This window comes from Tamandua tetradactyla, chromosome 8, assembly GCF_023851605.1.
Source record: "Tamandua tetradactyla isolate mTamTet1 chromosome 8, mTamTet1.pri, whole genome shotgun sequence".
NCBI classification, from domain to species: domain Eukaryota; kingdom Metazoa; phylum Chordata; class Mammalia; order Pilosa; family Myrmecophagidae; genus Tamandua; species Tamandua tetradactyla.
In genome coordinates this window covers 49974300-50083950 of record NC_135334.1, presented here as the reverse complement: position 1 = coordinate 50083950, position 109651 = coordinate 49974300, and the positions used below count along the sequence as shown (strand labels likewise).

General features: G+C 36.3%; 1 protein-coding gene and 1 long non-coding RNA gene across 4 annotated transcripts; one reads left to right on the top strand and one right to left on the bottom strand.

Moving 5' to 3' along the window:
* Positions 1–39040: 39040 nt before the first annotated feature.
* On the bottom strand, positions 39041–96142 carry SLC36A4 (solute carrier family 36 member 4). Of its 3 annotated transcripts, XM_077113289.1 has the most exons (11): positions 95970–96142; positions 80912–81035; positions 79681–79771; positions 78251–78339; positions 77091–77186; positions 75193–75277; positions 68164–68391; positions 65000–65098; positions 61822–61991; positions 47000–47169; positions 39041–40184 (listed from the first exon to the last, which is right to left on the bottom strand). In XM_077113289.1, the coding sequence occupies exons 1-11, from the start codon at positions 96019–96021 to the stop codon at positions 39877–39879; spliced, it is 1512 nt and encodes a 503-aa protein (XP_076969404.1). In that variant the 5' UTR covers positions 96022–96142; the 3' UTR covers positions 39041–39876. The 3 variants fall into 3 exon arrangements, with proteins under 3 accessions (XP_076969404.1, XP_076969405.1, XP_076969406.1); XM_077113290.1 differs by lacking the exon at positions 68164–68391; XM_077113291.1 differs by lacking the exons at positions 80912–81035; positions 95970–96142 and having other exon boundaries at positions 78280–78339; positions 79681–79708.
* LOC143644369 (uncharacterized) lies at positions 87879–91261 on the top strand. The gene is made up of 3 exons (XR_013156652.1): positions 87879–88079; positions 88648–88706; positions 91214–91261. It is a non-coding gene; the product is annotated as an uncharacterized LOC143644369 (long non-coding RNA).
* Positions 96143–109651: the final 13509 nt, after the last annotated feature.

The following is a 109651-nucleotide window of genomic DNA, read 5'->3' as shown; positions in this document are numbered from 1 at the left end:
TTTTTTTCCTCAAAATACTTTTAGCAAATTGGGGCACCCTGCCCTTCCAGATAAATTTGCTTATTGGTTTTTCTATTTCTGAAACATAAGTTGTTGGGATTTTGATTGGTATTACATTGAATCTGTAAATCAATTTAGGTAGAATTGATGTCTTAACTATATTTAGTCTTCCAATCCATGAACACGGTATGCCCTTCCATCTATTTAGGTCTTCTGTGATTTCTTTTAACAGTTTCTTGTAATTTTCTTTGTATAGGTCTTTTGTCTCTTTAGTTAAATTTATTCCTAAGTATTTTATTCTTTTAGTTGTAATTGTAAATGGAATTCTTTTCTTGATTTCCCCCTCAGCTTGTTCATTACTAGTGTATAGAAACACTACAGATTTTTAAATGTTGATCTTGTAACCTGCCACTTTGCTGTACTCGTTTATTAGCTCTAGTAGTTTTGCTGTGGATTTTTCAGGGTTTTCGACGTATAGTATCATATCATCTGCAAACAGTGATAGTTTTACTTCTTCCTTTCCAATTTTGATGCCTTGTGTTTCTTTTTCTTGTCTAATTGCTCTGGCTAGAACTTCCAACACAGTGTTGAATAACAGTGGTGATAGTGGACATCCTTGTCTTGTTCCTGATCTTAGGGGGAAAGTTTTCAGTTTTTCCCCATTGAGGACGATATTAGCTGTGGGTTTTTCATATATTCCCTTTATCATTTTAAGGACATTCCCTTGTATTCCTGTCCTTTGAAGTGTTTTCAACAGGAAAGGATGTTGAGTTTTGTCAGATGCTTTCTCTGCATCAATTGAGATGATCATGTGATTTTTCTGCTTTGATTTGTTGATATGGTGTATTACATTAATTGATTTTCTTATGTTGAACCATCCTTGCATACCTGGGATGAATCCTACTTGATCATGATGTATAATTCTTTTAGTGTGTTGCTGGATTCAATTTGCTATCTATATTCATTAGAGAGATTAGTCTGTAGTTTTCTTTCTTTTGTAATATCTTTGCCTGGTTTTGGTATGAGGGTGATGTTGGTTTCATAGAATGAATTAGGTAGCTTTCCCTCCACTTCAATTTTTTTGAAGAGTTTGAGCAGGATTGGTACTAATTTTTTCTGGAATGCTTGGTAGAATTCACATGTGAAGCCGTCTGGTCCTGGACTTTTCTTTTTGGGAAGCTTTTTAATGACTGGTTCAATTTCTTTACTTGTGATTGGTTTGTTGAGGTCGTCTATTTCTTCTTGAGTCAAAGTTGGTTGTTCATGCCTTTCTAGGAAGTTGTCCATTTCATCTACATTGTTGTATTTATTAGCATAAAGTTGTTCATAGTATCCTGTTATTACCTCCTTTATTTCTGTGAGGTCAGTGGTTATGTCTCCTCTTCCATTTCTGATCTTATTTATTTGCATCCTCTCTCTTCTTCTTTTTGTCAATCTTGCTAATGGCCCATCAATCTTATTGATTTTCTCATAGAACCAACTTCTGGTTTTATTGATTTTCTCAATTGTTTTCATGTTCTCAATTTCATTTATTTCTGCTCTAATCTTTGTTATTTCTTTCCTTTTGCTTGCTTTGGGGTTAGTTTGCTGTTCTTTCTCCAGTTCTTCCGATTCTTTTTTTTTTTTTTAGTTATTGTGAATGGAATTTTTTCTTGATTTTTTTTTTTCCCTTGGATAGTTCATTAATGGTGTATGGAAGCACTACTGATTCTTGCATGTTGATCTTGTACCTGCCACTTAGCTGAATTTGCTTTGTAGGTCCCATAACTTTGTTATGGATTTTTTGGGGACTTTTAAAATATAGGATCACATCATCTGCAAATAGGGAAAGTTTTACTTCTTGCTTTCCAATTTGGATAACTTTTATTTCTTTTTTTACTTAATTGCTCTGGTAAAGACTTCCAGTACAATGTCAAATAACAATGGTGATGAAAGGTTTCCTTGTCTTGTTCCTGATCTTAGAGGGAAAGCTTTCAGTCTTTCTCCATTAAGTAGGATGTTATTCATGTATTTTTCACATATGCACTATCATTTCCTTCTATTCTTAGTGTTCTAAGTGTTTTTAAGCACTGTATTTTTTTCAGATGCCTTTTCTGCATCAGTTGAGATGATCATTTGCTTTTTGTCCTTCATTTATTAATGTACTGTATTACATTGATTGCTTTTCTTATGTTGAATTATCCTTGCTTACCAGGGATAAATCTCATTTTACCATGGTGTATAATTATTTTAATGTGCTGTTGGATTCTGTTCACTAGTATTTTCATTGAAGATTTTTTAATCTATATTCATAAGGTATATTTGTCTGTAGTTTTCCTTTCTTGTATCCTTTCTGGCTTTGGTATAAGGGTGATTTGGCCTTATAGAATGAATTATGGAGTTCTTTCCCCTCCTCAATTTTTTTTGGAGGAGTTTGAAAAGAGGTGGTATTATGTATTGGAAAATTTGATGAAATTCCCTTGTGAAGCCATCTGGTCTTGGGCTTTTCTTTGTTGGGAGGATTGTGATTACCAATTAAATCTTTTTACTTATAAGTCATTTGTTGAGCTCTTCTGTTTCTACTTGAGTAGTGTATATAGTTTATGTCCAGTTGATAAAAGAATGCATCCATGTCCTCTAGGTTATCCAGCTTATTGACATACAGTTGTTCATAGTTTACTCATAGTCCCTTTTACTTCGGGATTGTAGTAATAGTCCCCTTTTCATTTCTGATTTTCATGATTTCTATCCTCTTTTTTTTTTTTTTGTCAGTTTCACTAAAGGTTTGTCCATTTCATTGATCTCTTCAAAGAAAAAAATTTGGGTTTTGTTGATTCTATTTTTTTCTCTATTTGTTTTCTTTATTTTCTTCCTTCTGCTCATTTTGTGTTTAGTTTGCTCTTTTTCTAGTCCTTCCAGTTTTGAGGTTAGGTCTCTGATTTGAAGTCTTTCTTCTTTTTTAATGTAACCATTTAGAATTATAAATTTGTCTCTTGGCATGTTCCATAATTTTTGGTATGTTGTATTTTCATTCACCTCAAGATATTTCCTAATTTCCCTTTTTGATTTGCTTTTTAACCCATTGATTGCTTAGAAATGTGTTGTTTAATTTCCACATATTTGTGGATTTTCCATTTCCTCTCTGTTACTGATTTCTAGCTTCATCCTTTTGTACTTGGAGAAGATACATTATATTAATTTATTGCAATTTGTGTGTCTTAACATGTGGCCTATTCTGGAGAATTGTCCACATGCACTCAAGAAAAAGTATATTCTGGTGTGCTATATATTTCTCTCAGATCTAGTTGTTTTAGAGTATCATTCATGTCTTGTGCTTCCTTATTGATCTTCTAACTAGATGTTCTGTCTTTATTGAGTTCATTCCTAAGTACTTGATCCTTTTTTTTTTAACTTTTTATTGTATAATATAACGTATATACAAAGCAAAGAAAGAAAAAAGCAATAGTTTTCAAAACGCTCTCCAACAAGTAATTACAGGACAGATCTCAGAGTTCATCATGAGCTACAAACAAAACCATCATCTCAGAATTTTCCTTCTAGCTGCTCCAGAACCTTGGAGACTAGAAGGAATAAATATTTTTTTCATCATCACAATCGACATTTTTTTTCTTTTTTGTGAAAAATGACATATATGCCAAAAAGAGACAAATTTCAAAACACAGCACAACAATTAGTTGTAGGACAGATTTCAGAGTTTGGTATGGGTTACAATTTCACATTTTTACTTCTATCTGCGCTAAGATACTCGAGGCTGAAAGAATTATAAATATAATGATTCAGCAATCATACTTATTTGTTAAACCCTACCTTCTCTGTATGACTCCACCATCACCTTTGATCTTAATCCCACATTTTAATGGTATTTGGGCTATGTCTATTCTAAATCTTTCGTGTTAGAAAGGGCCATTGATAATACGGGATAAGAGGATGGAACTAGTAGATGTTCTGAAGAGGCTGGCCTCTGCATTTCAGAACTTATCTGGTCCAGGGACCTATCTGGAGGTTGTAGCTTTCTGGAAAGTTGCCATAATGCATGGAAGAATCTTATAATGCATTTGTAGAATCTTATGTATTGCTCTACACGTTCTTTAGGATTGGCTGGAATGGTTTGGTTGTGGTTTGGCAAAGTTATGATAGGTAGCAATGTCTAACTGAAGCTTGCATAAGCACAACCTCCAGAGTAACCTCTCAATTCTATTTGAACTCTCTCAACCACTGATATCTTATTTGTTACACTTCTTTTACCCCTTTTAGTCAGGATGGCTTTGTTGATCCCATGGTGCCAGGGCCAGATTCATTCCGGGGAATCATCTCCCAGGCCACCAGGGATACTTTTACCACTGAATGTCATGTCCCACGTAGGGGGAGGACAATGATTTCACTTGCAGAGTTGGGCTTAGAGAGAGTGAGGCCACATCTGAGCAACAAAAAGAGGTCCTCCAGAGGTAACTCTTAGGCATGCCTATAGGTAGTCTAAGCTTCTCCACTACCTATGTAAGCCTCACAAGAGTAAGCATCAAGATCAAGGGCTTGGCCTATTAGTTTGGATGTCCCCAAAATTTGGCACAGTATCAGGGGATTCCCTGATGGTAAGATTTAATAGTTCCACATTCTTTCTCCCATTCCTCAAGGGACTTTGCCAATACTTTTTGCTTATCTGCTTAACATACTCTAGGATGTATCCAGGTATTACAATAATCTATACAGGATTAAAGGACTTCTTTCTTATTCTGGGCTCCCTGTGTTTCACTTCTTCAAATGAGCTATACAGATAGGTTGAATTAGATTATACACAACAGAAAATTTCAGTTCCAGACCAAATAAACCTTTCTTCCTTTAGTCTCAAAAAGTATGTGTGGTCCTAAAATAAAATTTGTTGTTGAGTTGTATGATTTCTTTGTATATATAGGAAATCAAGCCTTTGTCTGATATGTGATATCCAAATATTTTCTCCCATTGAGTTGGCTGCCTCTTCACCTTTTTTGACAAAATCTTTTAAGGTGAAGAAGCATTTGATTTTGAGGAGTTCCCATTTATCTATTTTTTTTCTTTTGTTGCTTGTGCTTTGGGTATAAAGTTTAGGAAGCTACCTCCTATTACTAGGTCTAGAATATGTTTCCCTACATTTTCTTCTAGAAGGTTTAGGTGTTAGTCCTTATATTTAAGTGCTTTATCCACTTTGAATTAATTTTTCATGTAGGGTGTAAGATAGGGGTCCTCTTTCAATCTTTTGGCTATTGATATCTGGTTCTTCCATGCCCAATTATTGAAAAGACTATTTTGTCCCAGCTCAGAGGATTTGGGGGCCTTGTCAAAAATCAGTTGACCATAGATTTGGTGGTCCATTTCTAGACTCTCGATTTGATTCCATTGGTCAGTGCTTCTATCTTTGTGCCAGTACCATGCTGTTTTGACCATTGTGGCTTTATAATAGATTTTAAAGTTAGGGAGGGAATGCTAATCCTCCCACTTTGTTCTTTTTTAGGATGCTTTTGGCTATTCAGGGTCTCTTTCCCTTCCAAGTGAATTTGGTAGTTAGCTTTTCCAAATGTTCAAAGTAGGTTGTTGGAATTTTGATTGGTACTGTGTTGAATCTGTAGATCAATTTGGGGAGAATTGACATCTTAACTATATTTAGCCTTCTTATCCATGAGAGGGGAATGTCTTTCTACCTGTTTGGATCTCCTTTAATTTCTTGTAGCAATGTTAAGTCATTTTCTGTGTACGAGTCCTTTATGTCCCCAGTTAAATTCATTCCTAAGAACTTGATTCTTTTAGTTGCAATTTTGAATGGAATTTTTTTCCTTAACTGACTCCTCAGCTAGACCTTTACTTGTATATAGAAACGTTACTGATTTTTGCACATTGATTTTATATCCCACCACCTTGCTGAATTTATTAGTTCAAATAACTTTGCTGTAGATTTCTCTCAATCTTCCAGGTATAGTATCATGTCATCTGCAAATAACGAGAGTTTTGTTTCTTCCTTTCCAATTTGGATGCCTTTTATTCTTTGTTCTGCCTGATTGCTCTAGCTAGAACTTCTAACACAATGTTGAATAATAGTGGTGACAGTCAGCATTCTTGTCTTGTACCTGATCTTAGGTGGAAAGCTTTCAGTCTCTCTCCATTGAGTATGATGCTGGCTATCGGTTTTTCATATATTCCCTTTATTATATTGAGGTAGTTAGCTTTGATTACTATGCTTTGGAGTGTTTTTTTTTTTTAATCAGAAAACGATGTTGAATTTTGTCAAATGCTTTTTCAGCCTCCATTGAAATGATCATTTGATTTTTCCCTTTGGATTTGTTAATGTGCTATATTCCATTAATTGATTTTCTTGTGTTGAACCATCCTTGCATTCCAGTATAAACCCTACTTGGTCATGGTGTATTTCATTTAATGTGTTGTTGGATTCAATTTGCTAACATTTTGTTGAGAACTTTTGCATTTATGTTCATTAGGGAGATTGACCTATAGCTCTTTCTTTCTTAAGAGATTTCCTTTCTTATAGCATCTTTACCTGGTTTTGGTATTCAAATGATATTAGCTTCATAAAATGAGTTAGATAGAGTTCCTTTTTCCTCAATTTTTTTAGAAAAGTTGGAGCAGGATTAGTGTTAGTTCTCTTTAGAATGTTTGAAAAAATTCCCCTGTGAAGCCATCTGGCCCTGGGCTTTTCTTTGTAGGAAGATTTTTGATGACTGAATCTCTTTACTTGTGGTTGGTTTGTTGAAATCTCCTATCTCTTCCTGATCTTATCTTTTTAATTTTATTTCTCAGATCTATATATTCTTTTCCCTCTTTCTCTTTTTATCTTTTAAGTTACCCTTGCTGGTACTCTTTCAATTCTGTGCCCTCCTCCCAACCTTCTTATCCTGTTTTTTTTTTTTTTTTTTTCCAGCCAGCAGAACTCCTTTTAGTATTTCTTGTAGGGCCAGTCTCTTGGTGACAAATTCTTTCAGGTCCTATTTTTCTGTGAAAACTTTAATCCTTCCCTCAGTTTTGAAGGACAATTTGGCTGGGTATAGAATTATTGGCTGGAAGTCTTTCTCTTTCAGGATCTTAAATATATCATATCACTGCTTTTTCGCTTCCATGGTGCTAGTTAAGCAATCTAAACTCAGTCTTATGTGGTTTCCTTTGCATGTAGTAGATTCTTATTCTCTTGTTGCTTTCAGAATTTATTGCTTCTCTTCAACATTTGACAGACTGAATAGTATATGTCTGGGGAAAGGCCTATTTGGATTTATTCTGTTTGGAGTTTGTTAAGCTTCTTTTACTTGTGTATTTGTGTCCTTTATGAGGGTTAAGAAGTTTTCCCCCATTACATCCTCAACTACTCTTCCTAGCCCTTTACCCCTCTCTTCTCCTTCTGGGACACCAATGATTCTTGTATTTGTGCACTTTGTTTTGTCTATCATTTCCCTGAGATTCCCAGTTCAAATCTTCCATCTTTTTTTTTTTTTTTTTTTGCCATTTGCTGTTTTGAGTCTTTGAAGTAGTTATCCTGTCCTCTATATCACTTATTCTTTCTTCTGTCTCTTCAAATCGGGGGTTGTGTGCCTCTAGATGTTTTTTATTTGGTCAAATGAGTTTTTAGTTTCTGTGATATCTGTTGTTTTCTATTTATTCTTTCAAATTCCTCTTTTTGCTCTTCTGCTATCTTCTTGATCTCCTTTATGTCATTTGCCATCCCTCTCATTTTATTAAGTAGAGTTATATGAATATCTTTGATTAGTTGTTCCAAAGTCTGTGTCTCCTCTGGTGTTTTAATTTGGTCATTAGGCAGAGCTATATCTGTCTGCATTGAGATATGCTTATTGATCTTCTGTCTTCATCACATGTAAATATCTTGATTGAGTTACTTTGGGAGTTAATTACTTTCAGTAGTCTAAGGCCTTATGTTTGTGGAATGGATGTGTAGTAGGGAACAGTGTACAGGGCAGGGTACAACAGGTGGTGATTCATTTCAGGACAGGTATAGGGCAGGTTTGGGATGTTATGCTGGTGCTTGTGAATGTGGGCACCCAGTAGCCAGGTAGCATGCAGCTGTGTGGGTGCACAGGTCTGAGTGGCGTGACCCTGATGTGCATTGTCTATGGTGCGGGGCCCTTTGTGCACATGTACAAAGCTGTGGCAGAAGGTCGGAGTTATGCCTTCATGTGACCCGACTGTGCAGATCAGCACTTTCTCAAATCTGAGAAGCATAACTGAGGGATGTGCACATGCATGATTCCAGGACTGCCATAAACTGAAGTTCCCAGAGCTGAATGTCATGACTGGGGGCCTGTGCACATGCGCAGCTCTAGGAGTGCCATACACTGATGCACAGAGCTCATGGGGTGTGAGGTGAGGGTGTGCAAAACTATGGGCAGGGCACAGACGTCGCCTGGGTATGGAGGTTAGCACCTGTAGGCTTTATGTACTTGCAGCAATCTGCAGGGGATATGGAGGGGAAGGTAGAGCCTGGGGGGGGGGGGGGACGTGCAGGAGAGGTGGGTTGGGCTGCACTTGGGGTGGGGGTGGGGGGCAGATATGCGCACTGGGGGCTGGTGGGGTGAGGATGCTTGGGGCGCAGGAAGTGGGTGCAGGTGATGGGGTTCAGGTGTATGAGGTGTGGGGTGAGTCACGGATCATGGGGCTGCACTGGTGATGATAGTGTGTTCAAGGAATGCAGTCTGGCTTACTTCCTGGTCCCCAGCTCCCTGTCCATGCACTACCACAGACTCTGTGCCCCCATGCCTGTCTTCAGCTTTCTGTTTCTAGGTTCCTCAGCCTCTGCTGCCAGGGTGCCCTGTGTGGTGCAGAAGGCTCTCCAAGGTCAGTTGCACTCTTGAATCACTCTCTCAGTCACCCTCCTGTCCCGTCTCTAACTTTTTGGTGGAATAGGGCTGATCTTGAACTACTCTATTTGGCCATCTTCCCAGAAATTTGTTCTGTCTTTATTGAAAGAGGTGTATTTCATTCTCCTACTACTAATGTAGTACTGTCAATTTCTCCTTTCAAGTTTGCATTTGCCTCATATATTTTCGGGCTATGCTATTAGATGTATATGTTTATAATTGTTGCATCTTCTTGTTGAATTGATCTCTTTATCAGTACATAATGTCTGGTCTTTGTCCCTAGTAACTCTTTTTGACTCAGTCTATTTTGTCTGATGTTTGCATAGCTACCCTGCTCTCTTTTGGTTATATCTTGCATGATATCTTTTTTCTTACCCTTTCACTTTCAACCTATTTGTTTATTGAATTTAAGGTAAATTCTTGCAGACAGCATATAGGTGGGTCATGCTTTTTTATCCATTCTGCCAATCTCTGCCTTTTGACTGGAGAGTAAGCCATTTACATTTAATATAAGTCTTTCTTCTTCTATTTTGCTATTGAAAGCCTTATATCTTTTTTGGCCCCCAATTCTTTCACTAATGCCTACTTTTACACTTATTTTTTGCATGTCGTACCATATTGAATGATTTCTCTTTTCTATATTGATATATTTTTCATATATTTTCCTTGTGGTTACCATGAGTTTAAAATCTAACATTCTAAATATATAACAATCATATTTGGCTTGCTATAAACTTGATTTCATTAGCATACACACACTTTTCCTGTACCCCTCTGTCCCCCCACCATTTTTTGTTTTGTTACTACTTGTGTCCTACCAGGTTATATGTCCAAAACCATAGATTTATCAGAACATTTTATGCTTTTGTGTTTTAGCAGCTGTAGGAAGTAAGAAGTGGAGTTACATACCAAACAGTACAGGACAATAATACTGGCGTTTATAATTACCCAAATGGTTATCTTTATTGGAAGTCTTTATTTCTTTATGCTGCTTTGAACCACTGTCTAGTGTCCTTTCCTTTCAGTCTGAATACTCCCTTTAGCATTGCTTGTAAGGCAGTACCACAAGTAATGCTAAAGTGGCAATGAATTCCCTCAGCTTTTGTTTATTTAGGAATGTCTTAATTTTGGCATTATTTTTGAAAGAAAGTCTCTCCAGATACAAAATTTGTGGATGCTGTGAATTTCTTTCTGTATTTTAAGTGTTTCAACCTATTGCGTATTTGCCCCATGGTTTCTGATGAGAAATCAGCACTCAATCTGAGACTCCCTTGTATATACCATATTACTTATCTCTGACAGCTTTCAAAATTCTCTCCTTGTCCTTTGCATTTGATAGTGTGATTAACATATGATGGAGTATGTATTTTTTTCATGTTTGTCCTGTTTGGTGTTCTCTGGGCTTCTTGGATGTGCGAATTCATACTTTTTGTTAAGTTTGTGACGTTTTCTGTCATTATTTCTTTGGATACTCCTTCGACCCCTTTCTTTCTTTTCCTTCTGGGACTCCCTTAATTTGTATATTGGTATACTTGATGGTGTCCCAGAGGTCTCCTAGCCTATTTTTGCTTTTTATAATTCTTTTTGACTTTCTGCTTCTTGGCATGATTTAAGTGTATTGTCTTCAGGTTCAGTGATTCTTTCTTCTTCCAGCTCCAATTTTCTCTTGAAACCCTCCTGTGAATTTTTTATCTCAGTTATTGTGGTCTTTAACCCTAGGATTTCTGTTTAGTTCCTTTAAAATGTTCTCTTTGTTAAGATTCTCACATTGTTTATCCATTATTTACCTGATATGCTTTACTTCTTTCTCTGTATTTTCCTTCATCTCCTTGAGCATTTTAAAATCATTTTAAATCAGTTTGTCCCACTCTGTTCTTCCTTGTTGGTATTCTCTGTATTTTCATCCTCTTCCATTGGATGGGCCATCATTTCCTATTTCCTTGTTTGTCTTGCACACTGCCTATTTTGATATTTTAAAATTCTAACTTTGGGATATATTTCCTGAGATGTCTCTTTCTTAATTTTGCAACTTTTGTAATTTTGATGATATGACAGATTTTCTTGAACTCTAGTCCTTCTATCAGGAAGGTCCACCCAAGGCAAATGGAGAGTACAGACTACTACTCCCTGTCTTTTTTGGGCCTGTATCTTATAAGCCTGGACTTATGCTTGTTGGTTATTTTGGATTTCCCCTGTTTATAGGAATTTGAATCCCCCCCTCTATTTCCAAGGAGCCAAATCTCCCTCTACTGGGAGTTTAAAACAGGCAAACCTTTGTCCCAGGCTGTCTGCCTCTATAGTTTCTTACATGCCTCAAGCTGCTTTTGCCTGGAGGGAATTTGGGAGAAGGATGGGTAGGGATGCACCCTAGAAAGGAGTTTCCCAAGTCAGTCTTTCCCAGCTGAAACAGGGCCAAGGATCCATGCAGGGAGTGCGTACCAACTCCAAACTGCTTTGGGAAGGGTCAAGGGCACCAGGAGCTTCTTCCCTGGCTTCCCAAAGCTATACTGTTTGACTTGCCGAGCAAATGCAGCCCTTGAACTTGTCCCCTTCAGCCCTGAGAATGTATAGAATCTTTGTCTCCATCGCCACCTTTGTCTGGGGTGGGTTGAAACAATGGCTGCCCTCAGAGCTGGGTCCCAGCAATTGCAAATCACTAACTAAAAGTCAGCATCACCAGCCGCTGCCTCCAGAGTTGCTGAAGACAGTTTTTGTCTGTTTAATAGTTGTTCTGGTGGGAGGACTGAATCTCGGAGCTTCCTACTCTTCTATCTTCCCAAAACCCTTAACAAAGTGTTATGAATTAAAATAGAACGAGGCAAAAGAAGCAGATAGTGCAGGGGGGTGGAAGTATTTGAATGGAGTGATGACGGACGGCCTGTTATAGAAGTGACAGTTGACAAGAGACCTGGATGATGTAAGGCAACAAGTCATATGAAGAGACGGGTAGAGAATTCCAGCAGACACTGACACAGGAATAAGCCTGGTGTATGTGGTAGGCTGAATAACAGTGCCCCAAGCATGTCCACGTCCTAATCCCCAGGACCTGGGAATATGTTATGGTACATGGCAAATGGGAATTAAGCGTGCAGATAGAACTACACTTGCTGATTAAGTGACCTCAGTATAAGGAGGTTATCCTGGTAGGCCCAGGGTAATCAATCACAAGGGTCCTTAAAACGGGAAGAGAAAAGCAGACATGTGAGAGCCAGAGAGGTGGTGTAGTGAAAAAGACTCCATCAGCTATCGCTGGATTTGGAGATGGAGGAAGGAGACATGAGTGGAGAAAAGCAAGCAGCCCCTAAAGTCTGGAAAAGCAAAGAATGTGGCTTCTTCCTTAGAAACTCCAGAAGGAGTGCAGCCTTGCCCATGTCTTAATTTTAATCCATTGAGACCCATTTTGAACTACCGACCTCCAGAACTTTGAGATAATTTTGTTATTAACTTCTAAATTTCTGGTAATTTGTTACTGCAGCTGTAGGAAACTAACGCAGCATGTTTGAGAAACAGCAAGAAGTCAGGATAGTTGGAGCAGAGAAAACGAGGAGGAGAGTTTAGGAGATAAGAAGAGCAAGCAAGAGCCACATCATATAGCGCGTCTGGGATAAGAAAAGATCCTGCATTTAATTCCTAAGTGCAGTGGAAAGCCTTTGAAGGTTTTTGAGCAGATAAATGTCATATTTTGATTTAAGCTTTAAACATGGACGAATCTCACAAACATGATGCTGAAAACAGAAGCAAGTCAGAGAAGAATAAATTAGTCCGAAGCAGATGAATTGACTTATTTAGGGATGCAATTTTATTTTTTAAAAAGCAAGAAAATGATTATCATAAAATTCGAGATTTGGGTTACTTTTGAGGGGAGGCAGGAAAATATGGTATGTGAGGGACATATGGAGACCTCTTAAATACTGGTAAGCTGGGTGGTGCCTGTGTGGTATTTGTTTCATTATTATTGAGATCATATATACTCTTTTGTAGATGGGACTGTAATAGATTTCCAAATAATTTGTGAATCCTCTACCCTCATAGGCATAGCTCCCTACACTTTAGGAATAGGCTGCTAAGCAGCACACTATGGAAAGGGGGAAAGAGGAACAGAACAGTGGAGAAATTTTAAAACTCTCTCAGGTAATGGGGCCAACGTCAGCGACCACAGATCACACGGACAGCATGCAGCCTTGTAATGTTGTGAAAAAAATGGCAATTTGCCCCTGTGGTTCTCCTTCCCATATTCCATAATGTCAGTGTAATTGTGAGAAAAACATCAGACAAATTATAATAATGGATCATCCTACGAAATATCTGACCCAGAACATCTCACGTCTCTCAAATTCAAAACAAAAGGAAAATGAGAAACTGCCTCAGCCAAGAGAACTGTAAGAGACATGACAATAAAAAATAATGTGGTATATGGATGGGATTCTGAAACGGAACAAGAATACTAGGTAAAAACTGAAAAAAAAAAAGAATTGTTAAACTATTAGCTAATTGTTCATTAATTGTAGCCAATTTCATACTAATATAAGATGTCAGTGATAGAGGAAATTGGGTGAGGGGTATATGGAAACTCTTTCTCGCAGTTTTTCTATAAATCTAAAACTATTCTTAAAAAGATATCTATTCAAAAAGGAAAAAAATACTCTGGCCGTCGTGTGGATGGCTGACTATGGGAAGGCAGGATTGATGTGGGGGAAATGTTCTAAGTCTTTTTTAAAGTCCAGGTGAGAGGAGATGGTGGCATGAACCACGTGATGCCAGTGAGAAGGGATCAGATGTGGGCTGTATTTTGAGAGTGGTGTCAAAAGGAATTATATATGGATTGGATATAGGGTGTGAGCCAAATAAAAGGAGATGGGGCAAGACTCAGGGAGAAGAAGATTTGGGGGCAGAAGCATTTGATCTCTTTGGGTCCTTCTAGCTCCTGGTTCTGGGTAAAAATCGTGGAGGGAGGCGCAGGGGACCTGGGCTGGGAGCTCTGACTTCTCCCGGCCACGTGCACAGAGCTTCTAAGTCAGTCGCCCTGAGGAACTCTAGGGGGCGTCATGACCGTGCGCCTCTGGGAGGGAACTTCATTTCTCATCCCTGGTTCTGTGGGCATGGGAATTGTATGTATTGGTGTGGAAACAAAGAAATGAAGATTTGGGAGTAAGAGAAGATAAAAGAACCCCTTGCTATTTTTCCAATGGGTTTTTAAGAAGCAGAACAAACAAAGTGAATGAAGAGAATAAAAAACAAAATAAAACCAAATGTACCATCTGACTAAGCAACACAGCTGACCCTCAGATGAGGAAAGGAGGCACAGGCTGGAAGGGGTCACGCCCACTGTTCTGGCCCAAGAGAGATACCTGGATGGGAGTGAGGGGTTGGCACGGAGGAGCAAGGCTCTAAAAGCCATGAAGACAAAGCTGACACTTTAAATTAAGTTGGAAAGACAAGGAAGACGACAACACAGGCCAATAGCTCCAAGCATTAGCTCATCTCAGTTCAAAACTGCCAGTCCAATACATTGTGCAGCAGCTGCTCAGTAAATGATAGCAGTTAATATCCTTACTTTTTGAGAACGGAAATTATTTACACCCACACAGCTTTACTGTCTACATTAATATGACTTTATAATTCCACTGTCTTCACCATCATGATTTTAATATTTCCAGGCAACTCTTGCCTAGGAAGATAAGGTTGCAAATAACTTTATTATTCATTTCAGGAATATCCTGAAAGTTCAACTATTGAAATTGTGATCTATGGCTCCAATTATTCCCTCTCCAAGACTCCTTTCAAAACAATTTCCTCATTCTTCTACCAGTCTTAAATGTGTCACAAGATTTCCAGTCAGGCCCCCTACATCGAAAGATCCATTTCAAACCAGACCCCATAACCTCATAAATATTCCACCTTTGCCTTCTGCATTTCAGGACAGTACTGAGAATCTTTCAGTGTAGTGACCTCCCTTATCAAGAAGGAAACTCAACTTTGCTTTACAAGCAAGTTATTTTGGTGGTATTTGGGGGGATTAAGCATTTGACATAACTATATCTATACCTTTCCACCCAGGAGAGAAAGGAATGAAGGTGGGTGATGTGAAGGACGTTACGAAGGGAGAAGCAGAAACCTGAGGGAGTTCCCACTTAGTGTCTTTCCAATAAAGTTGGAGACAAGGCCTTCTACAAAATGGAAGTTGATAATCCACTTCAGTTCTGCTTACAGGAAAAGTGCCCCCTTTTCCAGCAGGTCTGCTTCTATGTTCTTCCTAGTAAATTGCATTCCCCAGATGTGCTGGTTTAAAAGGATTTATGTCCCCTAGAAAAGTCATGCTTTAATCCTAATCCCATTTTATAAAGGCAGCTGTTTCTTCTAATCCCTATTCAGTACTGTATGTTAGAAACTTTAATTATCCTATCTCCGTGGAGATGTGACTCAGTCAGTGTGGGTATTAAACCTCAGTCAGGGGTCTCCAAAGAAACAGAACCAACAGGCTGTGTGGGCATGGAGGCTGACATGTCTGAACTTGGTAGGACAGGCCGCAGGCTGGTAACTCTGGTAAAGTGGTGTTGAAGTCCTGAGTCTGAATTGCCCAGGGGGATCTGCCTGGATATTCCAGCAAGAGTCAATGTTAAAGTCTTGAAGCAGAAATTCTTCTGACCTCTGGAACCCTCAACTCTTGCTGTTAAGACCTCCAACTGATTGGATGAGGCCCATGCATTTTATGGAGGGTCATCTTTACTTAAATTAAAACTGCTAATCCCATCTACAGAATACCTTCCCAGTAAAGACAATGTCATTATTTGGTGAAACAACTGGACATCATAATCTAGCCAAGTTGCCATTTAAAATTAACAAGCACAGCTGGGTATTAGAAAGAAATACTATAGCATCAAATAGTTGTCAGTGATCCTCAAATCCTTTCCAAGGCCTCTGAATTTTTACAGAGGGTATTTGATAACCCAGGAAAATCTCTAATATGTTCATTTTTTTCAACTTGTTCTTTGTCCTTTCTTTTACCTGTCAGTCAACAAATCTTTTTTGAATAACTACTACATTCTAGACATTGTAGGGTGCTGGGGACATAGAAATGAATAAACCATATATCTTGCCCTTAGATAAAATAAAATTAATGCAAACTAAGGACTCTAGTTAACAGTAACAGTATAATATTATTTCATCAACTATAATAAAGGAACAATACCAAAGCTAAGCGTCAGTAATAAGGGGGTAAAAGGGGCATGGGATTTTTTTTTTTTTTTTTGAGCAACCAGAATGTTCTCAAATCGATTTTGGTGATGAATGTGTAACTCTGTGATTACACCGAGAGCCTTGATTGTACATGTCAGATTGCATGGTGTGGGAATAAAACTACTAAGGAAAAAGAATTCCCTTTCTGTCATCCCCTTCCTTCTTCTTCAAGTGTATCTCAGCTCACTCCAAGCCTTAGTAAACAATGTGGAATTTTCTGATGATTGGTCCTCCATCAAAAGTTTGGCACCTGACTGTACATGTATTCGTCTGAAACTACACAAAAATGATTAAGGTATGTATCTATCTGTTTACGGGTTGAACTTTGTCCCTCCAAAAGATAAGTTCAAGCCCTAACCCTGGTCCTGTGTCACCTTATTAGGAAATAGGGTCTTGGCAGATGTTTTTGGCTAGGGTGAGGCCACACTGTTGTGCTTCTGAGGAGGAGAAAACTGGACACAGACTGAGAGACTCATGGGAGAATGCCTTGTGATGACGGAGGCAGAAATTGAAGTCCAAGGATTGCCAGCCATCCACTGGAAGCTAGGAGAAGCAAGGAAGGATACTCCCCTACAGGTTTAAGAGAAAACATGGCCTTGTTGATACCTTTATTTTGTACTCTGAATCTGGAGAACTGTGAGACAATACATTTCTCTTCTTAGAAAAAAAGTCTTGCCCTCAAAGCAACTCAGTCTCGCAGGGAAGGATGTAAGAGAAAGCAGAGGTACAAATTCAGGTAGTGGTGTTTGACAAAGACTGGAATTCTGTTCTGGCACAATCCTGGGCAGATGAATGCATACCTTATTTGTTTGAACAAAGAACTTTATGTAGCTTATGAACCTATGTGTAGAAGGAGGCATTACTGCTTAGGTCTTGGTCCTTGTGGAATATGAGTCCAGGAAGCAAGCATTTTCCAATCCTGCCCTACCTACTTACTTGTCCTTGCAGTTGAGCTGAAAAATTATGCCTTCATCTTAGCTCCTGCATCCTTTCCATTGGAAATTGAAGTCTAATGAAGGTCCTCTTACAATTTCATTTAATAATAACATCTAAAATGTAAATGTCAAATGATAAAGGATGGTACTAGTTAGCATGCTTCTGGGTGCGTAGCAAGGACATATAAGTGCTTGCTGAACAAACTACCACAGGAAAATTAAAATGCATTGGGCTTGCATTGTAGACAAAGAACACATTAATCCTAAAGCAAATAATTCAACCAAATGTCAATAGTCTAAGGAAATTGCTTTTCCAACTCCTTTGATTGTAATATTCGGGCTGTTTACATTAAACCTGAATAGAACATCTTCCAAGACATCTGGGACTTGACTCACTGACATGGGAGTGGATATTTTATCATTAAAAGGGGAAAGAATTGATTGGAATAATCGCATCTTTTAAAAAAAATCTCTATTTTCATTTGACAGTTATGCCATTTGTGTACAAGCAGAAGACATTTACCATGAGCTTCCATTTATCATGGTTGTTGCATTTCCACTGTTATCTTAGATAACCAAAGCAAGATAATATTTATGGTATCCGCATCATGATTATTAATATTTACGTTTGCTTTATTCTATTTGTGTTTTAAAAAACTAAGCACAAGTCATAAGAGAGATGTGATATCTTTCTGTGCAGTTTCAAATAATATGTTCCTTATTATGTCTTCCACAGCTGTACTAAGGCAGAATTACAACTTTTTTCCACTATAAGAAAAAAATTTTAACTTAAGAATGGGCAAAAGAGATCACTGGATATCCTTTCAATGGAAGGCTGGAGCCCCCTGGGATTATTTAATTCCATACAGAGATAACTTTGATCAGGCTCTTTTGGAATTCTGCAGGGATGAAAATATAGAAGTTAACTTGTGGCACACAGACAACAGTGCCAATCTTGTAAATTAGTTATGTCCTGGTGGAATAAAATTGATTAGTGCCCTATGGATAAAACAACTTTACAAATTCATTTTGACATTTCTTTGCTGTGTTATAATTCATGCATATAATGAGTTAAATAAAATCCTTGATGCTGAATGATGATTTTTATCATTTTGGGGGAAAATTATCCTTTGATCTCACAACTTTTCACTTAGCCATAGTAGGTATGGAACAAAAAAAAGTGGTCTTTTAATGTTTTGGTCAGCACAGCAAGATGGGCACAAAATACTTAGACCTTAAGAGTAAAGAGTTGCAGCTAAAATCCAAACCAAGTAGAAATGCTGGCCCTAGCCTTCCATGGCCAGGAATCCTGGTCCTTGACTCGCCAAGGCAAAGAATTGAAACCTGAGTTGGGAGAGCAAAGTGATTTGTTAAAAGCAGCGAGTAAAGAGAGGAAGAAATACATCCTAAAGAAGGACCGACTCAGTTGGTGAAGAACCAGACTGGCTTCCATTACAGTTTAGTTCAGAGTTTTATGGGGCAGTTGATGGTTACTAGGGGGCACATGTTACTAGAAGGCTTTTCTGGAATTTTTCTTTTGTGGCTTTTTTTTTGCTTCAACAGGGTGTTCTGACTGCGCTTTGCTCAATTTAACCATTTAACCATCCGTTAAAGGCAGAATGTTCTGGCTGCAGTTTGTTCAATTTAACTGTCTGTTAACAGTGGCTCTAACCTCCTGGGGTGGCCTTGGGGTGGTTCACTTTTTCCCATGAGGCGGGCTCATGACTTCCTAACTATCTAACAGAAACAAGTTCCTCTCATGCAAATTTTCCAGTGAATTTATAGTAATTCACATGGTTGTTGGCTAAGCCTGTGATAGTGGTTATAACAGTGATGGCAGCAATTTTTATGGGATCCAGAAGGCTTTTCCACATTAAAAAGATCCGTTCAGGTGAGACTGGGATTTTGGTGAATGGTTGAATAAGAAGAGTATGTTTTGACTTTTTTTAAAAAAAAAGAAACTTGGTTAAGGATCATTTAATAACAGATACCAAAATCGCTTTATAATACAAGGAAATTTATAGCACTTAAAAATAATAACTAAAGAATCGGCCAACTGTATCCTCACCAGGTTTACAGCAAGTTACACCTGGTGAACTTATACAGGCCAGTGCCAAGAGGAGACATTTCTTAGAGCAGCAGGACACTAAATGCATTGTCAAACAGCAACATTCAGTGCAGAAACCTCTATAAAACAGTGCTTCTCAATATGTGGGCCAGAGTAGAACAGTAAATCGAATGTTGACCATTCCCAGAGGCCAGGGAGTCATGTCATGGTATCTGCACACCATTGTACGCAATAGGTGTTGTTTGTGAAGGCTGAGGAAATGTTTCATGCATCCACCAATGTCTACTAATTTTCAAGGTTACTGCAGTAATAAAATACAGATTTATGTAAAGCACCATTAAAGTTCTTGTGGTTTGTTTGCTCTTTGCATTGTTCTTACGGATACAAATTAAAAGTACGATAACTGTGGTGTTTGTTCTCAATTAAATCACGACCCCCTCAAAGACATGACCAAGTCCTAATCCCAGGACCAGTGGATGTGAATTTGTTTGTAAAGACGATCTTCAAAGATCCTATTAAAATGAGTGCAAACTGAATCAGGGTAGGTCATATTTCAAGATGACTGGAGACCTTATCAGCAAAGGAAATTGGAGACAGGAGGAAGAGGAGTAACAGGAGACAGAAGGAGACAGACTCCATGTGATGGAGGCAGAGATTGAGTTGAGGATTGTCAGCAAGCCACCACCAGAAGTCTTCAGACTTGTGAGAAAAGCATGGCCTCTTGCCCATTTTTTAATTGTTTTTCTTTTTTTTGTTTTTAATCGAGTTGTAAGAGTTCTTTTTATATTTTAGATACATGTCCCTTATCAGATGTCTGACTTGCAAATATTTTCTCCCATTCTATGAGATGTCTCTCCACTTTCTTGAACATGTCCTTTAAAGCACACAGGTTTTTACTTTTGGTGTAGTCCGATTTATCTATTTTTCTTTGGTTTCTGGTGCCGTTGGTGTCATATCTAAGAAACCATTGTCAAATCCAAGGTCAAAAAATTTACTTCTATGCTTTCTTCTAAGAGTCTTTTAGTTTTAGCTTTATATTTTACATTTTAGCATACATTTAGGTTTCTGATCAATTTTGAGCTCATTTTTGTATGTGATATGATTCGTACTTTTCCATGTGGATGCCCAGTTGCCCCTGTACCGTTTGTTAAAAAGATTATTCCTTTTCCATTGAACTGTTTTCACATTATTTTTAAAAATAAATTTACCATAAATGTAAGGGCTTATTTTTGGATTCTCAGTTCTATCCTATTGATCTGTGTTTCTATCCTTATGCTTCTACTGTACTGAACTGATTACTATAACTCTGTAGTAAGTTTTGAAGTCAGTAAGTGTGAGTCCTCCAACTTTGTTCTTTACCAGGTAGTTTTGACTGTTCTGGGTCCCTTGCATTTCCATATGAATTTTGGGATCAACTTTTGCAAACAGGTTAGCTGGGATTTTGATAGGGATTGCATAGAATTTGTAGATCCATTTGGGGAGTACTACCATCTTAACTATATTAAGTCTTCTGATACATGAACACAGGATGTCTTTATATTTATTTACTTATTCTTTAATTTCTTTCAACATTTTTTGTAATTTTCAAAATATGTTTTACACTTCTTTTATTAAATCTATTCCTAAACATCTTATTCTCTTTGATGCTATTGTAAATGAAATTATTTTAATTTCATTTTCAGATTGTTTATTGCAAGTGTAAATGAATACAATTCATATTTGTATATTTGTCTTGTATATTGGAACTCATTTATTAGTTCTAATATTATCTGAAGGTCTTATTTAAGATTTTTCTACATACAAGACCATGTTACTTGCAAATAGAGGTAGCTTTACTTCTTCCATTCCAGAATGGGTGCCTTTTATTTCCTCTTCTTGCCTAGATGCCCTGAAGACACAGCCAGCACAATGTTAAATAGAAGCAATGAAAATGGACTTGCTCATCTTGTTTCTTCCCCTTATGGGGAAGGAATTCAGACAGACTTTCCCAATCAAGGATGATGTTAGCTGTGGGTTTTTCATGTATTATTTTATATTGAGGAATTATTACATATTATTATATTATATTGGGGAATTTTCCATCTATTCTGAGTTTTTGAGAGTCTTTGTCATGCTATGGTATTTAATTTTGTCAAATTCTTTTTCTGCATCTAATGATCAAATTATTTTTACATTTTATGCTATTGATATGGCATATTATATTAACTTATTTTTGAACGTTAAACCAGATTTGCATTCCTGGAATAAATTTCAGTTGGTCATGGTATATGATCCTTTATATATGTTCCTGTATTCAGTATTTTATTGAGTTTTGCATTTGTATTAGTAATGGATATTAGTCTGTAGTTTTTTTCCTTGTTAAATCTTTGGCTTTTGATTCAGGTTAAAATTGGCCTCCAATAATGAATTGGGAAGCGTTCCCTCCTCTCTTTTATTTTGCGGGAAAGTTTATAAAGGATTGATGTTAATTCTTTAAAATTAGATCAGCTTTTGGAATTAGGGAGTGGGGTGAACTAGCACAGTCCAACCATAGCCAGACCTGTAATTAAGTGGCTCCCTCATTCTTTGTAAAGTTGTATTAAAATAAATCCATGATAATGGAGCATCAGAAACGACATTGTGTCGACAAACTACATTGTATCTTAGTTTTTTGGTATTTGGAATATCATCTGACTGGCTTTTATATCTCTGAACATACAACTTGAAGAATTAAATTTAATTTTGGAAGTCCTTGCTTTAATAATAGAAATATCTTCAAGTATTTCAATAACATATATAGACATACGTATACATACCTATGTTCAAGCTATTGCAGCTATATTGAATTAACATTGCAATTCTCTTTGCAAAACAACTTTATACTTTACTTTGGAAGTCTTATTTAAAAATCAAATTTCATTAACATACTAATTGTCTAAATAATTCTATTTTTTAACTTTTTTAATGTATAGTATAACATATATGCAAAACAAAGAAATAAAAAAGCAATGGTTTTCAAAGCACTCTTCAACAACTATTTACAGGACAGACCCCAGAGTTTGTCATGGGCTACCATACGATTTTCTCAGACTTTTCCTTCTAGCTACTCCAAAATATAGGAGACTAGAGAGCTTAGATATTTTTTTTATCACCACAATGACTTTTTTTCTTTCATTTTTTTTTGAAAAATAATATATATACAAAGCTAACAAATTTCAAAGCACAGCACCACAATTAGTTGTAGAACATATTTCAGAGTTTGACATGGGTTACAATTCCACAAATTTAGGTTTTTACTTCTATCTACTCTAAGATACAGGGGGCTAAAAGAGATATTTAATGTTTCAAAAACCATATTAATTTGTTAAATCCTATCTTCTCTGTATAACTCCACCATCACCTTTGATCTTTCCATCCCTCTCTTTAGGGGTGTTTGGGCTATGGCCATTCTAACTTTTTAATGTTGGAAAGGTCTGTCACTAATATGGGGTAGGAAGATGGGACTATCTGATGTTCTGGAGAGGGTGGCCCTCTAGGTTTCAGGACTTATCTGTCCAGGGACCCATCTGGAAATTGTAGGTTTCTGGAAAGCTACTCTAGTGCATGGAACCCTCATGGAATCTTATATATGCCCTAGGTGTTCTTTACGATTGACTGGAATTGTCCTGGTTGGGGGTTGGCAGGTTATGATTGGTAGCAAGGTCTAACTGAAGCTTGTGTAACCTCTGGAGCCACCTCCAGAGTAGCCTCTCAACTCTATTTGAACTCTCTCTGCCACTGATTCTTTATTAATTACACTTCTTTTCCCCCTTTTGGTCAGGATATAATTGTTGATCCCACAGTACCAAGTTTGTATTCATCCCTGGGAGTCATCCCCCATGTTACCATGGAGACTTTCACCCCTGGATGTCATGTACCATGTAGGGGGGAGGGCAATGACTTCACTTGTGGAGTTGGGCTTAAAGAGAGTGAAGCCACATCTGAGCAACAAAAGAGGTCCTCCAGAAGTAACACTTAGGCATACTTATAGGTAGGCTAAGCTTCTCCACGACCTGCATAAGCTTCACGAGAGTAAGCCTCAAGATCAAGAGCATGTCCTATTGATCTGTGTGTCCCTAAAGTTTGACACAGTATCAGGGGATTTCCTGATGGTAAAGTTTAATAGTTCCATATTTTTTCTCCCATCTCTCAAGGAACTTTGCCAATATTCTTTGATTATCTGCTTAATGTACTCTAGGATGTATCCAGGCATTACAATAATCTATACAAATTAAAGGACCTTGTTCTAGTTTGCTAGCTGCTGGAATGCAATATACCAGAAACAGAATGGCTTTTAAAAGGGGGGATTTAATAAATTGTTAGCTTACAGTTCTAAGGCTGTGATATTGTCAAAACCAATACAAGTCTATAGAAATGTCCAATCTAAGGCATCCAAGGAAAGATACCTTGGCTCAAGAAGGGCAATGGCGTTCAGCATTTTTCTCTCTCAGCTGAACGGGCACATGGTGAATATGTTGGTGTCTGCAACCTTTCTCTCCAGGCCTCTAGTTTCATGGAGCTCTCTGGGAGGCATTTTCCTTCTTCAACTCCAAAAGCCGCTGGCTGGTATACTCTCTGCTTCATGGTTCTGCATGAAGGTTTCTCCAAAGTACTTCTTCTTTTATGAGATTCCAGTAAACTAATCAAGACCTACTTTGAATGGGTGGAGACATGTCTCCACCTAATTAAGTTTAATATCCACACTTAATAAAGTCACATCTCCATGGAGATAATCTAATTAAAGTTTCCAACATACAGTACTGAATAGGGATTAGAAGAAATGGCTGTCTTTACAAAATGGGATTAGGATTAAAGCATGGCTTTTCTAGGGTACATAAATTCTTCTAAACCAGCACAGACATCTTATTCTGGGCTCCCTGTGTTTCAGTTGTTCAAAATGGGCTATACAGATAGGTTGAGTTAGAGTATGTGCTACAGAAAATTTCAGTTCCAGACCAAATAAACCTTTCTTCCTTTGGTCTCAAAGAGTATGTATGGTTCTAAAATACAGACACTGTCTTCCTTATCCCTGTGTTCTGCATTACTTTAACTCCAACCTGATCAGCTTCGTTCTTATCTCTAAATATTAGATATATACATATATATATAAGCATTTTCTAAAGAAGACCATATCATTGTTGTTCTTTTGTTTCTGGCTTATTTTGCCTCACCAAATGTCCCACACATTCATTCACATTGTCACATGACTCATGACTTCATTCCTTTTTTTATAGCAGCACAACATTCACTCACAAGTATACACCATTGTTCGGTAATCTACTTCTCCGTCAGTGCATCCTTCAGCCACCTGTATCGATCAGGGATCATGTATAGTGACCAAAGTCCACAGTCCATCATCACTTTCAATTTTAGATAATTTCATTGTTTCCAAGAGAAAGAAAACCAGTAAATATACCCTCGCCAAATAGGAAATCTAAACTTTCTCTTAACGCTTGTCCCTCCCCCCATTATTTACCTCTGTTGTTGCTGTGGCAGTGCTCATGGTTTCCTCTGAACACAGCCCATAGCATGCAATAGCAGTTTTCCCCCGTAACCTGGACTTAAACACTTTTTGTACATGAATCATACCTTTGAAGTAGTTCTTGCAAGAACTAATTTATATTTCTAGAGTTTATTGGTAGGACACATAGGTCTATACAACCCCTTTCAGTCTTGTTCATCTTCGATATGGTAATACTACTTATAAACCCACCAGAGAACTAACTTCATTCCATTCTATTCCCTTATATTGGAGTTCAACCTCATTAGCTAACCATTTACCCATCTCTAGCTTCTACGTATCTCTAATCCCCCTATATTCTATATTATAAGCCTCTGATTATACCTTTGCCATGGTCATAAAAGTGGAATCATACAGTATCTATCCTTTTATGTCTGACTTATTTCACTCAGCATTATGTCCTCAAGGCTCATCCATCTTGTCATGTGCTTCAGGATCATTTCATCTTCCTGCTGCATAATATTCCATCATATGTATATACTACATTTTGTTAATCCACTCGTCTGTTGATGGGTATTTGGTTTGTTTCCATCTTTTGGCAATTGTGAATAATGCTGCTATGAACATTGGTGTGCAAATGTCTGTGTCATTGCTTTCAGCTCTTGTGGGTGTATACTAAGTAGTGCTATTCCCGGGTCATAGGATAACTCGATATTTAGTTTCCTAAGGAACGTCTAAACAGTCTTCCATTGTGGCTGTACCATTATACATTCCTACCAGCAGTGCAGAAGTGTCCCAATTTCTCCACATCCTCTCCAACATATAGTTTTCTGTTTGTTTAATAGCAGCCATTCTTAAGAGTGTGAGGATATCTTGTTGTAGTCTTAATCTGCATTTCCATTATAGCCAATGAAAATGAACATCTCTTCATGTGCTTTTGAGCCATCTGTATTTGCTCTTCAGAAAAAATGTCTGTTAATATCTTTCGCCCATTTTATAATTGGGTCAATTGTTCTTTTGTTGTTGAATTGTATGATTTCTTTGTATATACAGGAAATCAAATCTTTGTCCAATATGTGATTTCCAAATATTTTCTCCCTTGGAGTTGGCTTCCTCTTCATCTTTTTTTGACAAAGTCTTTTGAGGTACAGAGACGTTTGATTTTGAGGACTTCCCATTTATCTACTTTTTTCTTTTGTTGTTTGTGCTTTGGGTGTAAAGTTTAGGAAGCTACCACCTATTAGTAGGTCTTGAAGATGTTTCCCTACATTTTCTTCATAAATAATTCTTATATTTAGAGATATCTAGGTTTGTTTGGTCATACCTTGTGATAACCAAAAAAAAATTTAGACATGTTTTTCAAGGCTCTAAATTTCGGTTCAGAATTTACCTCCTAAAGACCTTCTGAGGTAATTTAATCAATTTTTCTGGCTCTGAGCTAGAATCTTTATGCCTTTTGCAGATGTCTTAGGATAATACACTCTATCTCTTGGGAGAACATTTTCATATTTATTATACTTTGGCGAATTTCTTCTTTATGTATGACCTGTTTCAATTTGAGCTTGTCTCTTTCCTTTTGTCCCCTGACATTAAAGGACAGTAGGATATCCTAGAAGCATTCACATAATCACCCAAATCAATTACTATAAGATATGAAGTTGATCTGGGTAGAGCGAAGGTAAATCGGAATACAGAGTAAAGGATGATATGGCCCATATTTTCAAACTTCAACCACTGTTTGAGACCAGAGGGAGAGATGTTTATTTGGTGCAAAATTTTAATTTTGAGTAGCACATTATCTAATATAACTTGTATTGTCAGTTTACTTGAACACCATAATTATATGGAATCTTGAATAGGGCATGAGGTCTTGTTGGTTTGTACAAGTTAATGTGATGTCCCAGTATACTTTATGGTTATTTGGGTAGAGAATAAAAAATTATTTGCAAAGCCCCCTTGGGGACTGGGGAGAAAAGAAGAAATATTCAACTTCCCCATCAGGGGAATTCCTGATATTCTTTCAAGCAGTAGAGATAACCAATTCAATAAGCTGAGCCCTCAATCTTGGGGTTTGCCCCTATGAAGCTTATTCCTGCAAAGGAGAAGCTAAGCCTACTAATAATTATGCCCAACATTCACCCCCAGAGAACTTCTTTTATGGCTCAAATGAGGCCTCTCTCTCTAAGCCAACTTGGCAGGTGAACTCACTGACCTCCCCTCTACAGGGGACATGACTCCCAGGGGCGTAAATCCCCACTGGCTACGTGGGACCTCACTCTCGGGGGTGAGCCAGGACCTGGCATCATGAGAATGAGAAAGCCTTCTTGACCAAAAGGGGAAGAGAGAAATGAGACAAAATACAGTTCAGTGGATGAGAGATTTCAAACAGAGTTGAGAGGTTATCGTGGAGGTCATTCTTCTGTATTATATAGATATCCCTTTTTTAATTTATGGTGTGTTGGAGTGGCTGCAGGGAAGTACCTGAAACTGTTGAACTGTGTTCCAGTAGCCTTGATTTTTGAAGAAGACTGTATAACTATATAGCTTTTACAATGTGACTGTGTGATTGTGAAAACCTTGTGTCTGATGCTCCTTTTATCCAGGGTATGGACAGATGAGTATTTAAAAAAAAGGATAAAAACATAACGGGGAGATAAGGGGTAAAAATTGGGTAGATTGAAATACTATGGGTCAATGAAAAGGGAGGGACAAGGGCTGTTCAGAGTTGAAATAATTCTTTCTGACATTTTTATCTACAGAACACTTAACAATTAATCAGTGTACTCTTAGATCATAAATTCTAAATGAAGAGAAAGAAACATAAACATTTAAGTTATAGATCTGAAAATAATATTAAATTAATTGTAAGAATAACCATTTCATGTCAGTTATTATTTAGTGGAAGAGTAATGATCTCTTTGCTAACCTTTTGTTAAGCTTTTGGATCAATAAATTCAAGTACTAGGTTCTACTTGGAGTATGTTTCTTCCCTCCCTCTTCTTTGCTATTAAATTAGAGAATTGAAAATTATAATTACAAGTCTTTGGGATGTCAGCAAGTGTCAGTGACTTCATCTAATAATTCTGAATGTTCAGCTCAAATATGGACCCAGAATTAATGGAGTGACTTATTAATGAGCAGTACCTTGAAACTCTAATCAAATTGAAAGCAGGCAGTTTGATTTGCTGCACTTGAGGCTGATAATAAATTCCTAATCTATTCTGATTACATTCTACACAACAGAGCAATTATTTACATTTTATCATCTTCATCTGTTTTTAAATATGCCCAAGAAGATTTTGATGCTTTGTTTCCTTTGCATGAGAAAGAAAATTATCAAATATTGGCAATGAGTCAAATTCCTAATGACTGAGGTATTTATACCACAGCTTGTTTTGCTTTGTTTAATCCTGACACCTTATCCTCAGCATTGAAAATTGTCAATAGTTCATCCTGGAAGTGATACGTTAGGGTTTATCAAGATAATTGAGGACATTACTGAGATATATAACACATTTGAACTGAGAGACTTGTACTTTATTGGCATAATCAATGTCAAGAAGAAATTTTCTCATCCTTCGTTTCAACAACCCTCAGGAACACAATTCCCTCTGACAACCAGCATTCTTTAGTGGGGGGAAAGCAGTTTCTCAAATTCACTACCCATTACTTCGCAAAACTAGCTAGAAACATATATTCTCATTAGCTGCAAGTCGATTGTAGTTATAATTTTCACTGTTTCCTTAAACATAAAATTGAAATTGGGAGGCAGTCTTTAAGACTGCTAATTAACTTCTGAAAAGCAAGCAGCATGTGGATTTACTTTTCCCATATTGTAATAATCTCTGCCTCTGTCAGAATTGAGCACAGCACATCTTCTCCAGTCTATATAATAGCTTACAAAATAACTTTCAGCAAAAATAAAAAAAAATAATAATCCCTTCTCCTATGTTATATTAAGCTCTTTTTCTTCATAAATATACTATATGGCACAGCTGCCAACAGCTAAATATTGGCTATAAAGTGACATTGTTGCCAGCAGGCTCATTTGATGATAACTTCTCTTCCACATTATTCACCGGTGATACTATGCAATGTTCAGAATGTCTTTTACTATAGATGTTCACCAGATATTACCACTGAGTGGCTATTTATACAAGCTTATTGGAAAGAGTGTGACCTGGATCTGTTTTTGCCTTGAGAAGTTTAATTTTGGGGTCTCTTTTCTTCCACTGGCAAACCTAACCTGTTTGATGTCATCAGGTATTACTGCGGTAATTGTTTTTACCACGGAGCACATTCTGCCTTACGTGCGAGTAACTCTTTGGGAAAGTCTCATAAAGGACAATGAACTGAGTGGTGGAGCATATGGATTTTTCAGTTAAATTAATTCCAATTTCCAGATTTTCATTGCTTTTCTTATTTTCACTTTTCTTATCTGATCATTTGCATAAAATGATCATCTGGGCAGATCCCAACATTTACAGCTTCCCATTCTTGATTTGCACTAGAATCTACTAAGGGCAAATACTGTGGAGCACTTAGATAATAGGTAGGATTTCAAAACAGCCACAGAATGCACTGTTTCGAGTAAAGATTGCAAGAAACAAAGAAAAAACTAATGAATATTGCTTTTACAGACAGGGTACACTTAGGCATAAAAGTTCATGAAAATATACTTGGATATCAATGTTAGATGTTATGGTTTTGTCTTTTTGTATAGAAATGGACCACTTGCATTCTAGGTCCTATCAATATATCTATGCATCTATATAAAGGTATCTATCTCTTTGTAGATATATATGTAATTTTAAAGACAATGGGTAAGAAAGATAATGTGGTTTTTTAATAAAATTTATTCAGCTCATATAAAATATGAACACATATGAACACCAAGAAGGCTTTTTAATCTTTTTCTTTTGTAGATTTTACAATTTTTGGCTTCTGAATATATTTCTAAGGTTTGACTGGTTCATACAATTTTCAGTAAATGGGTAGCTTTGCTTTATATTTTTACAGCCTGAAGGGCTAGCATATTCATTCAACAAGCACAGGGGTAAAGAGGTGTGTTGGTTTGAAAGGATGTATGTTCCCTAGAAAAGCCATGTGTTAATCAAAATCCCATTTCATAAAGGCAGAATAGTCCCTATTCAATACTGTATGTTTGAAACTGTAATCAGATCATCTCCCTGGAGATGTGATTTAATCAAGACTGATGTTAAACTGGATTAGGTGATTACACATCTCTACTCATGTGGGTGGGTCTTGAGAAGTTTCTGGAGTCCTATAAAAGAGGAAACATTTTAGAGAATGAAGGAGATTTGGACAGAGCAGAGAAGGCTGCAGCACCACAAAGCAGAGGGTCCACAAGCCAGCGACCTTTGGAGATGAAGAAGGAAAACACCTCCCAGGGAGCTCCATGAAACCGGAAGCCAGGAGAGAAAGCCAGCAGATGGTGCCGTGTTTGCCATGTGCCCTTCCAGCTGAGAGAGAAACCCTGAACTTCATTGGCTTTCTTGAATCAAGGTATCTTTCCCTGGATGCCTGTGATTGGACATTTCTATAGACTTGTTTAATTGGGACATTTTCTCAGTCTTAGAACTGTAAACTAGCAACTTATTAAATTCCCCTGTTTAAAAACCATTCTGTTTCTGGTATATTGCTACCCGGCAGCTAGCAAACTAGAACAAGAGGATAGTGCAAAAAGTATGACTTATCCCTGTGCTTGAAGATTTTATTAAGTACCAGACTTCTAAATTGGGCTTTGCTTATTTTTGTCAATTCATTCATTGAACATATTTATCGAGCATCTACTAAGCATCAGCACTGTTCTAGGCACGGGATTTACAGGAGTGAACACAAATGCCACTACCCTCTGGGGGAGGGTAGATGGAGAAGAAACAAAAAAAATATATGTGGTGTATAGATAGATAGATTACATATATACATCATGTTAGATGGGTACAGTTTATAAAGAATTATACAGCAGGGTGTATAAGATGTGTGGAGGGCAGGCTTGCAAATTTAAATATGGGGGCCAGAGAAGGTCTTGTGTGAGTCAAGACCTTCAGGAGCTGAGGAAGCGAGCGATGTAGGTGTGGACGCCCAGGATGGGGTGTGCTCCAGGGAGAGGGAACAGCATGTGGAAAGGCCCTGTGTCAGGAGCTGGGCTGACATATTGGAGGAAAACCATCGCTGGGATGAGTGCTGTGCCTGGCAAGGAGGTAGGATAATGAATAAAACATAATCAGTGCCCTCAAGAAATCCCAGTTTAGTGGAGAGACAGACATAGAAAATAAACTAACAAGTGATGTGGAAAGTGTGAAAAAAGCCCTGCTAACAAGCGGAAAGAAGGAATATGCCTGGACTATACAAATCAGTCTGTTTATGGGTAAGGGAGGATGGGAAGGCTCCCAGTAGAAGAGACACCTAAAGTGAAACTTAATAATTAAGAACTCAGGAAAAAATTGAGGGAATTGAAGAAAATCATTCCAGCGAGGGATGGGGATAGAGTCATGGAAATGAGAAACGTGTGCGGCGTGCTGGGTGCTGTAGGTAGACTGGTGCTATTGTAACTTGTTGGGGGGCAGGGAGTGGGGGGATGAGCCTGGAGAGGGAGGGGCAGCCTGCTATCGCAGTGCATCCAGGAGCTTGGTGTGCACATAGGAGAGATTGGGGGAGGGTAGATTTAAGATAGAATGACATGATCAGATGTCAAAAAGCTTATTCTGTGCCCTGGGGGAGTACTGATAGGTTCTGGGCTATCAAGGTAAATGGGACATAGTAGGTCCATGCTATTCTGTGCCGCCCAGATTTTTCCCTACCTTCGTGTCATACTTCAGACCTGCGCAGTCGTCCTCCACACCCGGCACACCTGTCCTCCCACTTGAGCACAGAAGATCCAGGATGGATTTAAATGTCCCAGGAGCATGATGGATACAGCCGATTCTCAAATGGCTGGTAGGTTGTTCGGTGGCGTCTGAGCAGTCAGTAGGTAGTAGGGAGGGAGGGAGAAGGAAAGAAGGAAGATATGGCAAACAAGCTGATGGTTCTGGGTAACTTGGTGGGCAGTATGTTGGAGTTTTGGGTTTTGTATTTTTGCAACTGTAACCTTTCAAAAGATTTTATTTTTAAAAGATCCAGGGCAGAGATCATGAAATAACTCCCTAATCTCTTGGCAAGTTTATTATATTAGCCTTAGCTTGGGAAGACATTCTATAATCTGGTACCAGGTAGTTCAATGCTTTATGGTACCAGAAAACTGTGAAAACCGAAATCTCTGTTCCTGCCTACCATTTCAAAAAAACCCCAATCACATTAAGAACTGCTCTAAACCTCTTGCATTTTAAAAAACTAAAATATATTTTATACTATGAAATAGCTGTATTTTTTCTCTTCTAGCAATTACCCCTTAAGATTCTTTACAGCATTCCCATCTCTGTGTTCCTAGTCTTGTCCCCTACCCTCCCCCATTTTTGTCTGTGTCCCTCTGTGGCTTACCAGGAGCATGTACCATTAGTGAGGCTTTTTAAACTCCATGTTCCCTTCCCAAGAATTTTTTTTTTTTTATTTCTCTTACAGCCCTCCTTTGGTACATTTAAAAAGAAGAAAACACATCTCTTTAGACCGTGTTCTATTTTTTGCATATTCCTTGTCTTACTTAGTCTGAAAGTGTATTTTTTTTACAGAGCTGTGAATACAATATTAATTTTACATATTTTCTTTCCCTAATTACCAGTCTTTAATATACATTAACATAACTGGTATATTCATTATACCTAGATTAAGATGTGGTTTATGATTACCTTATTAATGCACATTTAGGTAGTTTCCAATTTCTTACTACTAAAACATAGTGTTGGGGATGCGAGGGTAGTTCAGTGGTAGAATTCTCACCTGCCATGCAGGAGACCCAGGTTCGATTCCCGGTTCATGCACTTCCCATAAAACAAACAAAACTAACCAAATAAACAAAAATTTAACAAGTGGCGTCGTAATAATTGGATACTCACATGGAAAAATAATGAAATGTAACCCCACAATACAGTATACAAAAAAACCCATCATGTTGCAGAAGCATCTTTTGACATGGTCATTCTCTTCTGATGAAATATGGTATGCTGTTATGTTAATTTCATAGGAGCAGCATTACTGATGCTTTACATCAGTATTTTATGGTGTTTGATATGGAGTTCACATTCATGCTTTTCAAATGCATTATTACAATTTTACAATGCAAGCAAAATGTATGACATGTATGACTGATACATATTCTTAACCTCAAAAGGGGTAAATTAAAATCACATAAGCAGCATCTCAAAAGGGGTAAATTAAAATCACATAAGCAGCATAGAGCAGTATCTTACTTGCTCTATGGAAAGTTCAGGTCATGATTTTGAATGTGTCCTTTTCATTTTTAATCACTATCTGCTTTTAAAGCTCAGAGTTGCATAATCAGCTTCAAAGGTGAGAATATTATGCTAGTGCTATTTTAAGCTTAGGTTCCCGTCAATGTTTTAAATTTATAAAAGACAAATTTATTTTAAAAGGTATTTGCAAGCAAAATAATTTTATTGAAAATTCATGAGTTACAGTACTGAGACAGATTTTTTTCATATCTTTTTATACAGAAAACTAGCATAAAAGAAAAATAGCTGGCAAGTACAATATGTGGTTTCTATTTCAACTAACAAAATCATTTTGAAAAACATAAATCCAAAATTAATTTATTCAAGATATAAACATGTTTGTTCCTGTCTGTTGTTAAGAAAATGAATGGAATAATTTTCAATGATCTTTTCAGCAGAACATCTTTCTGGACCCATTTAAAGTGTCAAATTAACATGAAATTCACATAACTACTGTGCATGTGTGTGCATGTGTATGTAAGAATTAATTTTAATATGAGAATTTAAGAATCAGAGTTGTCATTTCCTATAGGGCAATAAATAGCACTTCTACATTTATTAAGGCTATTTTCTCCTAGGTCAAAACCAACTACTTTCAGAAAGGTTTTCAGCCTAGTAAATTCTAATGGCATAAGATCAAGTATATAATACTGCTAAAATGTTAAGTATTACAGCCAGCCATTTAATGTTAGAAAGTATCTTGTAATATCTTTTAGATCAATGTTTCTCAATTTTTCTTAAAAAGGGGAAGCTAGTCAAGCCAAAAAAGATCAAAATAGCCTCATTGTTTCAACTCATTTTTTGTTGCCAGTGGTCTGTATTTTTACCAAATTATTTTATTCCTCACCAAATATTCCCAAAGAGAGCTAACAAACCTATTACTGCTTTCTGTTGCATAACGGTTTTTAAGTCATTTTATAACAAGTTATAAACCTTTAAGAAGAAATTAGTGTTTTGGTTTTTTTTAGTCAAGATTCTGTAACAGTAGTTTCAGTGAAGATTTCTCTTCTTCTCCCCATCATCTTAATATGACTAAAATCTGAGTGTGGAATAAATCTGATACAAAAGTATCACTTAGTATAGTAGTATTGGTGAAATCTAATGCAAATGTTTTTAAAAAGCTTGATTCTTATGACTGTGAACCAAAATAAAACTTCTGCTCTATCTTTAGGATCCCACTTACTTGGACACTGGAGGGCAATAAAGATTGGAGAAAGCCTCTACAAATGCTGAATTGAAGAGAAATAAACACCAAAAAAAAAAAAAGTAAGAGATCTATGACCTGGACCCACCAGTCTGGCCCCTTCCTTGGTCCTGTGCAGCTTAAGAGGCACCCAGGGGAGGATGGCCTGAGTCCCTCTTCCCGTGGATGCAGACCATAGCGCCACTTTAGAACCCCATGCCTATCTAGGCCTAGGGATCCAAGTCCACAGAGACCCAGGGTAGAACACAAGCCACAAGAACACATGCATACAAAGGGACCACTGGAAATAGAGACTGTCACAGAAATGCTGGCTGGAGGTGCACACATACCAGTCTGACTGCTGGATCCTGAAAAATGGACATTTATACATTGGCCCCAACTACTTGCTGTGGCAGGATGCCATAACAGGGACAAATGAAAAAGAAAAACTGGGTACTGATGGATTGACCCCATGTGATGTGTTGTGGCAGTATACCATAACAGGGAAGGTACTGTAGGCAGGAAAGACTCAAGAAAAAATGGGGGTGGAGAACTGCACTATTCTTAGGCAAAATGGGTTCCAGTACTGAAAAACGTGTATAGAAAAGGAGACACTGAGTGAGGAGAAAAGTTAAACTAATTATGAGAGCTGGGAAGAAAATTCTATACAAATATAGACAGAAAATCAGGATTCCTGGGAAAGGAATGAGGACAATAAACTTTCTCCTGGAGGTGAAACAAGTACACACAAAAGGGTAATCGTAAAAGTTAATCCTGTGCAGAATAGCTGCGAAAATCTGAACAGTTAAGCATGGGCTACTCTAAAGGTCCAGTATAAGTTGGACCAAGTGTCAAAGAAGATACTTAACACATCTACATAATCTACAATAAAACCCTAGGCAAGAGGAAGAAACTGACCTTCAGAGTTAGCACATAAAAATAATCAGATGCCCATTCACCAGCAAAAAATTACAAGCCATCCTAAGAAACAGGAAGATATGGCTCAGTCAAGGGAACAAATGAAGTCTTCAGAGGAGACAAGACTTTGTGACAACTAATCAAAGATGTTCAAACAAATCTTCTAAAACAATTCAAGGAGATGAAAGAAAACACAAAGAGGTAAAGGATATTAAGAAGACAACATGTGAGCAAAAAGAAATAGAAAGTTTAAAAAGCAAAACAAATTATGGTGGTAAAAAGGCACGATAATGGAGACTAAAAATACACTACAGCAGATTTGAAAAGGCAGAAGAAAGAATGAGCAAACTAAGAAACAGGACAACTGAAATCATACAGTCCAAAGAACAGTCAGAAAAAAACAACAGAAAAAAATTAAGCAGTGCCTCAGGGACATGAGTCATGGCAGGAAGCATACAAAGATATACATAATGGAGTCCCAGAAGAAGAGATGGGAAAAAAGGAAGAAGAAGACTTGGGGAAAAATGGCTGAAAAATTTCCAACTCTTATGAAAGACATAAAAAGATACATGTCCAAGAAGTGCAATGTACTCCAAACAGAATAAATCCTAATAGACCGACTCTGAGATGCATACTAATCAGAATGTCAAATGCCAAAGTTAGAGGATTCTAAAAGCAGCAAGAGAAAAGTGATTCATCATATACAAGGGATCCGCAATAAGACCAAGTGCCAATCTCTCAGAAACAATGGAGGCGAGAAGACAGTGGTATCATATATTTAAGATACTGAAGAGAAAAACCACCAGCCAAGGATTTTTTTTCATCTGGCAAAGCTGTCCTTCAAAATAAGGGAGAGTTTAAAATATTCACACACAAACAGAAACTGAGAGAGTCTGTCACAAAATACCTTTCTTACAAGAATTGCTAGAGGGAATCCTGCTAGGTTGAATAAGTGACGATCTTCAATAAAGGTGGCTAAAAGGGTAAATGCAAAATCCAATAGTATTGTATCATCAATGTACAGCTCTTTAATTTCTATTAAGGAGTTAGAATACAATTGAACAAGAAAAAGTCATATTTCCTGATAATGGACATGTAAAATATAAAGTGGTAAAGCGGGATAAATACAAAATAAAGAAGGGGGTGCAAGGGTAGTTCAGTGGTAGAATTCTCACCTGCCATGGGGGAGACCCCATTTCCAGTCCCAGTCCATGTACTTCCCAAAAAACAGAGGATACTCACATGGAAAAATAATGAAAAGTGACCCCACCATACAAAAAAATAAAACAAAACAAAAACCAACAACAACAAAATAAAGAGGGGAAACTGGGATATCTAGCAGAAATCATGTATGCTACTGAAGTTGAGCTGGGGTATCTTTTCAAAGTGTAGTAGGTTGTGTAATATAATCCCAGGGTAATAATAACGAATTTTAAAAATACACAGAAACAGAAATAAAGAAGGGATTAGTCAGATACATCACTAAATATCAACTATAGAGAAAAGGTGGTTGCAATAAAGGAAAAAAGAAGCAAAAAAGATATGACATATAAAAACCAAAGGACAAAACGGTTGAATACTACTGCCTTTACCATAATTAACACTGACAGTTACAGATTACTACCTAATTAAAAGATACAGATTGGCAGATTGGATAGAAAAGCATGATCCAACTATGTTATTTACAAGAGACTCGCCTTAGACCAAAACACAAACAGATTGTATTTGTGATTTTGGATCTAAGGATGGAAAAAGATAATCCATGTAAAATAATAACCAAAAGAGAGCTGGGGAAGCTGTACTAATATTGGACAAAATAGACTTATTTTGGAAATTAAAAGCTAGTATAAGAGACAAAGGAAGAAATTATATATCAATAAAAGGGGCAATCCACCAAGTAGAAATAGCAGTTCTGAATATACATCTGCCTAGACATGGTACCCTAAAATACATGAGGCAATTACTGGCAAAACTAAAAGGAGATATAGACACCTCTACAATAATGATTAGAGACTTCAATAAACTATTCTCAGTAATAAATAGAACATCTAGACAGAAGATCAATAAAAAGAAAACTTAAATACTATAAATGAACTAGACCTAACAGATATACATAATACTGCACCCCAAAAAGGGTAAGATACACATTTTTCTCAAGTGTACATGGATCATTCTTCAGAATAGACCACATGTTGGGTCACAAAACAAGCCTCAAATTTTAAAAGAACGAAACGAAACTATACAAAGCATCTTCTTTGACCGCAATGGAATGAAGCTAGAAATCGGTGACTAGCAGAAAATCAGAAAATCCACAAATATACAGAAGTAAAAAAAAACAACAACAAAGGAACAAAAGAGAAATCACAAGGGAAATCAGTATATATCTTGAGGTGAATGAAAACAAGAACACAGCATATCAAAACTTATGGGTAGTGGCCAAGGTAGTGCTCAGAGGGAAATTTATAGCTCTAAAAGTTAAAAAAGAAGAAAGAGCTAAAACCAAATTGAAAACCTCGAGGAACTAGGGAAAGAAGCAGAAGAAAACAAATAACGATTAGAGAAGAAATAGAGAATAAAAAAACAATGGAGAATATTTACACCTAAAGCACAAGCAACATAAGAAAAAGATAAATGGGACTTCATCAAAATTAAAAACTTTTGCGCAAAAAGGAATTCATCTCATAAAAGAAAAACCTACTCAATGTGAGAAGTGCATATCTGCATATCTGATAAATATTACTATTCAGAATATTAAAAGAAATCCTTCAACTCAACAACAAAAAGACAACCCAATTAAAAAATGAGCTAAACACCTAAGTAGACACTTTTCTCAAGAGGATATACAAATGGCCAGAAAGCACATGAAAAAATTCTCAATATCACTAGCTAGTAGGGAAATGCAAATCAAAACCATGAGGTTATCTTTCACACTAATTAGAATGGTTATTATTAAAAAAAAAATTACTAGCGCTAGAGAATGTGGACAAATGGGAACACTCATTTATTGCTGGTGGGAATGTAAAATGGTGCAACTTCTGTGGAAGACAGTTTGCAGTTCCTCTTAAAAGTTTCAAATGTCCATGTAAACTGGCAATCCCATTGCTAGGTGTATACCCAAAGAACTGAAAACAGGATAGACACTTGCACACCAATGTTCACAGTGGCATTACTCACATTTGCCAAAAGACGGAAGCAACCCAAGTATCCATCAACAGATGAATGGGTAAGTAAGACAATATTATTCAACTGTAAAAAGTAAAATAGTCTGATACATACAACAAAGTGGATGAACTGTGAAGACCTCATGTTAAGCGAAATAAGCCAGACACAAAAGGACAAATATTGTTTCACCATTTTGAAACAATTAGTGTAAGCAAATTTATAGAGTCAGAATCTAGAATATAGGTTACCAAAGGATAGGATGGGGGTAGGGAATGGAAGTTAAATGCTTATCAATCAAAATAGAAACTCTGTCAAGTTTTGGTAATGGATGGTGTTGATGGTAGCATGACATTAATTATAATTAGCACTGAATTATATTACTAGAAAATTTTAAAATCCATGGAGGTGCACAACACAAGCAGTGAACCCTTAATTAAACCATGGACTATATATAGTTAAACATGCTTTCATGAATTGAAACAAGTGTCCCACACCAACGTGAGATGTTACTAATACGGTCATATACGCAAACTGTATTTTATGGATGACTGTTCTATAAACCACAATGCCGCTAATAAAAAAAAATTAAACCCTGTATTTTGTCAGATAGCTATTTTCCAGTCATTAAGGAAGACAGTGCCTACAAAACTCAGCAAAAGAAAGAAACAAAAAGGAGAGCTCAAGCTACAAATAAGATAGCTGTTCACATTCTACCCGTGGCCTGCAGGCTGTTTAAAATGAATGCTGTTCTCTCCTTTACTGAGGTTTATATAGTTAATGTGCAGGCTTCTGAAAGGCCCTTCTTTTCTGTAAAGCTTCATATACTATTCAAAGATCACCCACTTCCAAACGTTAAAATATAGACTCACAATTAAACTGAAAATAATTAAATTCTGAGAGATGTGAAAAATAAATTGGAATGGGAGTTGGGATCAGGTTCTCTTTATCTCAAGGCTATGTGACCTTGACCAAGTCCCTTAACCTTTCTGGGCCTCAACTCAAAGAAGGAATTGTATTAGATAACCTCTAAAGTTGACTAAAACACTGAGTCAGAATCTTGCACAGTGTCTCTTAATTACCATTATAAATAGTGCGAAAATAATTGTTTTTGGAATTTTTTGATGCTTGTGTTTTGGTTAATGGGAGTTTTCTATATTTCCAGGAGCTAAGCATAAGTTTTTGGTTGTGTAATAAAAATAAATAATTGAGCTATTTTTATATTATTCACAAAGCTTATTTTGACATTCATTTGATGGTGAGGAGAGAAATTGTGACCTACGCATTTTATTTATCTTTCTCATTGTTGAACCTGTGTTCTTTCCTCAACTGGGAGGCAAAAGAAGTAGCATGGGGGTAAGAGAGAGAAGTCTTGTTTGAAGTCTTTCTGGTAAAGAACAGAAATCTTTCATTCTTTTTCTTTTTCACAACTAAAATTTTTGAAATTATGATAATATTTTTAAACAAAAGATATATAATAGTTTACCACTATTGGTAAAGAATTAAAATGTGTTGCCAAAATATTAAAAATATAACCAAACTCTTCTTTTGGCACATTATCAAGTACATAGCAATGTATTCTACTAGTTTCGTTTAATCATTCAGAATCGAGACAAAAATAGAAGACTTATAACTTTGGGTCCACTATTTCAAACCAGATGTTAGACATGTTGTATTCAAATTTAGAGAGGAACTTTGTGAGGTCTCAGCTATGACTCTGGGAGCAGGATAAATAATTTCTTCAACAGTTACATAAGTACCTAAGAGGAAACCAACAACTCCAGTGAATGCTATAGAAATATTTTTCAGGACCATCCATATATTGTAATGCTCCTTAGAAAACGTCAGAATTTCAACCAAAGGCGGTAAGATCAGGGCCAACGTGCTGCTGCTCACAGCTCCCACAAAGGAAATCACAATGTCTAAACGAGGAATCAGAACTGCTCCAGCACCTAGAAAATGAAAATACAAATATTTCTCATTTAAAAATTTGGTACTTACATAAATATTAAATGTAGATGTTCACAGTACATTAAAATTAATGCAAGTCTACACTACTAAATTACTGCTTATAGAAAAATCTGCCATATTTTGCTCTGAACCAAATTTAAAAAGTGAATGACATTTTCTGGAGCTTCGATAAACAATTTAAAAAATTTTTGCTGCGAAATGCTCAGTTAAGAAATTTGGATAGTTTAACAGTATTTGCATTACTCTGCATACAGCTTACCCCACAACGCACAAACATTATTACAACAGTTAACAATGTTTAAAATACTCCTATTTCATTAGCCACAAATCAATTCCAGTTAACTTTTCTAAAATAACAGGACATTTCTAGGCAAAATGAAAATACTTCATTCAAGTATTATTTCTCATACATATATCAAAACCAAAAGGACATTTTGATCTGCATTTTCGACTCTTTCATTTAAAGATTATTTCCATTAGCACACTAACAGTTCTCTTACATTAAAAAAAAGCACCCTAACTTTCTATTCTTTTGCAGCAAACTCCTTAAAAAAGACTGACTTTTTAAAGTCACTGCCTCCAATTTTACTCTCATTCTTCTTTGATCAAAATCAGAAATGATCTCTGCTTGGTTAGATCCAATGGTTACTTCTCAATTCTTAACTTACTTTATCAGTCAGCAGCATGTGACCACTGATTACTCTTCCCTCTGGGAAACTCTCTTCCCTAGACCTGAAAGATCTCATACTTTATTTCATGGGCTACACCTTCTCAGTCTTCTCTGCTTGTTCCACTTTATCTCCCTGATCTCTTAGTGCCGCAGAAGTCATTCCTTCAATGAAGGGTAACCACCTCATCATGGTTTGTATCACAGTTTTAGCACAGAGAAACCCTCCCAAACCCTGGCAAACTGGGATAAGTGGTCACCCTACTTAGACCTCACTCTATACAGATTAATCCTAAATTTGTTCAGAAAGTTCAGGAGAACTCAGATCTCCTCTGAACTGCAGACTCATATCCAATTGCATACCTAACATCTCCACTTGGATGTCTAACAGGAATCTTACACTTAGCATGTCCCAAAATATATTCTGCAAATTTTCTATGTCCTGCAAAATATATTCTGCAAGTTTTCCCATTTCAATTAGGGGCAAATCCATTCTTCAGTTTACTCAGTTCAAAACCATGGAATCATCCATGACAGCTCTCTTTTGTACACCTCATATCAAATCCACCAAGAAATCTTTCTCTCAATCTTCCAAATATATCCAGAATCTGACCATTTGCAATACCTCCCCGCCTCATATCACATTGGTCTGAGGACCATTATCTCTTGCCTGAATTCTTCAATCTTATATTAACTTGTCTCCCTGCTCTAGTTCTTGCTTCTTCTCAGTCTATTTTCACACAGCATGAATGATGATATTAAAATATGCCAGACTGCCTTACGCCAAAGGCTTTCCATATCACTTAAAGTAATATAAACTTCCTATTACTGATCTAATCTCTTCCTCTTTCTTTCTCCCTTGCTCACACTATTTTGTGCTTTCCTCTAACAAGTCAGGCATGCTCCTGCCCCAGGGCATTTGAACCTGTCTGGACAATGTATGGCTCACTCCTTCACTTTAAGGTATTTACTTAAATGTTACCTTTAATGAAAGCTTTCTGACTACTCTCTTTAAAGTTTCACATACCACAATACCCCTTATATTTCTTGTTTTTTTTTTCCATATCATTTATCACTATCTAACCTCCTCTGCAATTTTACTTGATCTGCCCACCCTTTTTAGGTAACAACTCCATAAGTATATACTTCAGTTTGTTTTGTTCACTGCTTTATCCTCAAACATTTAACCATGGTGTGCTAAATAGAGGAATCTATCTGAATAATCTTAAATGATCAAAATTTTTTGATAAAAAATAAATCACTGCCTAGATGGCTAAAGGTTAATGGAAATAAATAACAGGAACCAAAACACTCCGACAGCTGAAGCTTAGCATATTGGAACTGTAATTGGAATTTGTTATAGTCTCAAAACTGTCCCAACTTCCCTATTATATAATCAATCACATTATTATTCTCCTGATTCTGACGAAAAATCTTAAAATATTTTTCATTTTATAAGTGTAAGCCTAGTTTTATAATTTCAAAGTAATTTTTCATAATAATGTATATCTGTACCAACCTCACCTGCAATGCCACTGTCTTTGAGTAAAGTCCCTCAGCTGTGTTCTTGATCTGATTTCCTCCCCTCTCCTGTAGAACTTGCTATATTAGTCTTGGTCTTTCACATATTTGCAATCCCCAACCCCCTCTCAACTGACTTCCTCTTCAGAGAATCAAAATATGCTCAAATCCTTATCTTACAAATTCCATAGGTATCTCAAGTTCAACATACCTAAAATATAACTATTTCTTCACTGCAAAATGGAGAGAAAGTACTATTGAAAGGATTATATAATACAACAAAAATACTTAAGGAAGCGACTGGCATTTGGTAAACATTTAATAAATGACAGTTACAGTTGATTTTGTATTAGCAGACCCATACCTTTCTATGTAATGTATTTACTAAAGTCAAATATACAAAATTCAAACAAAAGGCAATTTATACTGGAAGTTGTTTATATAGTTAACTTCCAGACACTGTATTTACAAAATTTTATAGATGTACTTGATTTTGACCTTCCTTCACATATGAAGACACAGTTAATCAATGTAAGTTCAACGTGCATTAGAAAGAGGCCAAACATTTGACGTTTTCATCACAAAGGTTTCCATTTTTACCTCTATTGTGTAAAGTTTACGAAAACTTTATAACTTGGATGAACACTTATTTTTTTGTTTTTTCCACACATTTTTATAAAATAGGGCAAACACAATCTTCAAATTTTACAAGAAATGGGATTTTTTTTTACTCAAATGAAATCTTACTGGGAAACCAATGAAACAAATAGGCAGCTATACTATTTAAAGCAGAATTAGGGTACTAGAAACCTTCTCCCTAATAGTAACCCCCTTGAAGCACCTCCAATAAATCCATAGAACTACGCCAAGTGCACTTTGAAGTAAAAACATTCATTTAATGGCATATATATTGCAATAGACAGGACAGAAAAATTCTCATTATTTTTGTGTTTCAATGGATTCTTTCAGGAGGTGAGATAATTTGGAACTAAATTGCCCCATGTTCTTTATGTTCCCAGAAGTTATGTTCATTTCTATTCAAAATTATTATGAAAAATTACTTTGAAATTATAAAACTAGGCTTACACTTATAAAATTGACGTGAGAAAACCCTTATAAATAATTCATTTTGAAGAAGTTAGAACTCTAAACTAGAAATACTTTATAATGTGGATTCTCTTTTTAATAGATGCTTGTTAGGTGTTTTTAACATTTCCCTCTAGGAAACTATAAAGCGTAGCTATCAAATACAATTGGCACCTTTACAAATTCACGTATTCATTTTGTGAAAACCTGTTTATCTACTTACAGTAGGTGGTAGTATAAAAGGACAGTCAGACAAACATGGCTAGAACCTTGCCCTCTTTTAAATCTGAAATATATTTTTCCTCATTAGATTTTCAATAATTGAAGCTGTTACCAATAAATTAAATGAAATATTGCTGGCAAACCATGTGGGGGAACACTAGAGAGTTTTAGAATTTATAGACAAGAACTTCATTTATCAAATATTGTTAAGCCATAAAGTATAATTTCAATTAGATAAATCCATCCTTTAAATGTTATATAACTTATAGATATTTGCTAGTAAAAGTGACTTGAAATATGTTATTCAGTAATGGATTAGTAGACAAGAAGTATGTATTCTCTAGGCAACTCCAACATATGAAACGTAAATGAACAAAAAAAACAAATCAGGGCGGGCCATGATGGCTCAGTGGCAGAGTTCTAGCCTGCCATGCCCGTGACCTGGGTTCAATTTCCAGTGCCTGCCCATGTAAAAAAAAAAAAAAAAAATTCAAAGTATAGCTTAGTCATTGCAAATAGGATTACTATAAATAGGTTGCCATATGTCATATATGGGCAGTTACTATGAATATATTTATTCGGTGCTAACTAAACTCAATATTTTCAAAAACTATATTCTAGAGAAAAAAAAAACACATCCTAAAGGGACCAAGTTCCCTCTGATATGAAAATAAAAGCCCATTCTAAGTCATTCGTGAGAAGACTGAGTGGGGAAAAAAATTACAGCACCAACAACACTGTGGCAAATAATTCACATTAACCTTAATTATAAAAATAATCAATGGTGCTCTCCTCACACCTACTGACTATAAGATATCATATTAAGATGCAGAATGGCAGCTAACATAAAGGATTTTAGTGTTTCTATAACATTGTACAAACAACCAAAGATTTATGTTTCTTTTTTCATATTTATGTAGTCATAGTCTATGAAAAGCAAAAAAAAATCAATAAAATAAGAAAGCCAAAGAAACAGAAGAATCAATGAGTTAGACAATAACTGAAATAAATAGTAATTAATATATTTTACAGATTTAATCCATACATGGAATTGAAACACTGGTAATAGTGCCCTATATATAATTCAAAATTTAATGGCTCACAAATTACTTTGTTTTTAAAGTAAAAGATATTTATTATATTCTACAGCGGCCTTAACAGGACTCTATTCACACTACTACCTCACCTGTGAGATACCTGTATATACCAGGAAACTACCAACAGGGCACATGTAGAAAAAGTCTGACCCATTTTTTCAAGCTTTTTCAGTTCCACCAAAAAAAATGATTCAAGTGCCAGATAGGGACTTGGACATAACTAACATAATTCAAGCTGATAGGTCTGCTAGTTTAAACACAACAAACTTGTATTCAGTACTTGGAAAGGAATATGGAACATGGAAAGATAGCATGCTCAAGGGGATTCCTGCTGAGCCTCCAGTCTCACTGTGAGTGCTGCACAGCTTGCTTAGTATTACAAGGTCCTGTCTGCTGTCTGCATACATTCATCAGTCAAGAGCCTGGCAAAAATCTTAAGTACTTTGAAGAAAATAAAACCAGTCTTATCATGAATGCTATCAGCTTTTACTGTACTTTGGAAGGATATGCCAAAGACTCAAGATGAAGTTCAGTGTCCAACGATGTGTCCCAATGAATAAGAAGGGAGTAGCGCATGGTGTTTGTTCTTTTTTCCGGTACATAATGCTATAAATATAACCCTCAAAGCTGAGGGTAGACACAGCTATTTTTTAACTAAAACAAAGCAGCAGCATAGAAAAAGCTGCATGACCAAGTCTGTGCCATGACTCAGGGACTTAGGAAAAGCCCCTGGCTTCTGGGAATGAACTCGTGGTAGCAGTCGTGGTGTGGTCTGTGATTCAATAACAATGCCAGTCAATGTGTAAAAATGGAAGCAATCATTAAAAATCCTGGCCCCTTTTAACATTGCCCTCAAGCTCCCATAAGTGAATTTCAGTAGCTGTTTCTAAAAGGGGATCTATTTTCAATCTAGAACTGTTTCATGCCTATCAATAACAGGACCTTTACTGAAATCAACCTTTTTATTTAGTGCAGTTGTCAAAATGTCAAAAGCATCATATAAAAAATGTTCAAAACATTTTAAAGTAACTTTTCCCCTCATGGTTGTTTCATTAGTCATCAGAGTATGGGTTGATTGACGTCATTCCTCAATATGATTTTTCCCTTGTTAGTTGATAAAATTCACTGCAAAGATTATTTTGAAAAATAACAGTTTTAGCTACTTTTCCCCACATGGCTTTTTGTCTTACATACAAAATGTAAGACATCTAATTCTGTAAAATTAGGAATAAGCTCCACCCTATGGTGCACAATACTTTAGGGTATTTCACAAACTTACCCTGAATTTCTAGCTCTACCATTCTCCAACCTTGGCCAGAAATGGTTACTAATTTTTTAAACAGAACGTCCAAAGCTGCTTGTTTCCTAGTACATCAGAAACTTCGTCCCTGGCATCATTCTGGGCAAGCCCACATTAGGTCAGCATTTAAGTCAATCTTACAACTGAAGTTATAATAATGGTGACAATAATGATAACTTTTAGCTACTTTGTTCATATTTTTAACTCCCCCCCCAAAAAAAAATACCATAAGGATGTCATTTTCATTTCAAAGTTGAGAAAAGAGGGTCTCAGAGACAGCATGTAACTCGCCTGAAGTCACTCAGACATCACTTGGTAGGGCTGAGTTTCGATCCCTAGGTGTCTCTGACTCAAAGCTTAAACTCTTTCCACTGTACCAAGCTCAAGATATTAATGCTCACTGGAAAAGGTATTTTATAATGTGAAGCCTTCATAAGAGATCATACACATGCATTCAAATAGAAAGTAAAGTTAGTCACTGAAATTACTAAAGACCAAAACAAAATACAATAAAACAAAACCCTTACATGGAGTAGAGGTAAGAGGTAAAGTTTAAGCCGTTAAATACACAAAAGTTAGCAGAAAAAAAAATCCAAGGAAAATTAGAAGAAATAAAATGTTTATCAATAATGTCAGGGCCCTTTATGTACCTGATTTAAATGTACATGTATGTTTTAATCACTGGTGATATCATTTTCAAAATAATTTAATTCTCTTAAGGGTAAAGGATCTGGTTTGTATTTTTTCTTATTATAATAGAATATAGATTTTTAAAATAAAAAGCATCCTGACTAGGTAAATAAAATTGTTTTAAAAATATTGAAAAATATTTTCTAAGTAGTCTTGTTATAAGAAATTTAACAATAAAATAATTTTATGATATAAATATGTAGTGATACTTACAAGTAATACTAACCAAGAGGGCCCGTATTCCAAATTCACAGATTTGCTTCCATTTAACACGAAATTTGGATGTGATCACAGGAATAATGATCTCTGCTGGAACATAGAACTGAATTGAATATGTCACAAAAATGCCAAAGGAATACAGAATTTTCACTGATTGATATAACCTGTTGAAAAAAAAGTTCAAAATTTAGTCTTTCTTACTAAGAATCAGATTTCTTACCCTTTATCTTTAGTGTTAAGACAGACAAGAACTCCAGAATGCAAACTTAAGCCAGACTATTACGAATTAAAAATGGTTGTTTTGGGGCTATGCAACAGTGGCTCAGTGGTAGAATTCTTGCCTGCCATGCCGGAGACCCGGGTTCAATTCTCAGTGCCTGCTCATGCAAAAAAAAAAAAAAAAAAAAAAAATTTTTTTAAAAAGGCACTGAACTCTATTACCTGTCTAGATGAATGATGGACAATTCATTTTGACAAGCCTGGAAAGCCTGAATGTGACAAAGATTTCGAACATACTGTTGGCAAGTTTTTATTTAGGGCTGAGACAAATGTTCTGATTTATTAGGCTCAGCCCTATTAGAAAATATAGGTGTCTCTTTGAAACAACTGGGAATATTGTGCATCTTTAAAAATTCTAAGTCATATCTTCACTGATCTATATGTAGAAGAAAAACTTCACATTAAACTCTGGGTTACATAGCTTCCTCTGCCTGAATATCTTGGTGGATATGTCATTATCTGTAGAAATGAATAAAAGCAGAGCATCTAAATGATTTCAAATTGTAATGTTCTGAATTATAAGGTGAGTCTACCTATGCTATAATTATATTATAAGGAAAATAAAGTTGTTGAGCTTTTTTTCTCCCAAGTAAACTTAACTCAGTGCCCAATGCTACAAAACAACACACTAATTTTCTGCTTTATAAATATCTTTAGATCTGTACATTTTAGATAGCCTTATGTCAAAATTCTGCATATATGTCTTGATAAAGACTTAGATAATTCCTTCTGCCTGGCAAAAGATGACTTTTAAAATGTGGACAGCAACATGGAAAGAACATCCAGAACTGTAGGACTCAGAGGAACATTATAGAACCTACTTTCTTTGGCTACAAATAATATTAATGTGCTGAATATTTTGAAGTTTTGAATATAACAATAAAACAAACAGTCACCTTTGTATTCTATAAGGAACAGATAGAGAGGAGACCATGGAATTTATTTAACAGCTTAAACTTTACCTCTTACCTCTACTCCACGTAAGGTTTTGTTTTATTTTGTTTTGGTCTTTAGTAATTTCAGTGACTAATTTTACTTTCTATTTGAATGCATGTGTATGATCTCTTATGAAGGCTTCACATTATAAAATGCCTTTTCCAGTGAGCATTAATATCTTGAGCTTGGTACAGTGGAAAGAGTTTTCTACTCTTCATATTTTCTAATAGGGCTGAGCCTAATGTTCCACACACTGACAGCACTGGTTAACACATATGTCCTCCTTCAGCAGAAACCTCACTGATAGCCACTATTTTCCCACCTAAGAGATCTACTTTCCCAACTAGGAGTTCTAGAAACAGGGAAGAGGGTTTTATCTCGGGGGGGGGGGCGGGCAGTTATTTTAGGATATAGAGTACTCCACTTTTTGTAAAGAAATTCTCAATGTTAATTAGGCCTTTGGCTTTTATCTATAAGCTTTATTACAGTAAAACTTAGAGTAGTAAAAATTATAAACAGTTCTCTAAATTGTGGCCAAGCAAGAATAATTCAGTAAGGAGTCCAATAACACAGTCATCATAGGAGTGGATGTGAAAAAATATAAGTAATTTGAAAACACTACAAATAGCATAATTATGAAAGAAGGATCTCCTTACAGCTAAGCAACAATAAAACCTTCATTTTAAAATAAGTTAAGGATATAGTTCTCAGCTTAAGTCTTAAAGGTTAGATATAAATGGTCAAATTACTTAAAATCTACAAAATAACCAAAAGACTCCTGTTCCACATACTCTGATATGAAATTGTGAAGATGGCAGAATTAAACTAATATTCTTCTTGGTTTTATATTATTGGTTTAAAAGAACAACATTCCCTTTTTATTTATTATCTTCTAACTTATAAGTTTAAAAAATATGGTTAACAGTATATTTTTTAAAAATTATATATGTATGTATAATTACTTTTCTATTGATATAATCAATAGAAATCTGGTTATTACCACCATTCAATAATACTGACTATATGCAATAATTATAAGTGGGCACTATATGGAATAAAATTGGTAGATAAAATGATTTGAGTCTTCTAGAGGCTAGTATAAGTTGCTAATCATCAAGGAAGAATAAACTGGAAATAAGACGGAATATCTGAGAAAAGCAATGCAGTCTTTAAATCAACCACTTAAGAGACTGTTTCACTTTTATTTCTTTCCTGTTTCAAGAACCTGTTTATTTCTGTGCTTGACATCCTTATCTTCAAACACTCTCAACTATATCTTTCTCTACTCAACTTTTTTATAGATATCGTCAGCTTTTGTCCTCAGTTTGGTTTTAAGTAGCATCTATGGTAAGGGTCCTCTTTGTTCTAAGTTTTAGAACTGAAGAGAGTTCAAAGAGGAAGAATCTACCCAATAAATTCTTCTACCAAAGAAAAAGAAGCTTTCCTTAAAGTCTTAAGAATTTGTTTTGATGATATATAAGAACTTAAAACAACTTGTAAACATTTAGTGCACATTAGAAAGTCTTCTAAAACCTTTCACTGCCAAAGAATTTTTCATTTATATTCCATACTATATTCTAAAGCTCTTGGAAGTTAGAGACTATGTTTTACTCTTCTCTGTATACTTCCCAATGCACTTTGTGGCAGAGTGGCATTCATCAAATATTTAGTTAATTATTAATGAAGAATGTATACAGATAGATAAGCCTTAGAAACTACATCCTTTCAATTTGATAAATAATACTCCAAAGAATGAAAGATTCTTTAAAGCTAAAAAAATTAACATTTTAGCAAAGAGCAGAAACTTATTTTCTTATAATTATTTTACAGACAATATATGGAATGTTTAATGAAAATATAAGGGTAAAAGACTAAATGTTCTATTAGTTTTAAACACATAAGATTTCAAAATTTGCAGTGCTTCTGTTCTTTTCCCCACATTGTCTAATAAATCAAACAATCTAAATGATCAGGTATAAATATCTATTTTTTTCACATATGAATATCTTTAAAAAAAATTTTAAGACAACCTTGGAAATAAATTAGTGACTGATTCTCTTTCTCTCAAGATTGAATACAGAAGCTAATCTGATAATTTGCTTTTCTTCTTGGACCCTTCATGATAAATGAGGTTAAGAATCTTGAGGACTTAGCTCTGTTGAAAAGAAAAGTTGTCTCCTTAATCAAGAACTAGCTACAATCTTTACCAAGAATCTCACTTATTCTAAGCTAAAAAAATAAGACTGCTTTGGTTATCTAGCATTCATGTCAAGATAGACTGAACAATTGAACATTCATATCACATTTACTGAAACATAAGAATTATGAGAGATTTTTGTCTGATCACTCCTGTATTACTAATGCAAGAACAGTACCTGCTATACAAAGAACATACAGTAAATATTTGCTGAATGAATAAATTCACTAGATGCCCTTCATTTCTAATTTAAAATAATAATGGCCGTTGTGATGAGGAAAGGAAGAGGCAGTTTGGGACAAGATCTCTAGATCCTGTAAGGATCTAGATTTGTAAGGCAAATTTAATATGAGAAGATTATTAAAAACTTGCCACCTAGGCTTCCAGCCAACTAGGATGGCAGTGTGGATGGTACTGGGTGCCATTCCCCTACTAAAACTTTGAACAATAAGCAAAAACTGGCAAATCTTTCTCAAAACTCTAAAAAACGGTTAGAGGGTTGCATTAATCAGGCAAGTACCAAATCAAGTAAATACAACTTTAAAAGTGGTAGGAGACACTCATGATATCCTTGTTGGACTTTACCCCACTCTTCCCAGGCACAGTATGGAGCCAGTCTGTGCTCCTATTGTGAGTTCTGGCTCTGTTCCAGAAGAAGCAGAGTAATCCTTATGTGCATAATAGAGAGCCTGTATATAAGTGCCAATGTATCCAGTGGCAGCCTGAAAGACAGAATCTCATTTCTGACTGACCCTCCCAGACCTTGCCCTGCAGTCAGAAGTAGCTTATAGACTGCTAAAGCAATATAAGAAGCAATTAAGTCAAAGTGGCCTGGAGCAAAGGTTTACCAGCTTTAAGTCATGCAATAGAGCATCCAGGAGAAAGGAGAGAAACTTTACTTCTTAGGGAAAGAGGAGGTATTTGAATTCTTGTAAATGGGAGAATTCCTAACTCCATGAGCAAACCACAATGCCATGACAAGGCACAGGCTCAGAAAGGACTGAGACCCTACATTTCACATTTACCCCAGGCTGATCTTCTTGATAGGAGGGCTGAATTCTGAAGGATAGCACCAGCCAATGAAAAAAAGCCAATCTGCCAAGAGTGTAAAGGTGTTTTTTAAATTGGTTCGTATCTTATTTAGCTCCTGGCACTCAAGGAAATCTCTGTCATATCACTAACTGGATACAAACTTAAGGAATAGACAGCTCAGGGACTAAATCCCAGAGTTAACACTAAAAACTATTAAAAGGTTCAATGTGCAATGAAAGCGGAAGACAAACAAGGAAAGGAAATGATGGCCCATTTAAAGAAACAGGATAAAAATTAAAAAAAAAAAAATCAAGGAAGAAAATCAGTTTTGTGAAATACCAAAGACTTAAAAAATGATGTGAAATAGGTCTGAGATAAAAGAAAACACAGAGAAAGACACTAAGCCAACTAGATCTAACAGATATAAAACACTGTACCCAATGAAAACAGAATACACATTCTTTGCAAGTATACATGGACCAATGTCCAGGGCAGATCATACGTTGGGCACAAAAAAATTTCTTAAATTCAAAAATATTGAAATCATACAATGTATATTCTCCAACAACAAGGAAATAAAGCTAGAAATCAGTGTCAGAGGGAGAAATGGAGAACTCACCAATATATGGAAATCAAACAACATACTCTTAAACAACTCAAGGTAGGAGGAAATTAGAAGCAAAATTAGGAAATATGGTGAAGCAAATGAAAATGATAATACAACATACCAAAACTGATGGGAATCAACAAAGGCAGTGATGAGAGGCAAATTTATGGCCCTAAATGCTCACATTAAAAAAAAAGAGAGAAAAGACTGCAAATCATAGACCTGACCTTAAAACTGAAGAATGAGAAAAAGAAGAACAAACTAAACCCAATAAAGGAAGGAAAAAATTAAGATAAGAGCAGAGATAAACAAAATACAAATAATAATAACAATAGAATCAACAAAACCAAAAGTTGGTTCATTGAAAAGTTCAATAAGATTGACAAACCTTTAGCTAGGCTGATAAAAAAAAAAAGTGAGGATACAAATAATGAATGTCAGAAATGAAAACGGGAACATTACTACCAACCCTGCTGAAATAAAAAAGACTATAAGAGGATATTATGAACTATATGCCAATAAATTAGACAAATGAGATTAAATGGACAAATTCTTAGAAACATACAAACTACCTACACTGATTCAAGAAGAAAGAGAAGGTATCAATAAACCAATTACAAGTAAAGAGATTGAATTGGTAATAGAAAACCTCCCAACAAATAAAAAGTGCAGGACCAGATGGCTTCACAGGGGTATTTCACCAAAGAATACAAGACTTAATACCACTTCTGCTCAAACTCTTCCAAAGAATTGAAGAGGAGAGAATACTCCCTAATTCATTGTATAAAGTCATCACCACCTCCATACCAAAGCCAGATAGAGGAAAACTACAGACTAATATCTCTTATAAATGTAGAAGCAAAAATCCTCAACAAAAATAATAACAAACAGAATTCAACGACACATTAAAGAATTATACATCATGATCAAGTAGGATTCATCCCAGGTATACAAGGGTGGATCGACAGAAGAAAATCAATTAATGCAATATACCACATTAACAGAATGAAAGGGAAAAAACACATCATCACCACAATTGATGCAGAAAAGGTATATGACAACATCCAGTACCCTTCTTGAAAAAAAATTTAAACTAGGAATAGAAGGAAATGTATTCAACATGATAAAGGACATATATAAAACACCCTACTACTGACACCATAATGGTGAAAGATGTTACATTTTCTTTATAAGATCAGGAACAAGACCACATTGTACTGAAAGTTCTTGCCAGAGGAAGGAGGCAAGAAAAATAAATAAATAAATAAATAAATAAATGGTATCCCAATTGGAAAGGAAGAAGTAAAACTTATTTATAGATGACGTGATCCTATAACCATAAAATACTGAAAAATCTACAACAAATTCCTGGAGCTAATAAATGACTTCAGCAAAGTGGCAGGGTACAAGATTAACACTCCAAAACCAGTAATGTTTCTACATACAAGCAACGAACAATCAGAAGAAATGAAAAAATATTTCATTTACAATAGTAACTAAGAGAATTAATCAATATCTAGGAATCAAAAATCTAACCAAGGATATAAAGGACTTGTTTACAGAAACTATACAACAACATTCTTCAGAGAAATCAAAGTACACTTAAATAAATGGGAGGACATTCATTCTGTGTTCACAGAGTAAAGATTGTTAAGATGTCTATTTTAGTTTTCTGGGCTGCTCAAGCAAATACCTTGAAATGGGTCAGATTAAACAATGAAAATGCATTAACTTACAGTTTTGAGGGTAAAAGAAAGTCCAAATCAAGACATTATCAAGGTGATGCTTTCTCCCCGAAGACTGTGGTTGTTGGGGCTGACCGCCAGCAATGTTTGGCTCCTTTGCCACATGGCAACCTCTCCCAACCTATCCCTTCTCTTCCAGGTTTTGATTTCAGCTTCTTGCTTCCTGTGGCTTTCTCTCTGAATTTCACTCAGCTTACCAAGAATCACCTGATTGAGGTGGGCCATGCCTTCTTAACTGAAGTAACCACATTCCACCCTCTGGACCCCCCAAAAACATGTTCTTTCTATATGCAAAATACATTAACTACACCATAATGTCCCCAAAGCATTAAGCCATATCAAAAATAACGCTAAGCACAAAGTCTCATCAAAATCAGTTAAGGGAGGATACACACTTTCCAATCTTAAAACATATCACAAAGCCACAGTAATCAAAATAGTATGGTACTAGCACAAGGACATATAGACCAGTGGAATCAAACTGAGACCTCAGAAATCATCCCTCACAAATACGTCCAACTGATTTTTAACAAGGTGGTAAAGAGCACTCAATTGGAAAAGAATAGTCTCTTCAACAAATGGTGCTGGGGAAACTGAAGAAGGAGAACCCTACCTCACACCTTTTCTAAAAATCAACTCAAAATGAATCAAACACCTAAATTTTAGAGCCAGAACTATCAAACTCCTAGAAGAAAACACAGGGAAGCATCTTCAGAATCTTGTGTTAGGCAATGATTTCTTAGACTTTACACCCAAAGTTACAAACCAAAAAAAGGAAAAAAAAGATAAACAGGACCTCAATAAAATTAAAAACTTTTGTGCCTCAAAAGGCTTTATGAAAGTAAAATGACAACCTACAAAATGGGGGAAATATGTGGAAAACCACACATCCAATAAAGGCTTAATACCCAGAATATGTAAAGAAATCCTGTAGTTTAACAACCAAAAGACAAACAACCCAACTAAAAATGGACAAAAGACTTGAATAGGTATTTCTCCAAAGAAGACATAACAAATGGCAAAAAGAAGCAGAAGATGCTAAACTTCATTAGCCAGTAGGAAAATGCAAATCAAAACCACAATGAAATACCACTTCACACCCATTAGAATGGCTACTATTAACAAACAACAAAAACAGAATTACAAGTGTTGAAGAGGATGTGAAGAAACAGGAACATTCATTCATTATTGCTGGGAATGTAGAATGGTGCAGACACTGTGCAAGACAGCTTTCCTCAGAAAGTTAAGTATAGAAATACCATATGACCTGGCAATCCCACTTCTAGGTATATACCCAAAAGAACTGAAAGCAGAGACTAACACACATTTACACACCAATGTTCAAAGCAGTATTCACAATAGCCAAAAGATAGAAACAACTCAACTGTCTATCAACTAATGAATGGATAAATAAAATGTGGCATATATATACAATGGAATATTATTCTGCTATAAAAAGGAATGTAGTCCTGATACACATGATAATATGGATGCACCATGAAGACATCATGTTGAATGAAATAAGCCATACACAAAAGGACAAACATTGTATGATCTCACTGACAGGAAATAATTAGAATAAACAAATTCATAGTCAGAAATCAGAAAAGAAGTTACCAGTGGCTGGGGTAGTGGTATGGAATAGGTAGTTAATGCTTAATTGGTATAGAGTTTCTGTTTGATGGAAAATTTTGATATGGATGGTAGTGATGATAGCACAACCTTGTGAATGCCATTAACACCACTGAATTGTATCCGAATGTTGTTAAAAGGGGAAATTTTAGTTTGTATATATATTACTAGAATAAAAATTTTTTAAAAAACCATAGAACTGTATAACACAGTGAATCCTAATGTAAACCATGGACTACAGTTAATGATATAATTATAACAATATTGTTTCATCAATTTTAACAAGGGTACCATTTTAATGCACACTTTTAATAATAGGGAAAACTGTACGTGTGAATGGGGAATATATGGGAAGACAATTTTCTCCATGATTTTTCTGTAAACTCACAATTTTTCTCACAAAAAATAAAAATAAAAAGTTGTCTCCTCTTTTAGGGAATGATGGAGAGAGCAGAGGGAAAATGTTTACTACCTAGAGTATTTGGCTTCTTAGTTCCTGGATGCTAGCTACATATATGGGTTCAAACTTGGGTTTTGTTCTAATAGAAGGTCACAGAGCTGTTGTCTTAATAAATTATAAAATGTCTTCCCTATCCCTTCTCTGTTCTTACATATATCTTTCTTGATTTTTATTGATTATTTCCTACCCAATATATATAAGACAACAGAAGTCAACTGTTTCTCAGTATTTGTTAGGACAAAACCCCTATACCCTTGAGGATTAAAATATATATATATTCCTTCTAGCCTCCAGTATTTTGGAACATCTAGAAGGAAAAATCAGAGATAATGGAATGGTAGCCCATGACAATTCTAGGATTTTAAGTGTTTATAAAACACTTTTTTTATGTACAGTGTTTTATTTTAACCTCTTCATCACTTAATTCCGTATTTATATGTGTGTATGGGGAGGGTAAACACAGACATACCCACATACATACACTGGGTTTTTCCTAATATAACATATTTCCCTTTCTAATTATGGGCTGGAGTTTAAAAAGTTAAAAAGCCACTAATTAAAACTAAATATGTGAGCTGAAATTGGAATGTTAATTTATTTGTGAATTCTTCTGTTGTTTCTAATCTGGACAGAGCAGGCATGGTAACCGTAACAGGAAAAAGGAGAAGGGGTACTACTACCGGGCATTGTATTTTTGGTGTACTATAGAACAGTAAAAAGAAATCAAAAAAGCAAAAATGAACAAATGAAGCTAACAAGAAAAGTATTTGTTCCTCTGATGTATCAAACATTACCCAAGAGGACTCTGTAAGACAGAACCCAAATAAGTATTATTTTGTATTTTAAGTCCGCTTGAGAATTTATTATATCATCGATATTCAATGATCCTCAGGCTGAATTTCCCTGAGAACACTGACATAAACTAAATTCTTCATCTTCTGGTTTAAGGTTTAAAATTCCTATTAGAAGCATTGGAGAGTTAAGTTAAATACAGTCACCTAAAGATTTTATAAAAATGTGGCAGTCATTCTCAAGCATAAACTCAAAATACGAAGTCCACTCTTACGGCTTCTGTTGTCATCCTAACTCTACATTCCCATTTTTAATTCAGACCAATCCCATGCAAACATTTCCTATTTAATGCTTCCTTCTTGGTTGGTAAGAAGATTCTAGAAGCTAAAATAATATATAGCAACTTATGTCAAAACCTGAGTCAATTTATTTGAAAGAAAAGAATCTATATAAAGTCACATGAAAAAGTCCTCAAATCAATTCTGATGAAAAGGAACATCATTTTATGGTTGTGTTATTGCTACCATCATGACTTGAGTTTTCAAGAGGTTCATTATTTCCCCTTAGGTATTTTGCTTGTGACTGTACTGGGCCTGTGCTTTTCACTCAGAGTGACATTCCCTTCAGCAGAGGGGCAGTGTGCTAGGGAATCTCAAAGCTTAAGCTTTCAATATGGTGGATCTTTCCAAGGCATCAATTTTATTCCAAGTTTTTTTTTGAAGAAGCTATAGAAAAAGCAACATAGATGTTATGAACTAGAATGCAAAAGACAATTAGTTTTGAGTAAAATATGAGCTGATATTATGTGTTAGGTATGCCATTTAGGGTACTTTCCCATGGTGCCCAAGGGAATGTTCTACTTGGTTTTAGTGGAAAACCTGGAAAAATACTGCTAAAATCACTCAACTAGGACTAGTAGCAGTGCTTTGGCTATATTATTAAGTAACAAGGGAAATGCTTTTAAATTTAAATTACCATCTAACAAATATTTACTGAATCCCTCTAAGTACTAGATTGTGGGGCTGAATCAGAAATCTAGAAGATGCAGGATCCCTGCCCTCAAAAGGCTAATGGTCAAGCTCAGAATTGTGAACTCACTTCATTACCATCTTAAAATAAACTCTACTTTAAACATTAAATGTACCACATTTATGCAAATTACTCATGACTAATTTTTAAAGGTGGTACCTCAATGAGACTAAGGTTAATGAACAATCAGTAACTTAGAGTCTCCTTAATCCATACTTTTTGCTTTATCCTAGAGCTTCTTTCCAACACTAATCTTTTTCTTGTAGACATACACCTTTATGAACTCGGAGACTTGAACTCAACTTGGCATGAAACACCCTAACAGCTTCACACAGCTAAAGCTTATCAGTTCCTTAGAATGCTTTTCTGGCAGCCACAGGTTTCCACATCCAGCCAACCAAGAGCAGCGCACATTCTCTAACTCCCTGGGCCGTTCACTCCAAGCACAGGAAAAGAAGGGGAGACGTATACGTAGTACATTAAGAAAGGAATCTTCGATTTCATTCCATGGTTATTCTAGCCCAAACCTCTTATTTTATGGAAAAACTGTAACTGTAAAGTCACAAGCAATCTCTTCTCCAGTACTGTCACGGCTATTATTTTAACTGTCTAACAGCTGCAGAGAGCACAAAGAAAAAGACTACAGCTGCATAAGGTTTATCTCCATTTTAAAAGGAAGTACTCAACAGTTCCCTAAATGTGGACTATTCCTCTTGCTTTCCTAATTTTCTTCTAAATTTTTATTGTTTCTTAGAATTCTTAACCTAGGCTTTCCTCTAAATGAAAAGTATAGTGTCTAGCCAGGCTTTCCTGAATAGAAACTAAAATCCAATAGTCCATTTTTAATCAAGATTTATAACAAATTCCATTCTAATTTGAGAGTTATAGTAAGTAGAGATAGTGTGTGAGATGGGAAGAGGTTGTGGGAAAAAGAAAGGATAAAATAGAGCTACAGCAAAGATAATATCATCCCCAAGAGTTTTGGTATTAGTGACTACCAAAAGCATTCCCTAATTATTCTTGCCTATGTCCCTTTATCATGTTCTTAACTCTCTAAGAATGGAAACATCTCAACTTGAAATGCATGCACATCCCACTTACATTTCTTTCCTTATGAGTTTCTTTAAAATGCTTTTGTGAATAAGGGTAATGAAGAATTCTGAGATTATTTCTACCTACATTTTATATTTGACATTAAAATAGCTGTCATATGATAAAGACTGAGATGGTATAATCTGGGAATGTCTAGAGTGCATAGCGATAGTGACTAAATGTACAAATTTAAAAATGCTTTTGCATGAGGAAGAACAAAGGAATGTCATTACTGCAGGGTGGTGAAAATAGATGGTAATTAATATTAGAAAAATTTTAACTTATGTGTGAGACTAAAGCAAAAATGTTTACTTGGTACAAAATTTGTATTTTGACTAGTGCAGTTCCTAATATAAGTTATGTGGACAGCTTAATTGAACACCATAAGTACATGGAACCTTGAGAAGGGCATAAGACTTTGTAGGTTTGTCCAGAGTGATGCCCCAATAAATCCCAGAGTGATTTGAACAGTGAATAAAAAAGTATTTGCAAAGTCCCTTTCGGGGAATGTTGAGAAAGGGGGAAAATTCAACTTCCCCATGTGGAGAATTCTTGATATTCTCACAAGCAGTGAGGACAACCAAAGCAATAGGCCGAGTCCCCAATCTTGGGGTTTGTTCATATGAAACTTAACCCCACAAAGGTTAGGTAAAGTCTACTTAAAATTAAGCCTAAGAGTCACCCCCAAGAGAACCTCTTTTGTTGCTCAGATGTGGCCTCTCTCTCCAGTCAACACAACAAGCAAATTGATTGCCCTCCTCCTGTCTCCGTGGGACATGTCCCAGAATGTAAACCTTCCTGGCAATGTGGGACAGAAATCGTAGAATGAGCTGGGACTAAGCATCAAGGGATTGAGAAAACCTTCTCGACCAAAAGGGGGAAGAGTGAAATGAGACAAAATAAAGTGTCAATGGCTGAGAGATTCCAAACAGAGTCGAGAGGTTATCCTGGAGGTAATTCTTATGGATTAAACAAGTATCACCTTGTTAGTCAAGATGTAATAGAGAGGCTGGAGGGAACTGCCTGAAAATGTAGAGCTGTGTTCCAGTAGCCATGTTTCTTAAAGATGATTGTATATTGATATAGCTTTCACAACATGTCTGTGTGACTGTGAAAACCTTGTGTCTGATGCTCCTTTTATCTACCTTATCAACAGATGAGTAAAACATGTGGAATAAAAATAAATAATAGGGGGAACAAATGTTAAAAAAAATTTAGATTGAAATGTTAGTGATCAATGAAAGGGAGGGGTGAGGGGTATGGTATGTACAAATTTTTTGTTGTCTTTTTATTTCTTTTTCTGAACTGATGCAAATATTCTAAGAAGTGATCATGATGATGAATATGCAAACTATGTGATGATATTGTGAATTACTGATTATATACGTAGAACAGAATGATCATAAGAATGTTTGCATTTGTTGCTATATTTTTTAAAAAATTAAAAAATAAAGAAAAAAATAGCTGTCACATTTAAGATGATTAAGATTCATCTTAAATGCTAGTCTAACTCAGGGAAAATTCCATTCTGTTTTCTAGACATTATATAGTATTTGAAAAGATGAATTATATGACCATATTTTTTACAGTTGATTTTTGTATATTCTAGTTGATGCTAAGCTATTGTAAAAAAGAAAAGAAAGAAAAAGAAGCACAATTGAAGGAAACAATATTATATAATCAACTACAATTTAAGTTAATGAAATAAATACTAAACAATTTATATCTTGTATGTAGTTGTCTCCATCTTGAAAAACATTTATAAAATTTGAAACATTTTCATCTTGAAACACATTTATAAAATACATCACAGCTACAGTAAAGCTAGGATAAAAATCATAAACACACTGCTTGTTCTAACAATGTTTTGATTTCCATAAAGGACCAGGATTCAGAATATTACTGAGGTAATTCAGAACTCATTATTTTATTGTTGTCGGTATTCACTAATCTGAGACATTTTAAGGTTTCACAGACTTCTCTTCAAGCAGCTAAAGATGTAGTATGACATTAATTGGGAGTGCAAGGCAATTCAGAGGTAGAATTCTTGCCTGCCATGCAGGAGACCTGGGTACGATTCCCAGCCCATGCACTTCACAAACAAACAAACTAAAATTCAACAAATGGTGCTGCAATAAGGGGATACGCACATGGAAAAATGAAATGTGACTGCCCTTCCCCCTTACAGCATACAAAAAAAAAAAAAGATGCAGTATGACATTAATTAAGACAGCAGTGTAGTATTTACTGTTTTCATTTATCAAAACTAAGGAGTCACTTTCCATTTTATAAATAAGGGAGTAAGGCTGCATGGTGATCACTGCCAATACAGTTTTTAAATTAGAAAGACCAATCTCCAGAAAAAGGAAAAACTACATATTGCTTAACTTGGCAGAATATAGCTGTGATATTAAAGAGAACATTAAGATGCACCATTTTATTTATTCATAGTATGTCTCATTTGTGGACTGAAAGGACTTAAGATGCATGTACTATAAAGCTGACTAGGAAATTAACGGGGATCATAAACCACAGGATATATGATTGTATCAGGAACTCAAAGTTGCTGGGTTTTCTGGCAACAGGAATGTAAAAAAAAAAAAAAAAAACTTGGAGGGTGGGAGTGTGTGCTTGGGGGGTGGGAGTGTGTGCATGGCCGGAAATTGAACCTGGGTTACCCACATGGTAGGTGAGCATTCTACAACTAAACCACTCGTGTACCCCCAAATTTATTTTTTATTTAAAGTGTCTCATACTAAAAGAATACAAATTTTATTCATATACTTGGCTCAAATTTATAACATCCTATCATTTTTTAATGTCTTTTAAAAAAATTCCACAAAGACCAATAAATTCTAGCTGATTTCTTCTGAAGATTATGAAAACATTCTAGATTATAAAAACAAATCACAGTAAAATATTTATGCATTTAAACCATAATGCATCTATTATCAAATATTGGGTAAATTATGTCTATAAAAATATAATCTATGATAAATAAACTCATCTACCTACCATACATCCTGGGGAAGATTTAAAGTTATGCTGCCTTTGATTTCATCATGGAAACACATATATCCTAAGGTAGCTAATGTTATATACAAAGTTGTAACAATTCCCATGCCAATATTCAATGCTTGGGGGAAGCGTTTTGATTCTTTCATTTGGTTTTCCAGTGGGAGGACCTATAAAGAAAAGCAATTCTTTTTTAAAGGAACACTCTTATTGCCAATCGAAACAATCAAGTATTCTTTTTATATATATATAAATTGATAGTTTATATGCAAATTGTTTTTCCTTGAAAATAGTACTTACAAAATTGTTTAAGTATCTTCCTATGTGCTATCAGTTTTCACACTACATATTTTTAAATTCTAAAAAGATTTAAAATCAGCAATTAGTGGGCAAACTTGTCTCGGTTTTTTAAAACTAAACCTTTTACTTTGGAATAAATTTAGATTTAAAGAAATGTTACAAATATAGTACAGAGAGTTTCTATATACATCAGTCCAAGTGTCTCCTACTGTTAACATCTTTCATTACCATGGTGTATTTATTACAATTAAGACCCAACACTGGTACATGACTATTAATTAAACTTGAAACTGTGTTTGGATTTTACTAGGTTGGCCACTAATGTCCTTTTTCTGTTTCGGGATCCCATCCAGGGTCCCACCCAGATCCCACATTTGCATTAGGTCACTGTCTCCTTAGCCTCCTCTGGCCTGTGGCAGTGTTTCCATCTTTCCTTGTTGTTCATGACCTTGATGGTTCTGAGGAGTGCTGGTCAGGTATTTTGTAGAATGTCCCATCTGGGTTTGCCTGATGTTTTCCTCATGACTAAACTGGGATCCGGAGCTTAGTGGACGAATACCACAGAGGCGCAGTGCATTTCTCATCACAAATGCTATCAACACGATTTATTACTGAGGATATTAATTTCGATGGGTTAAATTAGTGCTTGCTGCCTAGGTTTCTTAAATATAAAGTTACTTTCTTCCTCCCACCATAACCAACTCATGGGAATCAAGTCGTTAAGGCCAGGGCAATGTGGGAGACTAGCAGGGATTAAACTAGGTATCTTGGGGGAAAGGAGGGTGTAACATACACAAATTATTTGGAATTCCCCCATTTACTCTTATTTACTCTTAGTATGGACTCATATATTTCTTTTATACTTTGAGTTATAATCCAATCTATGTTATTTATTTTATTGCTTACATTGTTCCAGGTTTAGCCACTGTGAATTCTATCAGGTTGGTTCCTGTGTCCTTTGACATGTTGCTATCCTTTTGTTTTTAGATTACTTCCTTACTTTCTGGCACAACAAGCTACTCTAGGTTCATTTTGAATTTCCTTACTTCAGCCCTAGAATCAGTCATTTCTGGAAAGAACCTTGGTTTCTTCTACTGGAAAATGGTATTTATAAATCAAGAATAAGTACTAGGTGTATTTGTTGCCGCTTGTAAGCCCTCTTAGCAGACAGAGCTAGAAATATATGTTTGCACACACAGCTATAATGATTTCTATATCTATTTCCAATCTACTGCCTTTAGTGAGATTAATAAATGATTTTCACTATCTAACAAAAAAAAGAGAAACTTTAAAGAAAAGAAAAGGTTAACTGAAAAGTTAAGTTTTTGAGGCAACAAATCTTCAGAGGTTTTGGCCATATAATTTGACCATACAGTGAAAGACACTAAGAACAACAGCAAATATTTACTCAAGGTTTTCAATGTGCCAAAAAAATGCTAAATCTTGGCATGTAGCATCTCACACAGTCCTCACAATCACCCTATGAGATAATACCTTTAATATTATGTCTACTTTCAGGCAAGTGCGTCAGGTGTATGTAGAAACATTAACTGGTGAAGTGCAGAAACAGAAAGCAGAGAGCAGTTTGGATGCCACAGGGATAATCCAGTTCTAAAATATGGGGCTGCGGTCTAGAACGCTGCCAGTGCCGCTGGAAGAAGGGAAAGGGAAGGACAGTATTTACTGAGCTATTCTGTGTCAGGCAGTGTTGTAGGTGTTTACTATACTCTCACTGATAGACCAGATTTGCAAAATATGAAAGAAGAATTCAATGCCTTTATTATTGTTGAAATGAGAAGAACAGAGCAAAAGAAATACGTCAGTGTTTCAAGCCTGAGTGACTAAAGTAAAATGAAAAGAAACAGGGAGATGAAGAAGTGAAGTTGGTTTGGATCAGGAAAGTATGTGTCAGAGAACTACACCTAACTGCACATGTTCAGTAGTCAGCCAGAGCACACTAAAGACAGAGATGCAAATTTACAGTCATCTCTGCAGTGGTGATAAGGGGAGCTATGAGGATTTATAAGCTCTCTAAAGGAGAGTACAAAGAAAGGAGAACTCCAATAAAATGATTAAAATTATCTTATAGGTCTATTTTATCTAGGTTCATATAAATATGTTTAGAAATGATTTTTCTATCATACAAAACCAGCACACTATGAAACATAAGCAATGGAACAGAGTAGACAATACTATTCTATTTTTCCTAAATCCACAAATTTTGTTTTAAATAAAGTGGAAGCACCTTATATGGAAATATTTAAGATCTTAGAATCATGAAGATTCTTGTATCTCTTGGTATTAGCTTTAAGGTAACAATGTTTCACAAAAAATCATGATAGGCAAAAATCTAAAGGGAAAATTTATATTTGACTACATCTAAGAATGAATTTGTAACAACTTCAGTACATTTCAAATCATGCAGTCTATAAAATAAGATATTCTGAATGCTTGAACATAATCTGGGATTGGGAAAGTAGATAAGCTACAGATAAACAAAACTGTCTCTAAATTAAGGAATTTTGACTGAGTGAATTCACCAAACTATTATCTTGTGATTCTCTATACTTTGTATATGTTTAAAATTTTCCATAATAAAATTCTGGAAATCAAGTATAATATCCTCTTTTTATAGATTAAGAAAAAGATAATTAGAAAGTTCAAGTGGTATTTTGACTAAGTGAATCTCAGACATTGTCTAAGATTAAACTCTTGTGTAGCTGAACTTTAATCCAAGTCTATCATACCAAATTGCAAATCATCCTCTAAGAATAAGAAAATGGAAACAAAAAAAGAAAACAAATGTTTAAAAAACTTGACTACATGAACCTTCATTTTGACTTGAGATTTTAAAAAATAATAAAGACTAAATCCTTACCACTCCTATACCTTCAAAAGCAAACACTGCAGTACCAAAAAAGAGGGGGTATTTCTTCCAACCAGCCACAATTGGGAGGTTGTGGGGATCTGGCATATTCTGGAGAAAGAAAGAAAAAATAAGTTACCCATTTACTTATTCTAAAGAATTTATATTGAAAGAGCAAAATCATACACTTCTGAGCTTCACAATGGCAAATGTATATTCATAAAAGTAAGTCTTTCATTAAACATTTTAAGGATCTATGTTAAATGGAGCCAGGCTATTAGGATTTTACTGCCAAAAGCAACTGTTTCCCTTATGTCCACGCATTCCACCTGGGCCAAATGCACCTAACTACTTATTTCTACTTGCGATGGCCATGTGTTCGCACTTGGGTTTGGGTCCTGCCACAAGAGGAAATACATAAGCATATTCAAGGTCTAAGCTGAGAGCCATGTCCTCACTCACTTCTCAAGAGTTACACTGCTGTTGGTGTTCACCAGAACTTCATCTGCCACTTTACTGGCATTCTTCTTTCTGTTCTTTAAGATCCCTGGTTCCTGACTTTGGCTTTCCACCTCAGATTCCTGTGCCGATCCCTAGTATAGATGGCCTCCTGGTTTGAGGGTCTGACTCTCTGACATGACATCTGTCATTACACTTACTATCTGTGAATATGTGCCTTTAGTCTGGCTTTGATTACTTGGTCCTGACTCATGGCCTTGTTCCAACTCTTACTATTTTGAAAAATGCACAAACTGAACATAAAATGGAGATGGCAGAACAATTATTCTGGCAGCATATATAAAATAGTTTGGTCAAGAGAGAATAGAGCAAGGATTCTCAAACTGTTTTGGATAAATGTCCCTTCTGAGACATGAAACATCTTACAGGTGCTCAGCAGAAAAAGGCACATAAACATACAAAACACTGCAAATAAATACAAGGATTTCAGATCCCTGAAGCCCAGAAACAGATTCTTCTATGAAAACTGGGTTAAGAAAACCCCAGCCTATGGACAATGAAATAATGTGGGATTACTGCATACTTCAGATAAACAGGTTACAGAATAGCATAGCCACAGTGGATTGAAGTGGTAGAAGCAAATAAAGAAATAATGGAATTACATTTATTATACCCATCTCTTATGAATGGTTCAAATTTTAAAGAATAAACAAATCACTTAATGAGTTCTTTGCTTCATATTAGGCATGATACTAAGAGCACAATCAGAAATCTCACAATTCTAATAGGGAGGGTACTATCATCTTCTGAAACACTGTTACAAAGCCCAGAAGAGTATTCACCAAGATTCAAAACCATATCTGAAAGTAAAAAGACAACCTACTCAATGGAAATACATAGTTGGATACTACATTCTAATAAGGGTTTAATATACAGAATATATAAAAAAAATCCTACAGCTCAATAATAAAAAGACAAACAACCCATTTTTAAAATGGGAAAACAGTTGAACAGACATCTCTACAAAGAAGATATATATATATACTAATGGCCAAAGGCACATGAAAAGATGCTTAGCATCAGTAGCTATTAGGGATGTGCAAATCAAAATCAGTGAGATAGCATTTCATACCCATTAGAATAGCTACTATTTAAAAAACAGAAGAGTACAAGTATTGGAGAGGATGCAGAGAAATAGGAATTCATCGTTGGTGGGAATGTAAAATAGTGTAGCCTCTGTGGATGACAGTCCGGTGGTTCCTCAGAAAGTTAAGCACAGAATTACCATATGACCTAGCAATCCCACTTCTAGGTATATACCAAAAAGAACTAAAAGCAGGGACTCTAACCGATAATATAGCAGCATTATTCACAATAGCCAAAAGAGGGAAACAACACAAGTGTCCATCAAATGATGAATGAATAAATCAAATGCAGTAGATACATATATGGAAAATTATTCACCCATAAAAAGGATGAAGTTCTGATATGTGTGATAACATGGATGAGGATAAAGGCATCATGTTGAAAGAAATAAGCCTGCAAAAGGACCAATATTGTATGACCTCACTGATATGAAATAATTAGAGTAAGCCAAATCACAGCCAAAATCTAGAATATAGGTTACCAGGGGGCAGGATGGGGGTGGGGAATGAGGAGTTAACGCTTAAATTATACACAGAGTTTTTATTTATATTGATCATGAAGTTTTGGTGATGATGGCAGCATGACACTGTGAACATAATTAACAGCACCTGAATTATATATTTGACTGTAGTTAAAAGGAGAAATTTTAGGTTGTATATTTGTTGCTAGAATAAAAATTTTTTAAACTACATAGACTGTACAACACAGTGAACCCTATAGTAAGCAACAGACTATAATTAATAGTACAATTATAATACTATTCTTCATGAGTTGTCAACAAAGTTACTACACTAATGCAAGGTGTTAATAGGGTGGTAAATAGGAATCCTGTATTTTATGCATGATTTTTCTGTAAACCTACAACCTCTCTAATTAGAGAAACAAAAAACAAAACAGATCTGACTACCAAGTCTGTTTTTATTTAATTTTTATTTTTACAAATAAACACTCTTCTTTCCCCACTCCTTCCATCCCTCCAGTAACCTGTAATCTGCTCTTTTCATCTGCAAATTTGCTATTTCTAGTCATCTTTTATAACTGATATCATAAAATGCTTGTCCTTACATGCTTTGCTTATTTCACTAAGCATAATGTTTTCAAGGTTCTTCCATGTTGCAGTCATGTCTCAAGACTTCATTCTTTCTTATGGCTGAATAATATTCCATTGTATATATGTACCACATTTTCTCTGTCCATTCATTTGTTGATGGACACTTGGGCTGTTTCCAGCTATTGGCTATTGTGAATAATGCTGCTATAAATATTGGTGTACAAGTACTTATTTGAGACCCGTTTTCATCTTCTTTGGGAATACAGTTAAGTGTAAGATTGTCAGGTCATAAAATTGCCAGGGCTGTGCTTTTAATCTCTACGTCATGCACTCGTCTAATTAAGCAGCATCCTCCCAAAAGGAAACCAACACATAGAAGAATTTAGAAGACAAGAATGTCTGCTACATGTACACATTAAGCAGAGATCTTTGCATATTATTACTTTTATCTCCAAAGTAAACATACACTTTACTTATACAAGAACCATGTAATAATCAGTTTAAAACACGTTATACTTACCCTAACAACATAGTAGTAAATTATCACAAGACTGACAGCCATGGAAACGTTGGCAAGGAATGAAAGCACAAATAGATTCTTTAGGTCACGAATGAAGACCAAAAGAATTATAAATGGAAGTAAACAAAGCATATATATCCTTAGGTCAACACTTCTTCTCTCACATGGATTTGGTGCATTGGTACTATTCGAAAAAAACACTTTACTCTCCAAGAGTCCTTCATGAACCTATACAGGATTGCCAGGAGAATAAGGAAGGGGAAAAATTTTTCTGTCAACTTATAATTGATCTATATATTGTATAATACATCCCTATATATATTTTACAGTAAAAATAAAATATTTACATTTTTTCTAAGATACTCTGGGTTCCTAGAAATAAATATAAAATTTAAGGATAAAGTAGGATAACCTTCTTTCCAAAATAACTTAATCTCATTGAGAAAATAAAGTATGATTAGAAAATTATAAGGATGGTTTACTAACATATTTTGAAGTTTTGTGACTATCATGCTCACGATCACTTCAAAGACTCCATCTATATTTTGAAATAATCAAAACTGGGAGCATACTTGCCTAGAAAGGCAACTGGGAATTCTACTCCAACTTACATTCTTCAGAGTTGGAAACTAAGTATCTCTTAGGAATGTATGGTATTGAAAATAAAAGTAAAAAATAATAGCCTAACTTTTAAACTGTTTTATAAAGCAATTGTTTATAAACTATCATCACTAGCAACAAAATTTTTAAGAATCCACTAAGCTCACACATGGCTGTATGTTAGATAGTAGTTACATTTTTGCTAAACTTCTAATAAGGTGAATCAACTTTACCTGAAAATTATACAACCACTTCTATAACCCAATTTTCAGTTTTCAAAAGAGATTTAAAGACTTAAAGGCTCCGTATATTAAAAACTGTCTATTTATATTAAATTAAATATCATATTAAATCCGTATATTAAAAAAATTGGGTCACATAAACCCATTTACTAAAATGAAATTAAATTACACAGATCTTTAGAAATAATCTTTAAAATGTACAGCAAAGGCAGATCATACTATAATTTGAGCACCAGTGAAACCCTATTTGCCCCAAACACAATAGCCTTCTTTGAACACACTGACATTATCCAGTTTTTGGACACACTAACTCTTAAGAGCCAGATCCCATGATAATAGCTAGTAGTTTTTAGTACTTTCTATGTGCCAGGTACTGCATGAAATGATTTATATACACTATCTCATCTAATCCTCAAAACAGTTCTCTGAGGAGAATAATATTAAATTTATAATTGAAGAAACTGAGGCTTAGAGAGGGTAAATAACATATATTAATTGAACCAAGAAGTGATGGTTCTGGGATTCAAACCCAGGTCTGAGATTCAGAATCCAGCTTGTAACAGACTCATGTTAACCTTACAAGGTTCAGTGACACTAGAAGGAAGACGCTGACCAAGCAGCCACCTAGCTTCCACTTTGACATCTCTCTCTCTAAATGCAGAAGCATTCAAGGGCCAACAAATCAAAAGTTCAAAATAAAATTCTGATATGATTAACAATTCAGGTCTTTTTTTGTTTTTACTTTAATGCTATACTTAAAATCCATGACAAGCAATGTTTAACATCACTACAAATGTACATATCTTAGACTGCAGAGAATATATCTAGCATAGTTTTAAGCTATATAGCCAATTTATAACTTGTACTGGACTAACAAAATCTCAACTTACACCATGCACCATTTATGAAAACATACAGCTCACATTTGTAATTGGCCATCAAAATTCAAATTTTATTTCCTATATTTTGAAACAGAAACCACATTGGTAATTCACATTAGATGGCTCTTAAGAACACTTTTATTTGTTGACTTGGTTTTCTCAGCAACCAAAGAGTTCTGTATCAAAACAGTACCTACCAATAATTAGATTAGATAATGATCAAAGTTGAGCCCTAAAAAGGATATCTGGGCAAAAGAAGCAGTTACTACCAACCAATTTTATAAAACAGCAGTTTGAATTGTCAGGTACTTGGAAATTTAGTATTAATTCTATGACAGATCTCTGATAATATTTTAGTATTCTTTGGCAGAAAGATGCTTATAAAATTTCCTATGGTTAAAATATGAAAATAAAATTAAAATGTAGATACATACCTAGAGCAAGGCAAGATTCAGGTAAATATCTGAGTCCTGTGGTGCCCTCTAGAGACAGAGATTGGCTATCTAATAGGACTTCCTATGCTCTCACATGTTTACCAAAATGTAAAACACTGAAATAAATATTATAAAATAAAATTACTAAATTTAGTTTTTCCCACTTGGAGCTCAAACTTACTAAAATCCATCACTTATTAACTTTTCAATGATTTAGAAATTTAATGGTTATAATTCCGAATACAGATTGTGTTCTTTACCAAAACTAAATACAGAATTAAAGTCATAATACTCTACATTTGCATGCCGTTTTATATCTCCTAAAGGTTTTCAAAAACCTTGTCATCAGAGCCTCATAACACATTTATGATGAACTGGGGGAGATTTTGTTGTTATTCCCATTTTATAAATAAGGAAACCAGGCTTAGGGTTAGAAAGTCTAGCCCAATGCATGAGTTAAAGCTGACAGCACTGGGATGTGAACTCTGATCTTCTGCCCCTGAAGCCCATGCTCTTTAATGTCACTACATTTTTTTTTTTCCTTTTAATGTAATATCCGGGACCCTCTCCCTGTGCCTGCATGCAGTGGAGTTTTCTAGAGTACATTAGAGTAAGAGCAGAGAGGGACTATTGGAACCATGATAGACTAGAATAACAGGGAAGTACTAGGTCCTTTTCCCTCTACACTTGTCCATAATGGCTTAGTGGGATCAAGAGCAGCCACATGGCAGTTACAGAGGAGGAGGTTTCCACACCTGTAGGGCAAATAAACCCTTACTTCCTTAGGTTGATGAAGTACTATGCCTTCATTAAATGTAGAGTAACATGGTAACAATCTTATAGTTTTTAACTATAACCACAGTAACAATTGGTATTTAACCAACCAATTAGTATAGTATTACATACTGTGTTCAAATGTAAAAGAAGACCTCTGTAAAGAGTGAACACCTCTTATGTCATGCTGCTTTGATGAATATGTGTCTGCTCTACCTAGGTAACATGTTGCTTTTAAATATTTTCTCAAGCCCAACTGCATGTCTTTTTCTATGTTGTTCTTTGTGCCTCATAGGACTTTGATCTTTCTATAGACAGCAGGCATTCTCCTTACTTCCCAGAGAGTCACTTTTTCTACCTGGTCTTTTTAGCATGTGTACAAATGAGTTAGAATTTTCCATTCAACTTTTGAAGCAACTGATAATATTTCATAGGATAAATCCCAAGCTTACAGACATTTCTTTTATTCACTTTATCTACTCTCTATATTCTGTGTGTGTGTGTGTGTATAAGATTAAATTTAATAATGTTCTCTCCAAGGAAGAATAACATTCCAGGTGGCAAATATATTAAAGACCTAGGTTTCAGCCAAATTTCACATGACTTAGGGCATATTACTCATGCTTTGTGAGACTCAGTTTCCTCATTCATAAAAATAGAATACCACTTCCTCCACAGAGTAGTTGTAAAGATTAAATGACACATGTGATAGTTGCATAAATCTAAGATATAAGGAGTTAATAGCATTTTCCATAAATCCAGGGGCTTGTTGGAGGCTCTCAGGATATAGTTAAAAGTGAGAGTGGGGGGGGGGAGATTGACAGCACTACTGGGTTACACAACTCCAGGAAGGCATCCCATCGTGTTCTATGTAAGACTAGTAAGATGCTATGTCTCCTCAGTTCTTGACAATAAACAATCTCTGAAATGAGTTAGAAGTCCTAGGAATAGGGAACTTGAGAAATTAACACACCTGCAAAATCAAAAGCACCTCATCTATGCTGGGCAATACTAATGAAGGCACTGAAGTTTTACTGTGACAAACAGAAAAGCATAAGGAGTCTAACTCTAATTACTAATTGTTCCTCCTTTTATTCTCCCTACTTCTCTCATCTCCATTTGCTAGCTCTAAAATCTTTCACTGTATTCTATAATAATAGTGTACTTGAGAGAACACCTGCTATCTATCTAAAGAAAAGGCATTGTGCCTTCTTGACCAAAAGGGGGTAAGAAAAACGAAACAAAGTTGCAGTGGTTAATAGGCTTCAAACAGAGTCAAGAGGTTATTGTGGAGGTTACTCTTCTGCAAGCTTTAGCTAGATATTGCAAACCACCACAATATTTCAAACCCCAACCAAAAGTACTCCTGAAAAGCCTAGGGCATGCTTAGGCTCTATCTATCTATAAATTTTTTCTTGGAAGCTTATTTTTCTCCGAAGTTTGAGAGGAAGATCAAACGAGAGGGAGGAGATGCAAATGAGAAATTAGGATGTAACAAATGACTATAACTACTGACTTATTATATAGATACTGCTTCTCAGTATATAGAGTTTTAGAATAGCCAGAAGGAAATATCTGAAGGTGTTAAACTGTTATCCAGTAGCACTAGTCTTTGATAATGATGGTAAAACCATATAGCAAAAAAGAGTCAGTTGCCCATGTTTGTGTGGATCTACTTCAGAATGTTTTGCTCTGTTTCACTGATACATACATATATATATATATATATTGACTAGTGGTCAATAAGAGGGTGGGGAAAGGGGTAAGGGATGTTTGGGGCTTTCTTTTTTCTACCTATTTCTTTTTCTGGAGTAATGCAAATGTTCAAAAAACGATCATGGCAATGAATGTACAACTATGTGATGATCTTGTGTACCACTGATTGTATACTTTGGGTGGACTGTATGGTGTGTGAATATATTTCAACAAAATTACATTAAAAAAAAAAACAACAACAAACTTCACCTATAAATCCTGAAAAGAAATAAAGGGATGGGTAATGGATTAAAGATTTTTCCTCCAGAAAAAACTTGTATAAGAATGTAATTGTTTGCAAATAGCTAGGAAAAGAGAGGAGAGATAATTTATAAATAGGATATTTGGAAAAAGAAATAAAGTCAGGCTGGAAAGAGAAATGACAATTTATTGAGGCTCTCTGATACAGACAGCACCTAAGAGTACCTTGGCTAGAACTGTCAGCAGTCACAAAACTAATCTGTTGACACTATTCCTTTTATACACAGAAAGTGAAATAGCTTTGGGAGTGAGAAACCAATTAAAACAATCATGTAGACACTGACAGGGAAGTGCTGATAGAGAAGATGGGAGAAAGGATGTTTGAACAAGCAAGGGAGCAGCAAAGAGAGTGGCAGAGTGAGGGGAAATCAAGCAGAAGGGTTAAATTCATTCAGCCAACAAAATTTATGGAGCATCTGCTCAATAAGCCAAATACAGTACAAGGTCTAAGAACTAAAATGATGAAAAAGAAATAACCCCTCTCAGTTTAGTGAGTTTATTTCCGTTCTGATTCTGGTAACACCCAGAGTACCTATAATAAGCCAGGCACTCTTCGATGCTAAATATAGTGGTGAGCACACAGATATGGCCGTCTCTTCCCTGATGGGGCTTGCAGTCTAGTTGTGAAAGTTAACTTGTAAATTAATACAGTGTGATCAAGGCTATTTTTAAAAGTGTCATAGAAGCAGGAGAAGAAGCAGTAAGTTCTGACAAGGGGTGAGGAAAGGTAGGAGATAAGAGGGACAGTTAAAGAAGGTTTCACAGAGAAGGTGACATTTAAGCTAGGCGCTAACCTTTTCCAGATACAAACAATACTTTTCCAGATGCTGATACTATAAGGAAAGGGGCATTATGCACTTATTGGAAGGAACAATGATCTGGAAATCCAAACTCTAATTACCAAATAGCTGTGACCCTTTAACAGCACTCTCTTATTCACAAAAGAAGGTTTGACTAAATCAGCTACTCCAACATTAAAAATCTAAGATAGTGGTGCATACAGAGATAGTCTAAATTAGGGGCTGGCAAGCTACAATCTGCAGACCAAATCAGTCCTATCATCAACTTCTGCAAATAAAATTGTACTGGGAACCAACCAGGCCTATTCACTTACGTATTGTAGTCTATGTTAAATTGAATAGTTGCAACTGAGAACATATGGCCAACATGATTAAAAATACTTATCTGGCCCTTTACAGAAAAAGTGTGCCAACTCTTGGTCTATTTACAAAATGAGGCATACTTTATACTTAGTAAAGTCATATATATAATTATATATACATACAGGTTCTTTAGAAAATATATTTACATCACCATTTTGCATTAAAATACCTATAAGATGAATACTGTATTTTACTATATATTATGCTTACTATTGTACCATGCAATATGGATACTTAATTAATGTTGGTTGATGAAAATAAGATTCAAAGAATAGCAGGATATAACTTGGGAATAATAAAACAATCTACCAGCTATAAAGAAATATGCCCTGACATTATTTTGATAGGGGGAGCTTTAATTTCAGTGCTTTGTATTTCTGTCCAAACAGGCTGTCAAGTCTCTACCAACACTGAAAATCACTTCCTCTTAAAGCAAACCTTCATAATATGGAGAGAAACACAAAAAAATAGTACATTTTTGGACAAAATTATCTTTTTAGACAATGACAATAACGGTTGGATTTTAATAATGTCTATTTTTTTACTTCACTGAAAAAGCTGCTGATTGAAGACGTATATATTGCTTCATGGTTCATCAATGTCAAGAACACATATAATACTCCAAACCGCTTTGCATCTGCTTTTGAGATCTAAATTTCAAGTAGCTAGGAATCAATAAATTATATCTTGTTCTGATCTAAAAGAACAAGAGTTATTGACCTTATGCAAGAGCAATAAAATCAACAATAGGAGAAATCTATCTTGCAAAAGAGAATACTAAAGGAAAATCTACAAGGAAACATCACTTATTAAAAGGAATACATTTCCATATCCAACCATGGCTTCCACAGAGGAAATATAATATCATAGCTATGGCATGAAAAGAAAATTATTTCAATAACTGGAAAAAAATACTCACTTGCTTCACATTTTCAGCTAAGAAGACAATATAAACACTACAGAACCCCAGTTGTGTTATGACCAGAAAAAAGTCAACCACACTCCTGAAAAGAGATACCCACAAATAAGTATCAACAATGGCTGCTGAAATGTAAGCATTTTATTTCACTTTTAAACTGCTTTTAAAAATGTGTAATAGTATATTTTCTTTTATTCCCTTAATAAAAAAACACTTATGATCAGCATATAGCATAGAGATATACTGTACATCATACTCTATGTATATCATAGAGAATAATTACAGAGAATAGGATGCTCCTTCAAGTTAAAAGGCCAGGATTTTTCTATCATTATCTGTTTCTGAAATTCAGCAGTTTGAAGCATAAATATGTGTCTACTTATGAAACGGTTTAACAAACACACTCGGCTTCTGAACTAAGCCCATCTCTCCTACACTCATTTTATCAGCCCCTCCCACCTTCACATTATCTGCAAATAAGGTGAGCATGCTCCCTACTATCCAGATCACTAATAAGTAAATGGAATGGCCCTAAAGTACACTACTAGAGACCTCCAGAGATTTCTCTATCCTAATTTTTGAACGTGATACGCTAGAAAATTCTAGCTACAAAAATGGTGTACAGGAGGGGGGAGAAGGATATCAGGAGAGACATCAATTAGCATGATTTGAGTATGGTGGTTAAATCAGTTACAAATCTGCCTACACATTATTTGCCATTAGCCCATACTTCTCCATTCTGACCTGGGAACAATGAGGGACTACCATATCACGAATTTACAAATTCATTCTAATCTCTTGTCTTATCAGTGCCCAACAATCCATCTACAAAATCTACAGATTTTCCTTCTCCCATCTGAAATTGGAAAGGCCTTCGCCTATCTTCATTCTCTTTTTTATCTCTTTTCTTCTTCTTCGGAGAGCTCATTTGTAAGTTATCTTGGTACCCTGAAATGAATTCAATTTCTTCTCTCTGATAAATGACATTAAAGTGTTCTCTGACTTGATTTTAGCACCCTACTAACATAATTCCAGCCATTTTTATCTGAAAGACCTTATCCTTGATAGAAAAAAAAAAGACAATGCTATCTCAAGATTGGGCAGGGATAGGAGAAAAATGGAAATCTAGGTTTTAGGGCATTGGGCTCTGCTTCCTTCCTTCTCATGCTCAGCATATCAGGAACTCTGAGCAGCTCATAAACAAATCTAACTCCCTGAAAACACCCAGAAAAGCCATAGTTAACCATCAACTATTCCACTCACATTGCCTTTTTCTTTTAATTCCCACACCACATATTATTTGTACCACAGTTAGCACTTTGTGATTGCCTATGCTTCATTTGACTTTCATTAGCTAGCCATCTTTGACAATTACATTTTCATGTCCACTTTCATGTCTTCTAATAATATACACCTTCACGTTTAACAATGATAGTTTTTTAAACAGTAAGATAATAATAAAGTAAGGTTATGCTAACATACAGCCATACCCCAGATGTCTTATGAGCATGTAGCTGAATACCACATCTTTATTTGAAATAATGAAATAACAGGATTTTTCTTTTCTTTATTTAAAAAAAAGTATTGAAAACAACTATGTAATAGGGTGGCCACATCCCTTATAAATATCATTTTATTTAATATGCTATAGTAATATCCTGTGTAGTGGGTACTATAAACTCATTTCATAGTGAGAAAATCTAAGCAAATGGTAAATAATTTGACCAAGGTCATAAAACTGGTAAATGGTAGGGCTGAGATATGAATCTAGGCTGTCTAAGTCAAAAGGTTACTTACATTTATTTCCCCAACTCTAGCATACTTCAATTTACATATCACCAGATTAAAACACTTGTAATTTAATATAGTCTCAAAATATTAACATAGCAAGAACTTACCGTCCCCATGCTGCTTGCTTCTGAAGGCAACTCCAAGGACTTACTTCCATAGCAAAACTCACAGTGTCACTATAACCTAATGTTGATTTTTTAAACCTGCAATTTAATGACATATATATCAAAGAAAAATTTTAAGACTGTCCATAAAACCATCCCTTGAAAGGGACATCAAATAAATGGGAATTAATGAATACAAGCCTATGCACTGACAGAGTAATTTTCAAAATTTCAAGATCTGCATAAATTCTCTCCTAAGACATTTTCATGAAATTTGAAAGTTTTATATCTGTTCTTTTTACAAGTACATTCATTTCTAAACTACTATTAAAGTTGACATATTTTAGAATTCATAAAGTCTAATACTTCTGCTTCACTGATTTAAATGTTTCACTTACCTAAACAGCAACTAAACGGTTCACAACCAAAATATTCATTTCTTAGAACAACATTATTTAATAATATATCTGAACAGGGCTTTACAATATCCACTCACAAAACTTTCCCACTTAATTCTCAAAATAGCCCAATGAGGTAAGTATTATTTCCCCCATTCTCTCTCTCTGCTTTTTTTTCCTAAGTACTTACTGTTATTTCAAGAGCATAAATGACTTGCCCAAAGCTTTAAGGACATTTTTTAAGAGTGTCAAGACTAGAATATTAGTCTACTCAAACAGGCAATAGTTATCCCTTCCTACCCGCCCCCCACAAAAAAGGTGGCCCATTGTCCAGTACAACCATGATATAAAAATAAAGATACAAGAATATTAATGACTACCTACCAACCCACACACTAAGAGGACCAAAGGCACTATGCACAGGGTATTCTAAAACTGAATTACTGACAGACTGAAGACCATTATGCTACAGATAAAAGTTGTATTGCTGCTTCCATTTCTCCAATTTTACCTGATTTTCTCATTTATACTAAATAAAAGAAAATGTTCTATCTCACTAATAAATATATATTTGAAAAGAAATAAACAAATTATGACCAGATTTAGATCATAATGAAATACTGGCCTTTTCCACATTCATCATCTTAGACTTATCTCTATAACAGATTATAGGAAAACCAACTTCTAAGGGCAAAAAAAAAAAAATGCTTTATAATAAATAGTTTTAAAATTTAAAAAAAATAGACTTAACGAATCCATATTTACCTCTGACATAGAAAGTGACTGCAACGTACCAATATGTGCATACAGTGAACAGAAATAATTCCTATAAACACAAGGCTGATGGGTCCAAGCTGCGAGGAAGAAAATTTATAAAATTTAAATATTTAAGTTTTTAAAAACTGAGTTGTTTTACAAGCAATGAGACAACAGACTACTCATTTGCAATGATTAATATTTCTTGGACAAAATGTTTAAATATTTGCATAGGGGAGAATTAAGTTCGAACATAGAAATAATTTCAAGTAGTATTTAAGACAACTATGTAGGATTCCATCTAAGTAACTATAGGCTGACCAAACCTATAGAATACAGAGTACAAATATGCAAGAAAGTAAAATGGAATACATTATCTTTAACATCAGATGGCAAGTCTGTAAATATCAGTGTTCCGCCATATGATTGTATGCAACTATAATCATTATTCTAATTAAACTATAAAAAGCACTATATTAAACTGAGATTGTGGGCAATTCACATCTTCTATAAGTTTTTTTGTTGAGGACTCAACTATTTGCAAAGCACTGTGTTTGGAAGTAAACATAAGAGGTAACCAAGGCATTTGTAGTTGCTGGTCTCATTAAGTTTCAATAAATACTAACATTTTACATTAGAAAAGAATTACTTGAAAAAGTAGTATGCAATAATTTCAAGTATTTATTTACTCAAATTAAAGCCATGAATGGATTATCAAAACATATCCCAAATATTGCCAATTTATTTTTAAAAATGATAAACTTTTAAATTCTTTTAAATGAGGGTAGACAAAACAGTCAAATGCAGAGAAAACTGATAGTTAAAATTGTTTCTGGAAAGAAAGACAATTAAGAAAAAGTCAGACATAATTTTATTATTTCATATTATTTCATATGTTTTCCCCTATCATCGTTAAAGTCCTCAGTAATTACAATTGGCTCTAACAATGCTTTAAATATTTGTCTTTAAAAGATATCATTACTCCTTTTCTAGATATTATTCTTTGAATCTGAAAACTATGTATTTTATTCTGAGTCTAAAAAACTGTAACATTTCAGAATATACATATTATGCTCTTTAAATGTATTTTTTTATATGTTACATTGCTTAAGTCTAGAAAATCTAAATGACTAGTAAACTACAACCATACCTGGAAAATTCAGTATTTCAAACACTTTCAAAATGTTTTTTTGGCATTTATTAAAATACGTATTAAATTACATAGAAATTAAGGAAATAGTTCTCACTTTTTGTTAGACATTCTTTTAGTTCACATAATTTTCTCAATACAATTGCTAAATTGTCATTTAATTGTCACCTGACCAACTTATATCTGATCAAATATCTAAAGCTAGTCGAGATGTTAGCTTGTGGTAATTTTTGCTGTAAATTAGACTGATTACTGTATCTTAACCAGAGATTGCAAAAATAAATCTTACCACTATTCCTGCATTTTTAATTGCCAATGGAAGTCCTAAAAGGCCAGTTCCAATATTTCCTTTAAGAAGGTGCATAAGAGTTTGTACAAATCTGAAAAGGAAATTTACGTTTTAAACTTTATAGAACAAAAACTATTAAAATCACGTGACCATTGCTTAATATTAGAAGGGAATTAGAAATTCATCTAGGTAAGCAAAAAGTAACATTCTGATTCAACCTCTGCAGCAGAAATCATATTTGTCTCAAGTCCTACCTTTGCCACTTGATGGTGGAATACAGAAGGTTATTGTGGGAGATAAATGAGATATTTAAGTTAAAATATTTTAAATATAGTAAAGTAATAAAGAGAAGGTATTTCCTCATAATATACTTGATTGCTAGGATTATGGGTATAATAGCTTCAGTTCAGCATAGGGCTGAAGATTATGTATGGTTAGTAATAAGACAGCAGTTTACTGACATTGTCTATGTAATCAAATTACTAAACATATTGGATTTATGATTATCAACATAAGAGGAAATTAATTAAAATTTAAAAACAAGCAACTTACAAAACTCTTATGAATCATCAAATAAGAAAAATACTTATGAATACCATGAACTATCTAAAAAATCTGACCTAAGAAAGGTTTTCAGGAGGCATTTGAACTAAGTCCCTTGACGAAGAAGAAATAAGTTAAAACTGGTAGAATAACACAAAATTCAAACACACAAAACAAAAATATTTGCCTAAAAGTTTTTGTAGTTTATACTATTTTCGGATCAATTACAATTTTAATGCTACTTTGCTTAACATTAATTTACTATTGGAACAAAAATGTACTCAAATCTATTGATGACAAAAATTTTTAAAAGGTTAAAAAAAGTTCCACTGTCTTCCTACTTCCATGACTTTGCTTCATACCTTTCACTAAGCAACAAGTAGTGTTTACCACCTTCCACTGTCTAACCTCTATTTCAGAAGCTACTTCTCTTAATATTCCTATTCTCTTAATCAGATTGTCCTTCGTTTAAAAGTCACAGCATTTGGTTTATTTCGTCACTGTAGTAATTGCTGTAAACTGCTCTATAATGTAGACATTTTATGCATTCGTTCTTTCTTGATGGTAGAAACTAGGTTTTATTTATCTCTGTGTCTTCTGTAGTAGCCAGAAAACGGCCTGGCTATAGAAGACGTTTTTGTAAATGCAAAATCAAAAGAAAAGGAGACTTAGAAACTGTAACACTTACGAAATGCCCTCTTGATTATCAAGTTGGTAATGCTTCTGAACAGGCAGGAGCTCTTGCTCATGTTCTTCATCTGATGTACCATCAAAATTCTGCTCATATATCAAGGGTCTCATTACATCCATATCTTTAAAATAGAAAATCAAGTACTTTACTACAGTTTTAAACAACTGGGATAAAGCTGGTATAAATGAATTCAGAAATACTAAGAAATACCACTTACATGTTTGTACAGAATGACATACTAAATGACAGATTGCTGATTCACTCCAAAAGGTTTTGATTCAGAAGATCTAGGGTGGGCATGAGACTATAAATTCCTAACAAGTTCTCATGTGATGCTGATGCTTCTGGTCAGGGGACTACCCTTTGAGAACTACAGAGCTAGGAGATTCCTCAGGAAGGGCTCATGGCCACGGAGCCTTCAGAGACTTTTACTGTTCTTACAGCCTTGACACTTGAAGGACAGCTCTGCTAGATATAAAATCTTCGGCTTACTTTCCTATCTATCTTTAAGTTTCTTTAAAATGCTTCTCAACTCTTGTCTTGTGTTGTATGTTGCTCATGAGAAGTCTGATATCGGAATAATGTTCTTAGCCATTAAATAATGTTCCTTTTGCTGAAGGCCCTGAGGGTTTCTTCTTTGCCTTTAATGTCTAATAGTTTTCCTACGCCATGTCTTGAGGTTGACCACTCTGAGTCCATTTTCCCAGGAGCACTATAGTACTTTTAGAAATGTAGATTTAGATTCTCTTATGTTTGGAAAGTTTTTTTGGATTATAGCTTTAAATAATTGTTTGGTTCAAATGTTTTGTTTTTCTTCTTTAGAGGCTATTACATGTATGTTAGAACTTCCTTCCCTATCTTCCATTTCAAAAACCTTCTCTTCTTGATTCTTTCAATGTTTTTCTTCATCTCATTGTAATTCTTCTTGTCTTTTTTCAAAGACTCATTCATTACATTTTCACTTCAGTGGATTCTTCCTTGGACATCTTGTAATTTTGTTTCTGAGATGATTTACACAATCAACTCTTTTTTGTATTCCTTCCCTTTTTTTGGCGGGGGTGGGTGGGTAGGGAGGGTGATGCATGGTCTACGAATCAAACCCAGGTTGCCCACATGAAAGGCGGGCAGTCTACCACTGAACCACCCATGCACACTTTCTTTCCTTTTTTTTTTTTTTTAACCATTTCTCTCCTTGGTATGTATATTTTCTGATCTTAGGTGTCTTTTAAAACTCTTCAAATGCTTTTTTTTTCTTTTTTTTAAATTTAATCCTACAGCTTTCTCCTACTTCATGACTGGTTTTCTGGTGGGGAGGAATGTTCAACCATTAAGGTTGTTTAAGTCTAATTTCCTGCTTTCTTCTTATAGGAGCTTTGTACAGAATTGGTCTGATATTTCCCTATTTCCAGGCATTTTATGGTCAGGGATCCTAGTTCAAGAGTGTTCTCCTTTCTCAATTTACTTAATGGATGATGTCATAGTTGTTGAGGATAAGGGAAAGTAACTGGCATGTTTAGTGGGTCCCTTTTGTTTCTGGAGATCCTCAATTTTCTTCCTCTTACTTCCTCATTTCCCTTCACTGCCAAGCCTCTGCAGGGCATCTACCTTGCTCTAATTATCTGCTTCTTCTTCAAAAGCAATGTTTTGCAAAGGATGCCTTCTCTAGTCCTGTTCACTCTGAAGAGCCTTCACTGAACTCTGAGCAGTAAATTACTGAGTCTCAGACCTGACATATGTTTAAGACTACTAAAACTTACTTTCTGTTTCTGAAGGTGATTTTCCACTGTGCTTCATCCATGTCACCTACCCCTCTCCTCTTTATCATGAGATTCTAAAGAATTTCCTACCCCACTCTCCACACTTGCAGAAGCCACAGGAACTATGTCTGGAATTTGATGATTTGATGTTTATTTTTCTACTATACAATTGTTACTAAGTCTCTTAGTAATAATGGAATTAATTACATGGGAAGTAGAGTAATGTTATGGGTGGTTTTATTTGTGCTCCTTAATGAATTTACACTACATTTGGGAAGGATGTGAGAAGAGATTAAGACTTATATAGCTATATTGCCCCAGTTCCAATCGGAACTCAGTGCATCAGTTTTTCATAAAAGGTGATATTGGACAAATATTGCATGGTCTCACTAATATGAGCTAACTACAATGAACAAACTCTGAGACTTAAATTCAAGAGCACAGATTATCACAGGATAGAAAGAGGGCAGAGATTGGGCAATCGATGCTTAAGGAGTACAGAATGTTCAATAAGGTTGATTGTAAAGGTTTGGAAATAGCATAATACAGTGTGATGGCAGCACAATGCTGTAAGTGTAATTCACAAAGTGGAGCGTGAGTATGGTTGAAAGAGGAAGGCTAGAGTCATGTTGTCACCAGAAAGAAAGCTAGAGGATAAAAACTGGAACTGTATAAATTAGTGAAACCCAGAGTGGGCAATGATGGGGGTCAATTGTATAAATATAAGGGAGTTCTTACATGAACTAGAACAAATGTATGTCACTACTGCAAGGAGTTAATAACAGGGTGCTATATGGGAAAATATACTTAATGTAAACTAAGATCTATAGTTAACAGTAGCATTGTAATACTCTTTCATTAATTGTAACAAAGGCACTATACCAAAGTTAAATGTCAATAACTGGGGGATATAAAAGGTACAGGATATTTTTCTTTGGAACAAATGAGAATGTTCTCATATTGACTGTACTGGTGAATGCATAATTACGTGATTACACCAAGAGCCATTGATTGTACACTTAGGATGGACTGTATGGTGTGTGAATAAAACTGTTCAAAAAAATTTTTAAAGACAGATATGAAAAAAAATAAAGTGATGCTTAAGATGTTGAATGATACTTGAAAATAGTCTATTCTTAAATCATTTAAATATTCTTCCTCAAATAATAAAATTAATACATAGAAAGTAAAATTTGAGATCCACTTAATAGACATAAATTCCAAATTACTGGAGCCTAAATGAATGAAGATTTTCTGTAATTCAAATTCCCTAACTTCAATCTTTTTTTCTAACCCTTTAGTCATCAGAACATTTTCCAAAGATTTTTTAGTAGCATTTCCTTGTTTCTTTTCGTACATTATCCATTATCAAAAGTGGCATATTCCAGACATATGTACAGTGAAAATTAAGCGTTTGCTTAGTATTAGGACAACTGGGATATCTATTGTCTTGCATTTATTTTAAAGATCGATTTATATTTTAAGTTATGGGCTTTCATGTTTACAGACACTATATTCTTTTCTGTTATATTCTCTATTATAAAAAATAATCTTAAAAAACCACCCTGAGTTGCATCAGCTTCAGTTTCAAATTAAAACATGTTAATATTTTCATTCCTAAATATATTCCATTGCCTTTGCCTACTCGAGCTCCCCCCTCCCCGCCCCCAGACAGTGTTTGTTTCCCAGCTGCTAAAACAAATACCATACAATAGGTTGGCTTAACAAGAGAAATTTATTGGGAATGGTTTCAGAGGCTAGAAGGCTGGCTTCCTTCCAAGATGGTATCTTCTGATTGGCTGACAATCTCTGGGGTTCCTTGGCCTTTTCATCATATGGCAATGTACTTTCCAGTTCCACTGCCTTCCAGCTTCTGGTTGCTCCTCATGGCTTCTCTTTCTGTTTGCAATTTCCTTCACTTATAAAGACTTCAGCCATATTGGACTAAGGCCCACCCTCATTCAGTTTGGACACACTTTAACTACTAACATTTTCAAACATTCTATTGACAAGTGGGTTCACAGTCACAGGGCCAGGGGTTGGGACTTAAACATGCCGTGTGTGTGTGTGTGTGTGTGTGTGTGTGTGTGTGTGTGTGTGCGCGCGCGCGTGCGTGTTATCAGTTATTTGAACTTTCAAATATCTTTCTGCCCAGGACCGTACTGTGCATACTGTGCAATATTAAGTATACTATCTGTTCTCAATAAAGATAGCTATCACTACCAACATTTCAAAAACTGTACAATGTATTATTTGAAAGACACTACTCAGGAGATTATATATACTAGCAATGGGAACATCAGGAAAAACGGCAAGTTTTCTCATAACTTTAAAAAGTATGAAATCTAAATGATAAATTTACCTTTAAAGGCATCATAGGACAATTTATTTTAAATATATTTTTCAGTAAAAATGAAAATCTGAAATTGTTAAAATGATCTATAAATACTGGTTCTGTAATTCACAGGATCAAGTTTTTACAACAGAATTACAGTGTGCATTCAAATTCCCATGCAAAAATTAGTTGCGCTAAATCACTCAACAAATTTACAATGTTTATCAATTGTCACATTTAATTTTACTCAAAACTATATATCCTCCTCTGGTTACAGCTGTCCTTAGTTCCTGAATTCATTATTTCTCATTATTATGTGGTCACATTTAGGGGACACTAAAATAAGGTTTTGAAAAACAGCATTTCATGTATATTTCTTTGCCTTGAATGTTGTGTGTCTCATCCCTCATATTTACAGGTTTTAAAAAAATTTTAATTATTCCAGGAAGCACCTCTAATTAATCTTCTCAAATGAGGTTAAGAGTGAATTTTTAAAAGTTGAAACTATTTGAGAGAAAAATACTTCTTAAGTGCCTCAGGAATTTAAAAAGTACAAATTTATATAATATTTTGATTCTACCATTAAAGTAGAACTATGCAATGTAATAGACACACTATTAGCTAACTTCCATGTGCTTAAATTAAAAAACAAAAACCCTGTACTTGAAAAAAAAATCGCTACTTACGACTTCCCACCAGTTTTAGGCTAAAGTAGGAGGTATACTAAGAAATGCCTATTTGTTAAACCAAAGAATCTAAGAATAGGTGAAAGTATCAGGTTTTAGACTTGAATGTAATAAGATTTTAGTTTGAATGATACAAAATAGTTCTTGTATCTAACAGGTAAGTTAAAAAGACACTCAACTATAGGGCGGCCCACAGTGGCTCAGCAAGCAGAGTTCTTGCCTGCCCTGCCAGAGACCTGGGTTCAATTCCTGGTGCTTGCTCATGCAAAAAAGAAGACATGCACTAAAAAGATACAAATATCTGGAGAAGTGACATACTCTCAAGCTCAAGAAGTTGCTTCTTTACATGATAATTGCTCAATCAGAAGATCCAATGAAGCCTAGATCTCTGTGAGTGAGATTTATTAGTAAAGAGAGTCAATCAGTCATTTATAACTTAAAATTTTAGGTAATACTAAATAGAAAATGCTAAAGTGAATTGCATTTTTGTTCCAAAGTTAGGTTTGCAGTGTAGGAAAATGTATACTGATTACATCACATTGTTTTCTTACATTTAAATCTTTAAGTTTTTAGGAGAGTTATTAGTATTGGTATTGCTCACAAGACTGAGGGGGGCATTTCAGGCTTGAGACTATCCAATGACGTAAAAAACTCTAGGCTGTTTTAATATGGCTGAAACAGAAGGTACACATTTATGACAGAAGATTACGCTGGAAAGCTTTAAAGGATTTTGTGAACTGTGCTAAGGAATTGAGACTGAATCGTAGTGTGTGAAAAACCAGAGAGGATTTAAAGTTTAATGAGTGATCTTCATTTGGGCAGTATGACCCTGGCAGAAGTGCAGAGGATCAATTAGAAGAGTGGAAGACACTAAGTCCAGAGCCAGAGAGCCCAATTAAAAGGTAGTCAAGGCAAGAGATGGGGAGGGCTTGAGTTAAGTCAAATGGGCTGAAGAGAAAAGAGTGCTTATTTAGGGGAGAGAAACAAGACTTGCTAACCAACAAGATGTGGATGATAAGGGAGTCAAGGATGCCCCCCAGGTTACTGGCAGGGAGAAAACTGAATGGATGGTAATGTCTTTAAGAAGGGGAAATAAGGAGGCAGTGTAGTGTAGTTAAGACAGAACTTAAGTACAGTGCTGAATTCAAACACTGCCTGGGATTCTCTATGCTGAAGCTCCGTTTACTTGTTTTAATATGCCAGAACTGGGCCAGGGTGCTCAGTCTGAGGGTGCTCTCTGCTGCTGCTCACACCACCCACAGAATGGCACTAATGTTCTATTGCTCCTGGTACCCTTTGGCATCTTCTTTCTCTCCACCTGCACCTGCCATCTGAGGTCGAGCCCCATCTAATTCCAGACCTGGGTCATCTGTATTCAGTACTCGACTATCACTATCAGAAAAAATGTAGAAGACTTCACTGGATCTAAAGAATGAAGTGACCTAGGATTCACTACGTCTGACATAACCACTGATCTCGAGAATATATTTGATTGGAATGTCAAGCAATTATTTCTTTATTTATCAGCAAAATATTCAACAAAAACTAATGCTCTGACCCAAGTCGTCCTCTGGGATAAGATTGCTCTGAGAGGTGATAATCCAAAGCTGCTGCTGAAAGATATGAAAACAAAGTATTGTTTCTTTGATGATGGAAATGGTCTCAAAGGAAACAGGAATGTCACCTTATTCTATCTTGGAATGCTGTACCAAATGCTGGAATTCTACCTCTTGTGACAAGATCAGGACATGTATCTGTCCATTTCCAGATACAAACGAAATAAAGAAGAGCTTTTAAATTATCCTGAATTTGAAGCAACATATTTTTATACTTTATGAATTGTATTTTCTCTATCTCTTTCCTTGCATTTTCTTTTATTTTTATTGTTATTTTATTATGCTTTTAAGTATAAGAATTAACATCAAAAGGTATATTTGAAAGGAAAGATTAATGGGCTATTTAAACTTAAATTTATAAACAAAACAAAAAAGAAAGGCCACCGAAGTGAAGTATTGTAGAATAAGACAACTTCATAATAATAAGGATTTGTAAAAATATATATATTTGATGTATTCCCTGTACTTCCATTATTCTTTATAGAATATAAAGTGAGCGGGAAGGGTAGTTCAAACTTTCACGCGCCTGTAGAGACATAAGAACTCAGTATTTTATGACTTCCATTCAGACTGGATGTAATTTAGAAGCAGACATTCTCTTCTGCCTCTTCTGGGGTATATCTGACTACTGGAAAAATTAAGGTTGTTTACACAACAGCCAAAAGTGACAGAATCTTGTTCCATTAATTTTAGGATTGCCCACAATGCTTTTGGCTTAATGATGGCTTAGCAACTTTCTTCACTTACAGACTAAATACCTCCTTATATGCTGTAAGTAATTTTAACTCATTTTTAAATCTCTTAAGTCTATCAATTGTTTGTCTTTCAGTTCTTTCTCTTAAAATGGTCTCTGTATAATATCTTTACATACTTTATCACTGCCATTGAAAGTTGAAAATGTTCACATGGTTTATTCTGAGTCAAGTTTGTTCTAGTGAGCATGGCTACTGCCATGGAGTGGTAATTATTTAAAACTTTTTGTAGGCTCACATTTAAGTAATTATTAGGGTAATAATAATAACTAATATTTGTGTTCTGCATTTCCATTTACAAAGAACTCTCATGTATTTTATTGTGTGTGATCCTCAATAATCTAATGAGGCAAATACTGCAAGTGTTATTACCATTTGCAGATGAAGTAACTGAAACTCAGAAGTTTAGTGAATTCCTCAAAGTCAAATAGCTAGCTAGGAATAGAGTTAAAACTTGAACTCAGACCTTTTGACTCTTCAAGCTTATTTTCTCTCCTGTACTTCAAATGACAGTCTAATCAGGTTTCAATTATAATTTTTATTATTTTTTTGTTACCCTGGACACCCTTTTCTACCACTTCTTGAAGAGATTTCTCATCCTGTATGGAAGTGACTAATTGTCAAGCTGCCAACAACTGACATAGAGGTAATACCTCATTTTATTCTCTGCATAAGTCCATTTTATTTACGTTGAAAATGTAAGAAAATCTACATGTATCTAAAAAAAATTTAGAGATTAAATAAATTATAATACATGATTGAATGTATGATCCTGGCTAGCATAGTTTTTTTCTGCAGTGGGCAAATAAGTATCCTCAAAGGTAAAACTGCAAATCAGTCCATCTTAAATGCAAGACCAAACAATAGTTACACAATCAGCAGTAACCAAAAAAGGGCGGCTATGTCACAACAGTTTAATAGCTAACATTTTGTTATATTTACCTTATATTAAATACATCAGCATTTAGTTACATTAATTTAAAAAACAATTGTATGTAGTTGTACAGTTCATGTAAAGGTTGTGTGTATGACCTTTTCAAGCACTAGAAAGGTCAGTGGTATGTTATCATGAATATTAGTCTGGGTTTGCCCCCAACTTTTTCATTAAACCTTTCAGGGTCTCAGTTTCTTTATCCTTAAAATGACATAGCGGGTGGGCCATGGTGGCTCGGCAAGCAGAGCTCTCACCTGCCATGCCGGAGAACTGGGTTTGATCCCCATGTTAAAAAAAAAAAAAATGACATAGCTGAATTAGATAACTTAAGTGGTCATCATGCAGTTCTATAAAATTTGTCGTTTCTACTCAGCAAAGAGACTGAACAAGATAGCACCTTATTTATGTAAAGACAGGAAGATGATTGAAAGACTAACCTATAATTTATACTGATCTGACTTTCAGTTAGATATTACATCAAGAAAGTTTAGCCTTATTTAGTCAATGCAAATATTAGACACAGAAACAACACCTGAGGATATCAAAGCTTAAAAATTGGTTATGATCTCAGTAAGAAAGGCATGCACAATGAGCCTGCACTCTCAATCAGTCCTACAGAACAGCTTAATAGTTCATTATACCTCTATGCTGAGTGGATTTGTTAGTTTGGTAGATATGAGTGTTTAAATTTACTTTAGCTACAATTTATCTTGTTTATTTATAAAAAAGACTTTTTTGGAGTCTGGAGAAGAAGAGTAGAGAAGCCTAGCTAGCACATGGAGAAATCATTTTTGTATGTTTGTTTTTACTTAACGGAGAGAAACTGCTCAAGATAAGAACGCTCCAACAGGGGAATAAGAATCTCTCTCAGGAACTCATTTTAGGTGTGACCAGCTTTATTAGTTTACCATAAGTATACACTTTTAAAAACTAACTTGGGTTTAGTTTGATAATCTTATACTCTATCTTAATGCCAATGTCTTAAAGAAATCTCACAAGTCTCCACAAGGAAACAAGGCTTCAGATTTGCAAATATCTAAGTATGAGAAGAATTGTCTGAACTTATTACAGATGATTCTGGAAAAAGAAAATAAAGATTTCAGGATGATAATCTAAAGTAGTTGCACTTCAAAATGAATGAATTTTAAAATGTATTCCAATAACCCTTTTTTCCTAGTAGTTTAACCTAGATAAGCAGCTACATCAGTGTTTTTTAACCCCCTATTGATTAAATTAGGTTTCTTTATGCTTAAGGAAAAAAACAGACAACTTCAGAAATTTCCTTAGAAAATGACAGGAAAATGAGTTGTTCAGGTTTTGCTTTCCCTTCATTACAGAATAGGCTGAGTATGGCCAGCTATTAGTAGCACTGAGATGGACTTAAAAGGTTATAATGAACATTTTTCACTACCATCTTCTGTCAAAGTTAGAGATCTGAAGTTTTAGAACTCTGGTATATAGTTTAACAGAGGTATTATTTTATTTGACATTTTTGAATGTCAAAATTTTTTCTGACATTGACATGAATGAGTTTATGGCCGGGGCGGGGAACCATAAGCTGTGAGCTTTGGTAGTAAACGAACATTCATCTATTTCAAAAGCTTGTCTTACTTTTAGTAGAGCGTCTATATGTACATTATATGTGAATGCCAGTGGTTTAAAGAGATCTGTTTCAAAAACCTGTTGTGTTTCTAATGCAATTTGGGAAATTGTTTACTTTACAAATTATAGATTCCTAAAGAAAATTTCATGAAAATGTGTTTGATGTTCTTAATCACAATAAATACTCAGCATTTTTTCTAAAAAAAAAAAAAAAAAGAGCCATAACCATAAATTTAAATTTAAAGGTCTGAGTTGAATCCCAGTTCAACCACTTAACAGTTCTGTGAATCTGAATGAGCTAGTCTCTTGTCCTTGGTTCAGCCACAGAAATTATTTTTCTTTCCTTAATGGCCTTCACATATGCTGCTCCCTCCCAACTCACATTATGCTCTCCCATTCTCTCTTCTTTCCTCTCAACTTCACCTAACTACTGTATTTCTTATTCATGTTTCAATGAATAAGACACCACTTCTTCCTAGCACCTTCCCCAATCCCTACTCTGAGTTAGGTGTCTCTCCTAGGTATTCCCACAGCATCCTACAATACCCCTACAACAGCATTCACCACGTTGTACTGTAATGGCTATTTCACTTGTCTTTATTCTCTATTGGTTACAGGGATAACGTCTGACTGGTCACAAGTGTATTCTCAGTTTTTGAAACAGGATAGATGTTCAATGAATGAATAAATGCCTGGAAGAAAAGCAGCATGTTAAGGAGGAAATAGGAGTTCACTCACAAAGTACACATACATATTAATGGAGCCCCAAAACAGGTGAGGCACTACTGAATGCTGGGGATACAGCAACTACTGAAACAAAATTTCTGCTCTCACAGAGCTCACATTTGAGTGGGAAAGGGAGGCAATAAGATAAGTGCTAAAGAGGAAAACAGGGGTCAGGAGGGAGAGCCTGTAGTTTTTGATAAGGTAGCCAGAGTAGGCCTTACAGAGAATATGACATTTTAATGAAGGCCCAAACAAGGAGCAAGAGTGAGCAATATGGATATCTGGGGCCAGAGCAATCCAAGGTAGTGGAACAACAAATGCAAAGGCTCTGAGGATGGAGAGAAACTGGTGTGTCTGAGGAACAGTAAGAGAGCAGAGTATGCAGAGAGGAGTGAGCAAAGGGGAGAGCAGGCGGAGATGAGATCAAAGCAGTAACAGAGGATAGACAGGATACAGCTTTTCAGGCCATTCTCAATGACATGGAAAGCCACAAGATAGAATGTCCAACAGAAATATGTGAGCCACATTAACATTTTCTAGTAACCACGTTCAAAAAAGGAAGAAGAAACCGGTGAAATTAATCTTAATATATTTCATTTAACCCAACAGATCCAAAATATCATCATTTCAACATGAAAGCAACATTTTAAAATGAATAACCAGATATATACATTCTATTTTTCCATACAAACTTCTGAAATTCAATGTATGTTACACTCAGCATATCTCCACTTGGATGAACCACATTTCAAGCCTCAGTGCCACACATGGCTAATGGGTACCATGGTGACAACACAGCACTAGAGGGCTCTGAGCAGAGGAATGACAGGATCTGATTGAGAAACCACATTTCTCTGGGCCGATTTTCTCATGTGTAAAATGGGAATAACAATTTCTACCTCAAAGAGATTTTGTGATGATGAAAAAAAATAAAGTATATGAAGCACACAGCCCACTTTCCAGCACATAACAAGCGATAAATACTAATTATCTTCCCCTTCCTACATATTAATATGTTAGAAAGCAATTATGCTGTACAGAATTTGAAAATGCCAATCTTTGACAAGAAATTGGAATTTATTTAATAAAATATTTTCTGAATATTGATGAGCTACAAACTGATATAGTACTGAGCATGCCAAAATGGGCAAAATACATTATGTTAGCCTGAGAAGATAGAGACTAGGGAAGGAGTCACATATTTAAAAGCTCAATATTTTAAAAACTTTAATAGTGAACAATCAATGAAGTAAATTCTGAACACTCACCCAAAGTAATTAAAAATTACATATTCGGGGTGTGGTAGTTAGGTTCAGGTGTCAACTTGGCCAGATGAATGTGCCTAGTTGCTGTGGACATTAGCCAATGGTACGTGAACCTCATCTGTTGCTCATTACATCTGCAGCTGGCTAGGAGGCGTGCCTGCTGCAATGAATGATGTTTGATTTAATTGGTTGGTGCTTAAATAAGAGAGCTCAACATAGCACAGCCAAAAGCAGCTCAGCATACCTTACCTCAGTACTCACAGCTCAGCCCAGGCCTTTCGAGATTCAGAAAGGAATTACCCTGGGGAAAGTTTTGGAACCCAGAGGCCTGGAGAGGTCAGCAGATCACCCTGTGCCTTTCCGCAAAAGAAAGGACCTCAGTTGAAAGTTAGCTGCCTTTCCTCTGAAAAACGAAATCCCCCTTTATTAAAAGCCAGTCCATCTCTGGTGTATTGCATTCTGGCAGGAAGCAAACTAGAACAAGGGGTGTGAGGGTAGTTCAGTGGTAGAAGTCTCCCCTACCATGTGGGAGACATGGGTTCAATTCCTGGCACATGCACTTTCCAAAAAGCAAACAAGCCAACCAACAAAAACAAGCAAAAATTCAACAAATAGTGCTGCAAGAAACATCAAAGAATTTGTGGTCATTTCATGAAACCACCACATCTGACATGGTGACAAGTCCCTTCTTCTAGGTGTTCAAGCTGACCCCTACATTCATTCTTGTCACCTCTGCTTCACTCTCGCCCCTTATTCCACGTTAGGAAATCATACTGGTTTTATTTTTAATATACCCAGAGTCTGACCAGTCTCTCTACCTCCACTACTGCTACTTCACTGTGCAGTGAGACATGCGCATCTCTTTCCTAGATTACTGCAATATTCTATCAGATCTCCCTGCTTTACAGTCTGTTCTTCATGAAGCAGCCAGTTTAATCCTATTAAAATGTAAATCAGAGCATTTCACTCCTTTGCTCAAACCCTGCATTGGCTCCCCACAATCTCTGCACAGCCAAATCTCTGCAAAGCCAAAATCACTGCACAGCATCCAAGGTCCTATAATCTGGTTTGCTGTAACATCTGACCTCATCACCACCTTGACCACTCTGCTTCAGGCACTCTGCCCTTCCTGCTAGTCTCACTATGCCCTAGCTTTTCTTTCTGCCTGGAATGTTCTTTCCCCAATTACCTGCTTGGCTAACTTTCTTTATCTCTTCTAAATCTTTGCTCACATCTCATCTTTTCAACAAGGCCTATCCTGAACACATATATAATAATACTGAATGTATTATCCAACTCCCCCTCATTCCTGACTTCTCTTATCTAGCTCTTTTTCCCCATAGAACTTACTGTTTACTATCTACTGCCTGCGTCCCTTTACTAGAATATAAGCTACATGAGATCAGGGATCTTGATCTGTTTCATTGAGGGATCTTCATCTGTTTTACTCATAAATGTATCCTGTATGCCTAAAAATGCCTGGCACACAGGAAAAGCTCAACGAACATGTGTTTTATTAACACACACATATAACTTTAAAAAAAAATCACTGCAACAGTTTTGAAAACCTTTCTTTTAGTTAATAAAAATATGTACGGTGGACATCTTTCCCTAACACTTTTAAAATGGCCATCATTGCATGACTGAATGGCAATTTACCTAATTACTTTCCCTTAGATATTTAGTTACCAGTTTTTCTCTATTATAAATACTGTAATGAACATCTCTTTATATAAATATGTGTTTACATGAATTATTTCCTTGGAAAATGTTTCTAGAAGTAGAACTGCTGGGTCAAAGTATATGCTCATTTTTAAGGATAAATATATTTCCTGCTCCTAATGCATGGCAATGTCTAACCCCCCACATCCTCACTAAGAATATTAATGAATGTAGAACTCTGACATTAATGAGCTTAAAATGACTATATCTATAAACCGGAGATAACAGTAGCACAGACGTCATAGGACTGTAGTGAGGATTAAACCGGTCAATGCATATGCAAAGCGCTTGGCACACTGCTTGACAATGACCTATATCACCTTAACTTCTCTTTGTAGCTTTGTAAACTTTACAAGGCTTCTTCCTGATTCCAGGCTCCTGACCATCCTCTCATCCTGGTTCTTATACTTTCCAGAGCCCTGAGAAGCTCTTAACTAAGTAGTTTCTTATCTCCCCCTTCCTCCTTGAAGGCCTTTACAGACTCCAGGTGGCCTTATTACTGCAAAGGAAAACATTCTGAGCCAAGGGGTTCCAATCACAACTCAGTAAATCACTCACTCATTCAAGTGACCAACCCCCCCATTACACCTTCCAGTGCTTTTCCACTAACTCATCCCCAACCTTTAAAAAGCCCGCTGCCCTTTGTTTGAGTGGAATTGAGTTCTCTCTGCCCCCTACCATGGTAGCTATGAATAAAGTCGTCCTTAGCTGTTTCACATTATCTGGTGCAGATTTTTTTTTAACACCACACAGAAAACGTTCAACAAAAGCTAAGTTCTATTATTTCTATCATTAGTATAACTTGGGGGAAAAAATGGCAAAGTGCCTTGAACATTATTACAATACAAACCTCTTAGCTATTTACAATAAAGTATTTAACAGAAGCTCAGCCTCATTCTTGAAGACTACACTCAATCACTCAGAATTCAAATTTATAAAAATCCTAAGTATCGTGAATGTAACTGCATTTTACCATCCTGATCCTTACTTTGTTTTCCTCTTGTCAGCGAAAGAGAAGAGACCAGAGGAAAGGAGGAAAAACTGTGCCAAGCGAGCTAGCTATAGGTCAGGATGTTTTGTTCATCACACCTGGGGTAGCAGGAGGTAAATTAAGGATTCACCTGGAGACTTTGACTAGGGTGTCTTGTTTGAAAAACAAAACGACAACTTCCTTAAAGCATCATTGCAGGTTTGGAAAACAATGGTGAGAGTCAGATGCAGGCTTTGTCTTGCCTTTGACGTGTGCACACAGCACACACTTTGACGCCCTAGGTACTGGTAGGCCCTGGCTTTCGCCGACTGGCTCTGTGGTCCGATGACCCATTCCTGTGCGGGCGCTGCCCCCAGGGTCAGCCAGCTCCCAAACTCAGCTCCCCAGAAAGGTCCCGGGGAGAGGCTGCTGTTTAGGTTCAAACCTGTGCCAGACCCACAACACCAAACGCCTTGACAACAAAAAAAGCTACCTAACGCCTCTTCTTCAGGGAGAACAGCTCGAACCCGGATGCGGACAGGCTACGGGGTGGGGCAGGACCTGGGCGGCTCCTGCTCCCCGCGCCCCGCACCCGCCTCGCGGTAGACGTCCGGCACGAAGCCCCCAGAGGCCTCGGCGCACCCGGCGGACGTGCGGTCCCCGCGCGCCCCGCGGGCAAGCAACACCCACCTAGCTCCTCGCGCCCCGCTGCCTCCGCCGCCGCCGGCGCCGCCGCTTCCATCTCTCGCGGGTCTCCAGGACGCCGCCGCCCGGGTGCTGGTTATCCCGCTGCTGCGTGGCCCGTGTCAGGCTAGGCCTCCCCCGCGGAGGCGGATCCCAGTCCGCAGCCCGCAGCCCGCTTCCAGGCCCGGCGCCGAGCATGCGCAGTGGGGCGACCTGGCAGTGTGGAGGAGCTGGGGTGGGAGGGCCCCTTCCTGCGGCTCCGGGGCCCTGGTCAGGGACTGGTGGAGCCGGGGAAACTGCGTTGGTGACGTGAGCTGTGGAGAGGGGATGGACCACGCGAGAAGAGGATGTTTTTGGAAATAACCGAGGGTGGGGAGCTTAAAGCTCCCAGGCTCATCGCTCAACTGGGGTTGGGCGCGTGGGGGGGGGGGAGCGGGGCGGGGCGGGAGGAGTTTTAAAACCGACTATGAACTCGATTTAGGGGCGTCTATATTTGCAAGGCTTATTGTTCTATAAGATGCCTAGGAGAATGCAAAGTAGTGAGGGAATTGCCCCCTACCCATAGTTCTGACTGTTCTTGGTTACCAGTCACCCTATTCCCCTATTTAGAGATAGAGGATACAGTCAAGCAGAATTTAATTTAGCTAATACAGTTCTGTATTATACTGTATATTATACTGCCCTTTAGCGATATTTGATCTTAACCACGGTGCTGGAAGAAAATTAAGAGTAACAGAAATACTCTTACTCTTAATACTCTTATAGTGTCTTACTCTTAATACTCTTACAATGTCAAATATTACACATACGTTATCTTTTATTTGATTCTGATGACAACCTCATGAGATCATCCCGATTTTTGTATCCATTTTTTTGTTTTGTATGCTGTATGGCGGGGTCACGTTTCATTATTTTTCCATGTGAGTATCCTGTTATTTCAGCACTGTTTGATTTTTGTTTGATTTTTTGCTAGTTTGTTTGTTTGGGGGGAAGTGCATTGTATCCATTTTTAAAATGAGGAAACCAAGGCACACAAGGTAAGTAATTTGTCCAAGGATAGAAAGATAATAAATGACAGAGGTAGAATTCTGACACCAGCGCTTGGGCTCTCTATCAATATGTAAAGCTGGGCAAATAGGTGAGTACCAATAAATATTTGCCAAATCAATGAATAAAGCAAGCTTTGGGTTCTAAGGGAAAATATTTATTTTAATCATGAAATTGGTTTCATTTTTTTTCATTCATAGTTCTTTAAGGTCAGGACACCAGATGGCACTTTTTCTTCTTGTTGGATCCATTTCGGTGGGGTCTTTTTAGGAAAATTTGTAGCGAGGTTAATCTAATTTCAAGGATCACTGATATATCAGCGTGATAGAGTCAAATATTTTAAATTCCAAGATTAAAAAGGTACCCAAGTAAGAGGATTGTGGTAAAAATGACGGATTAGGAAACTCCAGGAATTTGTCTTTTCAAAGAACTATTGAACTAACAGTAACTGTCTGGAATTCTGGAGTCTAGTAGAACACTGTGCAGCAAGCATCCAGGGAAAAACTGGAGGAAAAGGCCAGTAAATTGCCATAAGTACCAAGAATTTCAGCTCTTTGCTGATGCTACCTCCCTCCATCCTCCAACCACATGGCAAAGAGCAGCCATAGGGGTTGCAACCCAGACTCCTAGTGCAGGGTGAGCGAAATGGACCCAGACCTCCGTAATCCAAGGGAGTACAGTCTGATCGCTCATCACTGCTTTGAATGAGCTACTTCAGATTGCTAGGGAGGGACTCTAACAGCAGCTATTGCCTGAACTACCCTCAGGGAAAAGTGGCAGATTCTTAAAGAGGCCATTCCCATTTTTCTTTTTCTCTCCACTCAACATTTTCCATTCCCCATTTGGGAGCAAAAATACTTTGGAAAACTCACAAATTGATGGCTTCAGTCCTCAACCGCAACAGCAGCAATAACAAAAACCCTTTCAGTCCCAAAGGAGAGGAAGAAATAGATTTCCAGAGTCACAACAAGAAAATACTCAGAACGTCTCATTCTCAACAACAACAAAAATACAAAACATACAAAGAATCAGGAAAGTAGGCCTATTCACGAGGAAAAAAAGAATTTGCCAGAAACTATCCCCCAAGAAGCTCATACATTGAAACAATTAGTCAAAGACTTTAAATCAGTCATCTTAAATTTGTTCAATGAGCTAAAGGAACCCAAATGTAAAGAATTAAAGGATGTTAGGAAAACCTTGTCGGAACAAAATAAAGAGATGGAAATTGTAAAAATGAACCAAACATAAATTCTGCAGCTGCAAAGTACAGTAATTAAAATGAAAAGCTCACTACATGGATCTAACATCAGATTTAAACAGGCCAAAGAAAGGATCAGAACACAATAGAAATTATCCAGTGTGAGGCGCAGAAAGAAAGAAAAATGAACCTTGGGGGGCCTGTAGGACACCATTAAGCATACTATGTATCATTGGAGTCCAAGAAGGATGAGAGAGAGAAAGGAACAGAGAAAGTATTTGAAGAAACAGTGGCGGAAAACTTCTCAAATCTGATGAAAGATATGAATATACATTCCAGGAAGCTCAGTGAATCCTAAGCAGGATAGACTCTAAGAGATATATCCCAATACATATTACAGCAAAATCATTAACATACAAAGACAAGGGGAGGATTTTGAAAGCAGCAAGAGAGGTGACTTTTCACATGCAAGGTGTCCCCAAGATTAACAGATTTCTCATGAGAAACCATGGAGGCAGAAGACAGTGGGATGTCATATTTAAAGTCCTTAGAGAAAAAAACTGTCAACCAATAATTTTATAGCTGGCAAAATTAAGACATTTATAGATAAACAAAACCTGAAAGAGTTTATTGCCATAAGAGCTGTCCTAGAATATATACTAAAAGAGTCAAACAAAAGGGCACAAGACAGTAATTTGAAGTGATGAAGTGAAATAAAGAACATTGGTAAAGGTAACTACATAGGTAAATATAAAATTCTGAATTTCATAATTTTTATTTGTAACTGCTTCCCCTCCCCCATCTGACCTAGAAGGTAAATGTGTGAAATAACATTATAAATCTATGTTAATGGGTGAACAATGGATGTATTAGTCATGGTTCTCTAGTGAAACAGAACCAACAGGAGATATCTGTTAATATGAGATTTATAAAAGTGTCTCATGCAACCATGGGGATGCAAGAGTCCAAAATCTGTAGGGCAGGTTGCAAGGCTAGCAACTCTGGTGAAAGTCCTACCTGAATTCTACAGAAGAACCTGGCTGGCTGGAGAAAAAGTGAAAATTCTCTCTTCTCCCTTAAAAAGTCTTGAATGATTGTATTAAATCCAGCTGATTGGATTCTCTCATTTCTAAAGGCACATTCTTAGTTAATCATAGATATAATCAGCTACAGATGCAATCAACTGACTGATGATTTAATAAACCAGCCTTCTGGCTTATTAACCAGCCACTAAATATCTTTGCAGCAATGGTTTTGCCAGTGCTTTGCTGACCAGAAAACTGGGCACCATCACCTGGCCAAGTTGACACCTGAACCTAATCATAACAATGACTAAAGATGCAATCTGAGACAAAAACAATGTAATAGGGGAGGGACAGAGATATAAAGGTGAAGAGAGTTTGTATACTACTGAGACAAGATTGGTACTTGTTAAACTAGTTTGTTATTAATTTGATTTTCATTTTATTTGCAAAAGTGACCACTAGAAAAGCAACTTGAAATATAGAGAAAAAGAAGAAGGGCATCAAAACTCCACATTACAAAAAAGGCAACTAAATGCATAAAAGGCAATAATGAAGTAGTTGAGAAACAAAATAGTCAAGACATACAGAAGACAAATAGCTAAATGGTAGAAGTATATTCTTTCTTCTCAGTTATTACCTTAACTGCTAATGGTTTAAACTCCCCTATTAAAAGGCAGATATTGGTAGATTGGATGAAGAAGTACAACCCATCTATATGCTGTCTATAACAGACTCATTTTAGGTACAAAAACACAAAGAGGTCTTTGTAAATGGGTGAAAAAAATGATCTGTGCAAACAGGAATCAGAAGAATGGGTTGTGCGTCTGTGGCTCAGTGGCAGAATTCTCACCTGCCATGCTGGAGACCCAGGTTCAATTCCTGGTGCCTGCCCATGCCAAAAAAAAAAAAAAAAAGTGGAAGTGGCTATATTATTGTCAGACAAAATTGGACTTTAGGTCAAAAAATTATGAGACAAAGAAGAATATTATATATTGATAAAAGTTTTCAATCCAGCAAGAAGATAATAATGATTATAAACATATATGCACCTAACAACAGAGTCCCAAAATATATGAAACAAAAATTGACAGAATTGAAGGGAGAAATAGATCTACAACAATAGTTGGAGACTACAATATAGAATTTTCACTAATTGATAGAACAACTAAACAGATGACTTTAGATGCTAAGCAGTAGCATATAGAAGAATAAAATACCTAAAAATAAATTTAACCAAGGAGGGGAAAGACTTGTGCGCTGGAAACTAAAATACTGCTGGAAGAAATTAAAGAAAACTTGTATAAATGGAAAGACATCCCATGTTCATAGATGGAGGACTTAACATTATTAAGATGTCAATTTTGCCTAAAGTGATCTACAAACCCTATCAAAATTCCAGCAACCTTTTTTTTTGCAGAAATACAAAAGCCAATCCTTATATTCATATGGAATTGGAAGGGGCCCTGAAATAGCCAAAACAATTTTGAAAAAGAAGACCACCAAAGTTGGAGGACTCACATGTCCTGATTTCAAAACTTACTGCAAGAATGTTCAATAAGGTTAATTGTAAAAGTTCATAAATTGATAATACAAGGGGGGTATGAGGGTAGTTCAGTGGTAGAATTCTCACCTGCCATGTGGGAGACCTGGGTTTGATTCCCGGCCCATGCACTTCCCCCCTAAAAAACAAACAAGCAAGCAAACACAGAAACAAAAAACAACCAAAACAAAAATTCAACAAATGGTGCTGCAATAACAGAATACTCACATGGAAAAGGAATGAAATGTGGCCCGCCATACAGCACACACACACACAAAAAGGATAGCACAATATTGTGTGATGGAAACACAATACATAAATGTAAGTAACAAATAAGTGTAAGTATGGTTGAAGAGAAAGTCTAGAGTAGTGTATTCACCAGAAGGAAAACTAGAGAATTAAAACTGGGACTATGTAACTTGATGACACCTAGAGTGGACAATGATGGTAGTTAATTGTATAAATATAAGAAACTTATTACATGAGCTAGAACAAATGTACATCACTATTACAGGTTGTTAATAATAGGGTGTTATGTGGAAAAAAATAATGTAAACTAAGGTCTACAGTTAACAGTAACATTGTACTATTCTTGCATTAATTGTAACAAAGGCACTATACCAAGCCTAAATGTCAATAGTGGGATATAAGAGGTGGGATATTTTTCTTTGGAAGTAATAAGAATATTCTCATATTGACTGTAGTGTTGAATGCATAACTATATGATTATACCAAGAGCCTTTGACTGACACTTAGAATAGATTGTATGGTATATATGCTGGTTTGGAAATGTTATGTACCCCAGAAAAGCCATATTCTCTTAATCATCATTCAATATTGTTTGGGATAGAACACTTTGATTAGATTGTCTCCATGATGCTATAATCCATTCAAATGTGGGTGTGGGCTTTTGGTTAGATGCAGCTGTGACTCTGCCCATTTAAGGTGTGCCTTTATTAGTTTACTAGAGTCCTTTAAAAAGGGGAAACAGTTTGGAGAGAGTGCAAAGCTGACAGAGCCAACGTGATTTTTCTTATATATTAGACTTAGAATAAGCAAATCCATAGAGGTAGAAAGCAGAATAGTGATTATAGGGGGTGACAGGAGGAGGTAATGATAGAGTTATTACTAAATGATTATGAGTTTTGGTTTAGGATGATGAAAATGGTCTGAAAATAAACAGTGGTGAAAGTTACATTGTATTGTCAATATACAAATGTCAAAGAATTGCTCACTTAAAATGATTTAAATTATTTTTGTTATCTATATTATATCACAATTAAAAATAAACATTTTTAAATCAAAAGGTGCACAGCTACATAATATCTAAATCTTCCCTCCTGCTTCATCCTTTGTAGGTTTTTACTAGATAGTTGGTAATAGTGATGTTCTTGCCAAAACATCCCCAATCATTGACGTATACAAGCAAACCTTAATGGGAGGTTTTATTTGAAGTGTCCCTGACAAATAACTAAGATATATGGGAGAAAGAGGAAGAATAGATCTATCCTGGAACATAACTAGAGCAATGATCCCTAACTGTCATTGACATGTGGCACCTGGTTAGAGAAGACAAGTGTGATGGTTTGAAACTGTATGTTCCCTAGAAAAGATCAGCTCATCCCTTCCTATGGGTATAGACCTACTGTTGGTGGGACCTTTTGATTAGGTTATTTCAGTTGATGCATGCCCCAGGTGGGCCTTAATCCTTTTACTGGAGTCCTTTATAAGAAGGTAAAAGACAGAAAAAAGCCATGCAGAAGCTAAGAGAGACAGAAACTAAAAGGCAGTAACATGCAGAAGCTCAGAGAGGAAGCCACTGAAGCCAGAAGCTGGAAGCAATGAAATTTGGAAGAGAAAGGAGAGACCAGGTGTGCCATTTTGAATCTCTTGTGGACTCCAGAAAACCCATGTCCTTTAGTCCTCATTCAGTATTGCTGGATGGGAGCTTTTTGATTGTTCCCATAGAGTTGTGAGCCACCCCAATTGTGGGGTGGTAATTTTTGATTTGGTAGTTTCCATGGAGAGATGTCTCCACCCATTCAAGGTGAAGTTCCCTTTAAGAGGGGACCAGTCTGGAAAGAGCCACAAGAGCCCATGTAGCTAGAGACTTTTGGAGATGATGAAGGAAGATGCCCCCCAGGGAGCTTCATGAAACAAGAAGCCTAGAGAGAAAGTTAGCAGACATCGCCACAGTTGAGAGAGAAACCCTGAACATTATCAGCCTTCTTGAACCAAGGTATTTTTCCCTGGCTGCCTTAGATTGGACATTTCTATAGCCTTGCCTTAATATGGACATTTTCACAGCCACAGAACATGTAAACTTGCAACTTAATAAATTCCCCTTTTAAAAAGCCATTCCATTTTTGGTATATCATTTTCTAGCAGCTTGCAAGCTAGATTATACATTCCATGATGGCAGGGACAATATCAGTGTTGCTTACCAATTAGAGTCCCTGCATCTAGCACACCAGGTAATGTCACATTACCCATGTGACAGAGGAGTCCTGGGTCACCATTAATCTTTCTTCACGAAGAAGGTACTGTCTTGATGATACCTGTATTTGGATATTTTCGTGGCCTCAGTGCTGGAAACTTCTATACTAATAAATTCCCATTTTAAAAGCCATTCCACTTCTGGTATATTGCATTTCATCCACTTTAGCAAACTAAACAATGGGGTTCAGAGGTAAGCCGTAGGCTGCGGGTACATATCCACAGAATCATTCACTGTAATGAGAACACTTGGGACAGTGTCTTCAAGAGGAACATTATCCTTTGAGCATGATAGAAAGGATGAAAAGCCATTGTCCTTTAGTCTTCACATCAGGGAAAGAGAAAGCAGATCTAGTAGTGTGGGCAGAGAAGAGACCTGACCTAGTAAGTCTGGGCTTTGGAAAGACCTGGGCTGGTGCAGACAGCAAGGGTCAATGTCTTTACAGAATAATGTAGAAATAAGCCAAGTGATAGGGACGATTGAGGAGAATTATGCATTTCCTACTTCACTACTTCAGAAGATATTTACTGTGATTTCTGCTCAAATTCATGCAAATTGGAGGGGGATATAGGGAAAAACTGTATCAGAATAGAGACATTGTAAAGAATCTGAAGATTTAAATCCTGGCAATTTCTTTCTTTCATTTTCTGACTTTAACTTCCTGAATGGTATCTTAATTACTTCTTTTTTCCATGCAACCATGGCAATTTGTTCATATGTTATAACATTTCTCCTCTTTTATATAATCACTTCCCTGCCTAGGTCTTATACTATACTGTTTGACCTGCAAGAGAGAGAGACTATTTCTTACTTGTATTTGTCTTAACAGGGCCTAACAGCATGCCCTGTGCATACCAGTCACTTGATAATAGATGTTGAAAGTTTTTGAGTATACTCATAGATACATGAAGGAAATCTTAAGAAAAATTTAATTTATTCAAACACACTTATGGAGTATCTTCCCTGTGCCAGACACTGTGCTAGATGCAGGGACTCTAATTGGTAAGCAACACTGATATTGTCCCTGCCATCATGGAATGTGTAATCTAGAGCAGAAGCATGCAAAAGAAACGTTAAAGAACTAAACAACAACAACAAAATAGCCTAATGTAAATTATGGACTATAGGTAATAGTACAACTATAATATTCTTTTATCAACTGAAACAACAGTATCACACTAATGCAGAGTATTAATAATGGGGGAGGACATTTGGAAATACTGCGTTTTTTACATGATTTTTCTGTAAATAAAATCTCCTCTAATTAGAAAAGTTAAATAAAAAAAAAAGACCCAAGAGGTCATGTCGAAAGGGCACAGGGGCTCCTACTGCCCAAAGAGGGGACAATTTAGGAATCATGAACAGTAATGACTTCAGTGGACTGAAATACATGCACATGTATAAATCAATGAATTCATAATGATACACAAAACAACAAAATAAAAATCATTTGTTAGCTTTGGAGAAGACTGTCCACAAAGAATCCCATTGTGACAACCATCACTCCCAGCACTCCACCGAGTCAGCCACCATCTGTCTTCCTGCCTGTTGTGCTCATGAGCATTTAAGTGCCTAAAGGCATGGTCACTGTTCATTACTCAGAGCCACCTCTAGTGAGCCCAAATGGCAACAGACACTCCCCTTGTCCCTGCTCCAAGGTTTTCTCCTGCAGCCAAAGTCAGTCCTCAGATTGATTCATTGAGGATAAGAAATCCTATCTATAGCCACCAAGGATGTTGCAAGACAAGTTCTTATCTGAAGGCTCACAAGAGAATACACACGGGAGAAAAGCCTTTTAGCTGTAGCTGGAAAGATTGTGAAAAGAGGTTTGTCCATTCTGATGAACTGTCCAGACATTGAAAAACTCATACAAGTGAGAAATTTGTCTGTCCCATGTGGTTCACAAGGAGTGACCAATGGATCAAGCATGACTGGCACCATCTGTCAGCCAAGAAACTACCAAACTGACAGATGGAACTGAGCAAGTTAAATAACATTATGCTACCTCCAGCCACTGCTCCAACACAGTGGTGGATTGGAGAGTGAAGAATCAGAGCTAACTTTGGTCATAGCCAGAAGCCAGTAGTAATATAAAAATGCTTCCACTGCAAGTCTGTGGCCTCCAGTGTGGGCTGAAAGCAGAAGCCCCACAACCCTGGGCAAAGGCTCAGCCTGGGTTAGATTATAAGACATACTGTGGCTACATGTATGTCACAGAATGCTGAGTTCATTTCTTATCACATAAGAGAGATGAGAAAGCATCATCTTGATGATGCCTTGATTTGGATTCTTTCCCAGCCTCAAACCTGTAAACTTTTGTTTAAGCAGAACCATTTTATGGTATTTGATTAAGCCAAGGAAACTAAAACAATGTGTAAGATAATAATATAAAGATTAAATGATACAGTTCCGGGAAGATGGCAGAATAGGAAAGGATGAGTTCACCCCTGCTCAAAGGAACAGCTAGAGAAGGGAAGGGAAGGGGACTGAGATGGTGAGTCCAGGGTGTAGGCGACCTGGGAGGGTCTTTTACACCACACAGGGAAGTGCTGTTTGAAAAAGCTGACAAACTGAGATGCAGAGAACCAGAGACCATCTAGCTGGTGCAAACAGCTTAGGGCACCCACTTCCAAAGGGAAGCCTGGAGCCCTCAAGAGTACACGGACAGGGAGACGGGACTAGGAAGTAAGTCAAGCTGCATTTGCACCACGCAACTCCCCCCACGTCCCATGGACCTGAACCCCATCACTCAACCTCCTACCGTGCTCCAGGTGATCCTGCTCCAAGCCCCCAGCACTGCGGGTCTCCACCCCACAACCCTGCCCTTGTGCGCGTGCACACTTGCCCCAGCCTGACCCAGCCTGACCCACCTCTCCTGCACAAGTGCACAGTCTCGCCCCACCCCTCTGGAGACCTGTGTACCCACGCCTAGTCCTTCGACCCCCACCTCCCCCTCCCTGCCCCCGCAGGCAGTTGCAGGCCATGGCAACATCCAGGCCATGGCAGCTCACCTGCATACCGGGGCCACAACCGCCCCCAGCCCATGCAGTCACACAACCCCGCCTGGCACCCCCTGAGTCCGCACATGTGTACATCAGTGTAAGCACCGCCCACATATGCGTACACACATGCAGGCAGTTAAGCCACGCCCTCTAGCTCTGGGCAAGCGCTGACCCCAGTCCAAGCAAGCACATCCACTGCCAGCTGCCTGTGAGCTCTGCACATGCTCACACAAGGCCCCTGCCCTAGACCCACCCACACCAGGGCCCCGCCCCATGAGCCTCACACTCAGAGCCACATCCTCCCCACCACACACCCACATATCTTTGCACTGACTTCTTGGTCCCTGCACTTCAACCCGCTGCCTCACACTTGTGCACACCCTTGCCCTACCCCCAGCACAAAGCTCCCTCACCTGGTAGGTGCTGGATCTGTGCATACAACCCCTCTGCACACATATGCAACCCTGCCCCAAACCCCTCCATGCACCAGCACACTGCGCCAGGGCCCCAGTCAGTGACATCCCCTGCCTTTGACCCATGTCCCGCAATCCCCATGACCCGTGCCTCACCCTTTCACACTCACACATTTGCACCCCAGGCCCCCTGAGTCCCTCCACCTGTGCAAGAACACACCCGTGCCCTGCCCTCCCTGTGCCCCAACCTCTGTGCCACCTACCCCACACCCTGATACCAACAACCCCCACGCTCCACCCACCCACCCACATCCTGCCTGCACATCAGCCCCCTGCATCCACTCAGCCCCGCCTTCCACCTCCTACTGTGCCCTACCTCTGTGTTCTCCACTCTGTGCCCTGCTCCTGTGCTCCAAAGCCCGCCTGAGCTGCACCCACCACTGCAGCACCCTCACTACACCCCATACTTTCAAGCACCAGTGTAGCGTCCCCAACTTATGCCTATACCTGTGCTGCAACTCATCACTGCACTGTTATGCCCCACACCCTACTCCATATCCATCCTGCAAATACAAAGCTTTAGCCTACTGAAGGAAATCAACTTCCAAAGTAAACGTATCAAGATATTTACATGCCTCAAAGGCAACAGGAGATCATTAAACATATGATGATGCAGGAAGATATAATCCAACCTAATGACCAAATTAACACACCAGAGGAGACACAGACGTTGGAACAGCTAGTCAAAGTTGTTCATGTAACTATACTAAATAAAATCAATGGGATGGCTAATGACACACAGGCGATTAAAAAGACACCAGAAGAGCATAAAGAGGAATTTAAAAGAATAAACAAATAAACAGGAGATATCACAGAGATTACGGATGCAGTAGACTGAATCAAACAATAGCAGATTGAAGAAGCAGAAGAAAGAATAAGTGAACTAAAGGACAGGGCAACTGATTTCAAACAAAAGAGCAAATAGCAAAAAAGATGGAAAATTTGAATTGGATCTCAGGGAAATGATGGACAAAACAAAGTATACAAATGTAAGAATCACTGGTGTCCCAGAAGGAGAAGAGAAGAGTAAAGCGCTAGGAAGATTAGTGGAGGACATAATGAGGGAATAATTCCCAACCCTTATAAAGGACATAAATATGCAAATCAAAGAAGTCCAAAGAACTCCAAGTAGAATAAATCCAAATAGGACTTCTCCAAGACACATATTAATCAGTCTGCCAAATATTGAAGAGAAGCAGAAAATTCTGAAAGCAGCAAGAGTCAAACAATCTACTACACACAAGGGCCACCATATACGACTAAGTTCAGACTACTCAACTGACACCATGGAGGCAAGAAGGCAGTGGTATGATATACTTACGATCCTGAAAGAGAAAGACTTCCAGCCAACAATTCTGTACCCAGTCAAATTATCCTTCAAAATTGATGGAGAGTTTAAAGTTTTCACAAACAAATGCTGAAAGGATTTGCCAACAAGAGATTGGCCCTACAAGAAATACTAAAAGGAGTTCCACCTGCCACACACACACACACAAAAAAGACAGGAAAGGGAGGCCTGGAGTAGGGCACAGAATTGAAAAGTACCAATAAGGGTAATTTAAAGAGTACCAGTAAGGATAACTTAAAGGATAAAAATAGAAAGAGGAAAAAGAACATATAGATCTGAAAAATAAAATCCAAATGATAAGATGGTGAATTCAAGAAATGCTTTTACAGTAATAACTTTGAATGTTAGCAGACTGAACTCACCACTTAAAAGATGCAGACCGGTAGGCAGGCCATGGTGGCTCAGCAGGTAGAATTCTCACCTGCCATGCCAGAGACCTGGGTTTGATTCCTGGTGTCTGCCCATGCCAAAAACAAAAAAAACACAGATTGGTAGATAGATTAAAAAATATAATCATTGCTTACAAGGGACTCATTTTAGAAACAAGGATACAAATAGATTGAAGGTGAAAGGATTGGAAAAATATATTCCATGCAAGCTGAAACCAATAGAAAGCAGGAGTAGCTATACTAATATCAGACAAAATAGACTTTAAATGTTAAGGCATCATAAACAAAGAAGGACACTATATATTAATGAAAGGGACAACTCACCAAGAAGAAATAGCAATCATAAATGTTTATGTTCCCAATCAAGTAGCCCCAAAGTACATGACATTGTACATGTAGGCCCAAAGTACAAAAACATTGGAGAAACTGAAGGGAGTATAGACATCTCAGTAAAAATAGCAGGAGACTTCAATACACCACTCTCCTCTACAGATAGAACAACTAGACAGAGGATCATAAATAAATAAAGGAAATAAAGAACTTAAATTGATAAATGAATTAGACCTAACAGACATATATAGATCATTACAACCCAAAACATCAGGATATACATTCTCCTCTAGTGCTCATGGAACATTCTCCAGGATAGATCATATGCTGGGACACAAAACAGGTCTTTATAAATTTTAAAACATTGAAATTATTTGAAATACTTTCTCTGATCACAGTGGAATGAAGCTGGAAATCAATAACCATCGAAGAGTGAGAACTTTCACAAATACATGGAGACTAAATAACACACTCTTCAACAACCAGTGGGTCAAAGAAGAAATTTTTAGAGAAATCAGTAGCTGTCTGGGAATGAATTAAAATGAGAATACAACATAGCAGAACTTATGGGATTTAGCAAAAGCTGTTCTGCGAGGGAAATTTATTGCCCTAAATGCCTATATTAAAAAAGAAGAGCAAAAACTGAGGACCTAACTGCTCACCTGAAGGACTTGAGAAAAAAACAGCAAACTAACCCCAAAGCAAATAGGAGAAGAGAAATAGCAAAGATTAAATCAGAGTTAAATGAATGGGAGAACAAAAGAACAATAGAAAGAATCAATAAAACCAAAAGTCGTGTCTTTGAGAAAATCAGTAATATCAATGGACCACTAGCAAGA

What these genes read in the sequence shown, in the direction of transcription:
- SLC36A4 (XM_077113289.1), bottom strand. Translation starts at nt 96,021, where the DNA reads ATGGAAGCGGCGGCGCCGGCGGCGGCGGAGGCAGCGGGGCGCGAGGAG. An exon ending in AGCGGGGCGCGAGGAGCTAG is followed by an intron (nt 81,036 to 95,969) that starts GTGGGTGTTGCT and finishes TCTATTTTAAAG; the next exon opens with ATATGGATGTAATGAGACCC. An exon ending in GATAATCAAGAGGGCATTTC is followed by an intron (nt 79,772 to 80,911) that starts GTAAGTGTTACA and finishes TTTCCTTTTCAG; the next exon opens with ATTTGTACAAACTCTTATGC.